Source organism: Cyanistes caeruleus, chromosome 2, assembly GCF_971803275.1.
Source record: "Cyanistes caeruleus chromosome 2, bCyaCae1.hap1.1, whole genome shotgun sequence".
NCBI lineage: Eukaryota > Metazoa > Chordata > Aves > Passeriformes > Paridae > Cyanistes > Cyanistes caeruleus.
The window spans coordinates 1220287-1358431 of record NC_141702.1 but is presented as its reverse complement, the minus strand read 5'-3'; the positions used below and the strand labels follow the sequence as shown (position 1 = coordinate 1358431).

The following is a 138145-nucleotide window of genomic DNA, read 5'->3' as shown; positions in this document are numbered from 1 at the left end:
ATTCTTCCGAGGAGGAGCCAAAGGGAATTCGGTTTATTTTCCTGGAATTCTTTATTTGTGGGATGCTTGGAAGGCAACTCGTCCATGGATTTATCCATGAAAAACGGCATTCCAGGGAAAACAGGCTGGGAGAGCTGGAGGGAGGCACCGGGAGAGCACCGAGAGGGAAGGGAAGGGTTGGAAGGGAGAAATCCAGTTTTTCCACCTCAGGAATGGTGGAATAGGAAAAAGGGTTTTAATGGAATGGAATGGAATGGAATAAATTAAAATAAATTAAAGTAAAATAAATTAAATTAAAATAAATTAAATTAAAATTAAATGAAATAAAATTAAATGAAATGGTATAAAATGAATTGAAATAAAATAAATTAAAATAAAATAAATAAAATAAAATAAATAAAATTTAAGTAAATAAATCAAAATGAAATTAAATTAAGTAAAATAAAATAAAATAAAATAATATAAAATGAAATAAAATAATATAAAATAAAATGAGACAAAAATGAAATGAAATGAAATGAAGTGAAATGAAATGAAATGAAATAAAATGGTATAAAATGAATTGAAATAAAATAAATTAAAATAAAAGAAAAAAATTAAGTGAAACAAAATAAATTAAATAAAATAAAGTAAATAAATTAAAATGAAATTAAATTAAGTGAAATAAAATAAAATAAAATAATGCAATATAAAATAAAATGAGATAAAAATGAAATGAAATGAAATAAAATAAAGTAAAATAAAATAAAGTAAAATAAAATAAAGTAAAATAAATTAAAATTAAATTAAATTAAATTAAATAACATAAAATAAATTAAAATTTAAAAAAATTAAATTAAAATAATTTAAATTAAATTAATAAAATAAAAATTCCCAGGTTGTTTTTTTTTCTTTGGTATCTTTTCCTTTGGAATATTTTTATTCCCATAGTTTGATTTTCGGGCGTGGAGCACCATCCGTCCTCGTTTTCCCGGGATTCCGTCCCTGGGAACACGCCTCGGGTCTCCCGGCTCCTCCCAGAGCCGACCCCGCGGATCTTCGGGATCTTCGGAAGTGGGACGCAAATTCTCGGGAATAAAAGCAGCAGCTCCATCGAATCCCACATGGAAAAACTCCCCCAGAATCGCTTCCGTTGCTTCCCGCAGGAAATTCCATCGGGTTGGAGGCCACGGATTTCCGCAGGGATCGGCTCGGAGCTGATTCCCAACATCCCGACAACCGGATTTAGTCTTGGGAACGCTCTTCCCAGGAATCGCTTCCACATTCCCGGGAGATCTCCCAGATGGGAGGATCGGGATCGTTGGATCCCGGTTGGATCCATTCCCACCAAATCCTTCCAAAACCCCTTTCCCGGCCCTCCGTTCCCAACGTTCCGCGGGGACGCGGGACGGGAATATCCCGGGATCACGGGGAGAGGCGGGGCCGGAACGAGCGCGGCCGGATCATCATGACCACCTTCCGTAGGGAATAATAGTCCGTGTCCTTCCAGGAATACCAGACGATCCCATCCGGGCCCAGCATCCGCCGGTTTTTGATGGAATACCGGCCGCCCTGGGAAGCGGAGAAAGGAGAAAACCTTGGAAGCATCTTTGGGATGGGATCACGGGGGAAAACCACCCCTCGGAAATCTGGGAGCGGAGAATTTCGGGATAATCACCCAGAAATCCCGAGGGGTTTTTTTTCCCAGAAGTCCCTTTGGTGTTGGAATTCTTGGCGGCCGAGCCGCCCATTCCAGAGGTTTCCACGGAATTCCTGCAGAGGGGTCTCGGGAAAAGCCGGATCGCTCCGGTGATCCTCTTATTCCTGCTCCGGAGAAATCGGGCGGGAATCGGGAATGATTTCCCAGGGAATGAGGGATGGGATGAGAGGGAACAGCCTGGAGGTTCGTGGGATATAATTCCCCATTCTAGAGGTTTCAATGGAATTCCAGCAGAGGGATCTCAGGAAAAGCTGGAGCGCTCCGGTGTCCGGCGACGCTCTTATTCCCGCTCCGGAGGAATCGGGCGGGAATCGGGAATGATCTCCCAAGGAATGAGGGATGGGATGATAGGGAACGGCCTGGAGGTTTATGGGATATAATTCCTGCATGGAAAAGGTTTTCCAGCTGCGGTGGAGCCCCCATTCTGGGAGGGATTTAAATCCCCGCAGATTTGGGAGGATCAAAAACACCGGAATCCACCCTGGGAGAACAATTCCAACCTCAACAATTCCGCCATTCCCAAAGCGCGACGTTTTCCCCTTTTCCCCATCCCTCCGATCCCAGGCGGGGAAGAACGTTCCGGAATTCTCCGTTCCGGAATTTTCCCCGGTCCTACCTTGTAGTAAACCCCGTTGAGGTTGGAGAAGAAGCACTGGTGGTACCACCAGCCGCCGTGGGAGATCTCGGCGCAGATGTTCCCGGAATCCGGAGTGCTGAAGCTCCGCTTGTCGTGGTACCAGGCGAAGGAATCCTCCACCGTGCCGCTGAAGCCGTCCACGTGCAGCCGGTACAGGTTCTCCTCGTCCTCGATGCTGCGCGGGGGAAAAGTTCCGGAATTTTCTGGGGGGGGTTTCCGTGGGGGGTTTTGTGGGGATTTTATTGGGATTTTGTGGGGGTTTTATGGGGATTTTATGGGGATTTTATGGGGATTTTGTTGGGAATTCCTGGGAATTTTATGTGAATTTTATGGGGATTTTATGGGAATTTCCTGGGGATTTTATGGGGATTTTCTGGGAATTTTATGGGGATTTTCTGGGAATTTCATGGGAATTTTATGGGGATTTTATAGGAATTTTATGGGAATTTCCTGGGAATTTCCTGTGATTTTATGTGAATTTTCTGGGGATTTTATGGGAATTTCCTGGGAATTTTATGGGGATTTTCTGGGAATTTCATGGGAATTTTATGGGGATTTTATGGGAATTTCCTGGGAATTTCCTGGGAATTTCCTGTGATTTTATGGGAATTTCCTGGGAATTTCCTGGGAATTTCCTGTGATTTTATGGGAATTTCCTGGGAATTTTCTGGGAATTTCCTGGGAATCTTCTGGGCATTTTCTGGGAATTTCCTGGGAATTTCCTGAGAATTTTCTGGGAATTTTATTGGGTCTGGTTGGTCTGGAAGGGTCAGGGAGGATGAGGAGGGTTTGGGGATGGGTGTGGTCGGGGATTTGGGGATTTCGGGATGAGCAGGAAAGGGCGGTGGAGGAATGTGGGAGGCGTGGGAAAAATCCCTATGGAAATTCATTGATAGATAGTGGAATTATAACTATAATATTATTAATTAATAATTATGAATTAATAATAATTCATTCATAATTATTAAGTATTAATTTAAATTATTATTAATAATGATCCGTTATCCATCATCCATTATCTATTATCCTTTATTAAGTATTAATTATAAAGTATTAAGTATTGAGAATGAATTAGGTATTACTAATTATGTGTTATTAATTATGTATTATTAAATACGTATAATTAACTATTAATTTCTAATGATGAATTATTAAAGATTACCTATTGACTATCTAATATTGTTATTGTTATTGTTATTGTTATTGTTATTGTTATTGTTATTATTATTATTATTATTATTATTATTATTATTATTATTATTATTATGTGAGTGAGTTTATAATTCCATTGTAATAATTATTTATAAAATTAATAATTGTAATTGTAATATATAATTAATAATTATATTGCAGGGCCAGGAGCCAGGGAATGGCTTCCCACTGGGAAAGGGGAGCTGGGAGCTTGGGAAGGAATTCCCAGAGAATCCCTGGGATCGATTCCCAAGGAAAGTTTGGATCACCCTTGGATGGTGGGAGGTGTCCCTGGAATGGGGTTTGAGGTCCCTTCCCACCCAAACCATTCCAGGATTTTAGGATCCACGAGCACTTCCAGGAGAAACGGGGATGGGACAATCCCAACCCTCCAGGTCACTCCGGAATAATCCAGGATGCAGCTGACAGGGTTGGAAAAACAAAATCCGGGAAGAGGGGAAGGGCTGGAGGTTCCGAAGGATTCCAGGGAATCAAAGAGCGGAGAGGACCAAAATCCCAAGCGGGAAAAATCGGGATTCCCTTCCCGGGGAAAATCCCTGAAAGTCCTTGGATTTCCAACACGGAGCTCAACAATCGGAGCCGAAAATCCCGGGAGAAGCCCGGGATCATCCGCCGGATCCCAACTTTTCCCTCGGATTGGGAATTTGGGCGCGGCCGGATGATGCCGCACATTCCCAAACTCGCATCCAACTTTAAACTCGGGATGAAATAAAATATAGTAATATAAAATAAAATAAAATAAAATAAAATAAAATAAAATAAAATAAAATATAGTAATATAAAATGAAATTAAATGAAATTAAATAAAAATAAAATAAAATAAAATATGAAATAAAATAAAATAAAATAAAAATAAAATAAAAAATATAAAATAAAATAAAATAAAATAAAATAAAATAAAATAAAATAAAATAAATAAAAATAATATAAAATAGAATAAAATAGAATAAAATAGAATAAAATATAAAATAAAATATAAAATAAAATAAAATAAAATAAAATAAAATAAAATAAAATAAAATAAAATAAAATAAAATAATTAAATAAAATACATTAAGGGAAAGGCAAGGAGAGGCTGAGCTCAGCCTGGAAACCCCCCGGGCGGAATTCCCGTCTCCCGAGGGTCTCCCGGGGTTTGGAATCCCAGGAATTTTCCCGGCTATTACCTGAAGACCTGGTAGAAGGCGTGTTTGTGTTTGTTATTCCAGTCTTCCAGGTCGATCCGTAGGGAATAATCCCCTTGGCTCGTCATCCTGTGGATGTTGTCGTTGCCCAGCCAGAATTCCCCGTGGAGATCCCCGAATCCTTCCTTGTACTCGTTCCAGGTCCGGTTGAAATCCACGGATCCGTCCTGGCGCCTCTGGATGACGGTCCAGCCCCCTCCTGCCGGGAGATGGATATCCAGGGAAAACCCAGGGAATATCCAGGGAAAATCCAGGGAAAATCCAGGGAAAATCCAGGGAAAATCCAGGGAAAATCCAGAGAAAATCCGGGGAAAGTCCAGGGAAAATCCAGGGAAAATCCAGGGAAAATCCAGGGAAAATCCAGGGAAAATCCAGGGAAAATCCGGGGAAAGTCCAGGGAAAATCCAGGGAAAATCCAGGAAAAATCCAGGGAAAATCCAGGGAATATCTAGGGAATATCCAGGGAATATCCAGGGAAAATCTAAGGAAAGTCCAGGGAAAATCCAGGGAAAATCCAGGGAAAATCCAGGGAATATCCAGAGAGGGCCTTCAGGGAGGATCCGAAATTCAAATTCCCTGGAATTGTCCAGGAGAGCTGGGTTTTGGGATAACGGAGGGAGGGATGGGAGCCAGGGAATGGCTTCCCACTGGGAAAGGGGAGCTGGGGCTGGGATCTTGGGAAGGAATTCCCAGAGAATCCCTGGGAGAGCCCGAGGAAAGGCTGGATGGGGCTTGGAGGAACCTGGGATGGTGGGAGGTGTTGGGAATTCCAGGATCGAGGACACTCAGGATCCATCCCAAGGGATTTTTACGGAATTCAGGGATGGAAAAGGGGAGACCCTTCCTGGAGTCCTGAGATTCCCAGGGAATTCCCAAAATTCCTTCTCCAGGAGGAGTCGGGATGGGGCTGGATCCAATCCCGGTCTGGGAGAGCCGGGAATGTGCAGCCGGATCGAGAAAAGGGATCCCGGGAATCCTGGGAGCCGCTTCCCGAGGCTCCAGGGGCTGCGGGAGAGCTGGGATTTGGGAAAGGGCCGCAGGGCCAGGAGCCAGGGAATGGCTTCCCACTGGGAAAGGGGAGCTGGGAGCTTGGGGAGAAAATTCCTAGAGAATCCCTGGGATGAATCCCTGGGATATTGGAATGTGCCGGGATTGGGAATCCCTCCCCACCCAAACCATTCCGGGGTTTAGGATTCCCAAAATTCCGCGTCTGCTTCGAACTAAAACCACCGGAGCTGGCTGAGACCCACCAGGATCATCGCTCCAACACCCCGGAATTCCCAGACATTCCCATTTTCCAAACCCTCCCGGATCTCCGGCAGCCTCGGGAACGTCCCCATTCCCTGAGGAACCATCCCGGGGCCAATCCTCCCACGGGACCCAAAAATCCTTCGGGAATTGCGGACCTTCGGTGTCCATCTCGCAGAGGACCTCGATGGGAATGCCGCGCACCGAGGGCAGGATGCTGTAAATCCCGGATCTGCGGAGCCCGTTGGAATAGACGGAAGCGCAGTCGATGGGACAATTCCGGCCGTGTTTGAGTTCTGGGAATGGGAACGGGACGAGACGCGGTTACAATGAGAAAAATCTGGGAAAAGCGGGAGAAAAGTAAAAAAAAAAATATCCCTGGATTTGGAGGTTTTTTGGGATTAAATTCCATAGGGGAATTTTTTGGGAATTTTTCCGGAGTTTGAAAGGGCTCTGGGGTTATTCCAGGGAAAATTGAGAATTATTCCAGGGAGAATACTGAATTATTCCAGGGAAAAATAAAATAAAATAAAATAAAATAAAATAAAATAAAATAAAATAAAATAAAATAAAATAAAATAAAATAAAATAAAATAAAATAAAATAAATAAAAACCAGAAAATTAAAAATTAAAAAAAAAAAAAATTTTAAAAGTTTTCTTTTCACCAAAGCTTTAATTCCATGCCATGAATTTTTTCAGGGAAAAATCCCAAATTATTCCAGGGAAAAGAACCAAAAACTGGGAAAACAAAAATAAGATAAAATAATAAAAAGATAAAAACATAAAATATATATTAAAATATATATTAAATATTTAAAATATAAAAACATTAAAAAATAAAAATAAAAATAAAAATAAAAATAAAAATAAAAATAAAAATAAAAATAAAAATAAAAATAAATAAAAATAAAAATAAAAATAAAAATAAAAATAAAAATTAAAATTAAAACTAAAAATTAAAACTAAAAATAAGAAAATAAAAAATTAAAATTAAAAATTAAAAGAATAAAAATTTAAATGTTTTCTTTTCACCAAAGCTTTAATTCCATGCCATGAATTTTTTCAGGGAAAAATCCCAAATTATTCCAGGGGAAAAAAACCCAAAAACTCACCAAAAAAACAAATAAAAGCCACTAAAAACAGAGAAATCCCAAAAAATCCTCGACTTCCGACACATCAAAATTGGAATTCTCACCTTAAAAACCCCAAATCCCCATGGATTTTTCCAGGGATTCTTTTTTTCGGGAAGCAAAACATTGGATTTAACCAAACTCCAGAACCTCTCCCTCACCCACAAAACCTGGGAAAACCCACGGAACCGCGACGGAGAGGGGCGGATTTTAGAGGGAATTTTTGTAATTCCCGGCGGGAATTCCGGAGATTTTGATTTTTTCTTTTAAATCCCTGGCACCTGGATTCCGCGGATCCTCCTGGAGCCGGATCTCGGCGGGATGGAGGCAGCTGGGATTCCTCCAGGCCCAGTCGGCCAGGGCGGAGATGTTGTTGATCTGGGCCTGGATGTCATAGAGCAGCGTGGCCTGGATGTGCTGGAGCGTGCTGGATTCCCGGGAATGCTGCTCCAGCTCCTGCACCCTCTGGAGAAGGCTCTGGTTCTGAGCCGCCTCCTCCTCCTCCTGCTGCCGGGGGGGGGAAAAAATTCCAGGGAAAACAAAAATTCCAGGGAAAAACGGGGTTGGGAATGAGTGGGGTGGAAGATTCCCGAGGGTGGGGTTGGAATTCTCGTCCCGCGGCTTCATTGGGGGTTTGGATATTCCTGGGATTCCACCGAGGGAGGGGGAGGTTGGGAATGTGGGAATCTTTTCCTGTCGTTTTCTGGATATTCCGGCTCATTCCATTCCGTGGGAGTGCTCCAGGCTTTCCATGGATGCTCCCAGGGATTCTCTGGGAATTCCAGCCCAGTCGGGAATTCCTTCTCCGAAATCCCAAAATCCCAAAATCCCAAAATCCCAAAATCCCGACCCTGGGGCAGTGGGAGCCGTTCCCCATCTCGGCATTCCGGGTCGTTTTCCCAAATCTCGCTCTTGCTCTCTGGGATTGGATCCAGCCCCATCCTGACTCCTGGCCGGGAAGGAATTTCGGGATCCAGGGGCCTCACTGGGAATTGGGAACTCCAGGAAGGGTCTCCCTTCCCTTTTCCATCCCCGAATTCCATAAAAATCCCTCGGGATGGATCCTGAGTGTCCTCGATCCCAGAATCCCGGAATGGTTTGGGATGGGATCCAGGGATCTTCAATCCCATCCCATTCCAACCCCACCATCCCAGGCTGCTCTGGCCTTTCCTGGGAGCTCCCAGGGATTCTCTGGGAATTCCTTCCCAAGCTCCCAGCTCCCCTTTCCCAGTGGGAAGCCATTCCCTGGCTCCTGGCCCTGCGGCCCTTTCCCAAATCCCAGCTCTCCCACAGCCCCTGGAGGCTCCCAGGATTCGGGATTGATTTTGAGGAAATTATCCCTGGAATGCTCCCAAACCAAATCCCAACCCTGCTGAATTCCAGGAGTCGGAATCACCCATGGGAAATGATCCCGTGGACATTTTTATGTGGATCTCCAGAGCTTTGGGAACGGGATGGATCCACAGCCTTTCCAAAGGTGGAGGAGATCCCATTGACAAACCTCAAGGATTTGGGATTGATTTGGAGAAAATTTTCCCTGGAATGTTCCTGATCTGAGCCCTGACCCTCCCAAATTCCAGGAGCTGGAAAAACCCATGGAAAAAACTCCCATGGACATTTTTATGTGGATCTCCAGAGCTTTGGGAACGGGATGGATCCACAGCCTTTCCAAAGGCGAAGGAGATCCTATGGACAAACCTCAAGGATTTGGGATTGATTTTGAGGAATTTATCCCCGGAATTCTCCCAAACCAAATCCCAACCCTGCCGAATTCCAGGAGCTGGAAAACCCATGGAAAAATCTGGGAAAAACACTTTTATGTAGATCTCCAGGGCTTTGGGAACGGGATGGATCCACAGCATTTCCAAAGCTGGAGGAGATTCCATGGACAAAACTCGAGGATTTGGGATTGATTTTGAGGAAATTATCCCCGGAATGATCCCAAACCAAATTCCAACCCTGCTGAATTCCTGGAGCTGGAAAAACCCATGGAAAAAACTCCCATGGACACTTTCAGCTGGATCTCCAGGGCTTTGGGAATGGGATGGATCCACAGCATTTCCAATGGTGGAGGAGATCCCATGGACAAAACTCAAGGATTTGGGATTGATTTTGAGGAAGTTATCCCCGGAATGATCCCAAACCAAATTCCAACCCTGCTGAATTCCAGGAGTCGGAATCACCCATAGAAATGATCCCATGGACACTTTCATCTGGCTCTCCAGGCCTTTGGGAACGGGATGGATCCACAGCCTTTCCTAGGAAAGAACAAACCTGGAGATTCCATGGGTAAACCTCAAGGATCTGGGATTGATTTTGAGGAAATTATCCCTGGAATGCTCCCAAACCAAATCCCAACTCTGCCGGATTCCCAGAGCCATAAAAACCCACGGAAAAATTCGCCATGGACACTTCCAGCTGGATCTCCAGGGCTTTGGGAACGGGATGGATCCACAGCCTTTCCAAAGGTGGAGGAGATCCCATGGACAAACCTCAAGGATTTGGGATCGATTTTGAGGAAGTTATCCCCAGAATTCTCCCAAACCAAATCCCAACCCTGCCAAATTCCCAGAGCCGTAAAAACCCGCGGACAAAAACCCCCTTTCACCTGGCTCTCCAGGGCTTTGATGCGATGCCGGTGGTTCCTCAGCTCCTCCTGGAGCTCGGAGATCAACTCCCGCAGCTCCAGGATCTGCTGCTTGCGCTCCTCGTTCTCGTGGAGCCAGAAGGAGACCTCGTCGGTGCAGCGGAACAGATCCGGGCAGCGCCGCTCGTCGCCCTGCGGCAGCGTGGCCACGATCCGGCAGCGCCCGTTGGGAAGGACCTGGTTGCTGTATTCCCCGCACCGGATCAATCCTGGGCTTTCCCGGGAATCCTCCTGCTCCCGCTCGGCCGACGGAAGGGATTTCTCCAGGGATTGGCGGCTCAGGGCGGCCACCAGGAGGAGGGAGAGGAATCCCGCTTTTCCCGGGTGGAATTCCATAAGGGGAGGGCGGGTCTGGATCCCGGGAAAAGCGGATTTACGGGATGGGAGAGATCCCGGCGGGGAGAGGAGCAGATCCCATGGAATTCCCAGCTGGGATCGGTTGGGATCCGCGATTCCCGCGATTCCCGTTCCCGGTGGAAGGCGGGATGAGGTGAGCGCGTTGTCGGGAATTCTGGCGTTGGAAAGAGACGGCTCCTCTGGACCGGGAATCCCGGAATTCCGGCGCTTCCTGGGAATGGGAATCAGAGCACGGAGATGGATGATGAAGAAAATCCCTGGGAGGCGCTGCTGGAATTCTGGGATCCCTCCCGGCATTCCCAAGGAAGCGGGACATGGATCAGATCCCACTAAACTTCCTTATCCCGTTCCAGGCATTCCCAGGGAAAACGGACAGGGATTAGGCACCCCCACCCCTCCCCCCCCAAAATTCCCAATCCCATTCCAGCCATTCCCAAAGAAAAACATGGATCAGACCCCACCCCTCCCATTCCCAATCCCATTCCAGCTGTTCCCAGGGAAAAACATGGATCAGTTCCTGCCTCTCCCCCCCCATTCCCAATCCCATTCCCAGGAATATCCATGGATCAGATCCCCTCCCAACATTCCCAGTCCCACTCCAGTCATTCCCAGGAATATCCATGGATCAGATCCCCCCTCCCAACATTCCCAATCCCATTACAGCCATTCCCAGGAAAAAGGGAAATGGATCAGACCCCCTGCCCCCAACATTCCCATTCCCAATCCCATTCCAGCCATTCCCAGGAATATCCGTGGATCAGATCCCACCCCCAACATTCCCAGTCCCATTCCAGCCATTCCCAGGGAAAAACATGGATCAAATCCCCTCCCCCCCCATTCCCAATCCCATTCCCAGGAATATCCATGGATCAGATCCCCCCTCCCAACATTCCCAATCCCATTCCGGAGAACATCCATGGATCAGATCCCACCCAAAACATTCCCAATCCCATTCCAGACATTCCCAGGAATATCCATGGATCAGATCCCCCCCAACATTCCAAATCCCATTCCTGCCATTCCCAGGGAAAAACATGGATCAGACCCCTCTCCCCATTCCCAATTCCATTCCAGCTATTCCCAGGAATATCAATGGATCAGATCCCACCCCCAGCATTCCCAATCCCATTCCAGCTATTCCCAGGAATATCCACGGATCAGTTCCTGCCTCCCAACATTCCCAATCCCATTCCAGCCGTTCCCAGGGAAAAACATGGATCAGATCCTGCCTCCCCCCGCCACATTCCCAATCCCATTCCCGGAGACATCCATGGATCAGATCCCCCTCCCCCCAACATTCCTGATCCCATTCCCAGGGAAAAACATGGATCAGACCCCACCCAAAACATTCCCAATCCCATTCCCAGGAATATTCATGGATCCGTTCCTGCCTCCCCCCCATTCCCAATCCCATTCCAGCCATTCCCAAGGAAAAACATGGATCAGTTCCTGCCTCCCCCCACATTCCCAATCCCATTCCAGCCATTCCCAGGAATATCCATGGATCAGTTCCTGCCTCCCCCCACATTCCCAATCCCATTCCAGCCATTCCCATGAAAAAACAAGACGGATTATCCCCCCGCGTCCCAACATTCCCAATCCCGTTCCAGCCATTCCCAGGGAAAAGCATGGATCAGCTCCCCCCCCCCCCCAACATTCCCAATCACATTCCCAGGAATATCCACGGATCAGTTCCTGCCTCCCTCACATTCCCGATCCCATTCCAGCCATTCCCAAGGAAAAACACGGATCAGATCCCTCTCCCCATTCCCAATCCCATTCCAGCCATTCCCATGAAAAAACAACACGGATTATCCCCCCGCGTCCCAACATTCCCAATCCCATTCCATTCCCAGGAATATCCACGGATCAGTTCCTGCCTCCCTCACATTCCCGATCCCATTCCAGCCATTCCCAGGAATATCCATGGATCAGATCCCCCCCCCCCAACATTCCCAATCCCATTCCAGGGAACATCCATGGATCACATCCCACCCCCAACATTCCCAATCCCATTCCCAGGAATATCCACGGATCAGTTCCTGCCTCCCTCACATTCCCGATCCCATTCCAGCCGTTCCCGGGGACACAGGACACGGATTAGATCCCCTCTCCCTGCCCCCATTCCCAATCCCATTCCCAGAAATATCCATGGATCAGATCCTGACTCCCCCCAAACATTCCCAATCCCATTCCAGCCATTCCCAAGGAACCTTCCCGGAATTCCCAACCCACCTTGGCCGACTCCGTCCCGGTTCTCCGCCGGCGCCGGATTCCGAGGGCGGCCCAGGGAATCTTTATTCCCACTGATCCTCTCACGGCGCTAAAAATAGGGATGGAAGGAGGATCCCGAGGAACCCGGCCTGACCTCCCCAGCACCCCACGGAATATTCCGGAACAAATTATCCCAAATCCCGGGTTTTTCCCCCCGTCCTGGGAATTTATTCCCGGATTTTTGGGTTTTTTATGGAAAAAGTTTTTTATGTGGTTTTTTTTTGTTTTTCCTTCCTGGATTTTCCTCCCCCCGCCCCCGGGGGGGGGGGGTGGGGGATGACGTCATCAGGGTGGTTAATTGCCGGAGTTAATTAGGCAGATGTGGGGTAATTAATTCAGTTAGAGGCATTTAATGGGTTAATTAACCGGCGGTAAGGATGGTAATTAAATATGCTAATTAGTCAGACACGGAGGTGGCTTAATTAATTAAAGGAATTTAATAAGTTCATTCATTACCCATAACAATGGTAATTAAATATGCAAATTATTCAGCCACGGTGGTGGCTTAATTAATTAAGTCAAAGGAATTTAATGGGTTAATTAGCCGGCTGTAAGAATGGTAATTAAATATGCTAATTAGTCAGACACGGAGGTGGCTTAATTAATTAAAGGAATTTAATAAATTCATTAATTAGCCAGAACAATGGTAATTAAATATGCAAATTATTCAGCCACGGAGGGGGCTTAATTAATTAAGTTAAAGGAATTTAATGAGTTCATTAATTGGCCCTAAGAATGGTAATTAAATATGCAAATTATTCAGCCGCGGGGATGGCTCGATTAGTTCAGTTGAAGGGATTTATTAAATTAATTCAATTAAAGGAATTAAATTAAATTAAAAACGAAAGAAATGAAATCGTTTCACGCAAATTAATTAAATTAAATAATTTAAGGAAAATGACGTAATTAAATTAATTACATTAATTAAATGGAATTGGGAGGTGAAATTTGGGAATTCCCTCCTGGAAAAAATCCCTCGGGATTTTCCCTGCTCCAGGCTGAGCTTCCCGGGGCGAATTCCCGAAATTCCCGCGGGCTCCGGAACTTCGGGAAACGCCTGGATTTGGGAATTTTCCTTGGGAATTCTCCGCTGGATATCCACGATTAAATCCTCCCCCCCCCCCCCCCCAACATTCCCAATCCCATTCCGGCCATTCCCAAAAATCCAGGGAATGGATCAGCCCCTCCCCCACCCCCCCTCTAAACATTCCCAGGAATTCCACAGGAAATAAAAAACCGGGAATGCTGAACCCCTGGAATATCGGGAAAATTCATTCCAGCCCCTAAAATCCCTCTTTTTTGGGGGGGAAGGAATTCCAGAGGTTTTCCGGGTTTTCCCAGTGGGACCCAAATCCGGGACAAATCCCGACATTCCCAAATTCCTCCTGGGAATTCGGGCCGGATCCGGGACCGGGAATGTTCAGAACTGGAAATCTGGGGTCTCCCAGGGCTCCGCAGTGGATTTTCCGGGAATTCGGGCCGGATCCGGGACCGGGAATGTTCAGAACTGGAAATTTGGGATCTCCCAGGGCTCCGCAGTGGATTTTCCGGGAATTCCGGCCCTTTCCCAGGGATTCTCTTGGCGCTGGAAGCGCGGCGGGGAGCTGAGGGTTAATTGTCCCTGGTTAATGATCCCAAGGTCATTAAGAGCTGGGAAAGCTGATCCAGGCTGGCCATGGAATTCCTGGAATTCCGCTGCTCCTGCCCTCATCCCGCTCCGCCTCCAGGGATTCCCGGCCTCTGGAAGAGCTGCGATCCCATCCCGAGCTTTTCCCAAGTTTTCCCCGGGAAAACTCCGGCGGCTCCCGAAATTCCCGGGAATCCCGGGAGGATTTTCCCTCCTTCCCACGGGAATCTCTGGAGCCGCCGCGGATCCCGGTGGGAACGGGAAATCCGGGCTGATCCCGGATCCCGGGACAAGGGGAGGATTCCTTCGGGATCTCCTCGATCCCGAAAACCGGGAATTTCACCCCGGGAATTCACCCCCTCTTCCCTGGATCAGCCCGGGGGGAGGGGATCCCAAAAACCCGCCGCTCTGGGCTCGTGTGTGGGGAAACTGAGGCAGGGACGGATGCAGGGACTCCCCAAATCCTGACCCCAAATCCCGATCCCAAATCCCGATCCCTAAAACCTGTCCCCATTCCCATCCTACAAATCCCATCCCACAAATCCACACCCCCAAATCCTGATCCCTAAAACCTGTCCCTGTTCCCGCTCCCACAAATCCTGACCCCAAATCCTGTCCCCAAATCCCATCCCACAAATCCTGATCCCTAAAATCCAATGCCCATTCCTGCTTCCCCAAATCCCGATCCCAAATCCTGATCCCTAAAATCCTGACCCCATTCCCACTCCCCCAAATCCTGATTCCTGAAATCCCGTCCCCATTCCCATCCCACAAATCCCGATCCCAAATCCTGATCCCTAAAATCCCGTCCCTGTTCCTGCTCCCCCAAATCCTGATTCCTGAAATCCCGTCCCCATTCCCATCCCACAAATCCTGATCCCTAAAATCCCGTCCCTGTTCCTGATCCCCCAAATCCCATCCCAAAAATCCAGACCCTCAAATCCTGTCCCCAAATCCTGATCTTTGAAATGTGTCCCCACTCCGGCTCCCCCAAATCCCATCCCACAAATCCTGATCCCTAAAATCCCGTCCCCGTTCCTGCTCCCCCAAATCCTGATCCCAAATCCTGTCCCCGTTCCCACTCTCCCAAATCTTCTCCCTCAAATCCTGATCCCAAATCCTGATTCCTGAAATCCCAACCCCATTCCCACACTCCCAAATCCCATCCCACAAATCCCGATCCCTAAAATCCCGTCCCCGTTCCTGCTCCCCCAAATCCTGACCCCAAATCCCAAATCCTGATCCTTGAAATCTGTCCCCACTCTGGCTCCCCCAAATCCCACCCCACAAATCCCGTCCCTGTTCCTGCTCCCCCAAATCCTGATCCCAAATCCTGTCCCCATTCCCACTCTCCCAAATCTTCTCCCCCAAATCCTGATCCCAAATCCTGATTCCTGAAATCCCAACCCCATTCCCACACCCACAAATCCTGATCCCCCAAATCCCGTCCCCGTTCCCGCTCCCCCAAATCCTGACCCCAAATCCTGGTCCCATTCCTGCTCCCCCAAATCCCATCCCACAAATCCACACCCCCAAATCCTGACCCCAAATCCTGATTCCTAAATCCTGTCCCTGTTCCTGCTCCTAAAATCCTGTCCCCTTTCCCTCTCCCCCAAATCCCATCCCAAAAATCCTGATCCCTGAAATCCCGTCCCTGTTCCTGCTCCCCCAAATCCTGACCCCAAATCCTGATTCCTAAAATCCTGTTCCCGTTCCCACTCCCACAAATTCTGTCCCAAAAATCCACACCCCCAAAACCCATCCCTCAAATCCTGATCCCTAAAATCCTGACCCCATTCCCACTCCCACAAATCCCAACCCCAAATCCCGATCCCTAAAACCTGCCCCTATTCCCGCTCCCCCAAATCCTCTCCCTCAAATCCTGATTCCCAAAATCCTGACCCCAAATCCTGACTCCTGAAATCCCAACCCCATTCCCACATCCCCAAATCCCATCCCACAAATCCTGATCCCTGAAATCCCGTCCCTGTTCCTGCTCCCCCAAATCCCATCCCAAAAATCCTGGTTCCTGAAATCCTGGCCCCAAATCCTGACCCCATTCCCGTTCCCCCAAATCCTGACCCTCAAATTCCACCCAAAATCCCTGTTCCCAAATCCCGATCCCAATCCTGACAAAATCCTTTCCCAAATCCTTTCCTTTCCTTTCCTTTCCTTTCCTTTCCTTTCCTTTCCTTTCCTTTCCTTTCCTTTCCTTTCCTTTCCTTTCCTTTCCTTTTCCTTTCCTTTCCTTTCCTTTCCTTTCCTTTCCTTTTCCTTTCCTTTCCTTTCCTTTCCTTTCTTTCCTTCCTTTCCTTTCCTTTCCTTTCCTTTCCTTTCCTTTCCTTTCCTTTCTTTCCTTTCCTTTCCTTTCCTTTTCCTTTCCTTTCCTTTCCTTTCCTTTCCTTTCCTTTTCCTTTCCTTTCCTTTCCTTTCCTTTCCTTTCCTTTCCTTTCCTTTCCTTTCCTTTCCTTTCCTTTCCTTTCCTTTCCTTTCCTTTCCTTTCCTTTCCTTTCCTTTCCTTTCCTTTCCTTTCCTTTCCTTTCCTTTCCTTTCCTTTCCTTTCCTTTCCTTTCCTTTCCTTTCCTTTCCTTTCCTTTCCTTTCCTTTCCTTTCCTTTCCTTTCCTTTCCTTTCCTTTCCTTTTTCCTCTTTCTTTTCTTTTTTTCCTTTTTCTTTTTTTTTCCTTTTTTCTCCTTTTTTCTTTTTATTTTTTTCCTTTTTTATTTTTTTTTATTTTTTCCCCTTTTCTCCCTTTTTTCCCCTTTTTTCTTTTTTTTCCCCTTTTCCCCCTTTTTCTTTTTTTTCCCCTTTTCTCTTTTTTTTCGTTTTTTCCCTTTTGTTTTCTTTTTTCTTTTTTTTCCCTTTTTTTCCCCTTTTTTTCCCCTTTTTTTCCCTTTTTCCCCCCTTTTTTCTTTTTTCTTTTTTTTTCCTTTTTTCCATTTGTTTCCCTTTTTTACCTTTTTTCTTTTTTTTCTTTTCCCTTTTTTCCCTTTTGTCCTTTTTTCCCTTTTTTTCCCTTTTTTTTCCTATTTTTTTCCTTTTTTTCTTCTTTTTTTTTTTCCTTTTTTCACCTTTTTTCCTTTTTTCCCCTTTTCCCTTCTTTACCTTTTTCCCCCTTTTTTTCCTTTTTTCCCCTTTTTTCCTTTTTTCCCCTTTTTTCCTTTTCCCTTCCCTTTCCCTTTTCCCTTTTCCCCATAAAATCCCCATTTTCGGCTTTGCCTCCGGAATTCCCGGCGATTCTTTGGGATCGTTTCCATCCCCGGAGCCAAAACGAGCTCAAATCCCCAAAGAAACCCAAAATCAGGAGAAATCCCCCCAGAACTGGGCTCCAGCCAAAGCTGCTCCTCAAACGGGGGAAAACCGGGAAAAAGAGGGGAAAAAACGGGAAAAAAGGCAGGAAAACACCAGGAAAAGGGAAAATTTAAGGGAAGGGGGTAAAAATGGGTGGGAAAAGCAGGAAAAAAAGGGAAAAACAGGAAAAAAAACAGGAAAAAACCCCAGGAAAAACCAGGAAAAAGGAAAACAGAGAGGAAGGGAGTAAAATGGGCGGAAAAAGCAGGAAAATGGGGAAAAAAACAGGAAAAACAAAAAGGGAAAATCGAGGGGAAAAATGGGTAAAAATGGGTGGGAAAAGCAGGAAAAGGGGGAAAAGCAAAGGGAAATGAGGAAAAGAGGGGGGGAAAAGGCGGAAAAGGTGGGAATGAAGGGAAAAAAAAGGGAAAATAAAATAAAAAGAGGAAGAAAAACTTGGGAAAAAGGAGGAAAATGAAGGGAAAGGCGCGATGGACCCGGGAATTCTCCGGGATCTTTAATGGGAAGGGCGGGATCTCCCCCTGGAGCGGGATCTGATCCCCGAGTTCCTTCCCGGCTTTCCGGGATGTTCCCGCCTGGAACGGGCGATCCCAAATCCTCCCTCCGGCCCTCGGACGGCTCCGGGATCAAAGCCGCGATTCCAAGGGAGGCATTTCCCGGCTTTTCCATGGATTTTTGGCTCCCTCGGGCTGGCTGTGCCGAGCGGGGCCTTTGGGGGGCGGCAGCAGCTCGGGAATTGCATCCCGAGATCCCAGCCCGCCATCCCTCCCCTGGATCCCGACATTCCCGGGGGGGTTTTTTTGTGGGATTTTTGTGGGTTTCCTGTGGGATTTTTCCCGGGAGATCCCTCCCGATCCCGGCGCGAGTCTGGAATATCGGGATCAGCTGGGGCTGGGATTGGGGCGGGGAAAATCATGGAAAGGAACTGTTGGAAACGGCAAAGCGGGAATTTGGGAAGGAATTCCCGGCTGGGAATTCCCAGAGAATCCCTGGCAGCATCCAAGGAAAGGTTGGAGCAGCCTGGGATTGGGGTTGGAATGGGATGGGATAGAAGATCCATGGATCCCATGGATCCAGCCTGGGATAGCGGGAGGTGTCGGGGTTGGAATGGGATGGGATTTAGGCACTCTCCCACCCAAACCATTCCAGAATTCCATGAAATTTCCCAATCCCAGCTCTATTCCCGCTTTCCGGGCCCCCAGGGTGGAATTTTCCTCCTCAGGATTCCCGGGAAAAGGGAGAGGTCCCAACTCCCGCCGGACTCGGTGCTCTCAGAGCTCTTTTCCAGCCTGGACAATTCCATGAATCCATGGGGTTTTCCAGGCCCGAGGGGTGATTCCGATGGACAGCGCAGCCAAATCCCTCCGGATCCCTGGATTTGGGATGAAATCCTCGGATTCCTTGGGCACGGCTCGGAATTCCTCCTTCGGGCTCGTTTTTTTTGGGACACGATTCCCGCACGGATCTCTCCCAGCCGCGTTTGAAGTCCCTGGCAGGTGACGGATGCCGGTGACGTCAGCAGGAAAAACCTGGAAAAATCCCAAGGAAAAGCTCCCTTTGAAATTCCTTTTTTTTATGTTATTTTTGGAAATTTTTGGGTTTTTTTAGGATCATAAACAAGGCAGGAATGAGCTGAGACGAATCCCGGCGGGAATTCTGCCAAGCGCTCGGATGCTCCCGGGATGAATCCCGAAAGGAAGGGATGGGTTGGGTGGGAAGGGATCTTCAATCCCAAATTATTCCAAAGGCAGGGACGCTTCCCATGATCCCAGAATCTCACCCAGCCTGGCCTGGAGTAATCCCAGGGATCCAGGGATTCTCTGGGAATTCCTTCCCAAGCTCCCAGCTCCCCTTTCCCAGTGGGAAGCCATTCCCTGGCTCCTGGCCCTGCGGCCCTTTCCCAAATCCCAGCTCTCCCGCAGCCCCTGGAGCCTCAGGAAGCGGCTCCCAGGATTCCCGGGATCCTTCCCTGATCCGGCTGCACATTCCCGGCTCTCCCAGACCAGGATTGGATCCAGCCCCATCCCAACTCCTCCTGGAGAAGGAATTTCGGGATCCAGGGGCTTCACTGGGAATTGGGGACTCCAGGAAGGGTCTCCCTTCCCTTTTCCATCCCTGAATTCCATAAAAATCCCTCGGGATGGATTCTGAGTGTCCTCGATCCCAGAATCCCAGAATGCTTTGGGACGGGATCCAGGGATTTTCAATCCCATCCCATTCCCACCCCGATCCCAGGCTGCTCCAACCTTTCCTTGGGGATTGATCCCAGGGATTCTCTGGGAATTCCTTCCCGAGCTCCCAGCTCCCCTTTCCCAGTGGGAAGCCATTCCCTGGCTCCTGGCCCTGCGGCCCTTTCCCAAATCCCAGCTCTCCCGCAGCCCCTGGAGCCTCGGGAAGCGGCTCCCAGCATTCCCGGGATCCTTCCCTGATCCGGCTGCACATTCCCGGCTCTCCCAGACCGGGATTGGATCCAGCCCCATCCCGACTCCTCCTGGAGAAGGAATTTCGGGATCCAGGGGCATCACTGGGAATCTCGCAGGAGTGAACTGGAAGTAAAAGAGGAGTAAAAGAGGGGCAAAATAGGAGTAAAACAGGAGTAAAAGAGGAGTAAAACAGGAGTAAAAGAGAAGTAAAATAAATGTAGAAGAGGGGTAAAACAGGAGTAAAAGAGCAGCAAAAAAGGATGAGTAAGAGATGAGTAAAATAGGAGTAAAAGAGGAGTAAAGCAGGGGTAAAAAAGGGGTAAAATAGATGAAGAAGAGGAGTAAAAGAGGGGTTAAATAGGGGTAAAGTAGGAGTAAAGCAGGAGTAAAGCAGGAGTAAAAAAGGGGTAAAAAAGGAGTAAAAGAGGAGTAAAATAGGAGTAAAAAAAGGGGTAAAAGAGCAGTAAAACAGGAGTAAAAGACGAGTAAGAGATGAATAAAATAGGAGTAAAACAGGAGTAAAACAGGAGTAAAAGCGGAGTAAAAAAGGGGTAAAATAGATGTAGAAGAGGAGTAAAAGAGGGGTTAAATAGGGGTAAAGTAGGAGTAAAGCAGGAGTAAAAAAGCGGTAAAAAAGGAGTAAAAGAGGAGTAAAATAGGAGTAAAAAAAGGGGTAAAAGAGCAGTAAAACAGGAGTAAAAGACGAGTAAGAGATGAGTAAAATAGGAGCAAAAGAGGGGCAAAACAGGAGTAAAAGAGGAGTAAAATAGGAGTAAAACAGGGGTAAAACAGGAGTAAAACAGGAGTAAAACAGATAACAGAGGAGTAAAATAAGAGTAAAACATGGGTAAAATAGGAGTAAAATGGGAGTAAAAGAGGGGTAAGAGGGCAGTAAAAAAGGGGTAAAATAGGAGTAACATGGAAGTAAAAGAGGAGTAAAGTATGAGGAAAAGAGGGGTAAAATAGGAATAAAAGAGGGGTAAAGTAGGTGTAAAGTAGGAGTAGAAGAGAAGTAAAAGGGGAATAAATTAGTTCCAACAGGGAGGCGATGAGGGATAGAAAAGGGGGGGTAAATTTCCTTTTTAAAGGAAACTTTTCCTTTGGAGAAACGGAAACCAAAGGATGTAAAAAGGGACAAACCGGGAACGCTGGAGGAGCTCTCCGGGGCCGGAAAACCGGGAGAAAAGGGTGGGAATGCGACCCCAGAATTCCCTGCGCTCCCATGGAATTCCCAAGCCTTGCCCATGGAATTCTGCCCCTCTCTGGATCCCATCTCAGGCAGGGATGAGGCTCCTCCCTTCCCAGGGATTTGCGGCATCGAGGACAAATTAATGAGCTGCTGTAATTAATTATTCCCCACCCCCCCCCCCACCCCAGAAGCACAGGGGAGGGTGGGATCCAGATGTTATCCACAGCTGGGCATGGAAAATCCCGATCCCAACCTCGGGAAAGGACTGGGAGAGACCGGGAAAGAGGATGGGCCTGCCCGGATCCCGCTGGGAACGAGCCTGGCCCATTCAAATCCCAATTCCCAGAGCCGGGAATGGCCAGGAAGGGTCTGGAAATTGCTGCTGGTGGATTCCAACGGCCCAAACGTGTAATTACAGGGATTAGAGGGATTAGGGAAAAGCAGGACACGGCAATTCCATTAATTCCACCCATTGGCGCTCTGAGGCCGGAGGGGAGCATCTGGGGACAGCCTGGAATGGTTTTCCAGGAGGATTCTCCATCCTTTATCCCAGCCCAGCCACGGATCAAAAGCACGAAAAAATGGGATCCCGGGAATCCTGGGAGCCGCTTCCCGAGGCTCCAGGGGCTGCGGGAGAGCTGGGATTTGGGAAAGGGCCGCAGGGCCAGGAGCCAGGGAATGGCTTCCCACTGGGAAAGGGGAGCTGGGAGCTTGGGAAGGAATTCCCAGAGAATCCCTGGGAACATCCAAGGAAAGGCCGGATCACCCTGGGATTGGTGGGAGGTGTTGGGGATTCTGGGATCGAGGACGCTCAGGATCCACAGGATCCATCCCGAGGGATTTTTATGGATTCAGGGATGGAAGACGGAAGGGAGACCCTTCCTGGAGTCCCGAGATTTCCAGGGAATTCCTGAAATTCCTTCTCCAGGAGGAGTTGGGATGGGGCTGGATCCAATCCCGGGCTGGGAGAGCCGGGAATGTGCAGCCGGATCAGGGAAGGATCCCGGGAATCCTGGGAGCCGCTTCCCGAGGCTCCAGGGGCTGCGGGAGAGCTGGGATTTGGGAAAGGGCCGCAGGGCCAGGAGCCAGGGAATGGCTTCCCACTGGGAAAGGGGAGCTGGGAGCTTGGGAAGGAATTCTGCCCAGTGGGAGCCATGGATTGGGAATGTTGGGGTTGGATAACACGGATTGGGAAGGTTCAGGCTGGAAGACATGGATTGGGAATGCTGGGATTTGGGACATGGATCAGGAATGCTGGGATTGGTGCCATGGATCGGGAATGTTCATGTGGGGTCACCTGGGCACCCCCAATCCCAGTTTGGATCCCCCTCTCCCATCCCTGTGGATTTTCCCGCTGCTCCCGCTCCAAGGATTCCTGCTCCGGGCCAGGGCTGCCGAGGTTTTCCAGAGTTTTCCATTGGATTTTCCCGTCCTGCCCCGAGGGCCGTGGATGCCGAGCTCAAACTCTCCCGCGGCTGGAATTGGATTAAGCTCCGGAATAAATCCTGTGAGTGCTTCCCTAATTTCCGACAGACTCCCTAATGCCGTTATCTCCCGGGAAAAAGCTCCTTATCCATCCCTTTGGGAAGCAGATGGCGGCACCGGACACTCAGGATACCGGATCTGACACGAGAGGAAAACAGGGATGGGGTTGGAAAATCAGGAAGGGGCCCCGGAGGTGAAATCCAAATTTCAAACAGGCAGAGGAGGCGGTGGGAGCCCACCCGGAATTTCTGGATCGGGAATGTTGACTCCCACCCCGCATCCTTCCCTGATCCAGCTGCATATTCCCGGCTCTCCCAGCCTGGGATTGGATCCAGCCCCATCCCGACTCCTCCTGGAGAAGGAATTTTGGGAATTCCCTGGGAATTGGGGACTCCAGGAAGGGTCACCCTTCCCTTTCCCATCCCTGAATTCCATAAAAATCCCTCGGGGTGGATCCTGAGTGTCCTCGATCCCAGAATCCCTGACACTTCCCAACATCCCAGGTTCCTCCAAGCCCCATCCCAGCTTTCCTTGGGCGCTCCCAGGGATTCTCTGGGAATTCCAGCCCGGCTGGGAATTCCTTCCCAAGCCCCCCTTTCCCAGTGGGAAGCCATTCCCTGGCTCCTTGGCTCCTCCCGTATCCCATTCCCACATCCCATCTCCGTCCCTTTCCGCGGCTGGAAAAGGGATGTGCGGGATCGGGAGCGGCCGGAGGAGGCTGGGATCGGGGAAAGGCTCCCGATCCCCCAAAACCGGATGGAAAACCGGACGGATTTGCCCCAGAATCAGCGGGAAATGAGGAAAACATTCCTGGCTGAGATCCCTGGAATCCCGGGAAGCATCCAAGGCCAGGCTGGACACCGGGGCTTGGAGCAGCCTGGGATCGCCATGGGATTGGGATGGGATTGGGATCGAAGGTCCCACCCAAAGCATTCCAGGATTCCCTGGATCTGTGCACGGCAGGGTGGGAATGGAGGGACGGGGACATTTCGGGCCGTGCCAGGATCCAGATCCGGAGGATCCAAACCCGGAGGTGAAGGATCCAAATCCAGAGGTGAAGGATCCAAATCCAGAGGATCCAAATCCAGAGGTGGAGGACACAAATCCAGAGGTGGAGAATCCAAATCCAGAGGTGAAGGATCTGAATATGGAGGTGGAGGATCCAAATCCAGTGGATCCAAATCCAGAGGGAAGGACCCAAATCCAGAGGTGAAGGATCCAAATCCAGATGTGGAGGATCTGAACATGGAGGTGGAGGATCCAAACCCAGTGGATCCAAATGCAGAGGGAAGGACCCAAACCCAGTGGATCCAAATCCAGAGGTGAAGGATCCAAATCCAGAGGTGAAGGATCCAAATCCAGACGTGGAGGGTCCAAATCCAGAGGTGAAGGACCAAAATCCAGATGTGGAGGGTCCAAATCCAGAGGTGAAGGACCAAAATCCAGAGGAGCCAAATCCAGAGGTGAAGGACCCAAATCCAGAGGTGGAGAATCCAAATCCAGAGGTGAAGGATCTGAACATGGAGGTGGAGGATCCAAACCCAGTGGATCCAAATCCAGAGGGAAGGACCCAAATCCAGAGGTGAAGGATCCAAATCCAGATGTGGAGGGTCCAAATCCAGAGGTGAAGGACCGAAATCCAGAGGATCCAAATCCAGAGGAGCCAAATCCAGAGGTGAAGGACACAAATCCAGAGGTGGAGAATCCAAATTCAGAGGTGGAGGATCCAAATCCAGAGGGAAGGACCCAAATCCGAAGGATCCAAATCCAGAAGTGAAGGACCCAAATCCAGAGTGAGGGATCCAAATCCAGAGGTGGGGCGTCCCAATCCAGAGGATCCAAATCCAGAGGTGGAGGACACAAATCCAGATGTGGAGGATCTGAACATGGAGGTGGAGGACACAAACCCAGTGGATCCAAATCCAGAGGGAAGGACCCAAATCCAGTGGATCCAAATCCAGAGGGAAGGACCCAAATCCAGTGGATCCAAATCCAGAGGTGAAGGGCACAAATCCAGAGTGAGGGATCCAAATCCACATGTGGAGGGTCCAAATCCAGAGGTGAAGGACCCAGATCCAGATGTGGAGGGTCTGAACATGGAGGTGGAGGACACAACCCAGTGGATCCAAATCCACAGGTGGAGGATCCAAATCCAGATGTGGAGGGTCCAAATCCGGAGGTGAAGGACACAAATCCAGAGGATCCCAAATCCAGAGGACCCAAATCTAGAGGATCCAAATCCAGAGGGAAGGACCCAAACCCGGGGGTGCAGGACCCAAATCCAGATGCGGAATATCCCTGTGGGATGTCATCCTGGCCCAGGTGAATTCCCAAAACCACGCCGGGATCCATGATTTTGGGAATTTTTCCCGCCCATTTTCCCATCCTCAGCTCCTCTCCCGCCACCGGGAGAGAGCCGGATCCAAACCTGGGCTGATCCCATTTTTCCCTGCCCCAGAATTCCCCCTTTTCCCGGGAATCCCTTCCCCCAAGACCATTTTCCACAGGTTTTATCCCGGCGTCCAGGCCCAGCCCGCTGGAGCTGTTTACGATCCCTAATTAAATTTTGGGAAGCGCCTGCAGCCGTCTCTGTTTTCCATCCGGCGATTCCTGACGGCCCTCTCCCGGCCATTCCCTGTCCTCGGATTTCCTGGAAAACCCTCAAGGGCAGCCTTGGCCTCCGCTGTTCCAGGGATGGGGAGCTGCAGCCGGAGCAGGAGCTGGGGAGGGATGCGGGGAGTGGGACACGGGGGGTGCGGGATCCCTGGGAATCAGGGAATGGTTTGGGTGGGAATTGGGGAATGGTTTGGATGGGAATCACAGAATTATTTGGGTGGGAATCAGGGAATTTGTGTGGGAATCAGGGAATGGTTTGGTTGGGAATTGTGGAATGGTTTGGGTGGGAATCGGGGAATGGTTTGGGTGGGAATCAGGGAATTTGGATGGGAATCAGGGAATTTCTGGGAATCAGAATTTGTGTGGGAATCAGGGAATTGTTTGGGTGGGAATCAGGGAATGGTTTGGGTGGGAATTGTGGAATTTGGGTGGGAATCTGGGAATTTGGGTGAGAATCGGGGAATTTGGGTGGGAACCAGGGTATTTGTGGGAATCAGGGAATTATTTGGGTGGGAATCATGGAATTGTTTGCGTGGGAATCATGGAATTTTGGTGGGAATCAGGGAATGGTTTGGGTGGGAATTGTGGAATATGGGTGGGAATCAGGGAATGGTTTGGGTGGGAATCAGGAAATTTGTGGGAATCAGAGAATTTGTGTGGGAATCAGGGAATGGTTTGGGTGGGAAGGAACCTCAAAGCCCTTCCACAAGCAGGGAAAATTCCCGCTATCCCAGGTTTTCCCACATTTCCGCCTCCTCCAGGCGGGAACAGGTTGATCCCTCTGGGAAAGGTTTTTTTTCCCCCACGGATTTTCCTCTCCGCTTTTCCCTGTTTTTCCCACCTCTCCGGTGGGAAGTTGCTCCAAACCCTGCTCCGGGCTTCGGGAAGAGGAATTCCACAGCAGAACTCCAGGAGGGAAAAGGCAGGGATGGGTGGGATCTTGGGAAGGAATTCCCGGCTGGGCTGGAATTCCCAGAGAATCCCTGGGAATGTGCAAGGAAAGGTCGGAGCACCCTGGGATGGTGGAAGTGTCGAGGTTGGAATGGGGTGGGATTGAAGGTCCTTTCCCACCCAAAATGTTCCGGAATTCCGCGAAATCCCGAGGCCTGCAGGGGATTTTCCACAGGTTCATCCCTCCTGGGAATGCTGGGATGGGCACGGATTTGGGGCCGGATGCATCCGGGTGGATCCAGGAATGCGCCGGTGGAGGCAGGAAAACATCCCGGAGACCTTCCGGAATCCGGAATTCCAGGAGGGCCCTTCCCATCCCCTCGGCACGAAAATCCCAGGATTTTCAAGCCCCTTCCCCCTTCCCCACCTCCTTCCACCCCCATGGAAAACCATTCCCAGGATCCAGGGGATCCCGCGGCTTTCCCGGCCTTCCTGGAGACGTGGGGCGTTCCGAGGGAACGCGGGAAAAGCGGGATTGGGATGATCCCTGCCCATCCCAGGGTGGGGACAAGGACAGCCGGGAGCTCCTGGTGGTTTTCCCATCGATCCGGAGGAGCCGGAGAGCCTCATCCGTGACCACAGCCCGGCTCCCAGGGCTCGGCAGCGGAAAACGTCGATAGCGGAATATTGGGAATGTTCCCAAGGGCCGCGCTTCCCTTCCCAAGGTCAGGGACATGGCCCGGGGTCACCGTCCCCTCCCTTTTCCCGGGAAAATAAAACATTCCCTGAACTCCTGGAGATCCGGGTGGGGATCCCAGGGAATTCCCAGTGGGAATTCCCGGATTCCCGCTGGGGAAGAGCCGCCGCATCCAGCCACGAATCCCAGGATTCGGGCTGGGAAAAATCCCGCTGGGAAATGGATGTGGGGAAGGCCGGGAAAACCCATGGGGAAAATTCCTCAGCCGCTCCCGCCCGGAGGAGAAGCACGGATGGAAATGCGGGAAAATCCGGCTGGAACGGCCGGGAATGTCCCAGTCCATGGCATGGGACGGGGCGGGAGGGGCTCTGGGCTCCCTTCCCACCCAAAACCCCAAGATTCCATCAGGGAAGCGCGGCTTGATCCAGGAAAAGGAGGGACAGGGCCTGGAATTTTCCTCTGGAACCTCTCCAGGCTCATTCCCGGCAGGAATTCCCGGATTTATCCATCGGCACGGGGGATGGTCCCGGGAATGGCCGGGAGGAGCGGCAGAGCCCGGGAGGAGATTCCAGTGGGCAGAATTCCAATTGCCCGGGACCACGGTGCCCAAGGAATTGCTCCGGGAAGCGGCTGAAATGCGGAGCCATTCCAGGATGGAATTCCAATCCCAGGATGGCCAGGGATGGGCTCCAGAGGGACCCCAGGCCTTGGATTGGCCCCGGGATCGGCTCGGGATCCCAACAGGAAGGAGGAAAGGATTGAGGAGCCCTGGAGCTGCTCCCGGGAGAGCCGGGAATGTGCGGCCAGATCGGGAAAAGGGATCCCGGGAATCCTGGGAGCCGCTTCCCGAGGCTCCAGGGGCTGCGGGAGAGCTGGGATTTGGGAAAGGGCCGCAGGGCCAGGAGCCAGGGAATGGCTTCCCACTGGGAAAGGGGAGCTGGGAGCTCGGGAAGGAATTCCCGGAGAATCCCTGTGAGGAAAGGCTGGAGCAGCCTGGGATGTTGGGAGGTGTTGGGGATTCTGGGATCGAGGACACTCAGGATCCATCCCGGGGGATTTTTATGGAATTCAGGGATGGAAAAGGGAAGGGAGACCCTTCCTGATGTCCAGAGATTCCCAGTGAAGCCCCTGGATTCCGAAATTCCTTCTCCAGGAGGAGTCGGGATGGGGCTGGATCCAATCCCGGTCTGGGAGAGCCGGGAATGTGCAGCCGGATCAGGGAAGGATCCCGGGAATCCTGGGAGCCGCTTCCCGAGGCTCCAGGGGCTGCGGGAGAGCTGGGATTTGGGAAAGGGCCGCAGGGCCAGGAGCCAGGGAATGGCTTCCCACTGGGAAAGGGGAGCTGGGAGCTTGGGAAGGAATTCCCAGAGAATCCCTGGGATCAATCCCCAAGGAAAGGCTGGGATGGGGCTTGGAGCCTCCTGGGATCCGGGAAGAGGTCGGGGCTGGATTGGGATGGGATTAAAAGTCCTTTCCCACCCAAACCATTCCTTTGATCCCGAAATCCCGGCTGGCTCTGGGAATTCTGCATCCGCGCAGCCCAGGGAAAACCTTCCTCCCCCATCCCGCTTATCTCCCGGAGGCAGAGCTCTCCCACATCCCGGGAAATCGGGAAAATCCTGGGATTTTCCTTGTTTTGGCTGCTCGGCTCCGTGTTTACCCCCCTCCGCCTCCCTCCGCATTCCCGGATCCGGATTTTTTTGGGACAGGGAGAGGATGATTCCCAACTCCCACTTTCCCGGCGGCTCCCGGTTTCCCGAGGCTCGGCAGCTCCTAAAAATTCCAGCTGGGGAAGGCAATTCCCGGAGCTCCCGGTGGATGTGGAGGAATTTTTTTTTGCAGGAGGGAAAAAAAAAAACCCTGGAAAAGGGATGATTTTGTAGCTGCTCCTCCCGCCAGCTCCGAATCCGAAATTCCCGCAGGAAAGGGTTTGGGAATGTCCTGCGGGATGGGCGGGGATCACAGATGGGTGCTGCAATGCGAGGTTTTTCCCGGGAATATTGGATTTCCCGGGAAATCGTTTTTCAGACTGGATTATCCCATCCCCGGGTTCCTCATCCCTGGGGTCTCCTTATCCCTGGGATCCTCGGGAAGGCCCCGTTCCCATAAAAACTCAGGAGCGGGGATTCCTGGGGTGGATTTGCTCCCTCCTGGGTTTCATCCAGGCCGGCTCTGCTCCCTCTTCCCGGGAAAACAGCTCGGGAAGGGCTGGGATCCCAAATCCTCCGGGATTCCCCCGGAAGGGCCGGGAGCAGAAGAAATTCCCGGCAGGAATCCCGGGCTCCTTTTTTTGGGGACTCGGATCCCAAATCTGCTGCGTGGACACGGCGGATCCGCGATTTGGGATCCGGGATCATTCCCAGCCCTTTTCCCTGCGGCTTCCCGGAGATCCCGAGGCCCGCATTCCCTGAATTCCCTGGGATTTGGGGCAGGATCTGCCTCCCGCCTCCTGCTCCGGGCCGAATTCCCGCTGCGATCCACAGGGACGGAACCCCCAGGGAAATCTGGGATGAAGCCTCTTTCCCAAGATTCCCGCCGGGATCTGGATGTTTCCAGGTGTGATTTGAGGCTTCCCTGGATTCCCGATGTCGGAATTGTCCGGACGGGAGCCGGGATTTTCTGCTCCGCTTCCCATCTGGGAAATCCTGGAGCCGGAGGGATTTTGACCCCACCCAGCGCTGCTTTTCCCGTTCCTTTTCCCCACAAATTCCAGGGATCATCCCCAAGATCCGGGATCGGATTCCCTTTCCCTGCCGGAGAATCCAAGTTTCCTCTCCGCTGATTTTTTTGGGAGGGCGGCACACCCGGAATTTCGGGAGACGCTTTATCCACGGCATTCCCACCGCTGGGAACGGACAAATCCAGGCCCCGAATGGCTCCGAGCGAGAATTCCTGGGATTTGCTGCCTCCGGCCAAACCCCGGAGTTCTCCCAGAAAAAAACCCAAAAAACCAAAATATACAGGGAAAACCAAACAAATATCCCAGGAAATGATTTAAAAAAAAAAGAGGGAAAACCAAGCAAATATCCCCGGGAATGATAAAAAAATCCCGGATCCCGGGATGGGAGCTCGGCATTCCCGATGTGGGAATAACTTCCAGCGCTCCGAGGTATTTATAGCATCCAGCTCATGAGTTTTTCATTAAAATTCCATTTCCTCGTGCTCCAGATGGCACGGACCTGCAGCTCCCGGTTTTCCTCGGGATCACGCGGCTCCGGCCGGGACGGGGTTTCTTGGGAAGGGTTTGTTTGTTTTCTGGGATAAAGTTCTGGATCGGGATTCCCGGTTGGATTTTGGGGGGAATTGTTCCTGGCCCGGAAGGGGCAGATCCGTAGGGATCGCATCCATCCCGAGGGAAGGGAGGGCGGGAAAAATCCCGGTGGGAGAAGGAAAACTTTTGATTAAATTGGGATGGATGGAACAGCGGGAATAACGGGAATGGCCGGGATGGATCCCGGCTGCCTCCGTGCCACGGGGACATCCCAATATCCCAGCGGGATTGGCGGGATCACTTTCCCAGTGTTGCCTTTTCCCGGGATCTGTGGAGCCCCTCGAAACACCTGGGAAGTGACTCCGGAAAATGAGGAAATTCCCGGTTCCTGGAGCTGGTGCTGCTGGGATGCAGGAAAAGTGGGAATTCCTGGCTCAGGTGATTCCCGACTTGCAGAGCTGCTCCCGGTCTGGGATCCAACATCCCCAGGATGTGGAGCTGTGGGAGCGAGGCCAGAGGAGACCCCGGAGCTGATCCCGGGGCTGGGAGAGCCGGGAATGTGCAGCCGGATCAGGGAAGGATCCCAGGAATGCTGGGAGCCACTTCCCGAGGCTCCAGGGGCTGCGGGAGAGCTGGGATTTGGGAAAGGGCCGCAGGGCCAGGAGCCAGGGAATGGCTTCCCACTGGGAAAGGGGAGCTGGGAGCTCGGGAAGGAATTCCCAGAGAATCCCTGGGAGAGCCCAAGGCCAGGGTTTGGGGTAACTCATCCCATCCCATCCCGTTATCCCATCCCGTTATCCCATCCCATCCCATCCCATCCCATCCCATCCCATCCCATCCCATCATCCCATCCCATCCCGTTATCCCATCCCATCCCATTATCCTATTATCCCACTATCCCATCCCGAAGGCTCTCCCACCCCAGCCAATCTCAGTTTTCCAGAGGGAGGAGCCTCTCAGGAATTCCCTGGATATCAGGGAATGCCCATTTCCAGTGGGATATCCATGGATCCCAAGCTGCCGGCACCCCCAGAGCCGTGTCCTGGGATCAGGGATCCGTCGGAAGCACTGCCTCGGGATACCCGGAGCCGCCTCCACCGGCGCCAATCCCCGAATCCAACCCGAATCCCTGGATTTGCAATTCCAGAGCTCCCTCAGTGCAATTCCCGGGATGAGAGCTCATCCCACAACCCTCACTCAGAGATGGGATAGCAGGGAAATTCCCAACACTTTCCATTCCCATTTTTCCGCTCCCAAGGGCGGCGACGGAAAGAAAATTCCCACAGGATCTTCCCGAGGGGAGGGCTCGGGAATGGCTGAGCCGGGAGCACATCCACGGCCTTGGAGCGCCAGGAATCTGCGCTCAGCCAACCCCGATCCCACGGGAATCGCCGCCTGCCGGGGCTGAAATCCATTAGGATCCCACAAAAGCCAAGAATTGCAGCTTTTTGGGAATGACTCGGCAGCTCCGGCGGAAGATCCGGAGCGCGTTCCGGCTTTTTAGGAGCCATTTCGGGAGGGTTTTTTTCCCGTTTTTGTTTTTTTTCCCTTTTAATTCCTTTTATTTTTGGCAGCGGGGAGGGAGGGAAGGGCCCGGCTGGAGCCCGGATCCATTTGTGGTTTTCCAGAGGCAGCAGCGGCCGGAGCTTGGGAGTCTCCGGGGAATGACTGGTGTCGGGAAAAGGGGAGCGGGGACAGGGGGAGGGAGGGGAGCAGGATCCAGAGGGATGGGAGAGGGGAAAACTGGGATGGGGGAGAGGGGGAATTGGGATTGGGAGATGGGAAAACTGGGATGGGAGAAGGGAAAACTGGGATGGGGATGTTGGAACTGGGATGGAGAGAGGGAAATTGGGATAGAGGAGCTGGAAACTGGGATGGGGGAGGAAGAAACTGGGATGGGGAGGAGGAAACTGGGATTGGGAGATGGAAACTGGGATGGGGAGATGGAAACTGGGATGGGGGAGGAGGAAACTGGGATGGGGGAGGAGGAAACTGGGATGGGGAGATGGAAACTGGGATGGGGAGAGGGAAACTGGGATGGGGGAGATGGAAACTGGGATGGGGGAGGAGGAAACTGGGATGGGGAGAGGGAAACTGGGATGGGGAGATGGAAACTGGGATGGGGAGAGGGAAACTGGGATGGGGGAGATGGAAACTGGGATGGGGAGAGGGAAACTGGGATGGGGGAGATGGAAACTGGGATGGGGAGGAGGAAACTGGGATGGGGGAGATGGAAACTGGGATGGGGGAGATGGAAACTGGGATGGGGGAGATGGAAACTGGGATGGGGGAGAGGGAAACTGGGATGGGGAGAGGGAAACTGGGATGGGGGAGAGGGAAACTGGGATGGGGGAGAGGGAAACTGGGATGGGGGAGATGGAAACTGGGATGGGGGAGATGGAAACTGGGATGGGGAGGAGGAAACTGGGATGGGAGAGAGGGGGAATTGGGATTGGGAGATGGGAAAACTGGGATGGGAGAAGGGAAATCTGGGATGGGGAGGTTGGAACTGGGATGGAGAGAGGGAAATTGGGATAGAGGAGCTGGAAACTGGGATGGGGGAGGAGGAAACTGGGATTGGGAGATGGAAACTGGGATGGGGGATGGAAACTGGGATGTGGGAGATGGAAACTGGGATGGGGAGAGGGAAACTGGGATGGGGAGATGGAAACTGGGATGGGGGAGGAGGAAACTGGGACAGAGCAACAGGGAGCCGGGATGGAGCAGCAGGACACGGGAAAAGGAGCGGGAAAGTGGGAATGGAGCGTGCTCCAAATGCCGCCGGCACCTGGCACGGGAATAAATCCCTGTTCCTGCTGGGATGGGATCTGCTCTGGGGCCGGAATCCCTGCTCCCACCTCCAAAGATTCCCGGAGCGGGACAGGAGCTGCGGTATCCGGGAGTGCCGGGATCCTGCGGGAATAACCGCAGCGGGGAGCGGCATTTTTGGGAATAAAGATCGGCGGGATTCTTCCCAGCGGGAGAAGTTCCTCTGCCTTTTCCCGGTTCCCGGGGACGCGGCAGCTGCCGCGACAGCTTGTGTTGGATCCGGCTGCTCGCGGCTTGGCTCGGGATGCAGCTGGGAAATCGGGAACAGCCTGGCAGCCACAGCATCCCGGGAAACTCAGCCCAGTCATTCCCAACCTGCAGAAAAATGGGAATCGCATCCCAACCATCCCGTGAACATCCTGGGAATCGCATCCCAACCATCCCATCTACATCCCGGGAATCACATCCCAACCATCCCATCTACATCCCGGGAATCACATCCCAACCATCCCATCTACATCCCGGGAATCACATCCCAACCATCCCGTGAACATCCTGGGAATCGCATCCCAACCATCCCATCTACATCCCGGGAATCGCATCCCAACTGTCCCATCGGCATCCTGAGAACCACATCCCAGCCATTCCATGAACATTCTGGGAATCACATCCCAACCATCCCATCGGCATCCCGGGAATCACATCCCAACTATCCCATGAACATCCCAGGAATCACATCCCAACCATTCCATCAGCATCCTGAGAACCACATCCCAGCCATTCCATAAATATCCTGGGAATCTCATCCCAGCCATTCCTGACTTGCAGAAACCTGGGGATCGCATCCCAGCCATCCCATCGGGATCCCGCAAATCACGTTCCAGCCATTCCATGAACATCCCCGGGAATCTCATCCCAGCCATTCCCGATTTGCAGAAACCTGGGAATCACATCCCAGCCATTCCATGAACATCCCGGGAATCAAATCCCAGCCATTCCCGACAGCCACAGCATCCTGGGAAACGCATCCAAACTTTCCCAACAGTATCCCAGAAGATCCCACACCCCATAACCCACACCCTATAACCCCCAGCACCCCATAACCCACAGCACCCCATAACCCACACACCCCATAATCCACACACCCCATAACCCACACCCCATAACCCACACCCCATAACCCACACGCCCCATAACCCACACACCCCATAACCCACACCCCATAACCCACTGCACCCCATAACCCACACACCCCATAACCCACACACCCCATAACCCACACCCCATAACCCCCACACCCCATAACCCACAGCACCCCATAACCCGCACACCCCGTAATCCACACCCCATAACCCACACCCCATATCACACACACCATAACCCCCACCCCATAACCCCCACACCATAACCCACACACCCCATAACCCCCACACCCTGTAATCCACACCCCATAACCCACAGCACCCCATAACCCACACCCCATAACCCACACACCCCATAACCCACACACCCCATAACCCACAGCACCCCATAACCCACACCCCATAACCCACACCCCATAACCCACACACCCCATAACCCACACACACCATAACCCACACCCCATAACCCACACCCCATAACCCACACACGCCATAACCCACACACCCCATAACCCACACACCCCATAACCCACACACCCCGTAATCCACACCCCATAACCCACAGCACCCCATAACGCACACCCCATAACCCACACACCCCATAACCCACACACCATAACCCACACCCCATAACCCACACACCCCATAACCCACACACACCATAACCCACACCCCATAACCCACACCCCATAACCCACACACACCATAACCCACACACCATAACCCACACCCCATAACCCACACCCCATAATCCACACCCCATAATCCACACCCCATAACCCACACACCCCATAACCCACACCCCATAACCCACACCCCATAACCCACACCCCATAATCCACACCCCATAACCCACACACCCCATAACCCACACCCCCCATAACCCACACACCCCATAACCCACACACCCCATAACCCACACACACCATAACCCACACCCCATAACCCACACCCCATAACCCACACACCCCATAACCCACACCCCCCATAACCCACACCCCACAACCCACACCCCATATCCCTACACCCATTGATCCCAGTGACCCCATGATCTGTCCCTGTCCCAGTGACCCCAGGGACCCCAGTGACCCCAGTGACCCCAGTGACATCCTGTCCCAGTCCCTGTCCCAGTGACACCAGTGACACCAGTGACACCAGTGACACCAGTGACACCCTGTACCTGTCCCCATCCCTGTCCCAGTGACACCAGTGACTCCCTGTCCCAGTCCTGTCCCAGTGACACCAGTGACACCAGAGACACCAGTGACACCAGTGACACCAGTGACACCAGAGACACCAGTGACACCGTGTCCCTATCCCCATCCCTATCCCGGTCCCTGTCCCAGTGACATCAGTGACACCAGTGACTCCCTGTCCCTGCCCATGTGACCCCAGTGACACCAGTGACACCCTGTCCCTGTCCCAGTCCCAGTGACACCAGTGACTCCCTGTCCCTGTCCCTGCCCATGTGACCCCAGTGACACCAGTGACACCAATGACTCCCTGTCCCAGTCCCTGTCCCTGTCCCCATCCCCATCCCTGCCCCAGTCCCTGTCCCTGTCCCCATCCCTGTCCCACCGTGTCCCACAGGGAATGTTCCAGGCTCCTTTTCCCTGCAGGAACCCTCCCAGACACGGAACCCAACTTTTCCTGGAGCACTTTGGGTTTCCCGGTGCTTCCCTGTCCCTCTGCATCCACAGAGCCCGGAAACATTCCCGGGAAAAGGGAAAAGAGCACACCAGGGGACACGGGAGGACAACCCCGGAATGGGGGCAGATCCCTCGGGAATCGATTCCATGGGAATATCCAATCATTCCCATCCTCTGGAGCTATTCCAGCCATGCCGGCCCCTCCAAGCCCCTTTGGGACGGGACCGGTGTCACCCCTGTCCCGAAGGCTCCTCAGGGACGGGAGGAGCTCTGGAGAGCTGTTGCCTTTGGAATTCCCTGGTTGGAATTCCCGGAGGGACTCTGGAATTCCCTCGGGATGGTGTCAGGGCTGGTTTGAGGTGCCAGGACAGGTGTGAGGGACAATTGTCCCCGGTTTCGGGTGACGGCAGCTGGCAAATCCCGGCCCGGGCTGGAAAACGTTCCCTGCTCCAGCTGGTCCTGGGCTGATCCCAAAATCTGGGCAGCAGGAAAAGTGGGAATTCTGCCCCTGTGCCCCGGCCAGGTGAGACCCCACCTGCAGAGCTGCTCCAGCTCCGGGATCCCAAAATCAGTGGGACACGGAGCTGTGGGAGCGAGGCCAGAGGAGGCCCTGGAGCGGCTCCCGGGGCTGGGAGAGCCGGGAATGTGCAGCTGGATCAGGGAAGGATCCCGGGAATCCTGGGAGCCACATCCCGAGGCTCCAGGGGCTCCGGGATTTGGGAAAGGGCCGCAGGGCCAGGAGCCAGGGAATGGCTTCCCACTGCAAAGGGGAGCTGGGAGCTTGGGAAGGAATTCCCAGAGAATCCCTGGAAGGGTCCAAATAAAGATGGTGAAATGGGATAATGGAACGGGGTGGGATAATGGGATGGGATAATGGGATGGGGGCGCAGGTTGGGGTGCGGGTGGAGACTCAGCTCTGGAACAGGGCTGGAATTTGTGCTTTGGGATCTGTTTGGATCGGGATTTGCACTTTGGGATCTCTTAAGGTCAGGATTTGGGCTTTGGGATCTGTTCAAGTTGGGATTTGTGCTTTAGGATGTGTTAGGGCTGGGATTTTTAAGACCTGTTCAGGTCAGGATTTACCCTTTGGGATCCTCTCCTAGGGCTGCCTTTTGGGATCTCTTTGGGTCAGGATTTACCCTCTGGGATCTGTTCAGGTCGGGATTTGTGCTTTGGGATCTGTTTGGGTCAGGATTCACCCTTTGGAATCTGTTCAGGTCAGGATTCACCCTTTGGGATCTGTTCAGATGAGGATTCATTCACCCTTTGGGATCCGCTCCCGGGGCTGCCTTTTGCACCCCCCTTCCCCTCTCGCCCTCACCTCCCTCTCCCCTCCCTCCGCTCTCCAGGTCTCGCTCTCCCCACCCGCTCCGCCCCCTCCCCTCGCCACACCCGGGGGGTCCCCGGGGGGCTCCGGTGCTGAAGGACAGCTCCGCCCTCTCCCCCTCCCTCCCTCCCTCCTCCCCATCCCTCCCTCCCTCCCCATCCTCCCTCCTCCCTCCGCTCCTCCGCCGCCTCCGCCGCCTCCCCCGGCCGCCCGCCGTGCCCGGGCGCTGCCGCCATGCCCCAGCCGGCCCCGCCGCTCCCCGCAGCCGCCTCGGGCGCACCATGAAGCGGCAGAACGTGCGCACCTTGGCGCTCATCCTCTGCACCTTCACCTACCTGCTGGTGGGAGCCGCCGTCTTCGACGCTCTCGAGTCCGAGGCGGAGACGGCGGAGAAGCGGCGGCTGGAGGCCAAGAGCCGGGAGCTGAAGAGCAAATACAACCTGAGCGCCGAGAGCTTCCGAGAGCTCGAGCGGGTCGTGCTCAAGCTCAAGCCGCACAAGGCCGGCGTCCAGTGGAAATTCGCCGGCTCCTTCTACTTCGCCATCACCGTCATCACCACGATAGGTACCGGCTGAGCCGCCGCGCCTTCCCCCCCTCCCCACCCCGCTCCGGTTTTTTGGGGGGGTTTCGGGGTTTTGGTTTTAACTCTCCCCTAAAAATTGTGCTCGGGGGATCCGCCCGGGAAGTGCGGGGAAATCCCTGTTTGGTCCCTGAGGGAGCTGCTGGGTGCTCTGGCGGTGGGATCGGGGTGATCCCTTGTGCTCGGTTCTGTCGGCACCGGGAAGATCCATCCCGCGCCTTCTGTCTCGCATCCCGCTGTTATCGGGGCGATCCCTCTGCCCGGATCCCTGTCTCACATCCCTTGGGATCGGAGCGATCCCCCTGCCGGGACCCTTCTGTCCCCAAATCCCTTGGGATCGGGGAGATCCCGCTGACAGCACCCTCCTGTCCCCAAATCCCTTGGGATCGGGACGATCCTCCTGCCCGGAACCCCCTGTCCCAAATCCCTTGGGATCGGGGCGATCCCTCTCCGGCTCCTCCAGCACCGGGAAAAACCTGCCCGGACCCCCCCCCCCCGTCCCCAATCCCGCTGTTTTCGGGGCGATCCCTCTGCCCGGATTCCGGTCTCTGATCCCTTAGGATCGGGGCGATCCCCCCGCCCGGACCCCCCTGTCCCCAAATCCCTTGGGATCGGGGCGATCCCTCTGCTCGGTTCCGCCGGCACCGGGAAAATCCCTCCCGCACCTCCTGTCCTCAATCCCTTGGGATCGGGGAGATCCCTCCCCGGCTCTTCCAGCACCGGGAAAACTCCGCCCGCAACCCCCCCCCCCGTCCCAAATCCCTTGGGATCGGGGCGATCCCCCCGACAGGACCCCCCCAGTCCCCAAATCCCTTGGGATCGGGCCGATTCCCTCAAATCCCCCCCGAATCCCCCCCAAATCCTCCCCAAATCCCCAATCCCGCCGCGCCGGAACTTCCACCGCCTCTCCCAGCGGGAAATCCCCGCCCGAGCCCCGGGATCGGGAATTCTCCCCAGCCCTGGGATGGTCCCCAAGCCGCTGTCACCTCCCGCCGGTGGCTCTGCTGCCCCGGAACCCCCTGGGGGACCCCCAGCCCGGGGAGGGGACAGGGACCTGTCCCAAAAGGGTCCCCGGCTCTGAGGGGACAGGGACGTGTCCCTCTCCCAGCTCCGAGGGGACAGGGACGTGTCCCTATCCCAGCTCCGAGGGGACAGGGACGTGTCCCTCTCCCAGCTCCGAGGGGACAGGGACGTGTCCCTCTCCCGGCTCCATGGGGACAGGGACGTGTCCCTCTCCCAGTTCCGAGGGGACAGGGATGTGTCCCCGAAGTGTCCCCAGCCCGGGGGAGGGGACAGGGAGGTGTCCCCACCCTGCCAGGCTCTCCCAGGGGATGTCACCGCTGTCCCCCACAGTGAAGGATGTCCCCAGCCATGTCCCCACCCCGGGAAGTGGCACTGTGACACTTTGGGACCTGCCCCTCTGTCACCCGCACTGTCACCCTCATTGTCACTTCCCTGTCACCCCCATTGTCAACCTTCTGTCACCCTCATTGTCACCCCCCTGTTATCCCCCATTTCCACCTCCTGTCACACTTCTGTCACCCGCACTGTCACCCTTCTGCCACCTTCAATGTCACCCCTCTGTCACCCCCAATGTCACCCCTCTGCCACCCTCATTGTCACTTCCTGTCACACTCATTGTCACCCCCCGTCACCCTCAATGTCACCCCTCTGTCACCCACACTGTCACCCCCCTGTCACCCCCATTGCCACCCCCTGTCACCCCTATTGTCACCCTCTGTCACCCCCATTGTCACCTCTGTCACCCCTTGTCAACCCCTCTGTCACCCACTGTCACCTCTGTGGCCTTTGGGTCCCCTCCAGGGGTGGCCGGGGTCACCCAGTGTCCCCTGGTCCCCAACTGCCCCAACCTCAGTGCTCTGGGGACAGCGAGGGGACAGCGAGGGGACACGGGGGGGCAGCGAAGGGACACGGGGGGGACACGGGGAGGGACACAGGGAGGGACACGGGGGGACACAGGGGGAGAAATGGGGGAACACGGGGGAACATGGGGGGACAGCGAGGGGGACACGGGTAGGCACATGGGGGAGACATGAGGGGACACAGGGGGACACACAGGGGACAGGCCACCATTCCCATGGGTCCCACGGAGCAATGGGATAATGGGATAATGGGATAATGGGATAATGGGATAATGGGATGGTTTGGGGACAGTTTTTGGGGTGTCCTTGAGTCCCAGTGCTGTCACACGGATTTTGGGGTTCCTGCGGATTCCCGGGGCTGTCACATGGATCCTTGTGGATTCCTGGGATTGGGACATGAATTTTGGGATTCCTGTGGATTCCTGGGATTGGGACGCGGATCTTGGGGAGCTGCTAGATTCCCACATTTGGGATGTGGCTTTTGGGATGCTTCCCAGGCCCAAAATCCTGGTGTCGGGATTCAAAATAATTCCTGGAGCTGAAACACCAGGCTCGGGGTGTTCGTTATTCCCAGGACTGTTATCCCGGTGTTCGTTATTCCTGGAGCTGTTATCCCAGTGTTCGTTATTCCCGGAGCTGTTATCCCGGTGTTCGTTATTCCCAGAGCTGTTATCCCAGTGTTCGTTATTCCCGGAGCTGTTATCCCAGTGTTCATTATTCCTGGAGCTGTTATCCCAGTGTTCGTTATTCCCAGGGCTGTTATCCCGGTGTTCGTTATTCCTGGAGCTGTTATCCCAGTGTTCGTTATTCCCGGAGCTGTTATCCCAGTGTTCATTATTCCTGGAGCTGTTATCCTGGTGTTCGTTATTCCTGGAGCTGTTATCCCGGTGTTCGTTATTCCTGGAGCTGTTATCCCAGTGTTCATTATTCCTGGAGCTGTTATCCCGGTGTTCGTTATTCCCAGGGCTGTTATCCCGGTGTTCGTTATTCCCGGAGCTGTTATCCCGGTGTTCGTTATTCCTGGAGCTGTTATCCCGGTGTTCGTTATTCCTGGGGCTGTTATCCCGGTGTTCGTTATTCCCAGGGCTGTTATCCCGGTGTTCATTATTCCCGGAGCTGTTATCCCAGTGTTCGTTATTCCTGGAGCTGTTATCCCGGTGTTCGTTATTCCCAGAGCTGTTATCCCGGTGTTCGTTATTCCCAGGACTGTTATCCCGATGTTCGTTATTCCTGGGGATGTTATCCCGGTGTTTGTTATTCCCATTATCCCAGTGTCAGTGTCAGGCTGTTCATTATTCCCAGGGCTGTTTTCCCAACGTTTATAATTCCCATTATCCCGGTGTTTGTCATTTCCGGGGCTGTTATCCCGGCGGCAGTGTTCGTTATTCCCGGAGCTGTTATCCCGGTGTTTGTTCTTCCCACCCTCGGGCTGTTCATTATTCCCGGGGCTGTTTTCCCAACCTTTATTATTCCCATTATCCCGGTGCCAGGATGTTGGTTATTCCCAGGGCTGTTATCCCAGTGTTTATTATTCCCAGGGCTTTTATCCTGGGAATTCTGTTATTCCTGTTATCGCCAGGGCTGTTATCCCGCTGTCAGTGTTCGTTATTCCCGGGGCTGTTATCCCGGTGTTTGTTATTCCCGGAACTCTTATCCTGGTGTTTGTTATTCCCACCCTCAGGCTGTCCATGATTCCCGGGGCCGTTATCCCAGTGTTTATTATTCCCATTTTCCCAGTGTCAGGATGTCCCTTATTCCCAAAGCTCTTATCCCGGTGTTAATTATTCCCATTATCCTGGTGTTTGTCATTCCCGTTATCCCAGTGTTTTCCATTCCCATTATCCCGGTGTCAGGGTGTTTGCCATTCCCATTATCCCATTATCCCATTATCCACGTGTTTACAATTCCCATTATCCCGGTGTTTTTCAATCCTGTTATCCTGTTGTTTGTCATTCCCATTATCCCGGTGTTCTCCATTCCCGTTTTCCCATTATCCTGGTGTTTTCCATTCCCATTATTCCGGTGTTCTCCATTCCCATTATCCCGGTGTTCTCCATTTCCGTTTTCCCATTATCCCGGTGTTTTCCATTCCCATTATCCTGGTGTTTTCCATTCCCATTATCCTGGTGTTTTCCATTCCCATTATCCTGGTGTTTTCCATTCCCATTATTCCGGTGTTTGCCATTCCCCTTATCCCGGTGTTTTCCATTCCCATTATCCTGGTGTTTTCCATTCCCATTATCCCGGTGTTCTTCATTCCCATTTTCCCATTATCCTGGTGTTTTCCATTCCCATTATCCCGGTGTTTTCCATTCCCATTATCCCGGTGTTTGCCAGTCTCGTTTTCCCATTATCCTGGTGTTTTCCATTCCCATTATCCCGGTGTTTGCCAGTCCCGTTTTCCCATTATCCTGGTGTTTTCCATTCCCATTATCCCGGTGTTTGCCACTCCCGTTATCCTGGACGGGATGGGGAGAACCGGGAATCTCCAGCGGGATCCAGCGAGATCCAGCCCATCCCAAAGATCCTGGAATGCCGGAGAGGGACACGGATCTGCTGGGATCTGCTGGGATAGATCCCAAGGAACCGCGGCCAGGGCTCGGGATGAGGATTCCCGGAATCCCAAACCTGCGGCCCAGCCGGGAATCGCGAAGGGAACGGCCCCAAATGGCTTTTCCTGTATCCCATCCGGTTTTCCCAGAATTCCCAGGGATGAGGGGGGAAGGGGCTCCGACATCCAGATGTGTGGGAAGATCGGTTTTCCCAAAATCCCATCCCTGCCGGCAAAGCTGGGATGAGGCCGGAATGACGGGAGATCCAAATCCAGGCCTGCCAGGGAAAAGGGGGAGAAAATCTCGATATTCCCATGGGATTCGGATTTCCAGGGCAGGGAAAAAGGGATTTTTATTCCCAGGAATTCACCACCCAGCTCTTGGCGGGACAGGGAAAAGCCAAACTGGGATCGGGAAGTGGGGCTGGATCCCGGTGGGATGGGGGAAGGAAAATCTGGGATTGCAGATCCTGCTGGGAAAAGTTGGGATCCGTTTTGGGTTGGGGTTTGGGGTTTTTTTCCCCTTTTATCCATGAAAAAAGCTGGGAGAGGAGCAGTTCCTGGTGCTGCTCCGGAGCTTTCCCATGGATCAATCCTGATCCCAAAATAACCCGAGCCCAAAAAACCCCGATCCCAAATAAAAATGATACCTAAAAAAATCTGATTCCAAAAACCCAATCCCAAAAAATCCCAATCCCAAAAAAAACTGAATCCCAAAGAACCCGAATTCCAAAAAATCCCAATCCCCAAAAAAAATGATACCCAAAAAAACCTGATTCCAAAAACCCAATCCCAAAAAAATCCCAATCCCAAAAAACCCTGTTCCTAAAAGAATTTGATCCCAAAAACCCAATCCCAAAAAAAAACCCCTGATCCCAAAAATCCAATCCCAAAAAAACCTGATCCAAAAACAACTTGATCCCCTAAAAAAACTGATCCCAAAACAACCCAATCCCAAAACCCTGATCCCAAAAATCCCCATCCCCAAAACCCCAATCCCAAAAAGCCTGATCTCCAAACAACCTGATCCAAATAAACCCGATCCAGAAAACCTGATCCCTGAAAGACCTGATCCCAAAAAACCCAATCCCAAAGAACTGACCCCAAAAAAATGATCCCTCCCAAAAAATCCCAAAAAGACTGATCCCAAAAAAACCCGATCCCAAAAAATCCCAATCCCCAAAAAAACTGATCCCTCCCCAAAAAAATCCCAAAAAGACTGATCCCAAAAAAATCAATCCCAAAAAAAATCCCAAACATCCCAATCACAAAACCTGATCCCCTCAAAAAAACAATCCCAAAAAGACTGATCCCAAAAAACAAGATCCCAAAAAAACTCCTGATCTTAAAAATCCTTATCCCAAAAAAAACCCTTAGTCCCAAAAATCCTGATCCTAAAGCCCCAATCCCAAAACTCCTGATCCCAAAAACCCCGATCCCAAAACAACCATATCCCTTCCCGCCCCTCTGCCCCCTCTGGGAGAAAGGCACCAAATTCCCTGGATTTGGAGATGAAGGGAAAAACTCTGGAAAAAAATTTATTTCCCCCCCAAAATTTGGGGGAATTTCCGGGATAAGGAGCCCCTTCCCTCCCATCACCCCCTCAGGATATTCCTGTTCCCGTTCCTCAAAAAATCCCAAAATTTCCGTGGAAATCGCTGGAATTCCCAAAAAATTTGGGGGAATTGTTGGGATAAAGGAGGTGGAGCGCTTTGGGAATGATTCCCCGCCTCGGGATATTCCTGCTCCCATTCCACAAAAAAAAACCCAACCAAAATTTCCATGGAAATCTGTAAAAGCAGATCCGGCTTTGGAATTTACAGGGAAGGGGGGGGAATATTCCTGGAATTCCTGTTCCCTGACGGCTTTTCCTGGGAAAGCCATCCCGGCCATCCCGGGGCTTTGTCGGAGTGGAAAACCGGGATCGCTTCCCTCCCTTTTCCCTGCTCCACGTTCCTGGATTCCTCCCGGATCGTCCCCGCCGGGAATGGGGGTGGATGAGGAGGTGGGGAATTCCCTTTGGGAATTTCCTTTGGGATCCGAGGCGCTTCCCGGCGGGATGGGGATTGAGGGGTGCCAATCCCAGCCTGGATTCCAGGGAATGGCATCCCAAGGATGCTCCAATGATTCCGAGGCCTCCTGGCTTTTCCCATGGGATTCGGGGCAGGGATCGGGATTGGGGCCCTCTGGATCCTCCCTCTCCCATCCCCCGATCCTGCCCAGGCTGTGAATTCCCGGTTTTTTTCCATCCAGGCCGTAAAATTCCAGCTCCTGGCCTTTCCCAGCCGGTTCCTCCTTAAATCCCAACCGGGAACGAGGAATGCTGACCATGGGTCAGGGGGATCCGGGTCAGGAAAAACCATCCCAGATTTCTGGGATTTTCCCGGTTTTTCCTGAGCGTTGGGGCTGGTGGATCAGGCTCAGGGTGCATCCAAGAGCCTTTGGAATGGGATTTCTGGGATGGGTGGAATCAGCAGCTCCCAGGACAAAGGGACTGGATCCATTCCTCATTCCTGTCCTGCATTCCCATCCGTCATCCCCATCCCATATCCGCATCTCGCATTCCCACCCCGGATCCCCATCCCATAATCTCCATCCCACATCCTTTCCCATGTCCCCACCCTATATCCCAATCCCAATCCACATCCTGCATTCCCACCCCATATCCCCATCCCACATTCCCATCCTATATCCCATATCCACATCCTACATTCCCACCCCACATTCCCACCCTGGATCCCCATCCCATAATCTCCATCCCAATCCACATCCCATGTCCCCACCCCATATCCACATCCCAATCCACATCCCACATTCCCACCCCATAACCTCATCCCACATTCCCATCCTATTATCCCATATCCCCATCCCACATTCCCACTCCATATCCTCATCCCATAATCTCCATTCCCCATTCCCCTCCCATATCCCCATCCCCATCCTATGTCCTCATCGCAGATCCTCATCCCAGATTCCCACCCCATATCCCCATCTCATATCCCACATCCCGCATCCCCTTCCCATATCCCATCCCGCATTCCCACCCCATATCCCAACCCCCGCCCCATATCCCCATCCCATATCCCACATCCTGCTTCCTGTCCCACATCCCATCCCGCATTCCCACCCCATATCCCAATCCCCGCCCCATATCCCCATCCCGCATTCCCACCCCATATCCCAATCCCCACCCCATATCCCCATCCCAGATTCCCACCCCATATCCCAATCCCCATCCCATATCCCCATCCCAGATTCCCACCCCATATCCCAACCACCACCCCATATCCCCATCCCAGATTCCCACCCCATATCCCAATCCCCACCTCATATCCCCATCCCAGATTCCCACCCCATATCCCAATCCCCATCACATATCCCCATCCCAGATTCCCACCCCATATCCCCATCCCATATCCCAAATCCTCATCCCACATCCCTTATCCCCATCCCACATCCCCATTCCCAAGGATCCTTTGGAATCTGGTCCCCCTTCAGAGGTGCTCGGGACCCCCCGGATGCTCCCAGTCCCAAAACCCCAATCCCAAACTCCCTTCCTGGACTGGGATCCCCCTTCCCGGGAGGGACCTGGCCACCAACCCCTGCCCGTTTCGGGACACGGATCCATCCCAAAATCCGTAAGGAACGTTTCATTCCCGCCGGAGCGCCCCCCGGAACACGGTGATCACACCCCAGGGGTGTCCCAGCCCATTCCCGGCGTATCCAGCCTTATCCAGGGGCTCGGGACCCCCCTTCCCCCTGCGGGGCCCCCCCTTTTTCCAGGGAACGGGGAGGGCCAGGAAGGGCCTGGCGGGGCCCCAGAATCCAAGGAAAAATTGCCAGTTTTGGCGCAAACAGGGATCTTGGCCGGCTCCGGGATTTTCCATGACTCCATCCCGACCCCCCTGGCCGCGCTGGGGGGGGGAGGGGAGGGATCAGGCACCCCCCACATCCCAAAAATTCCAGGGAGGGGGAAGGGATCCCAGTGCGGATCCAAATCCCTTTGGGAATGAGGCGGGAATTTGGGATGTGGGAATAAAGGGGGGAGTTCGGGATCCGGCCCCACATCCAACCCCACCCCCCACCCCAAATCCCACTGGGAATGGGGATTCCTGGGGATCCCGGATCCTTGGGATCCCATGGGGGGCTCCCAGATGGATCCAGCAGCGGCTCCGTGGAATGAGATCCGGAAAAGGGGGGAGATGGAGCCAAGGGGATTTGGGGATGTGGAAGGAGAGAGGGATGGAGGATGGATCCAGGGATCCAGGGATGGATGATGGATGACACATGATGGATGGATGGATGGATGATGGATGGATGGATGATGGATGGATGGATGATGGATGGATGATGGATGGATGGATGGATGATGGATGGATGATGGATGGATGGATGGATGGATGGATGGATGGATGGATGGATGGATGAATGATGGATGATGGATGGATGATGGATGGATGGATGATGGATGGATGGATGATGGATGGATGGATGATGGATGATGGATGGATGGATGGATGGATGGATGGATGGATGGATGGATGGATGATGGATGGATGATGGATAGATGGATGGATGGATGGATGATGGATGGATGGATGGATGGATGGATGGATGGATGGATGATGGATGGATGGATGGATGGATGATGGATGGATGGATGGATGGATGGATGGATGATAGACGGATGGATGGATGGATGATGGATGGATGGATGGATGATGGATGGATGGATGGATGGATGGATGGATGGATGGATGGATGGATGATGGATGGATGGATGATGGATGATGGATGGATGGATGGATGGATGGATGGATGATGGATGATGGATGGATGGATGATGGATGGATGGATGATGGATGGATGGATGGATGGATGATGGATGATGGATGGATGATAGACGGATGGATGATGGATGGATGGATGGATGGATGGATGGATGGATGGATGGATGATGGATGGATGGATGATAGACGGATGGATGGATGGATGATGGATGGATGGATGGATGATGGATGGATGGATGGATGGATGGATGGATGGATGGATGGATGGATGATGGATGGATGGATGATGGATGATGGATGGATGATGGATGATGGATGATGGATGGATGATGGATGGATGGATGATGGATGGATCAATGGATGGATGATGGATGGATGGATCCACGGATGGACAGCTGGCTCCATGGGTCCATGGGTGGATGGATACAAGGATCAGCTGGAACAAGAACAGTCGGGATTCTGGGAATCCCAGGGGTGCTTCCAGCTCTTCATTCCCACTTCAGCCCATCCCAGATCCCATTCCCTGCTCCAGCTGCAGGCGCTGCCCTCAGCCCCATCCAGAGATTTTGGTGTCTCCAGCCCCATCCAGGGATTTTGGTGTCTCCAGCCCCATCCAGGGATTTTGGTGTCCCAGCCCCATCCAGGGATTTTGGTGTCCCTGCAGGACCCGGGTGTGTCTCGTGGCCGCATCTCAGTGCCAGCTCCATGTTTTCCCATGGAATTCCGCAGCCGCTCTTCCTGGGAATGCCGAGGTCTCCCGGGGGACAGCTGCGTCCCCTCCCCCAGCCTGGGGACAGCGGGACAATGATTCCAGCTGGGAACAGTGGGATCCCAACTGGGAACAGCAGGATCCCAACTGGGATTAGCGGGATCCTTACTGGGAGCAGTGGGACTGGGAAAGGGCTGGCACCAGGAGGCTCCTTCCATCCCCCTGTTCTGATCCCTGAATCTCCCTGTTCCTGTTCCCTGGATCCCATCCCCTGCTTCCCTAAATCCTTGCCCCATTCCCCAAATCCCTGCCCCATTCCCTAAATCCCTGACCTATCCCCCAAATCCCTGCCCCATTCCCTGCCCCATTCCCTAAATCTCTGCCCCATTCCCTGCCCCATTCCTGTCCCATTCCCTGCCCCATTCCCGCCCCATTCCCTGTCTCATTACCTGCCCCATTCCCGCCCCATTCCCTGTCTCATTACCTGCCCCATTCCTGTCCCATTCCATGCCCCATTCCCTAAATCTCTGTCCCATTCCCTGCCCCATTCCCGCCCCATTCCCTGTCCCATTTTCTAAATCTCTGTCCCATTTCCTGCCCCATTCCTGTCCCATTCTCTGCCCCATTCCCGCCCCATTCCCTGTCCCATTACCTGCCCCATTCCCTAAATCCCTGCCCCATTCCCTGCCCCATTCCCGCCCCATTCCCGCCCCATTCCCGGCGCTCCCTCTCCCGCAGCTGTCCCGCTAATCCCGGCCATCCCTCTCTCCCCGAGCCGGGATTGGCTCCAGGCCCGGCTCCAGCCCCGCACCTGCTCCGGCCCCGGCTCCAGCCCCGCTTCTCCAGCCCTAAAAAGGCCAGAATTCCTTCGGGAAGTGTCATCCTCCCTCCCTGGGGACACGATCCCTGCTCCCGCCGCATCCTGAGCCCGGGACACGGGAAGGGTCGGGAATGGGGGCAGGAGGTGGGAAAGGAGCCAGAATTCCTGGCTTTATTCCCGGTGCGTTCCCAGAGGGACGTGCCCTTCTCTCCAGCACCATTCCTCGCCACCCGCGGCTCCCGGGGGGATTTGGGGGTCACCCCCCGCGGCGTTTTCCAGGGGTTTTCCCTCTTCCCGCTGGCTGGATGTGCCATTCCCGAGTTTCCCCCCGTCCTCAGACGTGCCGGAGCTCAGGCGGCTCCTGCGGAAACCGGGAGCGGGGGGGGATCGGGGGATTGAGGGACAGCTCGTGAACTCCCTTCCCTCGGGAAAGAGGGATAAAAATAACTCCGGGAGGCCGGAGAGGGATGGAGAGAGAGCCTGGAGAGGGCTGGAGAGGGCAGGGAAAGGCGGGGAAAGGTGGGGAAAAGCAGGAAAAAGGCAGGAAAAAAAGGCGGGGGAAAGGTGGGGAAAGGTGGGGAAAGGTGGGGAAAGGTGGGGAAAGGTGGGGAAAGGTGGGGAAAGGTGGGGAAAGGAAAGGAAAGGAAAGGAAAGGAAAGGAAAGGAAAGGAAAGGAAAGGAAAGGAAAGGAAAGGAAAGGAAAGGAAAGGAAAGGAAAGGAAAGGAAAGGAAAGGAAAGGAAAGGAAAGGAAAGGAAAGGAAAGGAAAGGAAAGGAAAGGAAAGGAAAGGAAAGGAAAGGAAAGGAAAGGAAAGGAAAGGAAAGGAAAGGAAAGGAAAGGAAAGGAAAGGAAAGGAAAGGAAAGGAAAGGAAAGGAAAGGAAAGGAAAGGAAAGGAAAGGAAAGGAAAGGAAAGGAAAGGAAAGGAAAGGAAAGGAAAGGAAAGGAAAGGAAAGGAAAGGAAAGGAAAGGAAAGGAAAGGGGCAGGAGGATGCTCAGGGAGGTTTTTGGGAAGACCCCCGTGGGCACTGCTGGAGGCTCCATCCCCAAAAATCTGGAAGGTGTGGGGGAGGTGTGGGAATTTTTGGGACGGGGGTGGGGAAGGGCGGGATGAGGGATCGGGATGTGACTCTGGGGGGAGCAGGAGGAAAAGGGGGAGAGGGACACCGGGAACCGGGAAGGGACACTGGGAGCAGAGGTGATGATTTCTGATGATGTTCCCAGGTGTTCCCCAGATGTCTCACAGATATTTCTCAGGTGTTCCTCAGATGTTCCCCAGGTGTTCCCAGGTGCTGCTCTCCATAAATTCCCTCTCCATGGATTCCCTCTCCATGGATTCCCTCTCCATGGATTCCCACCCATCGATTCCCTCCCATGGATTCCCACCCATCGATTCCCTTCCATGGATTCCATCTCCATGGATTCCCTCTCCATAAATTCCATCTCCATGGATTCCCTCTCCATAAATTCCATCTCCATGGATTCCCTCTCCATGGATTCCCTCTCCATGGATTCCCTCTCCATGGATTCCATCTCCATGGATTCACTCTCCATGGATTCCCGCCCATGGATTCCCTCTCCATGGATTCCCTCTCCATGGATTCCCTCTCCATAGATTCCCTCTCCATGGATTCCCTCTCCATGGATTCCCTCTCCATGGATTCCATCTCCATGGATTCACTCTCCATGGATTCCTGCCCATGGATTCCCTCCCATGGATTCCATCTCCATGGATTCCCTCTCCATAAATTCCATCTCCATGGATTCCCTCTCCATGGATTCCCTCTCCATGGATTCACTCTCCATGGATTCCCGCCCATGGAGTCCCTCTCCATGGATTCCCTCTCCATGGATTCCCACCCATGGATTCCCACCCATGGATTCCCACCCATGGATTCCCTCTCCATGGATTCCCTCTCCATGGATTCCCGCCCATGGATTCCCTCTCCATGGATTCCCTCTCCATGGATTCCCTCTCCGTGGATTCCCTCTCCATGGATTCCCTCTCCATGGATTCCCACCCATGGATTCCATCTCCATGGATTCCCACCCATGGATTCCCTCTCCATGGATTCCATCTCCATGGATTCCCTCTCCATGGATTCCCTCTCCATGGATTCCCTCTCCATGGATTCCCTCTCCATGGATTCCCTCTCCATGGATTCCCTCCCTGTCTCTCACATGGAAAGGATCCCACGGCAGCTCCTCCCCGGAGGAGATCACACGATCCCGGTTTCCCCCTCGCTCCAGCTCAATCCAGTGTGCGCCCAGGGGTTGGCAGCGAGGGGGACACGGAGTCGGGATGAGGGACACGGAGTCGGGATGAGGGACACGGAGTCGGGATGAGGGACACGGAGTTGGGATTAGGGACAGGATAGTGACTAGGGAGAGGATTTGGATTAGGGATACGGAGTCAGGATTAGGGATAGGATTGGGATTAGGGACAGGATCGGGATTAGGGACAGGATTGGGATTAGGGGTAGGATCGGGATTGAGGATAGTATTGGGATTAGGAACACAGGGTCAGGATAAGAGACATGGAGTCCGAATTAGGGACAGGATCAGGATTAGGGACAGGATTGGGATTAGGGATGGGATTGGGATTACGGACACCGGGTCAGGATTAAGGACACAGAGTCAGGATTAGGGACATGGAGTCTGGATTAGGGACACAGGGTTGGGATCAGACACAGGATTGGGATTAGGGATAGGATCGGGATTAGGGATAGGATTGGCCATAGGGATTGGCAAAATCCTCGGTTTCCTCATCCTTTCCTTGGAACTGGAAATCCCCAAAATCCTCAGTTTCCCCATCCTTGGCCTTGGAGATTGCCAAAATTCCAGATTTCCCTGCTCTTGGTCCTGGAAATCCCAAATATCCCTGATTTCCCCATCTCCAGCGAGTCCGGGATGGGAATTTTGGGAACCAGGATCTCCCATTCCCATTGGTCCCCACCCAAACCTCGTCACTGGCACGGCATTCCCAAAGAAGCTGTGTCTGTCCCCGGATTCCCAGAAGTTCCCGAGGAAATGTTGGATGGAGCTTGGAGCAGCCTGGGAATAGCGGAAGGAGTCGGGGTTGGAACAGGATCAGCTTCCCACACAAAGCATTCCATGAATCCATGATAAAAGACACTCAGAATCCATCCCGGGGGGTTTTTATGGAATTCAGGGATGGAAAAGGGAAGAGAGACCCTTTCTGGAGTTGGGAATTCCTAGTGAAGCCCCTGGATCCCAAAATTCCTTCCTGGAGAGGCGTCGGGATGCGGCTGGATCCAATCCAGCAGAGCCGGAGAGAGATTTGGTCTGGAATACCAGGACAGGAAACAGCTCCCACTCCCCCAGGGTTGGGATTTTGGGATCTCAGGAAGGAATTCCCAGCTGGGAGGCTGGGGAGGGGCTGGAATTCCCAGAGAATCCCTGGGATCATCTAAATCCGTGCCATATCACCGCGGGACGGAGGAACACGTCACGCCCACAGTGCGACTCTTCCGGGATATCCCATCCCATCCCATCCCATCCCATCCCATCCCATCCCATCCCATCCCTCAATCCCATCCCATCCCATCCCATTATCCCATCATCCCGTCCCATTATCCCATCCCAATCCCATCCCATCCCATTATTCCATCCCATCCCATTATCCCATTATCCCATCATCCCATCCCATTATTCCATCCCAATATCCCATTATCCCATTATCTCATCATCCCATCCCATTATCCCATCCCATCCCATTATCCCATCCCAGTATCCCATTATCCCATTATCCCATTATCCCATTATCCCATTATCCCATTATCCCATTATCCCATTATCCCAATATCCCAATATCCCAATATCCCATTATCCCAATATCCCAATATCCCAATATCCCAATATCCCATTATCCCATTATCCCAATATCCCATTATCCCATTATCCCAATCCCACACCGACCTTTTTCCCGTTTCCCGCTCAGGCTACGGTCACGCTGCGCCGAGCACGGACGGCGGGAAGGTTTTCTGCATGCTGTACGCGCTGCTGGGGATCCCGCTGACGCTGGTGATGTTCCAGAGCCTGGGCGAGCGCATCAACACGCTGGTGCGGGCGCTGCTGCGGCGCCTCAAGCGCCGGCTGGGCATGCGGCGCCCCGAGGTGTCCATGGCCAACATGGTCAGCATCGGCCTGGTGTCCTGCGTGGGGACGCTCTGCATCGGCGCCGCCGCCTTCTCGCACTACGAGAACTGGAGCTTCTTCCAGGTGAGGAAAAAAAATCAGTGGATTTTATTTTATTTTATTTTATTTTATTTTATTTTATTTTATTTTATTTTATTTTATTTTATTTTATTTTATTTTATTTTATTTTATTTTATTTTGTTTTATTTTGTTTTATTTTGTTTTGTTTTATATTATTTTGTTTTGGTTTGTTTTGTTCTATTTTATTTGTTTTAAGTTTTAATTTTTTAGTTTTTTAATTATTTCATTTTTATTTTTTATTTTTTTATTTTTATTTTTTAATTTCTTTATTTTTTATTTCTTTATTTCTTTATTGCTTTATTGCTTTATTGCTTTATTTCTTTATTTCTTTATTTCATTTTTTAATTTCTTCATTCTTTATTTTTGTCTTCATTTTTTTATTTCTTTATTTCTTTATTTTTTTCTTCATTTTTTATTTCTTTATTTTTTATTTTTTCTTCATTTTTTTATTTCTTTATTTCTTTATTTTTCTACTTCAATTTTATTTCTTTATTTCTTTATTTCTTTTTTTTTTTTTTATTTTTCAAGTATTGTTTTATTTATTAACTTTAATTTCTTATTTATTGTTATTTTTATTTTTATTTTTTAATTATTACAGTTTATTTATTTATTTATTATTTTCTATTTTCTCTCTTTTTTTATTCATTTATTTATTTATTTTTATTATATGTTTATTTTGGTTTTCCGGTTTTTATTTATTTTATTTATTTTTTACTTTCATTTTTTACTTTTATTATTTTTTATTATTTATTCATTTTTCATTTCTTCTTATTGTCTTTTTTTATTTATTTTATTTTGGGTTTTTTATTTATTTATTTTACTATTTATTTATTTTTATTATTTATTTCTTCTTATTTTTTTTGAAATTTATTTTTTATGTATATAATTTTAGAAAGTTTCAATTAAAATTTTAAATTTTAAATATTAAAGAGATTTCCATCAATTCCTCCCTCGGAGCTGCGGTCAGCCCTGTCCTCATCTTTTATTATTATAACGATGTAATAATAGAATAATAGAATAAAAGAACACTTGAATAATATAAAAGCATAATAATATTATATTATAATATTATAACATTTTAATATTGTAACATATTCATATAACAATATAATGATATTATAATGTAATAATATAATAATATAGTATAGTATAGTATCATATCATATATCATAACATAACATAATGTAATGTAATAAAGTACAATATAATAATATAATATAATATAATATAATATAATATAATATAATATAATATAATATAATATAATATAATATAATATAATATAATATAATATAATATATTTACTATAATATAACCCTATTATATAATATTATAACCCTAATATATAATAATAAATATATAATAATATATATAATTATATATATAATAATATATAATATAACCCTAATATATAATATTATATATAGAAAACATGACCATACTATAACCCTATTATATAATATTATAGCCCTAATATATGATATATATATAATAATATATCTATACAGTAATATATATAATATAACCCTAATATATAATATTATATACATAAAACATGATCATACTATAATATAACCCTATAATATAATATTATAACACTAATATATAATAATAATAATACAATAATAAATATATAATAATATATATAATATTAATATATATTATAACCCTATAATATAACAATATTATAACATATTATAACATAATGTAACATAATGTAACATAATATAATGTAACATAATATAATATATTGTAACATAATATAATATAATATAATATAATATAATATAATATAATATAATATAATTACAACACAATAACAATATAATAACGATATTATATATATTTTACATACCATAATATAACCCTATTATATAATAGTATAACCCTAATATATAAAAATCTACTATTATTATTATTATTATTATTATTATTATTATTATTATTATTACCCTAATAATAATAATAAATATATATATATAATATCTAATATATATAAAACATGCCCATACTCTAATATAACCCTATCATACAATCTATATACCCCCTGTCCATCCTCTATCACCCCCTACACAACATTTAACCCCTTCCTGCCCGCCCCAGGCCTACTACTACTGCTTCATCACGCTGACCACCATCGGCTTCGGCGACTACGTGGCGCTGCAGAAGGACCAGGCTCTGCAGACGCAGCCCCAGTACGTGGCCTTCAGCTTCGTCTACATCCTGGCGGGGCTGACGGTCATCGGCGCCTTCCTCAACCTCGTGGTGCTGCGCTTCATGACCATGAACGCCGAGGACGAGCGGCGCGACGCCGAGCAGCGAGCGCTCCTGGGCCACGCGGTTCCCGGCCCCGCCGCAGTGCCCCCGGCCGAGAGAAGGTTCCGGAACGTTTACGCCGAGGTCCTGCACTTCCAGTCGGTTTGCTCGTGCCTGTGGTACAAAAGCCAGGAGAAGCTGCAGTATTCCATCCCCATGATTATTCCCAGGGATTTGTCGGGGTCGGATACGGCCGTGGAGCGCTCTTCGCCCGCTCGTTGCGTGGAGACGCCGGAGCATCGCTGCTTCTGCCGCTCCCGCCGTTCCGCCATCAGCTCCGTGTCCACCGGGCTCCAGAGCCTGGCGGCGTTCCCGGGATTCACCAAGCGCCGCAGCTCTGTGTAGCCCCTTCCTCATCCCCAACCCAGCCTGGATCCCTCCCGGAGCGGGACGAGGCCGCCTCGGGCTCCGGGACCTCACGGGAGCGGGACCCCTTGGCTCCGGAATGGACTTTAATTTATCTTGGATTTCCATTTCAAACCTCTTGGATTTCCATTTCAAACCTCTTGGATTTTAATTTAAAACCTCTTAGATTTAAATTAAAACCTCTTGGATTTTTAGTTTCAAACCTCTCTTGGATTTTTAGTTTCAAACCTCTCTTGGATTTTTAATTTCCAGCCTCTTGGATTTTAATTTCAAACTTCTCTTGGATTTTAATTTCAAACCTCCTTTGGATTTAAATTTCAAACCTCTTGGATTTTAATTTCAAACCTCTTGGATTTTTAGTTTCAAACCTCTCTTGGATTTTAATTTCAAACCTCTTGGATTTTTAATTTCCAACCTCTCCTGGATTTTAATTTAAAACCTCTCCTGGATTTGATTTTAAAAGCTCTTGGATTTTTATTTCACCAAAAAAAACCCCAAAACAATCCTTGAAAATGTGAAACTGGGGAGAGCCTCGGAATCCGGCGGGATCGGGGCGCAGCCAGTCCTGCCCTTTCCCTGCTCTGGATCCTCGGGAATTCCCCGGGAAGCGCGGAAGGCCACGGAAATCAGGCTAAGAGGGGCTTAGCCGGAGCTTTTCCACATCAGCCGCCCGGAAAAGCAGCCGGAGTCACGTAGGCCGCTCCAAAATCTGGGATTTGGGGCCGGATTAACCCTTTGGAGCGGGAGCAGAGCTGGGAGTCCTCGGGATTTAGCGGGAATCATCCGTGGGAGGCTGGTTCATCCCGCAGGAATTCCGTTTGCATCCGTGCCGAGGATCCAGGGGTGGAATTGTTCCCCTCAGGGAAGGAGTTTTGGGGAAATCCGGGATATTTTCCCTTGGGATCCCCATTTCCATTCTCACCGAGGCTCCAGGGATGGAATTGTTCCCCTCAGGGAGGATTTTTTGGGAATTTTTCCCCTGGGATCCCCCTTTCCATCCTCCCCAGACTCTCCAGGGATGGAATTCTTACACCTGGGAAGGGGTTTTGGGGAAATCTGGGATATTTATCCCCCTGGGATCCCCATTTCCATCCTCCCCGAGTCTCCAGGGATGGAATTTTTCCCATCAGGGAGTTTTTTCTGGGAATTTTTTCCCCTGGATCCCCATTTCCATCCTCCCCGAGGCTCCAGGGATGGAACTGTTCCCATCCAGGACATTTTTTTGGGGATTTTTTTCCCTGGGATCCCCTTTTCCATCCTCCCCGAGGCTCCAGGGACGGAATTGTTCCTCCTGGGAAGGGGTTTTGGATAATCCGGGATATTTTCCCTTGGAATCACCATCTCCATCCTTCCCAAAGCTCTGGGGATGGAATTGTTTCTCCTGGGAAGGGGTTTTGGGGAAATCTGGGATATTTTTCCCCCTGGGATCCCCATCTCCATCCTCCCTGAGTCTCCAGGGATGGAATTTTTCCCCTGGAATCCCCATTTCCATCCTCCCTGAGGCTCTGGGAACGGGATTTTCTCCCTCAGGGAGGAATTTTGGGATCCCCCGGGATCTCCGTTTCCCACCCTCGCCGGGACTCCGGGGATGGAATCTTTCCCTCAGAGAAGCATTTGGGGGAAATTCGGGATATCACAACACTTCTCCATCCTTTTCCCCACACCCCACCACCGCCCTCACCCCTGGGATACTCCCGGAATTCCCTGGGATACCCCGGGGGTCGCTTCCGTCACCGCCGCCCCCACAGGGAAACAAAAATTCCCTCTTTTCCCATTCCCACTTTTCCAGGGTGGGATTTTCCCCTCCCAGCACCCAAAGCTCCCTCAAGGAGGAATTTGGGAATGTTTTGTCACTTTTCCGGAGAGGAAAATCCATGGATTTCTGATCCTTGAGATTCCAGAGGCTGTGGGTTACCAACGGCGGCGCTGCCCGTGGAATTCCGGGAATATCCGTCGGAGACGAGGCTCGGGGGACGCTTCCCGACGATTCCAGGGAGGAATTCCCGATTCCCACCGGGAAGGGTTTCCCTGGATCTGATGCCAAAGCCGATCGGTCCCGCTGGACCCAATTCCTTGGAGAGAGAAATAAAGGATTGCCGGAAGCTTGGGAGAGTCTGGGATCTTCCCGCGGGATATGGGGAGGGAGGAGGGGCTGGGAAAGGAGGATCCCGATCCCCTGGGATCGCGGCTTTGCTTCCAGTAATTCCCTCGGGATCTGGGAAAGGAGGATCCCGATCCCCTGGGATCACGGCTTTGCCTCCAGCAATTCCCTTGGGATCTGGGAAAGGAGGATCCCAATCCCCTGGGATCGCGGCTTTGCTTCCAGTAATTCCCTCGGGATCTGGGAAAGGAGGATCCCGATCCCCTGGGATCGCAGGATCGCCTCCAGTAATTCCCTCGGGATCTGGGAAAGGAGGATCCCGATCCCCTGGGATCACAGCTTTGCCTCCAGTAATTCCCTCGGGATCTGGGAGAGGAGGATCCCGATCCCCTGGGATCACGGCTTTGCCTCCAGCTATTCCCTTGGGATCTGGGAGAGGAGGATCTCGATTCTTTGGGATCTCAACATCATCTCCAGTTCTTTTCCTCAGGATCTGGGAGAGGAAGACCCCAATTCTTTGGGATCTCAGCTTTGCTTCCAGTCCTTCCAGCTGAGGATTGGGAGAGGAGGATCCCGATCCCCTGGGATTGTGGGATCGCAGGATCACCTCCAGTAATTCCCTCGGGATCTGGGAGAGGAGGATCCTGATCCCCTGGGATAGCAGGATCGCCTCCAGTAATTCCCTCGGGATCTGGGAGAGGAGGATCCCGATCCCCTGGGATCTCAGTTCCTTCCCTTGGGATCTGGGACAGGAGGATCCCAATCCTTTGGGATCTTGACATCACCTCCAGTTATTTTCCTTGGGATCTGGGAAAGGAGGACCCCAATCCTTTGGGACTTGAGATTCTTCCCTCAGGATCGGAGGATCCCGATCCTTTGGGATCTCAGTTCCTTCCCTTGGAATCTGGGAAAGGAGGATCCCGATCCTTTGGGACTTGAGATTCTTCCCTCAGGATCTGCGGGGGGTGGAGGGCTCGGAGAGGAGGATCTGGATCCTCTGGGATTCTCCCTCGCTGCCGCTCCAGCAGGGACTGGGAAACGCTGGATTTTCCTTGGGATTAGGCTCGACCCCACTCCTGAGCTTTCCCGGGATGAGGGAGAGGAAGGGAGGAGAGGACGTGGCTCGGAGCTCATCCAGGGATTTCCTTTGGGAAAAGGAATTCCTGGAGCAAGGCCAAGCTGGACAGGGCTTGGAGCAGCCGGGGATGGAGGGAAGTGTCAGGGTGGGAATGGGATGGAATTCCAGGGCCCTTCCGCTTTGTCCTGCCCTGCGGCCCTTTCCCAAATCCCAGCTCTCCTGGAGCCCCTGGAGCCTCGGGAAGCGGCTCCCAGGATTCCCGGCATCCTTCCCTGATCCAGCTGCACATTCCCGGCTCTCCCAGACCGGGATTGGATCCAGCCCCATCCCAACTCCTCCTTGAGAAGGAATTTCGGGATCCAGGGGCTTCACTGGGAATCTCAGGACTCCAGGAAGGGTCTCCCTTCCCTTTCCCATTCCTGAATTCCATAAAAATCCCCCGGGATGGATCCTGAGTGTCCTCGATGCCGGAATCCCCAACACCTCCCACCATCCCAGGCTGCTCCGAACCCCATCCAGCCTTTCCTCGGACACTCCCAGGGATTCTCTGGGAATTCCTTCCCAAGCTCCCAGCTCCCCTTTCCCAGTGGGAAGCCATTCCCTGGCTCCTGGCCCTGCGGCCCTTTCCCAAATCCCAGCTCTCCCGGAGCCCCTGGAGCCTCGGGAAGCGGCTCCCAGGATTCCAGGGATCCTTCCCTGATCCGGCTGCACATTCCCGGCTCTCCCAGCCTGGATCCAGAGCATCTCCATGTCCCTCCTTTCTTTCTGCCCCTGGAATTCAGCTCAGGGGGGATGTTCATGGATCCATCCATCCGTCCATCCATCCATCCATCCATCCACCCCTGGATCCTTTAATCCCATCCCACTTTCCATGCCCAAATTCCCGATGGAGAAGGGTCCAGAGCCTGGATTTTCCCAGGGCTGGGACACAAAGCCCAGCCCCCTCCACAAACCATCCCCAAGGGATCCAGAGGGATCCACAGGGGCACGGCGGGAGCAGAGGAGCCTCCCGTCAGATTCCCGGAGTTCGGATTCCCAGATTCAGGAATCCTGAGCCATTTTTTTTCCCCTCTTAAAGCCGTGAAATTTTCCCGGCCAGCCTTATCTCAAACATTTACAATCCATCGGAGCCACTCAGAATTCCTGCCCGGTGCTGGGGGAAACTCATCCCAAAGCTCATCCCAAGGCTCATCCCAGTTCTCATCCCAAGGCTCATCCCAAAGCTCATCCCAAGGCTCATCCCAGTTCTCATCCCAAGGCTCATCCCAGTTCTCATCCCAAAACTCATCCCAGTTCTCATCCCAAGGCTCATCCCAGTTCTCATCCCAAGGCTCATCCCAAAGCTCATCCCAAAGCTCATCCCAAAGCTCATCCCAAGGCTCATCCCAACTCCTCCGGGAACGGGAAGGAAATGTCGTTATCCCGACAGGAAAGGGGGTGGGAAACAAGGAAAAATTGGGAAAACTGAGGAAAAAAAATTAAAGGAAAAACGGGGCTGGATCGGGATCCAAGGGCGGTTTTGGAGATCCGGAATTTAATTATTTAAAAAAAAAAAAAAAAAATCCTTATTCCGTGTTTAAATTTTTTCTTGGAAAATTCCTTTTTCCCAAGGAATGAAAAACCTCTGGGAGATGATGCTGGGAAGGGGAATCCTGGAATTTTGGGTCCTTCCAGGACACATTTGGGTCCCCCCCAGGGTCACATTTGGGTCCTTCCTGGTCACATTTGCATCCCTAAGGTCACATTTGGGTCATCCCAGGTCACATTTGGGTCCCCCCAAGGTCACATTTGGGTCCTTCCAGGTCACATTTGGGTCCCCCCAGGGTCACATTTGGGTCATCCCAGGTCACATTTGGGTCCCCCCAAGGTCACATTTGGGTCCCCCCAACGTCACATTTGGGTCCTTCCAGATCACATTTGGGTCCCCCCAACGTCACATTTGGGTCATCCCAGGTCACATTTGGGTCCCCCCAAGGTCACATTTGGGTCCTTCCAGGTCACATTTGGGTCCCCCCAAGGTCACATTTGGGTCCCCCCAAGGTCACATTTGGGTCCTTCCAGATCACATTTGGGTCCCCCCAACGTCACATTTGGGTCATCCCAGGTCACATTTGGGTCCCCCCAAGGTCACATTTGGGTCCTTCCAGGTCACATTTGGGTCCCCCCAAGGTCACATTTGGGTCCCCCCAAGGTCACATTTGGGTCCTTCCAGATCACATTTGGGTCCCCCCAAAGTCACATTTGGGTCATCCCAGGTCACATTTGGGTCCCCCCAAGGTCACATTTGGGTCCTTCCAGATCACATTTGGGTCCCCCAGGGTCACATTTGGGTCCTTCCAGGTCACATTTGGGTCCCCCCAAGGTCACATTTGGGTCCTGCCAGATCACATTTGGGTCCTTCCAGGTCACATTTGGGTCCCCCCAAGGTCACATTTGGGTCCCCCCAGGGAATGGGAATGGGAATGGGAATGGGAATAGTAAAAACAATTCATCACCGGCTGCAGGGGAGGCCCAGGGGGGATGGGGGGAATTATCCCGGGTCTATCCCGGGTTTATCCCGAGTTTATCCCAGGTCTATCCCGGGTTTATCCCGGGTCTGTCCCATATTTATCCCGGGTTTATCCCAGGTCTATCCCGGGTTTATCCCGGGCAGGTTCATTCCCGGTTTATCCCAGGTTTATCCCGAATTTATCCCAGGTTTATCCCGGGTTGGTTCATTCCCGGTTTATCACGGGTTTATTCCAGATTTATCCCAGGTCTATCCCGGGTTTATCCCGGTTTATCCCAGGTTTATCCCGGTTTATCCCAGCCGGGCCCTGCAGGTCCCGAATCCCGGGATCGGCTCCCGGCGATCCGGGTCCCGCTCCGCCAGCGCCACCTGCCGGACACGGGGGGACACGGGGGGGGAATTCCCGGGATGGGAACCACCGGGACAGAATTCCCGGGACAGAATTCCCGGGATGGGAACCACCGGGACAGAATTCCCGGGATGGGAACCACCGGGACAGAATTCCCGGGACAGAATTCCCAGGACAGAATCACCGGGACAGAATTCCCGGGACAGAATCACCGGGACAGAATTCCCAGGACAGAATTCCCGGGATGGGAATCACCGGGACAGAATTCCCGGGACAGAATTCCCAGGAGAGAATTCCCGGGACAGGATTCCCGGGATGGGAACAACCGGGACAGAATTCCCGGGGCAGAATTCCCGGGGCAGAATTCCCGGGACAGAATTCCCGGGGCAGAATTCCCTGAGAGAATTCCCAGGACAGAATTCCCGGGACAGAATTCCCGGGACAGGATTCCCGGGACAGAATTCCCAGGAGAGACTTCCCGGGACAGGATTCCTGGGACAGAATTCCCAGGACAGAATTCCCGGGACAGGATTCCCGGGACAGAATTCCCAGGAGAGAATTCCCGGGACAGGATTCCTAGGACAGAATTCCCAGGACTGAATTCCCAGGACAGAATTCCTGGGACAGGATTCCTAGGACAGAATTCCCAGGACTGAATTTCCAGGCCAGCAGCGCAGAGGGGAGGGGGTGGTTCTATGCAAATTAGGAGGTGTGGTTCCATATCAGCCCCTCCCATTTCCTCGTGGGCGTGGCCGGACCGAGAAGGGCGGGGTCTCCATCGGGGCGTGGCCATGGGCGTGACCCTTTGGGGGCGGGGCCAAGGCTCGCGCTCCTGCTCCTCCCCGGCTCCATCAGAGCCCTGGCGGCCGAGTGAGACCCCAAAAATCCCCCGGGACCCCCCGAACACACCCGAACCCCCTCCGGGACCCCCCGAAGCCTCCCGAACCCCCCCGAGGCCACTCGAACCCGCCCGGGAACCCCCGAACCCTCCCGAACCTACCCGAACCCACCCCCCCCGGGACTCCCGAACCCACCCGAACCTCCCCGAACCCACCCGGAACCCCCTGGGACTCCCGGGACCCCCCGAGACCACCCCGGGACCCTTCGAATTCACACGGGACCCCCCCGAACTCACCCGAACCCCCCCGGAACCCCTTGAGTGGCCTTGGGGTCCCCTCCCTGCCCCCTCCCCCCCTTCCCCGGGATTTGGGGTCACCTCGGGGTCCCCACCCCACGTCGGGATCCTTTTGGGGGGGGCGATCCTTTTTGGGGGGGATCCTATTTGGGGGGGGATTTTGGGGGATCATTTTTGGGGAGATTTTGGGGGGATCCTTTTAAGGGGGATCCTTTTTGGGGGAATCTTTTTTGGGAATTCCTTTTTGGGGGAAGGATTTTTGGGGAGGATCTTTGGGAGGGACTTTGGGGGGATTTTTTGGGGGGGCCCTTTTTGGGGGAATTTTTTTGGGAGCTCCTTTTTTGGGGGGGGATCCTTCTTGGGGGGATCTTTTTGGGGGGATTTTTGGGGGATCCTTTTTAGGAGGATCCTTTATGGGGGGGATTCTTTGGGGGGATTTTGGGGGAGGATTTTGGGGGGGGGGGATTTTTTTGGGGGTCTCCAGCTCCTTTTGGGGCTGGAGAAGGAATTCGGGGTTTTCCAGCCGATTTTGGGGTGCTGCCTCCCCCCTCCCCACCCCCAGATCCCCCTGCGGCTCCTCCTGCACCCCAAAATCCCGGGAAGGGCTGGAGTGACGTCATTCCCACCCCACCGTCATCCCAAAATCTTCCTGGGCAGAGCGGCCTTTCCCATTCCCAATCCCATTCCCAATTCCAGCCCCATTCCCGATTCCAGACCCATTCCCAATCCCATTCCCAGTTCCAGCCCCACATTCCAGATCCCAGCCCCTCTTTCCATGTTCCATCCTCATATTCCATGTTCCAACCACTCCTTTCCTGCAGGGGGCACCCCCGTTCCAGTTCCCCTCCCCCATCCCAGTTCCCATTTCCCAGTTCCCATTTCCCAGTTCCCCTCCCCCACCCCGTTTCCCATTTCCCATCCCGGTTTCCCGCCCCCCTTTTCCTGCAGGTGTGGCCCCATTCCAGCTTCCCACCTTTTTTCCCATGTTCCAGATCCTCATCCCAGCTCCCAGATCCTTTCCAGATTCCAATCCCATTCCCGATTCCAGCCCCATTCCCGATTCCAATCCCATTCCCAATTCCAATCCCAATCCCGATTCCAATCCCATTTCCGCTTCCAGACCCGTTCCCAGTTCCAGCCCCATTTCCAATTCCAGCCCCATTCCCACTCCCAATCCCATTCCTAATTACAGCCCTATTCCCAATCCCATTCCCAGTTCCAGCCCTATTCCCAGTTCCAGTTCCATTCCCGATTCCAGTCCCACTCCCAATCCCATTCCCTATTACAGCCCTATTCCCAATCCCATTCCCAGTTCCAGCTCCATTCCCGATTCCAATCCCATTCCCAATTCCAATCCCAATCCCAATCCTGTGATCCCCCCCATTCCAGCTTCCAGTCTCTAATTCCATGTTCCATCCCCCATTCCATGTTCCAGCCCCCCTTTCCCTCAGGCTTCCGGAATGTTCCCGGGGGAGTTTTCCTGCCTCCCTCTCCAGCTTTTCCAGCCCCAATTCCCACGGGAGAATTCCTGTCTCCTTCCCCCCATCCCGTTTTTCCAGCTCCCAGCTCCCGTTCTCCCAGCCCGCCGCGCTTCCTCATCCTCCAAATCCCGGGATTCGGCCCCGCTCCACAGCGGAATTCCCGGGAATGGGAAGGGCTGGGGGAGAGGGAGGGTGGTGGCAGTGATCAGGGATGAGGGATCAACGCCAGGAATGTTCCTTGGGATCGCTATCCTGGGGGTTGGGATTGGGAATTCTGGCTGGGAAGATTCCCTTGGGATCAGCATCCCAGGGATTGGGATCGGGAATTCTCCTGGCCGGGAATGTTCCTTGGGATCGGCATCCCAGGGATTTGGATCGGGAATTCTCCTGGCCAGGAATGTCCCTTGGGATCGGCATCCCAGGGATAGGGACCAGCCAGGAACATTCCCTCGGGATCAGCATCCTGGGGATTGGGAATTTTCTCAGCTGGGAATGTTCCTCGGGATCGGCATCCTGGGAATTGGGATTGGGAATTCTCCCAGCTGGGAATGTCAGCGAGGGGTGGAGCGGCTGTGCCGGCTCTTCCCAGTGGGATACGGACCCACGGAGCCTCAGATCCGTTGCCGAGGGATCGGGGTGGGATCGGGATGGGATTGGGGTGGGATTGGGATGGGATCGGGAATTGGGATTGGGATGGGATTGGGGTGGGATCGGGGTGGGATTGGGGTGGGATTGGAGTGGGATTGGGATGGGATTGGGGTGGGATCGGGGTGGGATCGGGGTGGGATCGGAGTGGGATCGGAGTGGGATTGGGATGGGATTGGGGTGGGATTGGGGTGGGATCGGGGTGGGATTGGGATGGGATCGGGGTGGGATTGGGGCTGGATCCCCCCACTCCTGAATTTGTGTTCCCAATAAAGGCCCTGTGCTCATTCCATGTGGGGGGTCTGGCAGAAATTTGGGAATTCTTGGGGATGGCAAAGGACAGGGACAGGATCCAGGTCCGTGGGATGGGGACAGCCCCTGGCACCAGGATCCGTGTCCTGGAACAGCCCCTGGCACCGGGATCTGTGGCCCTGGGGCCGGGATCTGGGTCTGTGGGATCGGGACAGCTCCTGGAACCTGGATCTGTGTCCCAAAGGATGGGAACAGGCCCTGGCACCCGAATCCATGTCCCTGGCACCGGAATCTGCATCCCTGGCACCGGGATCCGCGTCCCTGGTACCAGAATCCGTGTCCCACGGGATCAGGACAGGCCTGGCACTGGGATTTGTGTCCCTGGCACCGGGATCCATGTCCCTTGGGATGAGAACAGCTCCCGGCCCTGGAATCCATGTCCCTGGCACTGGGATCCACATCCGTGGGATGGGGACAGGTCCTGGCACCCAGATCTGTGTTCCTGGCACCGGGATCCGCATCCCACGGGATCAGGACAGGCCCTGGCACCGGGATCCGTGTCCCTGGGGCCGGGATCTGGGTCTGTGGGATCGGGACAGCTCCTGGCACTGGGATCCGCATCCCACGGGATCAGGATGGGCCCTGGCACTGGGATTTGTGTCCCTGGCACCAGAATCCATGTCCCTGGCAGTGGGATCTATGTCCATGGGATGGGGACAGGCCCTGGCACCCGGATCCGTGTCCCTTGGGATGGGAACAGCTCCTGGCCCCCAGAATCTGTGTCCTGCCACTGGGATCCGTGTCCCATGGGATCGGGACAGGCCCTGACGCTGGGATCCGTGTCCCTTACACCAGGATCAGAGTCCATGAGATGGGGACAGGCCCTGGCACCCAGATCCGTGTCCATGGCACTGGGATCCGCATCCCATGGGATCAGGACAGGCCTGGGCACCCAGATCCGTGTCCCACAGGATGGGGACAAGCCCTGGCCCCGGGATCCACGTCCTGGCACTGGGATCCACGTCCTGGCACCGGGATCCACGTCCCTGGCACCGGGATCCATGTCCTGGCACCACGATCCATATCCTGGCCCTGGGATCCATGTCCTGGCACCACGATCCATGTCCTGGCACCGGGATCCATGTCCTGGCACCGGGATCCACGTCCTGGCCCCGGGATCCATGTCCTGGCACCGGGATCCATGTCCTGGCACCACGATCCATGTCCCTGGCACCACGATCCATGTCCCTGGCACTGGGACCCATGACCCTGGCCCCGGGATCCATGTCCTGGCACGGGGATCCATGTCCTGGCACCGGGATCCATGTCCTGGCACCGGGATCCATGTCATGGCACCAGGATCCGCATCCCCTGGGACAGGGAGAGACCCCCAAACCCCGGGGGGGCTCCCGCCGGATCAGATTCGGGACCGGCGCCGGATTTCTCAACTCCACAATTCCACAGTGACCAAACCAAGGCTGTTTTCCCCTTGGGATTATCCCAAAAGACTCCGGGAGCAGAGCCAGGGGCTTCAGCGGCTTCGACTCTACCTTTATTTCCCGTCCGGGGCCCCGGCGGCTCCCGGCAGCAGCGGGAAGGGTCGGGAAGGGCGCGGTGACAATTCCCCCCTGGAAGGGGGATCCGGAGGGGCGGCGGCATCGCCCGGCTACTCTCTGGGAAGGAAGGAAAAAAATGGGGATGAGCCCGGCGTTATCCCCCGGCGGGGATGTTTTCTGGGAAGCGGCCGGACTCACACGGCGTTCTCCTTGAAGCGCTGGAGCGCCTGCTCGGCCACCGTCTCCATGAACCTGGGATCATCCCACGGGATCTCCCCGGGCACGCTCAGCTCCAGCGGCTCCGAGTCGAAGAGCTGCACCGTCACCTGCGTGTCCGGCGGCGCCGACGGATCCTCGGGATTGGGAGCCTTGGAAAGCACCTGGAAGCGCCGCGCCGGGGTCATCCCATGGGATAATCCCGAGCTCCGAGGTGGGAACGGCCTCGGGAGGGCCCCTGAGCTTGGCTCCCATCCCGGTGTTCCCGGCCGGAGCACAAAGGGCTCTTTGTGGCCGTGTCCCACTTTCCGCCTCTCCCGGCGTTCCCGAGGCCGAGGCTCACCGTGGTAACCTGCAGGAAGCCGTCAGATCCCATGGAATGGTTGGCCAGGCGGGACACCCAGCCGAACTGGCGGTTCAGCCGCTCCAGGAGGCCGGAGGTGTTGAGCATCTCCTGCTGGAATTCCCGGAGCAGGGAATCGTAGCGGCGTGTGAAGCGCTCGGCCACGCGCACGGCGTCCTCCAGCTGCTGCCGCAGCTCCTGCTGGGACGGGTCCTCCTGCCCGCAGTCTGGGATAACAGCGGGAAAACAACAGGAAAACAAGGGGAAAACAAGGGGATAACAAGGGGAAAACAAGGGGAAAACAAGGGGAAAACAAGGGGAAAACAACGGGATAACAAGGGGATAACAATGGGATAGCAAGGGGATAACAACGGGATATCAATGGGAAAATAAGGGGAAAATAAGGGGAAAACAAGGGGAAAACAACAGGAAAACAATAGGAAAACAACGGGATAACAACGGGAAAACAATGGAATAATGGGAACATGGGATGGGATGGGATGGGATGGGATGGGATGGGATGGGATGGGATGGGATGGGGTCAGAATGGCCCTGGGGGTTCATCCCATCCCGTTATTCCATCCCGTTATCCCATTATCCCATCCCCCAGAGCCCATGGATGCACCCCAAATCCTCAATCCCCACCCAGAGCCATCCCATGGCCCCCAAACCCTGGATTGTTCCTCCCATTCCCATTCCCATTCCCGTCCCCTTTCCCAGTTCCCATCCCCACCCCCATTCCCATTATTCCCATTATTCCCATTATTCCCATCCCCACCTCCATTCCCATTCCCATTATTCCCAGTCCCATTATTCCCATTCCCATTATTCCCATTATTCCCATTCCCATTATTCCCCTTCCTGTCCCCTTTCCCAATTCCCATTCCCATTATTCCCATAATTCCCATTCCCATCATTCCCGTTATTCCCGTCATTCCCGTTATTCCCATCATTCCCATCATTCCCATCATTCCCGTTATTCCCATCATTCCCATTCCCATCATTCCCATCATTCCCATCATTCCCATTATTCCCATCATTCCCATTATTCCCGTCATTCCCGGCTCACCGAGGGCCAGGATCTCCCGGCACTCCTCGCACTCATCCCGCATCCGCAGGCACCCGGCCGAGTTCCGACGGATCTCCCGGCAAACCATCCGGTCGTTGCTGAAATTCCGGGATTCTGCGGGAATTCCGGGATGGCCTCAGCTCCCCAAACCCCCCCCAAGCCCGGGAGCTCCCCCCAGGTGCCGGAAAAGTGAATTTTCCTTGGAATTTGGGCCCCTCCCGTCCCCAGGGCTGCGTTGGCAGACGGTGACGGCACAGGCGGCAACATTCCCAAAAAAAACATGGGATGTGATCCCAAAAAAACCCCAAACAGCACAAAAACATGGGATGTGATCCCAAAAAAACCACAAACAGCACGAAAACATGGGATGTGATCCCAAAAAACCACAGAAACATCGGATGAAATCCCAGAAAAACCCAAACATGACAGAAACATTGGATGCAATCCTAAATAACACCAAACAGCACAAAAACATGGGATGTGATCCCGAAAAGCCACAAAAACGGATGAAATCCCAAAAAAACCACAAAAACATGGGATGAAATCCCAAAAAACCCCAAACAGCACAAAAACATGGGATGTGATTCCAAAAGAAACCCAAACAGCACAAAAACATGGGATGTGATCCCGAAAAAACCACAAAAACATGGGATGAAATCCCAAAAAAATCCAAACACCACACAAACATCAGATGTGATCCCGAAAAACCCCAAACAGCACAAAAACATGGGATGAAATCCCAAAAAAACCCCACAAAAACATGGGATGAAATCCCCAAAAAAACCCACAAAAACATGGGATGAAATCCCAAAAAACCCCGACAGTAAAAACATGGGATGCGATCCCAAAAAAACACAGGAAACAGGAAAAGAACATCGGCTGCAAATCCCCCCAAAAAAATAACAAACACGACAGAAACATGGGATGCCATCCCAAAAAAACAAAAAACACCGAAAGAACATTGGATGCGATCCCGAGAAACCACAAAAACATCGGCTGCAATCCCAAGGAAAAAAAAAACCCAAGCACCTGCAGTATTCCCAAAAAAATCACCCGCAGCATTCCCAAAGAAAAAAAAAAAGGGAATTTTCCCCCAAAAAACCGTCAGCGATATTCCCAAAAAACCCCCAGCAGCATTCCCAGGAAAACCAGAATCCTGCAATATTCCCAAACTAAAAAAAGCCGGGAATATTCCCAAAAAAAATCAGCAGAATTCCCGAGAAACCCAAAGTCCTGCAGCATTCCCAAAAAAAACAAACTCCTGCAACATTCTCAAACTAAAAAAGACGGGAATATTCCCCAAAACAACCAAATTCTTGCAACATTCCCAAAAAAACCCATCGGCAGAATTCCCAAACAACCCAAACTCCCCAAGATTCCCGAAATTCCCCGTTCCCCTGACGGCGGCCAGGACTGAGTGGAGCCGACATCCCAAAATCCCGGCCCGCAAACGGCGGGATCCGGCCATTCCCGCTTTTTCCACGGATATTCCCAGGTCTGTCCCATCAGGACTGAGCTCATCCTTGGAATTCCCAAGGATTTCCCAGGAATCTCATCCCTAAACCTGCTGGAATTTGGAGATTTTTGGGAATCTCATCCCTAAAACCACTGACACTTTGGGATTTTTGGGAATCTCATCCCTAAAACTGCTGGAATTTGGGGACTTTTTGGGAATCTCATCCCTAAACCTGCTGGAGTTTGAAGATTTTTGGGAATCTCATCCCTAAAACCACCAACATTTGGGATTTCCCAGGAATCTCATCCTTAAAACCACTGACACTTTGGGATTTTTGGGAATCTCATCCCTAAACCCACTGGAGTTTGGGGATTTTTTGGGAATCCCATCCCTAAACCCCCTGACATTTTGGGATTTCCTGGGAATCTCATCCCTAAAACCACCAACATTTTGGGATTTTCAGGAATCTCATCCCTAAAACTGCCGGAATTTGGGGATTTATCGGGAATCTCATCCCTAAACCCACCAACATTTGGGGATTTTTGGAAATCTCATCCTTAAACCCACTGGAGTGTGAAGATTTTTTGGGAATCTCATCCCTAAACCCCCTGACATTTTGGGATTCTCAGGAATCTCATCCCTAAAACTGCTGGAATTTGGGGACTTTTTGGGAATCTCATCCCTAAACCCGCTGGAGTTTGAAGATTTTTGGGAATCTGATTCCTATAACCACCAACATTTGGGATTTCCCAGGAACCACATCCTTAAAACCACTGACACTTCGGGATTTTTGGGAATCTCATCCCTAAACCCTCTGACATTTTGGGATTTCCTGGGAATCTCATCCCTAAAACCACCAACATTTTGGGATTTTCAGGAATCTCATCCCTAAAACTGCCGGAATTTGGGGATTTATCGGGAATCTCATCCCTAAACCCACCAACATTTGGGGATTTTTGGGAATCTCATCCTTAAACCCACTGGAGTTTGAAGATTTTTTGGGAATCTCATCCCTAAACCCCCTGACATTTTGGGATTTTCAGGAATCTCATCCCTAAAACTGCTGGAATTTGGGGACTTTTTGGGAATCTCATCCCTAAACCCGCTGGAGTTTGAAGATTTTTGGGAATCTGATCCCTAAATCCACCAACATTTGGGATTTCCCAGGAATCTCATCCTTAAAACCACTGACACTTCGGGATTTTTGGGAATCTCATCCCTAAAACCGCCAGAATTTGGGGATTTTTCAAAATCTCATCCCTAAAACCACCAAGATTTTGGGATTTTTTGGGAATCTCATCCCTAAACCTGCCGAAATTTGGAGATTTTTGGGAATCTCATCCCTAAATCCACCAACATGTGGGGACTTTTTGGGAATCTCATCCCTAAACCCTCTGACATTTTGGGATTTCCTGGGAATCTCATCCCTAAAGCCACTAGAGTTTGAAGAATTTTCGGCAATCTCATCCCTAAACTCGCCGGAGTTTGGGGATTTTCGGCAATCTCATCCCTAAAACCACCAAGATTTTGGGATTTTTTGGGAATCTCATCCCTAAAGCCACTAGAGTTTGAAGTACTTTCGGGAATCTCATCCCTAAACCTGCCGGAATTTGGGATCCCGCGGCCCCAATCCCGCTTCCCACCCTTTTACCTGTCCCAAATATTCCCGAGGGATCGTCCCAGTTCCCGCGGGCGTTTTCCAGCATGCGCTGGCTGAACTGGAAGAGCGGCTGGAAGAGCTCCTGGAATCCGTGCGGGGGCTGCCGGAAAAGCGGGAAGAGCTCCCCGGAAAAGCGGCGGAAGCGCCGGCGCTCCGCCGGCTCCTCCCGGAATCCTCCGAAGGGAGCCTGGAAAAAGGGATGGAGCCACCCCTGGACCTGGGAGCTCTCCCGGAAAATCTCGTCCATTCCGTCCTCCAGAATTCCGAAGCGCTCCTCCAGCTCCTCCAGCTGCCGCTCCTGGCGCTGATCCCGCTCCAGCAGCGATTCCAGCCGCTCGCCCTCCGACCACACCGACACCGGAGACGAATTGTTCAGGAATTCCTCCAGCTGCAGCGGCACCGGCATCAAAATCTGCCCCTTCCCGGAGCCATCCAGCCGGGAATGCCATCCCGGAAAATTCCGCCTTTCCTGGCTTCCCCCAGCGCTGTTTTCCTGCGGTTTTCCCCTTTTTTCCTGGTGTTTTCCTGCAGTTTTCCCCTTTTTTCCTGCTGTTTTCCCAGGGTTTTCCCAGTTTTCCCCCTTTATCCCAGTGTTTTCCTGTGGTTTTCCCCCTTTTTCCTGGTGTTTTCCCAGGGGTTTCCCAGTTTTCCCCTTTTTTTATCCCAGTGTTTTCCTGTGGTTTTCCCCTTTTTCCTGGTGTTTTCCCAGGGTTTTCCCAGTTTTCCCCTTTTTTTCCTGGTGTTTTCCTGCGGTTTTACCCTTTTTCCTGCTGTTTTCCCAGGGTTTTCCCAGTTTTCCCCCTTTATCCCAGTGTTTTCCTGTGATTTTCCCCCTTTTTCCTGCTGTTTTCCCAGGGTTTTCCCAGTTTTCCCCCTTTTTCCCCGTGTTTTCCTGTGGTTTTCCCCCTTTTTCCTGCTGTTTTCCCAGGGGTTTCCCAGTTTTCCCCTTTTTTCCTGGTGTTTTCCTGCGGTTTTCCCCCTTTTTCTTGCTGTTTTCCCAGGGTTTTCCCAGTTTTCCCCCTTTTTCCCAGTGTTTTCCTGTGGTTTTCTCCTTTTTTCCTGGTGTTTTCCCAGGGTTTTCCCAGTTTTCCCCCTTTTTCCCAGTGTTTTCCTGTGGTTTTCCCCCTTTTTCCTGCTGTTTTCCCAGGGGTTTCCCAGTTTTCCCCTTTTTTCCTGGTGTTTTCCTGTGGTTTTCCCCTTTTTTCCTGCTGTTTTCCCTGGGTTTTCCCAGTTTTCCCCCTTTTTCCCAGTGTTTTCCTGGGGTTTTCCACCTTTTTCCTGCTGTTTGCCCAGGGGTTTCCCAGTTTTCTCCTTTTTTCCTGGTGTTTTCCTGCGCTTTTCCCCTTTTTTCCTGCTGTTTTCCCAGGGTTTTCCCATTGTTTTCTCACTGTTCTCCTGGTGGTTTTCCCTGTGTTTTCCCATTGTTTTCCTGGTGTTTTCCCAGTGTTGTCCCCAGCATTTTCCCCCTTTTTCCCCACAGAGTTTTCCCAGTGTTTTCCCCTTGTTTCCCTGGTGTTTCCCATTCTTTTCCTGGTGTTTTCCTGGTGTTTTCCTGGTGTTTTCCCCCACTGTTTTCCCCTTTTTCTCCCCTTGTTTTCCTGGTGTTTTCCCGGTGTTTTCCCAGCAATTTCCCCCTTTCTCCACAGAGTTTTCCTGGTGTTTTCCCCTTGTTCTCCTGGTGGTTTTCCCAGTGTTTTTCCCTTGTTTCCCCGTTGTTTTCCCATTCTTTTCCCGATGTTTTCCCCAGCATTTTCCCCCTTTTTTCCCCACAGACTTTTCCCGGTGTTTTCCCCATTATTCCCCTGTTATTTCCTCATTATTTTCCCATTATTTCCCATTTTTTCCCCCTTGTTTCCCCCTTATTTCCCCATTCCTTTCTCCATCATTTCCCCCTTCTTTTCCCTGTTGTTTCCCAGTGTTTTCCCCTTTGTTTTCCCATTGTTTCCTCCTTCTTTTCCCCATTTCTTCCCCATTATTCCCGTTATTTCCCCATTCTTTTCCCCCTTTTTTATCATCATTTTCCCCTTGTTCTCCCCATAATTTCCCCTTTATTTCCTCTCGATTCCCCCATTATTTCCTCCATTTTTCCCTAATTTCCCCATTATTCTCCCATAATTTACCCATTCTCTTCCCATTCTTTTCCCATAATTCCCCCATAATTTCCTGGTTATTTCCCCCGTAATTTCCCAGTTGTTCCCTGGTTATTTCCCGGTTATTCCCCGTTATTCCCTGGTTATTCCCAGGTTGTTTCCCGGTTATTCCCCAGTTTTTTCCTGGTTATTCCCCGGTTGTTCCCCGGTTGTTCCCCGGTTGTTTCCCGGTTGTTTCCTGGTTATTCCCAGGTTGTTTCCCGGTTATTCCCCAGCTTTTTCCTGGTTATTCCCCGGTTGTTCCCCGGTTGTTTCCCGGTTGTTCCCTGGTTGTTCCCTGGTTGTTTCCCAGTTCTTTCCCGGTTATTCCCTGGTAAGTTCCCGGTTATTTCCCCCATAATTTCCCGGTTGTTCCCCACTTACTCCCCGGTTGTTCCCCGGTTATTCCCAGGTTGTTCCCCGGTTGTTTCCTGCTTGTTCCCTGGTTATTTCCCGGTTATTTCCCCCATACTTTCCCGGTTATTTCCCGGTTGTTTCCCTGTTGTTCCCCAGTTCTTTCCTGGTTTTTTCCCAGTTATTTCCTGGTTATTCCCCGGTTATTTCCTGGTTGTTCCCCAGTTATTCCCCGGCTGTTTCCCCGATTATTTCCCTGTTGTTCCCTGGTTATTTCCCGGTTATTCCCCCATAATTCCCCACTTATTCCCCCATAATTCCCTGGTTGTTTCCCGGTTGTTCCCTGGTTGTTTCCTGGTCGTTTCCTGCTTATTCCCCCATAATTCCCCAGTTGTTCCCTGGTTGTTCCCCAGTTGTTCCCCCATAATTCCCAGGTTGTTCCCTGGTTATTCCCCAGTTGTTTCCCGGTTGTTTCCGGCTGACCTGGCGGCCCAGCATCCCGGCCCCGCTGTGGCAGGTTCGCGCGTACAGGCGGAGGCAGCGCTGCCTCAGGCAGGGCTTGCAGCGCTCCCAGAGCTCCCGCGCCTCCGGCCCGCAGCGCTCGCCCCGCAGCTCCAGCTCCTGCTCCTTCTGCCGCGCCACGCGCAGCGCTTCCTGCCGGGAATGACGCCGGATCAGACACACCGCGTTCCCGCAGCCACCGCGACACATTCCCGCAGCCATGGGATGGCATTCCCAGAGTCCCAGGATGGCATTCCCAGAGTCCCAGGATGGCATTCCCAGAGTCTCAGGATGGCATTCCCAGAGTCCCAGGATGGCATTCCCAGAGTCCCAGGATGGCATTCCCAGAACCCCAGGATGACATTCAAGGAGTTCCAGCAGGGCATTCCCAGACCCCCGGCACGGCATTCCCAGAGTCCTGGGATGACATTCCCAGAGCCCCGGGAGCTGCTGATTCCCGGCACAGCATTCTCTACAAAGACTGATGAAAAGACTGTAGCAAGAATTAAGACTGTTTTTAACCACCAAATTCCTAAAGTTATTTGTCTCTATGTTGTCATGTGTACAGAGAAATAGTTAAGATGTGAAAGATAAAGGGGTTTTCTGAAAGTTTATTCTGGTGTTCTTATTCTTGTAGTTTGTTAATAAACTGTCTTTATTCCTTTTAAGTTTTAAGCCTGTTTTGCTCTTGTTCTAATCCATATCTCACAACAAGAAATATGTAATTTTTTTAGTTACTGGTTTAAAACCACGATACCAGATTTCCAGGATGCACCAATCTCCAGGATGGCATTTCCCCATTCCTGGGACATTCAATACCTGACACAGCATTCCTTGTTCCCAGAATATCCAATCCCTGACTCAGCATTCCTTGTTCCCTGACTCAGCATTCCCTGTTCCCAGGATATCCAATCCCTGACACCTCATTCCCTGTTCCCTGACACAGCATTCCTTGTTCCCAGAATATCCAATCCCTGTTCCCTGACACAGCATTCCCTGTTCCCAGAATATCCAAACCCTGTTCCCTGACACAGCATTCCCTGTTCCCAGAATATCCAAACCCTGTTCCCTGACACAGCATTCCCTGTTCCCAGAATATCCAATCCCTGTTCCCTGACACAGCATTCCCTGTTCCCAGAATATCCAATCCCTGACACAGCGTTCCCAGAGCCGTTCCCAGGATCCAGGACACACCATTCCCACCATGGCATCCCCCATTCCCGGTCCATCCCATTCCCAGACCATCCCAATCCTATTCCCACTGCCCATCCCATTCCCATTCCCACTATTCCCATCATTCCCACCTCCTTCCCGCTTCGCGCTCTGCCCAGCTCTCCCAGCAGCTCCCAATCCCGTTACCATTATTCCCATCATTCCAAACCCCACCATCCCCATCATTCCCGTTATTCCCACCATTCCCAATCCCATCACTCCCATCATTCCCACCTCCTTCCTGCTCCGCGCTCTGCCCAGCTCTCCCAGCAGCTCCCATTCCCATTCCCATTCCCAATCCCATTATTCCCATCATTCCCATTATTCCCACCATTCCCGTTATTCCCATCATTCCCATCTCCTTCCCACTCGGGATCCTGTCCTGCTCTCCCAATCCCAATCCCATCATTCCCATCTCTTCCCTCTCTGGGTCCATTCCAGATCTCCCAGAAGCTCCCATTCCCAATCCCATCATTCCCACCATTCCCATCATTCTGTTATTCCCATTATTCCCACCTCCTTCCCACTCCGGGCCTTGTCCAGCTGTCCCATCATTCCCACCATTCCCACCATTCCCGTTAGTCCCGTTACCATTCCCATCACTCCTTTTCTGCTCCATGCCCTTTCCAGCTCTCCCAGAAACTCCCAATCCCACCATTCCCATTATCATTCCCACCATTCCCACCATTCCTGTTATCATCCCCGTTATCATCCCCGTTATTCCCATCACCTCTTTCCCGCTCCGTGTCCGTTCCAGCTCTCCCAGCATTTCCCAATTCCACCATTCCCGTCATCCCCGTTATCATTCCCATCATTCCCGTTATCATTCCCGTTATTTCCATCACCTCTTTCCGGCTCCGTGTCCGTTCCAGCTCTCCCAGCAGTTCCCAATCCCACCATTCCCGTTATCATTCCCATCATTCCCGTTATCATTCCCATTATTCCCATCACCTCTTTCTCGCTCCGTGTCCGTTCCAGCTCTCCCAGCAGTTCCCAATCCCACCATTCCCGTCATCCCCGTTATCATTCCCGTTATTCCCATCACCTCTTTCCCGCTCCGTGTCCATTCCAGCTCTCCCAGCAGTTCCCAATCCCACCATTCCCATTATTCCCGTTATCATTCCCATCATTCCCGTTATCATTCCCATTATTCCCATCACCTCTTTCTCACTCCGTGTCCGTTCCAGTTCTCCCAGCAGTTCCCAATCCCACCATTCCCATTATTCCCGTTATTCCCATCACCTCTTTCCCGCTCCGTGTCCGTTCCAGCTCTCCCAGCAGTTCCCAATCCCACCATTCCCGTTATTCCTGTTATCATTCCCGTTATTCCCATCACCTCTTTCCTGCTCTGTGTCCGTTCCAGCTCTCCCAGCAGTTCCCAATCCCACCATTCCCGTTATCATTCCCATCATCCCCGTTATCATCCCCGTTATTCCCATCACCTCTTTCTCGCTCCGTGTCCGTTCCAGCTCTCCCAGCAGTTCCCAATCCCACCATTCCCGTTATCATCCCCGTTATTCCCATCACCTCTTTCTCGCTCCGTGTCCGTTCCAGCTCTCCCAGCAGTTCCCAATCCCACCATTCCCGTCATCCCCGTTATCATTCCCATCATTCCCGTTATCATTCCCATTATTCCCATCACCTCTTTCTCGCTCCGTGTCCGTTCCAGCTCTCCCAGCATTTCCCAGTCCCACCATTCCCGTTATCATTCCCGTTATTCCCATCACCTCTTTCTCGCTCCGTGTCCGTTCCAGCTCTCCCAGCAGCTCCCGCCGTTGTTTCCCGCTGTTTTCCAGCAGGGATTTCATCCGTCCCACTCCGCGCAGCGCCGCCTCCAGCTCCGCGTCCACCGCCCGGCTGCCCGCCGCCGACAGCTCTGATCCCGAAAAACATTCCCAAACATTCCCAAAAATTCCACATCCCAAAACATTCCAGTGCCCGGCTGCCCGCCGCCGACAGCTCTGATCCCGAAAAACATTCCCAAACATTCCCAAAAATTCCACATCCCAAAAAATTCCAGTGCCCGGCTGCCCGCCGCCGACAGCTCTGATCCCGAAAAATCCCAAACATTCCCAAAAATTCCACACCCCAAAAAACTCCAGTGCCCGGCTGCCCGCCACCGACAGCTCTGAGCAACCCAAAAACCATTCCCAAACATTCCCCAAAAAATTCCGTCCCAAAAAAATTCCAAATCCCAAAAAATTCCACATCAGCAAAAAAATTCCATCCCCCAAAATTCCATCCCAAAAAATGAAACATCCTCCAGGATTAAATTTCTCAGAAAATTAAACATCCCCAAACTAAAACAGCCAAAATTAAAACCCAAAAAAAATTAAACATTCCCAAAAAAATAAATTTCCCAAAAAATTAAACATTCCCAAAAAAATAAATCCCCCAAAAAATTAAACATTCCCAAAAAAAAAATCCCCCAAAAAATTAAACATTCCCAAAAAAATAAATCCCCCAAAAAATTAAACATTCCCAAAAAAATAAATCCCCCAAAATTAAAGATCCCTAAAATTAAACATCCTGAAAATTTAATCCCCCAAAATTAAAACGCAGAAAAAATTAAAATTTTCCCCAATTTAAAACACCCCAAAATTAAAATCTCCCCAGAATTAACCCCCAAAAATTAAACATCCCCCGAAATTAAATCATCCCCTAATTAAACCCTCCCCGAAATTAAATCACCCCCTAATTAAACCCTCCCCGAAATTAAAACACTGGAAAAGTTAAAATTCCCCCAAATTAAATCCCCAAAAAATCAAAATCCCCCCAAAATTAAATCCTCAAAATCAAAACTCCCCCTAATTAAACCCCCCCAATTAAACCCCCTCAAATTAAAACCCCCAACTCCCCCCAATTAAAACCCCCAAATCAAAACCTCCTAATTAAACCCCCTAATTAAATCCCCCCAAATTAAACCCCCCTAATTAAAACCCCCCAAATTAAAACCTCCCTAATTAAATCCCCCTAATTAAAACCCCCAAAATCAAAACACCCCCAAAATCAAAACCCCCCTAATTAAACCTCCCTAATTAAATCCCCCCAAATTAAACCCCCCAAATTAAAACCTCCCTAATTAAATCCCCCAAATTAAATCCCCGAATTAAAACCCCCTAATTAAATCCCCCAAGTTAAAACCCCAAACCCCCCCAAATTAAAACCCCCTAATCAAAACCCCTTAATTAAACCCCCCCAAATTAAATCCCCCTAATTAAAAACCCCAAAATTAAAACCCCTCTAATCAAATTCCCCAAATTAAAACCGCCAAAATCAAAACCCCCCCAAATTAAACCCCCCCCAAATTAAACCCCCCAAATTAAAAGCCCCCCTAATTAAACCCCCCAAATTAAACCCCCCTAATTAAATTCCCCCCCCCCCCAATTCCCCTCCCCCTCCCGTTTCTCTCACCCTCCAGTGGGGGGAGGGGCAGCAGCGCTCGTGCCCCCCCCCAGGCCAGGAGCGCCCCCAGCAGCAGCAGCGCGCGCGCCATCGCCTGAGGGGGCGGGGCCTCGTCAGGGGCGGGGCCTCGTCAGGGGCGGGGCCTCGGAGGGGAAAACGCGAGGGAGCGTGGCCTCGGGGAGCGGCGACTAGGGGGCGTGGCCTCAAAGGGGCGGGAACTCGGTGGGCGTGGCCTCAGGGAGTGGAGACTCGGGAGCGGCACATTGGGGGCGTGGCCTTTGCGTGATGATCGGGGGCGTGGCCTCAGAAGGGGCGGGGCCTGGAGGGGGCGGGAACTTGGGGAGTGAAGGCGGGAGCGGCGCTTTGGGGGCGTGGCCTCAGCGTGTGGGGCATTGGGGCGTGGCCTATGTGGGCGTGGCTTATGGGGGTGCAGGGCCCGCCCCTCCCCCAACCTTCACGGGGCTCTGAGTCACCCCCTCCCCCCTCCCCCCTCCCCTCCCCCCCGCAAGGAAATAAATCAAATAAACCAAATAAAAAATGGAATTTTGGGATCGGTGCGAGAACGTTCGGGGGGGGAGGGAGGGGGGAGCTGGGTCTGGGGATCCCGGGATTTGGGATCAGGATTTGGGAACTGGGATTTGGGGATCCCGGGACTGGGGATCAGGATTTGGGGATCAGGATTTGGGGATCAGGATTCGGGATCAGGATTTGGGGATCAGGATTTGGGATAAGGATTTGGGGGATCAGGATTTGGGATCAGGATTTGGGAACTGGGATTTTGGGATCAGGATTTGGGGATCCCGGGATTCGGGTTCTGCAGGATTTGGGATCTGCAGGATCCACTCCTCCTCCACACCCCGTATTCCCAAAAAACCCCTCGGGATTTTGGGAACGGGCGCTGCCCAGTTTTGGGGGGTCCCGGATTCTCGGATCCCGGGATTTGGGATCCAACCCTGCCCCTCCCCCACCCGTGGGAACCGCCGCTGGCTCCGCAATTCCCGCAATTCCCAACCCCCCCTTCCCAAAATTCCTGAACAATTGGGGTTGCAGCGGGGGGGGCTCCAATCCCAACCCCCACCCCGGGACCCTGCGGCCACTGCCAGCCCCAAAATCCCAAAAATCCCAAAAATCCCCAGCCCAAAAATCCCCAATTACCAAATAAACCCATCCCAAAAATCCCCCAAATCCTCAAAACCCCAAAATCCCCAGCCCAAAAATCCCCCAATTCCCAAATAAACCCATCCCAAAAAACGCCATCCCAAAAATCCCCAGCACAAATCCCAAAAATCCCCAGCCCCAAAAAACATCCCAGACCCCTCCAAATCCCAAAAAAACATCCCAAATCCCAAAAAAGCCCTCCCAAATCCCAAATATCCCCATCCCGCATCCCAAATAAACCCCAAAATCCCATAAAAACCCTCCCAAATCCCAAATAACTCCCCCAAATCCCGAAGAACCCCCCCGATCCCAAATCCCCAAATCCCCAAATCCCCAAATCCCCGATCCCAAATCCCCGAATTCCTGATCCCAGATCCCAAATCCCCGATCCCAAATCCCCAAATCCCCAAATTCCCGATCCCAAATCCCCAAATTCCTGAATTCCTGATCCCAGATCCCAAATTCCCGATCCCAAATTCCTGATCCCAAGTCCCCAAATTCCCGAATTCCTGATCCCAGATCCCGAATTCCCGAATCCCAAATCCCCCAATTCCCGGCGCGGAATTTGGGGATTCCCTAAAAACCGGCGGGAGGGGGGAGGAGGAAATGGGGGAAAAAACGGGAAAAATGGGGGAAAAAGGGAAAAAAAGGGGAGAAAAAAGGGGGGGAAAAAAGGGGGAAAAAGGGGGAAAAAGGGGAAAAAAAGGGGTGGAAATGGGGAAATGAGAAGGGAAAAAAGGGAGGAAAAGGGGGAAAAAATGGGAAAATGGGGAAAAGGGAAAAAACGGGGGAAAATGGGAAAAAAACGGGAATAAAGGGGGAAAAAATGGGAAAAAAACCAGGAAAAAAAAGGGAAAATGGGAAAAAAAGGGGTGGAAATGGGGGGAAAAAAGGGGAAAAATGGGATAATGGGAAAATGAGAAGGGGAAAAAAGGGGGAAAGGAGAAAAGAGGGGAAAATGAGTGGAAAGGGGAGAAAAATGGGGAAAAAGAGGGGAAAAATGGGGAAAAAAGGGGGGAAATGGGAAATTAGAAGGGGGGAAAAGGGGGAAGGAAAAGAGGGGAAAGAAAGAGCTGGAAATGGGGGAAAATGGGGAAAAAGGGGGAAAAAGGGGTGGAAATGGGGAAATGAGAAGGAGAAAATGGGGAAAGGGGGAAAAATGGGAAAAAGGGGGAAAAGAAGGGGTGGAAATGGGGGAAAAAAAGGAAAAAAAGGGGGAAAATGGGGAAATGAGAAGGGGAAAAAGGGGGAAAAAATGGGGAAAATTTGGTTAATGGGGGAAAAAGGGAAAAATGGGGAAAAAATGGGGAAAATGGGAAAAAAGGGGGAAAAGGAGGGGCAGAAATGGGGGAAAAAAGGGGATAATGGGAAAATGAGAAAGGAAAAAAGAGAGAAAGGAGAAAAGAGGGGAAAATGAGTGGAAAGGGGAGAAAAATGGGGAAAAAGAGGGAAAAAATGGGGAAAAAAGGGGGGAAAATGGGAAATTAGAAGGGGGAAAAGGGGGAAGGAAAAGAGGGGAAAGAAAGAGCTGGAAGTGGGGAAAAATGGGGGAAAAAGGGGAAAAAAGGGGTGGAAATGGGGAAATGAGAAGGAAAAAAGGGGGGAAGGGGGGAAAAAAGGGAAAAAGGGGGAAAAGAAGGGGTGGAAATGGGGGAAAAAAAGGGGGAAAATGGGGAAATGAGAAGGGGAAAAAGGGGGAAAAAATGGGGAAAATTTGGTTAATGGGGGAAAAAGGGAAAAATGGGGAAAAAATGGGGAAAATGGGAAAAAAGGGGGAAAAGGAGGGGCAGAAATGGAGGAAAAAAGGGGATAACGGGAAAATGAGAAGGGAGAAAAGGGGGAAAGGAGAAAAGAGGGGAAAATGAGTGGAAAGGGGAGAAAAATGGGGGAAAAGAAGGAAAAAATGGGGAAAAAAGGGGGGGAAATGGGAAATTAGAAAGGGGAAAAGGGGGGAAGGAAAAGAGGGGAAAGAAAGAGCTGGAAATGGGGAAAAATGGGGAAAAAAGGGGAAAAAGGGGTGGAAATGGGGAAATGAGAAGGAAAAAAGGGGGAAAGGGGGAAAAATGGGAAAAAAGGGAAAAAGGGAGAAAAGAAGGGGTGGAAATGGGGGAAAAAAAGGAAAAAAAGGGGGAAAATGAGGAAATGAGAAGGGGAAAAAGGGGGAAAAATGGGGAAAATTTGGTTAATGGGGGAAAAAGGGAAAAATGGGGAAAAAATGGGAAAAATGGGGAAAAATGGGGAAAATGGGAGGAAAAGGAGGGGCAGAAATTGGGTAAAAAAGGGAAAAAGGGGGATAATGGGAAAATGAGAAAGGAAAAAAGGGGGAAAGGAGAAAAGGGGGGAAAAAGGGGGAAAAAAGGGGGGAAATGGGAAATGAGAAGGGGAAAAAGGGGGGAAGGAAAAGAGGGGAAAGAAAGAGCTGGAAATGGGGAAAAATGGGGAAAAAAGGGGGAAAAAGGGGGGAAAAAGGGAAAATTAAAAGGGAAAAAAAGGGGATAAAGAGGGAAAATGGGAAAATGAGAAGGGGAAAAAGGGGGAAAGGAGGGAAAATGGGGAAAAATGAACGAAATGGGAAAAGAAAGGGGAGAAAAGTGGGAAAATTGGGGGGAAAAGGGGGGAAAATGGGGAAATGAGAAGGGAAAAAAAAATGGGGGGAAAGGGAAAAATGGGAAGGGAAAAGGGAAGGAAAGAGGGGAAAGAAGGAAAAAGGGGGAAAGGGGAGAAAAAGAAGGAGGGAAAGGGGGAAAAAACGGGAAAATGGGAAAGGGAGGAGGGAAAAAAGGGGGAAAAGGGGAGGGGGAAAGGGAAAAATGGGAAAAGGGGAGGATTGCCAAGGGATTTGGGGATTTGAGGATTCGGGAATTCGGGAATTCGGGAATTCCGGGAATTGCCCGCTCCGGCGCTCGGGAAAGGAGGAAAAAAAAGGGGAAAAAAGGGGGGAAAGAGGGGGAAAAACGGGAAAAGGGGAGAATTCCCAAGGGAAGGGATTCGGGATTCCGGGATTCGGGAATTCGGGGATTCCGGGATTTGGGAATTCGGGAATTCGGGGCAGTGCCCGCCCGGCCGCTCGTGAAAGGAGGAAAAAAAAGGGAAAAAACGGGGGAAAAGGGGAGGATTCCCAAGGGAAGGGATTCGGGAATTCGGGAATTCGGGGGATTTGGGATTCAGGGAGGGATTGGGGAATTCGGGGGATTTGGGAATTCCGGGAGGGATTCGGGGATTCGGGAATTTGGGAATTCCGGGAGGGATTTGGGGATTCGGGGATTTGGGATTCGGGGATTCGGGGATTTGGGAATTCCGGGAGGGATTCGGGAATTCGGGGGATTTGGGATTCAGGGAGGGATTCGGGGATTTGGGAATTCCGGGATTCCCGTACCCGCTCCGATGGATCCGCGGGGCCGCTCCCGGAGCTCTCCCGGAGTTTTCCCGGAGCTCTCCTGGATTTTCCCGGAGCTCTCCCGGAGTTTTCCCGGAGTTCTCCCGGAGCTCTCCTGGATTTTCCCGGAGCTCTCCCGGAGTTTTCTGGAACGGCCCCGGCGCCGCCCCCGCCCGGTCCCGTGGCCGGGCCCGTGCCCGCCTTGGCCGCGCGTCCCCAAATTCCCGAAATTCCCTCCCCTCCCCCCCCCCCCGAGACAATTCCCGAAAGAATTCCCGAGACAATTCCCGAGACAATTCCCAGCCCAGCTCGGGGGGGATCGACCCCGAATCCCCCAAATTCCCGAATCCCCAATTCCCCGAATTCCCCGATTCCCGCGCCTCGCTGCCGCGTTCCGGGGGAAACTGAGGCACAAATCCCCCCCCTCTCCGTATCCTGGGATCCCCCGAATTCCCAAATTTTCCCGAATTCCCGCTCTTTCCTGCGGCTTTCCTGGGGAAACTGAGGCACGGCCCCTCCCCCTCGTCCGTGGATCCCCCAAATTCCCGAATTCGCTCCCCTTCCTGGCGCCGCCGCATTCCAGGGGAAACTGAGGCACGGCCGCCCCTCGCCCCATCCTGGGACCCTCGGAATTCCCGAATTCCCAAATTCCCGCTCCCGGCAGGAGAGAAGGGCCGGGAGAGGGGGAGGGGCCGGGATCGGGACCCTCGGGAATGCGGGGGGGAAATCCCGGGAATTCGGGGGGAAATCCTGGGAATTTGGGGAAATCCCGGGAATTCGGGGGGAAATCCTGGGAATTCGGGGGGGAAATCCCGGGAATTCGGGGGGGAAATCCCGGGAATTTGGGGGGGAAATTCTGGGAATTCGGGGGGAAATCCCGGGAATTCGGGGGGAAATCCTGGGAATTCGGGGGGGAAATCCCGGGAATTCGGGGGGAAATCCCGGGAATTCGGGGGGAAATCCCGGGAATTCGGGGGGAAATCCTGGGAATTCGGGGAAATCCCGGGAATTCGGGGAAATCCTGGGAATTCGGGGGGAAATCCTGGGAATTTGGGGAAATCCTGGGAATTCGGGGAAATCCCGGGAATTCGGGGGGAAATCCTGGGAATTCGGGGAAATCCTGGGAATTCGGGGGGAAATCCTGGGAATTCGGGGAAATCCTGGGAATTCGGGGGGGAATCCTGGGAATTCGGGGGGGAATCCCGGGAATTCGGGGAAATCCTGGGAATTCGGGGGGAAATCCCGGGAATTCGGGAAAATCCTGGGAATTCGGGGGGAAATCCTGGGAATTCGGGGGGAAATCCTGGGAATTCGGGGAAATCCTGGGAATTCGGGGGGAAATCCTGGGAATTCGGGGAAATCCTGGGAATTCGGGGGGGAATCCTGGGAATTCGGGGGGGAATCCCGGGAATTCGGGGAAATCCTGGGAATTCGGGGGGAAATCCCGGGAATTCGGGAAAATCCTGGGAATTCGGGGGGAAATCCTGGGAATTCGGGGGGGAAATCCTGGGAATTCGGGGAAATCCTGGGAATTCGGGGGGAAATCCCGGGAATTCCGGGACTGCCCGGGGGCAGCGGCGCTCTCCCGTCTCCCAGGAAAGTTTGGGAATGGCCAGAACAGAGGGACGGGATCCCAGGAATTCCTTGGGAATTCCTTGGGAATTCATCGGGAATTGGGGGGTCCCGGCTGGGCCGTGGCTTAAGGAAGGTCCCGGGAATAAACACCGGGAATGGCGGGAAAAAATACCGGGAATATCGGGAATAAACACCGGGAATGGCAGGAAAAAATATCGGGAATGGCGGGAAAAAATACCGGGAATAAACACCGGGAATGGTGGGAATAAACACCGGGAATATCGGGAATAAACACCGGGAGTGGCGGGAAAAAATACCGGGAATATCGGGAATAAACACCGGGAATGGCGGGAAAAAATACCGGGAATAAACAACGGGAATGGCGGGAATAAACACCGGGAATAAATATCGGGAAAAGCAGGCGGGAACCGGGAATGCTGCGAGTCCCGAAATTCCAAATGCCGGAATTCTGATGGGAATAAACCAAACTCGGATCCCAAATCCCGGATTTTTGGGATCCCTTCCCGGAGCCTCATCCCGGGATTCCCCCGGGCGGCTCCGATCCCGAAATCCCGACCCGCTGGAAAAGGAAATTCCGGGAATTCTGGGGAGGATTTGAGGATTTTCGGGATTTTGAGGGAATTTTTGGAGGGGATTGGGAGAGTTTTTTGGGAATTTTGAGGGGGTTTTTTGGGAATTCAGGAGATTTTTGGGAATTTTGAGGGATCTCTTTTAAATTCTGGGAGGGATTGGGGGAAAATTCCAGGAATTTGGGGAAGGATTGAGAGAATTTTCGGGAATTTGGGGGGAACTGAGAGTTTTGGAGGAATTTTCGGGAGATTTTTGGGAATTTTGGGGGGATTTGGGGCGGAATTTTGTGGATTTTTGGGAATTTTTGGGGGGCTGAGAACGGGAACTCCTGGCAGGGATGGGAGTCGGGATCATCCCGCTGGGATTTTCGGGAATTTTGGGGGATTTGGAGGCGCCGGGAGGGTCCTGATGGGATCCTCAGGAATGGGGGAGAGGAGATCCCGGAATTCCTGGATTTGAGGGAGAGGAAATCCCAGAATTCCCAGATTTTGGGGGAAGGAGATCCCAGAATTCCCAGATTTTGGGATTTGGGAACCGCTCCCGTTCCAGGCCGGAGCCGCGGGAAGATCTCTGGGAATTTCCCCCATTCCCATTCCCGATCCCAACATTCCCGGTGGGAATTTCCCAAATCCCAGGAAATCGGAGCCATCCCGGGCTCCAGAGCCGCCTCTTCCTCCCACGGATCCCGGAAAATTCCCGGATCCCAATCCTGGATCCCAACCCCAATCCCTGGGATTCCAGAACCGCGGGAATCCAGGCTGGGAACGACCCCTTTCCCTGGGATATTCCCACATTTCCACCGATCCCAGCACGATCCCGGCTCCAGAGGGAACTTACCCCATTTTTTCCCCTTTTTTTCCCCTTTTTTTCCCATTTCTTCCAGTTTTTTTCCCTTTTTTTTCTGTTTTTCCCATTTTTTCCCAGTGTTTTCCATTTTTTCCCATTTTTTTCCAGTCTTTCCCCATTTTTTCCATTCTTTTCCCATTTTTTCCCAGTGTTTTCCATTTTTTCCCATTTTTTCCCAGTTTTTCCCCATTTTTTCCATTCTTTTCCCATTTTTTCCCAGTGTTTTCCATTTTTTCCCATATTTTTTCCCATTTTTTCCCCATTTTCCCGTTTTTTCCCATTTTTCCCTTTTTCCCGTTTTCTTCCAGTTTTCTTCCCATTTTTTTCTGGTTTTTCCCATTTTTTCCCAATTTTTTTTCTTGTTTTTCCCCATTTTTTTCCGTTTTTTCCCACCCCCTCCCTCTCCAGGGATTCTCCCGCCCCCTCCCGGGAATCCATCGCGACTCCAAAGGGAGAAATTCCCGGGAATCCCCGGAGCCCCTCCCCCATCCCCACATTCCCAAAGTTTTCCCAGCAGGGAAGAATTCCAGAGGCGACGGCTGCGGATCCAAGGCTTTGTTGGCTCCCCCACGAATTCCCGGGAATTCCCTCCCGTTCCCGGAGCGTTCCCGGAGCCGGAGTTCGTTTTCCCGGGAATTCCGCGGCTCCGGGATCCTCACATGAAATCGTCGGAGTCGTTCCCGTCCTGCGGGAAAAGCAGGAATGGGCCAGGCGGGATCGGGGGTTCCCGGCAATTCCCGGGATTTGGGAACGCTGGGATGGGATTTCCGGGATGATTCCCGGATCCCGGAGCCCTCTGGGAACGGAGCCAGCCCGGAGCTCCGGGAATTCCCAATCCCATTCCCGTTATTCCCAATCCCAGCCCCATCATTCCCAATCCCATTCCCATTATTCCCAATCCCAGCCCCATCATTCCCATCCCATTCCCGTTATTCCAATCCCAACCCAATTCCAATCATTCCCATTATTTCCAATCCCGTTTATCCCCATTCCATCCCATTCCTGTTATTCCAATCCCAATTCCAATCATTCCTATTATTCCCAATCCCATTTATCCCCGTTCCATCCCATTCCCATTATTCCCAATCCCATTTATCCCCATTCCATCCCATTCCCATTATTCCCAATCCCATTCCCATTATTCCCAATCCCAGCCCCATCATTCCCAATCCCATTCCCATTATTCCAATCCCAACCCAATTCCAATCATTCCCATTATTCCCAATCCCATTTATCCCCATTCCATCCCATTCCCGTTATCCCCAATCCCGTTATTCCCATTCCCATTACCCCTGTTCCTGTCATTCCCAATCCCATTTTTCCCACTATTCCGGTTAATCCCAATATTCCCACGATTCCCAATCCCAGCCCCGTTATTCCCATTATTCTTGATCCCATTTTTCCCACTATTCCCATTCCCAATATTCCCATGATTCCCCATCCCATTCAAATCCCATCATTCCCATTCCCAATCACATTCCCGCTATTCCCATTCCTGTTATCCTCTTCCCAGTATTTTCCTTATTCCCATTCCCATCCCAACATTCCCATTATTCCCGTTATTCCCATCATTCCTGTTATTCCCACTTTTCCCATCCCATTCCTGTTATTCCTTTTCCCATTATCCTCATTATTCCCATTATTCCCAATCCCGTTTTTCCCGTTATTCCTGATCCTGCTATTCCCATTTTTCCCATTATTCCCGCTGTTATTCCCATTATTCCCATCCCATTTTTCCTGTTCTTCCCGCTGTTATTCCCATTGTTGTCATTCCCATTGTTGTTATTCCCATTGTTGTTATTCCCATTGTCATTCCCACCATTTTCCCTGTTGTTATTCCCGTTGTTTTTCCCGGTGCTGTTGTTATTCCCACTGTTCCCGCCATTATTCCTGTTCCCACTCTTATTCCCATTATTCCCACTGCTGTTATTCCTGTTCCCATTGTCCCCATTCCCGTTGTTCCCGCTGTTGTTATTCCTGTTATTCCCATTCCCGTTGTTGTTATTCTCGTTGTTATTCCCGCCATTATTCCTGTTATTCCCATCCCATTTTTCCTGTCATTCCCATTGTTATTGCCATTGTTATTCCCACCATTTTTCCCATTGTTATTCCCATTTTTCCCATTGTTATTCCCAGCATTTTTCCCTTTGTTATTCCCATTTTTCCCATTGTTATTCCCATTGTTCCCATTGTTATTCCCAGCATTTTTCCCATTGTTATTCCCATTTTTCCCATTGTTATTCCCACCGTTTTTCCCATTGTTATTACCACCGTTTTTCCCATTGTTATTCTTTTTCCCATTGTTATTCCCATTGTTCCCATTGTTATTCCCAGCATTTTTCCCATTGTTATTCCCATTTTTCCCATTGTTATTCCCATTGTTCCCATTGTTATTCCCATTGTTATTCCCATTGTTCCTCCCAGCATTTTTCCCATTGTTATTCCCATTGTTCCCATTGTTATTCTTCCCGGTGCTGTTGTTATTCCCCCTGTTCCCACTGTTATTCCCATTGTTGTTATTCCCGCTGTTATTCCCATTATTCCCATTGTTGTTATTCCCATCCCTGTTATTCCCGCTGTTCCTGTTATTTCTGCTGTTGTTATTCCCATTGTTGTTATTCCTGTTGTTACTCCTGGTGTTCCCATTCCCGCTGTTGTTATTCCCACTGTTCCCGTTATTCCTGGTGCTGTTGTTATTCCTGCTGTTCCCATTGTTATTCCCACTGTTGTCATTCCTGTTATTCCCATTGTTATTCCCATTGTTCCCATTCCCATTATTCCCGTTGTTATTCCCGTTCTTCTTATTCCCGTTGTTGTTATTCCCATTCCCGTCATTCCCATTGTTGCTATTCCCATTGTTCTTCCCGTTATTCCCCTTGTTATTCCTGCTGTTGTTATTCCCGTTGTTGTTCCTATTGTTATTCCCACCATTATTCCCGTTGTTCCCGTTATTCCTGCTGTTGTCATTCCCGCTGTCGTTACTCCCATTCCCGTTGTTATTCCCACTGTTCCCGCTATTCCCATTGTTGTTATTCCTGCTGTTCCTGTTATTCCCACTGTTCCCATTGTTATTCCCACTGTTGTTATTCCCGCTGTTATTCCCATTATTCCCACTGTTATTCCCGCTGTTATTCCCATTGTTGTTATTCCCACTGTTGTTATTCCCGCTGTTATTCCCATTATTCCCATTGTTATTCCCACTGTTATTCCCATTGTTGTTATTCCCGCTGTTATTCCCATTATTCCCATTGTTGTTATTCCCACTGTTGTTATTCCTGCTGTTCCCATTATTCCCATTGTTATTCCCGCTGTTATTCCCATTGTTGTTATTCCCACTGTTATTCCCGCTGTTCCCGTTATTCCTGCTTCCCGCTGTTATTCCTGCTGTTCCCATTATTCCCAGTGTTGTTATTCCCGCTGTTATTCCCATTGTTGTTATTCCCACTGTTATTCCCGCTGTTCCTGTTATTCCCGCTTCCCGCCGTTATTCCTGCTGTTCCCATTATTCCCAGTGTTGTTATTTCCGTTGTTATTCCTGTTGTTGTTAATCCCAATTCCCGTTATTCCCACTGTTGTTATTCCTGTAATTCCCGCTGTTCCCATTCCCATTCCGGCTGTTGTCGTTCCGGCTGTTCCCGTTATTCCCACTGTTATTTCCGTTGTTATTCCCGTAATTCCCGCTGTTCCCATTCCCGTTCCGGCTGTTGTCGCTCCGGCTGTACCTGGTTGGAGCTCATGTTCTCCGTTTTCATCAGCGAGGCGTAGCTCCTGCCGGGGGATCCCGCTCAGCTCCCGCCCGCAATTCCCGGGAATTCCCGCCGGGAACGCCGAGCCCCGCCCACAATTCCCAAAGATTCGTCCCGCTGGAATTCTCCCCGGGGCTGGAGTGGCCCCTCACCCACCCCCCCCCACCTGGGATATCCCGGAATTCCCGTCCCGGGGTTCGCTCCGGGATCTCCCAGCTGGGAAATCGGGAATGGGATCCCTGGGAATGCTGGGATCCCTGGGAATGCTGGGATCCCTGGGAATGCTGGGAATGGGATCCCTGGGAATGCTGGGATTGGGATCCCTGGGAATGCAGGAATTGGGATCCCTGGGAATGCTGGGATTGGGATCCCTGGGAATGCTGGGAATGGGATCCCTGGGAATGCTGGGAATGGGATCCCTGGGAATGCTGGGATCCCTGGGAATGCGGGAATTGGGATCCCTGGGAATGCTGGGATCCCTGGGAATGCTGGAAATGGGACCCCTGGGAATGCTGGGATCCCTGGGAATGCTGGGAATGGGATCCCTGGGAATGCTGGGATTGGGATCCCTGGGAATGCTGGGAATGGGATCCCTGGGAATGCTGGGATTGGGATCCCTGGGAATGCAGGAATTGGGATCCCTGGGAATGCTGGGAATGGGATCTCTGGGAATGCTGGGATTGGGATCTCTGGGAATGCTGGGAATGGGATCTCTGGGAATGCTGGGATTGGCATCTCTGGGAATGCTGGGAATGGGATCCCTGGGAATGCTGGGATCCCTGGGAATGCTGGGAATGGGATCCCTGGGAATGCTGGGATCCCTGGGAATGCGGGAATTGGGATCCCTGGGAATGCTGGGATCCCTGGGAATGCTGGGATTGGCATCTCTGGGAATGCTGGGAATGGGATCCCTGGGAATGCTGGGATTGGGATCTCTGGGAAATCCAGGAATTTGGATCCCGATCTCTGGAAAATCCTAGATTTTGGGATCCCTGGGAATGCAGGAATTGGGATCCCTGGGAAATTGGGAATTGAGATCTCAATCCCTGGAAAATCCTGGATTTGGGATCCCTGGGAATGCTGGGATTTGGGACCTCCAGGAAATCGGGAATTGGGACCTGGATCCCTGGAAAATTCCAGATTTTGGGATCCAAATCCCTGGGAAATCCTGGATTTTGGGATCCTTGGAAAATCCCGGATTTGGGATCCCTGGGAAATCAGGAATTGGAATCCCTGGGAATGCCAGATTTGGGATCTCAGGAAAATCGGGAATTTGGAATTCTATGCCTGGAAAATCCTGGATTTTGGATCCAAATCCCTGGAAAATCCGGGAATTGGAATCCCTGGGAATGCTGGATTTGGGATCTCTGGGAAATCAGGCATTGGGATCTCAATCCCTGCAAAATCCCAAATTTTGGGATCTAAATCCCTGAAAAATCCTGGATTTGGGATCTCCAGAAATTCCGGGAATGGGGATCTCAATCCCCAGGATATCCTGGATTTTGGATACCACAGAAATTCCGGATCTGGGATCCCAATCCCAGATTTCCCTGGATCCCGCTTTTCCGGGCCTGGAGCTGGGGGAGGCTCCCGAGGGAATCCCGGGAATGCCGACCCCCCCCGGGATGAATTCCCAGCCCAGATCCCGGGAATCAGCGGCAATCCCGGAATTCCAGCGGGAGCTCCAGGGTCAATTCCAGAGGAACTCCAAAGGGAATTCCAGGGGGAATTCCAAAGGGAATCCTGGAAGCATTTTCAGAACAATCCCAAAGGGAATTCCAGAGAAAATTCCAGGCTCTCTCCCCTGACATTCCCAGCCCCCATTCCCTGGGATTCCCTTGGGAAAACCTCCGGGAGCCTCCATCCATCCCGCCATTCCCGGAATTCCCGGAATTCCCACCTGATCTCGTCCATTTCCCATCCCCAGTGCAGCTCCTGCACCTGCTGCTGCCACCATTCCCAACATCCCTGGATTTCATTCCGAGAATTCCTGGATTTCATTCCCAGATTTCATTCCCAGAATTCATTCCCAGCGTTCCCGGAATTCATTCCCAGATTCCATTCCCAGGTTCCATTCCTGTGTTTCATTCCTGGGTCCCATTCCTGGCTTCCATTCCCGGATCCCGTTCCCAGAATTCCCATGTTTCATTCCCGGGTTCCATTCCTGCATTCCATTCCCAGATTCCGTTCCTAGGTTTTGTTCCCAGGTTCCACTCCCAGAATTCCCGGCTTCCATTCCTGGATCCCATTCCCGGAATTTCTGTGTTTCATTCCTGGGTTCCACACCCAGAATTCCCGGCTTCCATTCCCGGATTCCATTCCAGGAATTCACTCCCAGGTTCCATTCCCGTGTTCCTTTCCCGGGTTCCATTCCCAGAATTCCCAGAATTCCCAGAATTCCCGTGTTCCATTCCCAGGTTTCATTCCCAGAATTCATTCTTGGGTTCCATTCCCAGGTTCTATTCCTGGGTTCCATTCCCAGAATTCCCGTAATTCCCATGTTTCATTCCTGGATTCCAGGAATTCCCAGTGTTCCATTCCCAGAATTCCCAGAATTCCTGTGTTCCATTCCCGGGATTCCTGGAATTCCCAGGTTCCATTCCCAGAATTCCCAGAATTCCTGTGTTCCATTCCCGAAATTCCGGTAATTCCCAGTGTTCCAATCCCAGAATTCCTGTGTTCCATTCCCGTAATTCCCAGAACTCCCACGTTCCATTCCCAGAGTTTTCCCGTGTTCCATTCCCATAATTCCAGTCTTCCATTCCCAGTGTTCCCGGAATTCCCGGTGTTCCATTCCTGGGTTCCATTCCCAGAATTCCCAGAATTCCCAGAATTCCCCATGTTCCATTCCTGGGTTTCATTCCCAGAATTCCATTCCTGGAACTCACTGATGGGTTCCATTCCCGGATCCCATTCCCAGAATTCCCATGTTCCATTCCCGTAATTCCCAGAATTCCCACGCTTCATTCGCGGATTCCCAGAGTTCCCAGTGTTCCGGTTCCTGGCTTCCATTCCCAGAATTCCCGGAGTTCCCGCGTTCCGTTCCGGCTGTTCCCACCTGAGCTCGTCCATCTCCCGTTTCCGGCGCTGTTCCTCGCGCTGTTCCCGCCGCAGCTCCTGCAGCTGCTGCCGGCGCCGCCCGCGCTCCTCCCGATCCCGACATTCCCGCTCGGCCGCCAGGTCCGGGAATCGCTCCACGCGCGTCCGCTCCAGGCGCCGCAGCTGCTCCGATGGCCGCCGCTCCACCGTCACCGAGCGCACCTGGAACAACACCGGGAACAACACCGGGAATTACAGCCGGAGTCGCGGTGTGCTGATCCACCGTCACCGAGCGCACCTGGAATTACAACAATGGGAACAACACCAGGAATTACAGCCGGAGTCGCGGTGTGCTGATCCACCGTCACCGAGCGCACCTGGAATTACAACACCGGGAAAAACACCCGGAAAAACACCGGGAATTACAGCCGGAATCATGGCCACCGCTCCACCGTCACCGAGTGCACCTGGAATTACAACAATGGGAACAACACCGGGAATTACAGCCGGAGTCGCGGTGTGTTGACCCACCGTCACCGAGCGCACCTGGAATTACAACACCGGGAAAAACACCGGGAATTACAGCCGGAATCATGGCCACCGCTCCACCATCACCGAGCGCACCTGCAAAACCGGGAATAACACCTGGAAAAACACTGGGAATTACAGCCGGACTCACGGCCTGCCACTCCACTGTCACCGAGCGCACCTGGAATTACAACAATGGGAAAAACACCGGGAATTACAGCCGGAGTCGCGGTGTGCCGATCCACCGTCACCGAGTGCACCTGGAAAACCAGGAATAACACCCGGAAAAATGGGAATGAGAGCGGGAATCACAGCCTGCCGCTCCACCCTCAGCGAGCGCACCTGGAACAACACCCGGAAAAACATTGGGAATTACAGCCGGAATTACGGTGTGCCGATCCACCGTCACTGAGCGCACCTGGAATTACAACAGCTGGAAAAACACCGGGAATTACAGCCGGAATCACGGTGTGCTGATCCACCATCACCGAGCACACCTGGAATTACAATGGGAAAAACACCAGGAATTACAGCCGGAATCACGGTGTGCTGATCCACTGTCACTGAGCACACCTGGGAATGGGAACACCTGGAAAAACAATGGGAATTACACCAGGAATCACAGCCTGCCGCTCCACCGTCACCGAACGCACCTGGAATTAAAACAGCGGGAATGACAGTCGGGAAAAACGGGAATTACAGCGGGAACTGCGACTGTTCTGATCCAGCAGCAGCGAGCGCACCGGGAAAAACACCGGGAATGACAGCAGGAATGGGACTGGGAATCTCGGTGTGCTGATCCACCGTCAGCCAGCACACCTGGAAAAATGGGAATAACAGCAGGAATGCCGGGAATTAGAGCGGGAATCAGGGAGGGAGTCAGAGGTGTTGTGCACCTGGAATTCCAGGGAAAAACAGGGAAAATGGATAAAAAACGGGAATGGGGCCGGGAATTGGGGGTGCTGTGACCGGCTGTGCGCTGCTGGAATTCCAGGGAAAACCGGGAAAAACGGGAATAACGTCCTTCCCAGCAGGCATTTCCTCGATATTCCCGCTATTCCCGTTATTCCCGATCCCTTCGTTCCCGTTATTCCCGCTATTTCCAATCCCGTTATTCCCATTTTTCCTGATGTTCCCGGGAATGAGGGCGGGATTTGGGGCTGCTCCGATCCGCCGGCAGCGACGGCTCCCGGCAAAACGGGAATTCCCAAAAAAACCCTTGGGAATCGGGGTTCCCAATCCCAAACAAATCCCGATTCCCGGATTCCCAATCACCATTCCTGAGGTCCCCGGGGTCATTCCCGGGGTCATTCCCATTGTTATTCCTGTTGTTATTCCTGGGGTTGGTCATTTCCATTGTTATTCCCAGGGTCATTCCCGTTGTTATTCCTGTTCCCATTCCCGTTGTTCCCAGATTCCCGCTGTTGTTCCCGCTGTTGTCATTCCCGCTGTTGTTCCCAGGTTCCCGCTGCTGTCATTCCCGTGGTTGTTCCCGCTGTTCCCGCGGTTGTTTCCCAGATTCCCGTGGTTGTTCCCACTGTTGTCATTCCCGTTGTTCTTTCCCAGATTCCCGCGGTTGTTTCCCAGATTCCTGTGGTTGTTCCCGCGGTTGTTCCCCAGATTCCTGTGGTTGTTTCCCAGATTCCCGCTGTTGTTCCCACTGTTGTCATTCCCGCTGTTGTTCCCAGATTCCTGCTGTTGTTCCCACTGTTGTCATTCCCGCTGTTCTTTCCCACATTCCTACAGCTGTTTCCCAGATTCCTGTGGTTGTTTCCCAGATTCCCACGGTTGTTTCCCAGATTCCCACGGTTGTTTCCCAGATTCCCGCAGTTGTTCCCACTGTTCCCGCTGTTGTTTCCCAGATTCCCGTGATTGTTTCCCAGATTCCTGTGGTTGTTTCCCAGATTCCCGCTGTTGTTTCCCAGATTCCCGCTGTTGTTCCCACTGTTGTTATTCCCGCGGTTGTTTCCCAGATTCCCGCGGCTGTTCCCGTCACTCACGTCCTTGTGCCGGTGGAATCCGATCTGCCCCACGTCCATGTCCGGAGTTTTCCGCAGGTTGCTCCAGGGGGTGTAAACAACCGACACCGAGCTCAGCTTGCAGCCTGGGAACAGCGGGAACGACAGCGGGAACGGGGACAGCGGGAATGGGAACAGCGGGAACGGGGACAGCGGGAACGGGAACAGCGGGAATGGGAACAGCGGGAATGGGAACAGTGGGAATGGGAACAGTGGGAATGACAACACCGGGAATGGGAACAGGAATAACGGGAATGGGGACAGCAGGAATGGGAACAGCGGGAATGGGAATAACAATGGGAATGACAATGGGAATGACAATGGGAACGACAATGGGAATGACAATGGGAATAACAATGGGAATGACAATGGGAATGACAATGGGAATGACAATGGGAATAACAATGGGAATAACAATGGGAATAACAATGGGAATGACAATGGGAATAACAATGGGAATGACGATGGGAATGACGATGGGAATGACAACAGGAACAACAACAGCGGGAATAACAATGGGAACAGCGTGAATGACGGGAATGACAAGGGGAATCATGGGAATAACAACAGCGGGAATGGGAACAGCGGGAATGGGAACAGGAATAACGGGAATGGGAACAGCGGGAATGACAACAGCAGGAATGGGAGTAACAATGGGAATAACAATGGGAATGACGTTGGGAATGACGACGGGAATGACGATGGGAATGACAACAGCGGGAATAACAATGGGAATAACAATGGGAATAACAACGGGAATAACAATGGGAATAACAATGGGAATAACAATGGGAATGACGATGGGAATGACAATGGGAATGACAATGGGAATGACAACAGGAACAACAACAGCGGGAATAACAATGGGAACAGCGTGAATGACGGGAATGACAAGGGGAATCGTGGGAATAACAACAGCGGGAATGGGAATAACAACGGAAACAACAATGGGAATGACAACGGGAACAACAACAGCAGGAATAACAACAGCATCGGGAATGACAACAGGATAACAACAGCGGGAATGAGAACAGTGGGAATGGGAATAACAATGGGAATAACAATGGGAATGACAACAGTGGGAATGACAACGGGAACAACGGGAACAGCGGGAATACAGGAACGGGAATGGGAATAACACCGGCACGGTTGTTGTGGAATAACAGCGGGAATAATGGGAATAACAATGGGAATAACAACGGGAATGGGAATAACAACAGCGGGAACGACAACAGCAAGGGGAACAACGGGAATAACGGGAATAACGGGAATAACAAGGGAACAGCGGGAATGAACAGCCAGGAAAACAGGAGGAAACAGCCAGGAAAGAGCGGGAAAAACAACCGGAAAAATCAGCGGGAAAAATGGGGAAAAACAGTGGGAGAAATGAAGGAAAAATAGGGGAAAAATGGGAAAAGAGGTGAGGGGGAAGAGCGGGAAAAATGGGAAAAATAGAGGGAAAAATGTGGAAAAAAGAGGGAAAAATGGGAAAAAAGAGGGAAAAATGGGAAAAAGAGGGAAAAATGTGAAAAAAAGAGGGAAAAATGGAAAAAAAGAGGAAAAATGGGAAAAAAGAGGGAAAAATGGGAAAAAAGAGGGAAAAATGTGGAAAAAAGTGGGAAAATGTGGGGGAAAAAATAGGGAAAAATGGGAAAAAAAATGGGAGAATGGGAAAAAAGAGGAAAAATGGGAAAAAAAGAGGGAAAAATGGGAAAAAAGAGGGAAAAATGGGAAAAAAAGAGGGAAAAATGGGAAAAAAAGAGGGAAAAATGGGAAAAAAAGAGGGAAAATGTGGGGGAAAAAAAGAGGGAAAAATGTGGAAAAAAGAGGGAAAAATGTGGAAAGAAGAGGGAAAAATGGGAAAAAAGAGGGAAAAATGGGAAAAAAGAGGGGAAAATGGGAAAAAGAGGGAAAAATGTGAAAAAAAGAGGGAAAAATGGGAAAAAAAGAGGGAAAAATGTGGAAAAAAAGAGGGAAAAATGGAAAAAAAGAGGAAAAATGTGAAAAAAGAGGGAAAAATGGGAAAAAAGAGGGAAAAATGGGAAAAAAGAGGGAAAAATGTGGAAAAAAGTGGGAAAATGTGGGGGAAAAAATAGGAAAAAATGGGAGAAGAATGGGAAAGGCGGGAAAAATGGGAGAAAGGAGAAAAATAGGAAAAAATTGGGAAAAAGGCAAATAAAAGGCGGGAAATGGGAAAAGAGCAGGAAAAACGAAGGAGAATTGGGAAGAAAGTGGGAAAAATGGGAAAAATTGTGAGGAAAAATGGGAAAAAAAGAGGGAAAAATGGGAAAAAAAGAGGGAAAAATGGGGAAAAAAAGAGGGGAAAATGGAAAAAAAGAGGAAAAATGGGAAAAAAGAGGGAAAAACGGGAAAAAAGAGGGAAAAATGTGGAAAAAAGTGGGAAAATGTGGGGGAAAAAATAGGGAAAAATGGGAAAAAAAAAGGGAGAATGGGAAAGGCGGGAAAAATGGGAGAAAGGGGAAAAATGGGGAAAAAATCGGGAAAAAGAGGGAAATAAAAGGCGGGAAATGGGAAAAGAGCAGGAAAAACAGGAAAAACGGAGGAGAATTGGGAAAAAAGTGGGAAAAATGGGAAAAATTGTGAGGAAAAATGGGAAAAAAAGGGAAAAATGGGAAAAAAGAGGGAAAAATGTGAAAAAAAGAGGGAAAATGGGAAAAAAGAGGGAAAAATGTGAAAAAAAGAGGGAAAAATGGGAAAAAAGAGGGAAAAATGGGAAAAAAGAGGGAAAAATGGGAAAAAAGAGGGAAAAATGGGAAAAAAGAGGGAAAAATGGGAAAAAAGAGGGAAAAATGGGAAAAAATAGGGAAAAATGGGAAAAAAAATGGGAGAATGGGAAAAAAGAGGGAAAAATGGAAAAAAAGTGGGAAAAATGGGAAAAAAGAGGGGAAAATGGGAAAAAAGAGGGAAAAATGGGAAAAAGAGGGAAAAATGTTGAAAAAAGAGGGAAAAATGGGAAAAAAGAGGGAAAAATGTGAAAAAAGTGGGAAAATGTGGGGGAAAAAATAGGGAAAAATGGGAAAAAAAATGGGAGAAGAATGGGACAGGCGGGAAAAATGGGAGAAAGGGGAAAAATGGGGAAAAAATCGGGAAAAAGAGGGAAATAAAAGGCGGGAAATGGGAAAAGAGCAGGAAAAACAGGAAAAAAGGAGAATTGGGAAAAAAGTGGGAAAAATGGGAAAAATTGTGAGGAAAAATGGGAAAAAAAGAGGGAAAAATGTGAAAAAAAGAGGGAAAAATGGGATAAAAAGAGGGAAAAATGGGAAAAAAGAGGGAAAAATGGGAAAAAAAAGTGGGAAAAATTTCCCGGGATTCAGGGCAGATTTTGACCCTTTCCCGAGGTTTTTCCCGAGGGTTTTCCCGGTGTTTTTCCGGGATTCTGGGATACCTTGGATGCTGTTGGCCTTCACCAGGTGGGCGCAGTCGCTCAGAACTTCCTTGGGAATGTCATCCATGGTCTGGCCCTGGCACGGAATTCCCAAATTCCCTGAGATCCCGGATCGCCCGGCCCGCAATTCCCAAGAGACTTCCCGGCTTTTCCCAGGGTTTCCCAGAGAATATCCCAATTTTCCCGAGATTTCCCAAGGAATATCCCACTTTTCCCAAGGTTTTTCCTGATTTTCACGAGGTTTCCCAGGGAAAATCCCAATTTTTCCAGAGTTTCCCCAGCGATATCCCATTTTTCCCAAGATTTCCCAAGGGATATTCCCACTCTTCCCAAAGCTTTTCCCATTTTTCCTGAGGTTTCCCAGGGAACAGCCCGGCTTTTCCAAAGGTTTTCCCCAAATCTTCTGAAGTTTCCTGAGGTTTTTCCCGCTTATTCCTGAGCTTTTCCCCACTTTTCCTGAGGTTTTTCCTGTTTTCCCAAGGATTTTCCCACTTTTCCCAAGGATTTTCCCATTTTTTCCGGGGTTTTTCACACTTTTCCTGCGGTTTTTCCCGCTTTTCCCAGGGTCTTTTCCCGAGCTTTTTTCTGCTTTTCCCAAGGTTTTTCCTGTTTTTTCCCAGGGTTTCTCCTGCTTTTCCTGGGGGTTTTTTCCCGCTTTTCCCAAGGTTTTTCCCACTTTTCCAGGGATTTTTCCTTCTTTTCCCGGGGTTTTTCCTGCAATTTCCCAAGGTTTTCCCACTTTTCCGGGTTTTTCCCGGGACTCACCTTGTGCAGGCGCAGGTAGACGTGAGCTGAGGAGAGCTTGTCCACGTGGAACCTGCAGAATGCCGGGAATTCCAGAGAATTCCGGGGAATCCCAGGGAATTCCGGGGGATTCCGGGGGATTCCGGGGGATTCCCACTCCCCCCCAGCCCGGCCCCGAATTCCAGATTCCCAAAGCCATTCCCAGGGATTTCCTGGGAATCGCCAATCCCGGGCTGGGGGATGGGAGGAGAATTCCTGGGAATGTGGAAGGGAAAAATGGGAAAAAATGGGGAAAAAAAGGGGAAAAAATGGGGGAAAAATAGGAATAAAAATGGGGAAAAAATGGGGAAAAATGGGAAAAAAATGGGGAAAAAATGGGGAAAAAATGGGGGAAAATGGGGGAAAAAATGGGGAAAAAATGGGGAAAAAATGGGGAAAAAATGGGGAAAAATGGGGGAAAAATGGGAATAAAAATGGGGAAAATGGGGAAAAATGTGGGAAAAATGTGGAAAAATGGGGAAAAAAATGGGGGAAAAAATGGAGAAAAATGGGGGAAAAAATGGGGAAAAAATGGGAAAAAAATGGGGAAAAAAGGAAAAATGGGAAAAAATGGGAAAAATGGGGAAAAAATGGGGAAAAATGGGAATAAAAATGGGGACAAGCTGGGGGAAAATTGGGAAAATGGGGGAAAAATAAGAAAAAAATAAGGAAAAAATGGGAAAAATTGGAAAAAATAGGGAAAAAATGAAAAATTGAAAAAAATGGGAAAAAATAGGAAAAAATGAGAAAAAAAGGAAAAATGAGGAAAAAATGGGGGAAAAAATGAGGAAAAAAATGGGAAAAAATGGGAATAAAAATTGGGAAAAATGAGGAAAAAAGGGAAAACTGAAAAAATGGGGAAAATGGGAATAAAAATGGGGGAAAAATGGGGAAGAATGGGGGAAAATTGGAGAAAAATGGGGAAAAAAATGGGAAAAAATGAGGAAAAAAGGGAAAAAATGGGAAAAAATAAGGAAAAAATGGGGAAAATGGGGAAAAAATAGGAATAAAAATGGGGAAAAATGGGGAAAAATTGGGAAAAAATGGGGGAAAAGGAGAAAAAATAAGGAAAAAATGGGAAAAATTGGAAAATATAGAAAAAAGAAAAATGGGAAAAAAGTGGGGAAAAAATAAGGAAAAATGGGAAAAATTGGGAAAAATGAGGAAAAAGTAAGGAAAGTGGGAAAGAAAATGGGGGAAAAAGGGAAAAATGCAGGAAAAGGAAAAAAAATGAAAAATGCGGAAAAAAGTGGGGAAAGTGGGAAAAATGTGGGAATAAAGCAGGAAAAATGGGAAAATTGGGAAAAAAGGGGGAAAACAGGAGAAAAAATGGAGGAAATGGGAAAAAATGTGGGAAAAAATGGGGGGAAAATGGGGAAAAAAGGAAAAATGAGGAAAAAATGGGGGAAATGAGGAAAAATATAAGAAAAAGGGGGAAAAAAGCGGGAAAATGTGGGGAAAAGGGGAGAAATTTGGAAAAGTGGGGGAAAGTGAGGAAAAAATGGAAAAAAATGGGGAAAAATGGGGAAAAAAGGGGGAAAAATGAGAAGAAGGTGGGGGAAGGGAAGGGCCCAGGGATGGGATTTGGGATTGGATTTGGGATTGGATTTGGGATTCAGGGTGGGGTTGGGGATTGGATTTGGGACTGGATTTGGGATTTGGAATTGGATTTGGGATTTGGGATGAGATTAGGGATGGGGTTGGGGACTGGGGATTGGATTTGGGATTGGATTTGGGATTTGGGACTGGGGATTTGGGATTCAGGATGGGGTTGGGGATGGATTTGGGATTTGGGATGGGGTTGGGGACTGGGGATTGGATTTGGGACTGGATTTGGGATTTGGGATGGGATTAGGGATAGGATTGGGGGTGGGATTGGGGATGGGATTAGGGATGGGATTTAGGATTTGAAATGGGATTTGGTATTTGGGACTGGGGATTTGGGATTCAGGATGGGGTTGGGGATGGGATTGGGGATCTGGGATTGGATTTGGGATTGGATTTGGGATTTGAGATTTGAAATGGGATTTGGGACTGGGGATGGGATTTGGGATTCAGGATGGGAATTGGGATTGGATTTGGGATTGGATTTGGGATTGGATTTGGGATTGGATTTGGGATTTGGGATTGGATTTGGGATGGGATTTGGGATGGGATTTGAAATGGGATTTGGTATTTGGGATGGGATTCGGGATTTGGGATGGGGGACTGAATTTGGGACTGGGGATGGGATTTGGGATCTGGGATTGGATTTGGGATCTGGGATTGGATTTGGGACTGGATTTACGATTTGGGATGGGATTTGGGATTGGGATTTGGGATTGGGATTTGGGATTGGGATTTGGGATGGGATTTGGGATCTGGGATTGGATTTGGGATGGGATTTGGGATTCAGGATGGGGTTGGGGACTGGATTTGGGATTGGATTTGGGATCTGGGATTGGATTTGGGATTGGATTTGGGATTGGATTTGGGATTTGGGATTGGATTTGGGATTCAGGATGGGATTTGGGAAGAGATGAGCTCGGGAATTCCCGGCTCCAGCCCAAAGCCGCTCCCAAATTCCGGAATCCTCGGGGGCGGGAAGGGGGTGAGGGGGAAGGGGATGGGAGGATCCCACATTCCCAAATTCCCGTGTTTCCCGGGAATCTCGGGATCCCAGCACGCACCAGACATCCTCGGGCCAGCCGTACTTGATCAGGTCCTCGTCTGCGGAACGGCAGCGCCGTCGGCAACGCCCCGAATTCCCAAAATTCCCAAATTCCCAGAGCCCAAAATTCCCAAATCCCAGAGTTCCCAAATCCCAGAGTTCCTAAATCCCAACATTCCCAAATTCCCAATTCCCAAATCCCAGAGTTCCCAAAATTCCCAATCCCCAAATTCCCAAATCCCCAATCCCGGCTTTCCCAGCCCCAAATCCTGGGATTTTCATCTCCAATTCCCAAATCCGGGGATTCCAAGACCCAATTCCCACCCCCAACCCCAAATCCCGGGATTCCCATCCCCAAATCCTGGGAATTCTTGCCCCAAATCCCAGGATTTCCAACCCAACCCCAAATCCCAGAATTCCCATCCCAATTCCCACCTCCTGTCCCCAAATCCCTGGAATTCCAGCTCTAAATCCCGGAATTCCCAACCCCAAATCCCAGAATTCCCACCCCAAACCCAAATCCCGGGAATTCCTGACCCAAATCCCAAATCCCGGGAATTCCATCCCAAATTTCCACCCCAACCCCAAATCCTGGGAATTCCCAAATCCCAGAATTCCCAGTCAGATCCAATCCCTGGGCACCGCTCTGGAAAGAGCCGGAAAAGATTCCCAAAATTCCCCAAAGGGGCCGGAAATCCGGGAATTCTGCCCGGGAAAAGGGAATTTTTCCCTCCCCTAAACCCGGGAACATCCAAAGAAATCCCAAAAAACCACGGGAAGGGGGGTGGGGAGGGAAATGTGGGGTATTCCCAAGGAAATCCTGGAATTCCCGGCCCCCGAAATTCCCAGAATTCCCAAAATTCCCGGAATTCCCGGCACTCACTCTCGTACTTGTCCTTGCCCATGTAGATGGTGTAGGCGGCGGGAGCGGCTGGAAAACCGGGAATGCCGGGGTCAGAATCCATGGAATTCCTGGAATTCCCGGGAAATTCCCGCTTTTCCCTCCTGGGAGGGACGAAGGAATTTTTTTTCCCGGGTTTTTTTTGGGGGGAGGGGTTTTCAACATTCCCAGCTGGAATTCCCGAAATTCCCAAAAAAACCTCCGAGCTTTTCCCGATCCGCGGCGCGAATCCCGGGAATCCGGCAGAGGAAAATCCCGAAAATTCTTGGTGGGAAAATGGGAATTGGCGGGAATTTCAAACATTCCTGGATGGGGAGGGAAAATCCGGGAAAAATTGGGAAAAATCTTGGAAAAATCTGGGAAAAACCTGGGAATAATCTGGGAAAAATTCAGGGAAAATTCGTGGAAAATCCGGGAAAAATCTGGGAAAAATCCAGGAAAATCTGGGAAAATTCTGGGAAAATCAGGGAAAATCGGGGAAAATTCTGCGAATAATCCAGGAAAAATCCAGGAAAAATCTGGGAAAAATTGGGAAAAATCCAGGAAAAATCGGGGAAAACCGGGGAAAATCTGGGAAAAATCCGGGGAAATTATGGGAATAATCCAGGAAAAATCTGGGAAAAATCCGGGAATAATCCAGGAAAAATCTGGGAAAATCCGTGAATAATCGGGGAAAATCCGGGAAAAATTCAGGGAAAATCTGGGAAAAATCCAGGAAAAATCTGGGAAAATTCTGGGAAAAAACTGGGAAAAATCCGGGAAAAATCTGCGGAAAATCGGGGAAAAATCTGGGAAAAATCCAGGAAATTTCAGGAAAAATCGGGGAAAAATCCAGGAAAAACTGGGGAAAAACTGGGGAAATTCCAGGAAAAATCCGGGAAAAATTGATGAAATTCCGGGAAAAATTCGGGTAAAATATGTGAAAATCCGGGAAAAAAACCCTGGAAAAGCTGAACTCAGAATGGGAAGGGAAATTCCCAAGTTTTTAGGGAGTTATTCCCGGTTTTTCCGCTCCCGGCGATTCCAGGGAATTCCCGCAGCGCCCCCCTCTGGAAAAGGAAAATTACCGTCGGGAATTCCCAGGGTTTGGTTTCTCCGGGATCCACGGGAATTCTCCTCCCTCGGGAATTCCGACTCCGCCGATTAAAGGGGAGGAAAATAAAAAAAAAAAAAAAATTCCCGAGGGGAAAAAAAAATCCAGGAAAAGGAGAAATCCCGGGAATTTGGGCTATTCCAAGGGCTGGGAGACTTTTCCAGAGGCTCTCCCGGGACAGCGGGAATTCGGGGAAAGGGAAGGGACGGAACCTTGGGAAGGAATTCCCAGAGAATTTCAGGGATCGGGGAATTCCCGAGTTTTCCCCTCAGGATCCGCTCCCGGCTCCAGGGAATCCCGCGGCGCTCTCACCGTTGGAGGTGAAGTAAAACACCATAACTGCGGTGGGGTGTGCGCTGTGCTGATCTCGATTATCCCGATTATCCCGTTTTTCCCGCTTTTTTCCCGCTTTTTTCCCGTTTTTTTCCCGTTTTTCCCGCTGTTCCCGGGCCCGTCCCGGGGCTTCGCCGCCTCCTCAGGCCTGGCCCGGCACCGCGCACGCGCGGGGCGCTGCGTGATGACGTCAGGGAACAACACGCACGCGCGGAGCGGAGGGAGCGCAACTGTTGGAGGGAACTGCGCATGCGTGGCGCCGCCATGATGTACGGCAATTAAAACTGCGTATGTGAGGGCCGCCATGATGTACGGCAAACAGAACTGCGCATGCGCAGGGCGGCTATGTTGTACGGCAAAAGGAATTGAGCCAGTATGGGCCGCCATGATGCCGTACGGAACGCGTAACTGCGCATGCGCGCGACTGCCATGTACGGCAGCGGGAGCTGCGCATGCGCAGTGCGGCGGGGATTTGTCCCGCTTTTCCCTTTTACTCCGTTTTTTCCTTCCAGGCGTAATAAATAAATCAATCCAATTTCATCAACAACAATTTTTATTGCTAAACCTGCAAAAATAAATTTGGGGACAGCTACAATTAAAGGCAACGCCGGCTTGGGATCGGTGCTGGGTGAACCCTGACCCGGTCTCTGCCTCAGTTTCCAAACCTCGATTCCCTTAAGTTTATAAACTTTTTATTGAAATACCGAGTTTTATACACTCGTTTCGGCCTGAGGCCGTGCAGTCTCAGGTTTTTTTTCTCTGTGATTTGTTGTTCCATATTCAGAATTTAGCTGTTGAGCTGCTTGATGGAGTTTCTGGGAAGGAGATCAGGTCTGAGGGGATTTTTCGGGAAGCAGCCTTTGAGATGTAGAATTTTTCTGAGATTTCTCCAGAAGTGGATGGAGTCCGAGTGGTTTATTTTCCTTTCGGGAGGCTGACATTGACATTCACGGTTAAACGAATCGTTAATGGCTCGTCTCACCTGAGAGGATTCGCCTCTCTCCTGGCACCTCCTTTGTCATTTTGTGACCAGTTCTGAGCTCTCTGTCCTGTGGCGATCTTCTGGTTAATCAAGTTTTATGCCTTGTACTCGAGTTATCTGTGCATTATACACGCGAATTATATAAAAAATACACTTATTACAACTGTCTCCTCTTTTCCTTTCCCTTTTCCTCTCTCCCCTTCCCCTTTTCCTTGTTTTTTCTTTCTTTTCTCTTTCCCCTTTCCTCCTTTTTCGGCCCCTTTCATTTCAACCCTTTTCCTTCTTTTTCCGTTTCCCTCTCCTCTTTCTTTTTATCTTCCCTTCCCTCATCCCCCATTTCTGTCTCTTTCCCTCTTTTCCCATCCCCGCCTCGCTTCTCTTTCCTTTCCCCGCCCGGATCCCCGGCAGTGCCCAAGGCCAGGCTAGACGGGGATAGTGGAAGGGATCACAGCCCACTGCAGCGTGCCGATGCCTTAATTAACATCAAAATCCTTAATTAGCGCCTCATTAACCGCCCGTTAACTCTCAGCTCCTCCAATTCCCACCTTTCCCCTCAGAATCTCCCGCGCGCGGGACGGGCGGCGCTGAGACTACAACTCCCATCAGCCCCCGCGCGCCGCACGGGGCGGAAGCGCCGCTCTAGTCTCGCAGGGAACGCTGGGAGTTGCAGTCTAATCGCGGGCCCGCGCGGCGAGCCGCTCTCTCTGATTGGCTGCTAAGCCGGAGGGGCGGGTCCAACGCGGAGCCGCGCGGTGTTTGACCAATGGCGGGTGAGTACCTGTGATTGACGCGAGGCTCAGCCAATAAAGGCGCAGGGCGGGCGGTTCGAAGGCGCGCGGCTGAAGGCGGGAAGCGACCATGGCGGAGGTGGCGCTGAGGTGAGGGAGCCGCTCTGAGGGGGGATTTGGGGAGGCTCTGAGGGGGCTCTGAGGGGGGATTTGGGGTGACTCTGAAGGAGCTGTGAGTGAGCTCTGAAGGCTCTGAGTGAGGATTTTGGGAGGCTCTGAGAGAGCTCCGCGGACTCTGAAGGAGATCCGAGGCGGCTCCGAGTGGGGATTTGAGGGGGCTCTGAGTGAGGGGTCTGGTGAGGCTCCGAGTGCGCTCTGAGGGAGCTCTGGGGGCTCTGAGTGAGGATTTGAGGGGGCTCCGAAGACTCTGAAAGAGCTCTGGGGGAGATCCACGGGCTCTGAGTGGGGATTTGGGGAGGCTCCGAGGGAACTCTGCGGGTTCTGGGGGAGCTCCGAGGGCTCTGAATTGGGGTTCGGGGAAGCTCCGAAGAAGCTCCGAGCGTTCTGAGGGAGCTCCGAGGGGCTCTGCAGGCTCCAAGGGGGCTCTGAGCGGGGATTTGGGGGATGCTTTGGGGAGCTCCACGGGGTCTGAGTGGGGATTTGGGGAGGCTCCGAGGGAACTCTGCGGGTTCTGGGGGAGCTCCGAGGGCTCTGAATTGGGGTTCGGGGAAGCTCCGAAGAAGCTCCGAGCGTTCTGAGGGAGCTCCGAGGGGCTCTGCAGGCTCCAAGGGGGCTCTGAGCGGGGATTTGGGGGATGCTTTGGGGAGCTCCACGGGGTCTGAGTGGGGATCTGGGGAGGCTCCGAGGGAACTCTGCGGGTTCTGGGGGAGCTCCGAGTGAGCTCCGAGGACTCTGAATTGGGGTTCGGGGAGGCTCTGAAGAAGCTCCAAGGGAGTTCCGAGGCGGCTCCGCGGGCTCTGAGTGGGGGTCTGGGCAGGTTCCGAGGGGGCTCTGAGGGTTGAGTGGGGATTTGGGGAGGCTCCGAGAGGGTTCTGAGGGAGCTCCGAGAGGGTTCTGAGGGAGCTCCCAGGACTCTGGGGGAGCTCCGAGAGGACTCTGAGGGAGCTCTTGGGGAGCTCCGAGGGTTCTGAGGGAGCTCCAGGGGGGCTCCGAGAGGTCTCTGGGGGAGCTCCGAGGTCTCTGGGGGGGCTCCTCGGGCTCCGGGAGCTCTCTGGGGCCTCTGAGCGGGTTTTGGGGGTTTTGGGGTGGCTGTGGTGAAGCCCTGAGGGGATGGGAGGAGTTGGGAAACCCTCCATGGATCCCACGGGAATTCCATCCCAAAAAATCAGAGGGACCTCACGGGAATTCCATCCCAAAATATTTGGGAACCCCACAGAATTCCATCCCAAAAATCAGTGGGATCCCTCAGAATTCCATCCCAAAAGATTTGGGAACCCCACAGAATTCAATCCCAGAAGGTTTGGAAAACTCCTGGGAATTCCATGCCAAAAATCAGAGGGATCCCTCAGAATTCCATCCCGAAAGGTTTGGGAACCCCACAGAATTCCCTCTCGAAAAGTTTGGGAATGCCCCAGGAATTCCATCCGGAAAGGTTTGGGAACCCCAGGGGAATTCCTTCCCATGGAATTCCAATCCCAAAGGATTTGGGGATCCCACGGAACCCAATCCCAAAGATTTGGGGCAGCCATGGAATAAAAAACAAACCCCAAAAGGTTCTGGGCCAGCAGAGATCCCAAAGGTTTGGAAATCCCGGGAAAAAATCCCAAAGGATTTGGGGATCCCACGGAAACCCCAAGAATTTGGGAGGCCCCCCCAAAGATTGCCAAAAAATTTGGGAAGCCCGGAAGGATTTGGGATCCCCCCGGGAGCTGTGGATGGAATTCCCGAGGGAGCCGCTCCCGGCTGGGGGGGGAGGGGTTTGTGCTCGGGATTTGGGAATTTTTGGGATCAGGAATAATTCCCAGGGCTGGAAAAATCCTGGGATGGAGGGATGTGATTTATGGGATTTCTGGGAATGAATGGAATTTCTGGGATTCCCTGGATTTAAAGGGATTTATGGGATGGAATGCAAATCCTGGGAATTTATGGGATTCCGGGCTTTAAGGGCCCAAAAAGTGGGATTTATGGAATTACTGGGGATTCTTGGGATTTCTGGGAATGACTGGGTATTATTGAGATGGCTGGGAATGCTGGGAATTTTTGGGAATTATTGAGATTTTTGGGAATTACTGGGGATTCTTGGGATTTCTGGGAATTAATGGGAATTTTTGGGAATGACTGGGATTTCTGGGAATGGCTGTGATTCCTGGGATTGCAGCTGGAATTCCCAGGGGAAGGGCGGGAGTTTGGCTCGGCCGATCCCTGGGATCTCCATCCCGGCATTCCCGGGGTTTTATTCCTGGTTTTCCCCTTCCCTGTCCCCTCCCTTTTCCCTGCTCCTCCCGGCCTTTTCCCCTGGAATTCCATCCCAATTCCCACCTGGAAAAACCCCTGGAATTGCAGGAGCTGCGGAGATGCGGGAACGCCCCGGAAACGGAGCCGGGATCCCAACGGGTGAGATCCCAAAAATCCCCAGAAGCTGGGAATTCCGGCCTGGGGGATCCCAGCCCCACCCCCCACCGGGACATTCCAGGGATTCTCTGGGAATTCCGGCTCTCCCGGAGCCCCCTCGGGAAGAGGCTCCCGGGATTCCCTGGATCCTGGAATTCCCGGAATTCCCGCTCCTGGAATGATTGGGAATTCCCTGCCTGTGCAGTGGGATCATCCCAGGAATTCCAGGAATTCCGGCCGATTCCCAACCCGGAACGGAGAATTCCAGAGGGAGAACGGCGATCCGGAATTCCGGGATGGGATCCCCAAAATCCGGGAATTCAGGGCCTTTCCCAAGATTGGGGAATCTTCAGAATCCCCAGAATCCCTTGGGAAAATTCCTTGCAGAATTCCCGGGATCTCATTCCCATTTTTTTTTTCCAGCTCCTCCTGCTGGGAATTCCGGACCCCGGAGCGCAAACGGCTCCGAGCCCTTCCCGAATCCCCGGCCCAGAATTCCCGCCAGGAAAACCGGGAGGAGGAGGAGGAAGAAGCTTTTCCCGGGAAATCGGCGCGTTCCCTGAGATTGGACATCCTGGCAGGAAATCCGGGAATTCCCGGGAATTCCCAGCCCAGCTCCGCCTCTTCCCACAATTCCCAACTTCCCGTGGGGGCTTTTTATGGGAAAAGGATTTACCTGGATCCTCTGGAGAGGAAACGGCTCCGGGAGCTGCTGGGAGACGGCAGCGGCCTGGAAAAACCCGGGAATTCCGGGAATCCCAGCAGGAATTCCGGGAATCCCAGCAGGAATTCTGGGAATCCCGGCAGGAATTCCAGCGGGAATCGCAGCTCCAAAAGCAAACCCAATCCCAAGGCCCGGCGGGAGATTCCCAAAGGGAAAAGCAGCGGGAACGCCGGGAATTCCCGGAGTTCCGAGGCTGGGAGTTCCCAGAATTCCCGGATTTCCCAGAATTCCCAGATTTCCCGGAATTCCGAGCGATTCCGGGTGCTGAGCGCGGGCGTGCGGCCGCCGCTGCGGCTCCCGCTGGGTTCCGCCTTCTTCCTGAGCAGGAAGAGATCCCGGAAAAACCCCGGGAATTCTTCCGGGAAAAGCTCGGGAGACTCCGGAGCCGCCTCCAGGGATCCTTCGGAAAAAGCGGGAAAGGCGGAAAAAGCAGGAGAGGAAAGCGCGGGAAGGATTCCGGAGGCTCGGGAAGAGGAGAAGGAAAACCGGGAATGCTCCGGAGAGGCGGGAACGGCCGGGAACGGCGGCCGGAATTCCGAGGGGAAGGAGGTGAGAGCGGGGATTGGGGAGAATTCCAGGGAATTCCCGGATTCCACCCTCGGGAAGGGCTCGGAGGGACCCAGAGCGGGAATTTCGGGAATTCCGGGGAGGTTCCTTTGGGGATTCCCTTGGGATTTTCCTTTGGGTTTTCTGGGGGAATTCTTGGGGGTGGGGGGGAATTTCCTTTGGGATTTTCCTTTGGAATTCCAAGGGGATTCCTTGGGAACCCTCTTGGGATTTTCCTTGGGAATTCCTTTGGGATTTTTGGGGGGATTCCCTTGGGATTCCCGGGGGATTCCTTGGGAATTTTGGGGGGGATTTCCCTTTCCTTTGGGATATTTTTCCAAGGGCTCCTGATTTTCCCTGGGAAAAACCGGGATTGGAATTCCAGCTCCTCTTTTCCCGCTCTTTTCCCCCAGCTGGGATCAAGGCACCGGATTCCCGCTGAGTTTTGTGGGATCCGGGAGCCAAATCCTGGGAAAAAATAAAAACCAGCCCAGAAAAAACTCCTGGAATTCCCCAATCCGACTTTTCCAGGGATTTTCCCGATTTCCTGGAGCCAATTCCAGGTTTTCCCGATTTTTCTGCGTCCCAGCCCAGGGAATTTGGGATCTGCTGGAGCCAAAGGCGCCCAAATTCCAGGATTTTCCTTGGGAATTGTGCCTGGAATTCCTTCCCGCTCCCAATTCCTGCTCTCCCAGAGCCCCCTTTTTCCTTGGGAAAAGGCTCCGGGAATTCCCAGGATTGGGGGAATTCCCAGGGAATTCCGGGGCTCTGGGAAGGGAACCCCAAATTCCAGAGAAATCCTTGGGATGCATCCGGAGCCTCCCGGAATTCCGGGATGTTCCGGGCGGGATCCGTGGCTTTCCCATCCCGTTCCCAACATTCCCAAATCCCGGGACGTTCCTTCGGGCGCTTCCTGGGCTGGAGCAGGCCTGGAATTCCTGGGAAATCCATGGAAAAAACCCCTGGAATTTCCCTCCACAGGAAGCCCCTGGAATTCCTCCCTCTCCCAGCCCGGATTCCCGGGATTCCCCTGGCCCCAGGAAGGAACCGGGTGAGTCGGGGAAAACCTCGGGAATTCTTTCCCAGATTCCAAAGCAGCGCCGGATTCCCGGGATTCCGGCCGGGATTCCGGGGCTGGCACCGCGCCTTCCCGCTTTTCCTGAGGAATTCCCGGTTTTTTCCAGGCTCTCCGTGCCTGGCCGGGCTCTTCCCCATCTTCCTTCCCGCCCGGAAGAGGTGAGAGAGATCCCATTCCCGCTTTTCCAGAGGGGGGAAAGCCCGGGAATCCCGGGAATTCCCAAATCCCGGAATTCCACTGCCTCCACCCCTTGGAATTCCTGGGTTTTTCCCTCCAGATTTCCTGGGAATTCTCTGTCCCGGGAATCCTCTCTCTCTTCCCTGCTCAATCCCTGCCTGCATTCCCAGCTTTTCCCAGTTTTTCCCAAATTTCCCAGTTTTTATCCCCTTTTTTCCCACTTTTCCCCCTGCTTTTCCCGTTTTCCCAGCTTTTCCCCAATTTTTCTGCTGGTTTTCCCTTTTTTTTCCAATTCTCCCCAGCCTCTCACAATTTTTCCCAGGTTTTCCCAGGTTTTTTCCCAGTTTCTCCCATTTTTCCCCACTTTTTCCCATTTTTCCCACCCTTCCCCAGTTTTTTCCCACTTCTCCCTGTTTTTCCCACTTCTCCCCCTGCTTTTCCCAGGATTTTCCTGGTTTTTTTCCCATTTTTTCCCAACTTTCCCCAATTCTTTCCAGGATTTTCCTGCTCTTCCCACTCTCCCCCTTTCTTTTCCAGCTTCTCCCAGGTTTTCTCTTTTCCCCTGATTTTTCCCATTTCTCCCTTTTTTCCCCCAGTTTTTCCCCTGCTTTTCCCCATTTTTTCCCACTTTTTCCCAGGTTTTCCCCATCTTTCCCAGATTTTTTTCCTGCTTCTCCCTTTTCCCGGGATTTTCCTGGTGTTTCCCCTGGGTTTTCCCAGTTTTTTCCCCCCAGTCATTCCCAGTTTTTCCCATTTTTCCCATTTTTCCCCAGGCCCCTGCAGGAGCTCCCGGCTCCCCTCAGCCCCTCCGGAAAAGCTCCCAGGAGATCCAAGGAATCCTCGCGGCATTCCCGGGATCAGATGATCATTGTGAGCTTCCCGGCGGGAATTGCGGGAGGGGGTTGGGAATTCTGGGAGCTTTGGGATCCTTCCCGGTTTTTTTGGGATCGTTCCAGGCCCTTCCCGGCCTCCTGGGGGAGGGGGAAATTCCCGAAACCCCATCCCAAATTCCCGATTCCCTTCCCTGAGGGCATCCCGAGGAGTCCTGGAATGCCGAGCCCTTCCCTGGATCCCGAATTCCCGTCCCACATTCCCGTCCCTTTCCCCCTTTCCTTGTATTCCCAGATTTCCCTCCCCACACTCCCGTTTATCCCAGCATTCCCTCCCGACATTCCCAAGCCTTTCCCTCAATCCCTGTCTCCGGCATTCCCGGTGTTTCCCCAGCATTCCCATCCCCCTTCCGGCTGGTTCCCGGTGCCGTTCCCGTTATTCCCGTGGCTGTTCCGCCTCTTTCCCGTTGTTCCCATTCCCGTTGTTGTTATTCCCGGTTGTTTTCCCACTGTCATTCCCGTTGTTCCCGTTATTCCTGTTCCCATTCCTGCTGTCATTCCCCATTGTTCCCATTCCCACTGTCATTCCCGTTGTTCCCGCTCCCATTGTTCCCATTTCCATTGTTGTCATTCCCGTTCCGTTGTTCCAGTTGTTCCCGTTCCGGTTGTCGTTCCCATTGTTATTCCTGTTCCCGTTATTCCCGTTGTTCCCATTCCCTCGGTGGTTGTTCCTGGTGGATTTTCCCGTCGGTGATCCCTTCCCATGGGTGGTTCCTGTGGGTCGTTCCCGGTGTGCGATCCGTGGTCATTCCCGGTGTGTGGTTGGTTATTCCCGGTGTGTGATCCGTCATTCCCGTGGGTGATCCCTCATTCCTGGTGTGTCGGCGATCCGTTCTCATTCCCGGTGTGCGGTGTGTGTGCGATCCGTGGTCATTCCCGGTGTTTCTGTGATCCGTGGTCATTCCCGGTGTGTGATCCATTGTCGTTTCCCGGTACAATGATCCGTGATCCGTGGTCATTCCCGGTGTTTGTGTCAGTGATCCGTGGTCATTCCCGGTGTTTGTGTCAGTGATCCGTGGTCATTCCCAGTGTTTGTGTGCTCTGTGATCCGTTCCTGGTGTGTGATCCATGGTCATTCCTGGTGGTTTGTCAGTGATCCATGGTCATTCCCGGTGTGTGATCCATGGTCATTCCCAGTGTGTGATCCGTGGTCATTCCCGGTGTGTGATCTGTGGTCATTCCCGGTGTTGTGTCAGTGATCCCTGGTCATTCCCGGTGTGTGATCCATTGTCATTCCCGGTGTTTGTGTGATTCATGATCATTCCTGGTGCAATGATCCGTGATCTGTGGTCATTCCCGGTGTTTCTGTGATCCGTGGTCATTCCCGGTTGGTGTGTGCTGATCCACGCTCCATGCTCTGTGATTCCCATGGGTGATCCGTGGTCATTCCCGGTGTTTGTGTGATCCATGGTCATTCCCGGCGTGTGATCCATGGTCATTCCCGGTGTTGTGTGCTCTGTGATCCGTTCCTGGTGTGTGATCCATTGTCATTCCCGGTGTTTGTGTGATCCATGGTCATTCCCGGCGTGTGATCCATGGTCATTCCTGGTGTTGTGTGCTCTGTGATCTGTTCCTGGTGTGTGATCCATTGTCATCCCCGGTGTTTGTGATCCCTGCTCATTCCCGGTGTTTCTGTGATCCCTGCTCATTCCCGGTGTTTGTGATCCCTGCTCATTCCCGGTGTTTCTGTGATCCCTGCTCATTCCCGGTGTTCTGATCCCTGCTCATTCCCGGTGTTCCGATCCCTGCTCATTCCCGGTGTTCTGATCCCTGCTCATTCCCGGTGTTTGTGATCCCTGCTCATTCCCAGTGCTTGTGATCCCTGCTCATTCCCGGTGTTCTGATCCCTGCTCATTCCCAGTGTTCTGATCCCTGCTCATTCCCAGTGTTCTGATCCCTGCTCATTCCCGGTGTTTGTGATCCCTGCTCATTCCCGGTGTTCCGATCCCTGCTCATTCCCGGTGTTCCGATCCCTGCTCATTCCCGGTGTTTATGATCCCTGCTCATTCCCGGTGTTTCTGTGATCCCTGCTCATTCCCGGTGTTTCTGTGATCCCTGCTCATTCCCGGTGTTTGTGCTCCCTGCTCATTCCCGGTGTTCCCATCCCTGCTCATTCCCGGTGATCTGATCCCTGCTCATTCCCGGTGTTCATGATCCCTGCTCATTCCCGGTGTTCCGATCCCTGCTCATTCCCGTTGTTCCGATCCCTGCTCATTCCCGGTGTTTGTGTGATCCCTGCTCATTCCCGGTGTTTGTGCTCCCTGCTCATTCCCGGTGTTCCAATCCCTGCTCATTCCCGGTGTTTGTGATCCCTGCTCATTCCCGGTGTTCTGATCCCTGCTCATTCCCGGTGTTTGTGTGATCCCTGCTCATTCCCGGTGTTTGTGATCCCTGCTCATTCCCGGTGTTCCGATCCCTGCTCATTCCCGGTGTTCTGATCCCTGCTCATTCCCGGTGTTCTGATCCGTGCCGACGCTTGGTGTTTTTCCGCCGTCATTCCCAGGACGCGGGGCAGCGTTCCCTGTCCCCGGAGCGCTGCGGATCCTGCGGGATGCTCTTCTCCCCCGCCCTGCCCGAGGATCGGCTCCAGCACCTGCGGCACCACCGCAGCCTCCGGCAGAGACCGCGGTTCCCGGTCAGTGACGGGATGGGAATGATGGGAATAACACCGGGAATGGGGGAATAACAGTGGGAATGGGAATGGCAGAGACCCCGATTCCCAGTCAGTGACGGGATGGGAATGATGGGATAAATAACACCGGGAATGGGGGAATAACAATGGGAATGGGAACGGCAGAGACCGCGGTTCCCGGTCAGTGACAGGGGGAATGATGGGATAAATAACACCAGGAATAACAACAGTGGGAATAACAACGGGAATGGGGGAATGGGAATAATGGGAATGGGAACGGCAGAGACCCCGATTCCCGGTCAGTGACGGGATGGGAATAACAGCAGGAATAACAACTGCGGGAATGGGAATGGGAACAATGGGAATGGGAACGGCAGCGACCGTGATTCCTGGTCACTGACGGGATGGGAATAACAGCGGGATAAATAACACTGGGAATGGGGGAATAAGAACGGGAATAACAGGAATGGGAACGGCAGCGCCCGCGATTCCCAGTCAGTGACGGGATAAATAACACCGGGAATAACAATGGGAATAACAACAGCGGGAATGGGGGAATAACAATGGGAATAACAGTGGGAATGGGAATGGCAGAGACGCCAATTCCCGGTCAGTGACAGGACCAATAAAAACGGGAATAACAATGGGAATGGGGGAATAACAACGGGAATAACGGGAATGGGAACGGCAGCGCCTGTGATTCCCAGTCAGTGCCAGGAGTGGGAATGTGGGAATGGGAATGGGAACAGGAATGGGAATGGGAGAACGGGAATGGATCCGGCAGCGCTCGGCCTTCCCGGTCAGCCCTGGGATAACGGCGGGAATGGGGAAACAGCAGGAATGGGAATGGGAATATGGGAATGGGAACAGGAATGGGAATGGGAGAACGGGAATGGATCCGGCAGCGCTCGCACTTCCCGGTCAGCCCCGGGATAACAGCGGGAATGGGAATGGGAATGGGGGAACGGGAATATGGGAATGGGAACAGGAATGGGAATGGGAGAACGGGAATGGATCCGGCAGCGCTCGCACTTCCCGGTCAGCCCCGGGATAATGGCAGGAATGGGGAAACAGCAGGAATGGGAATGGGAACAGGAATGGGAATGGGAGAACGGGAATGGATCCGGCAGCGCTCGCACTTCCCAGTCAGCCCTGGGATAACAGCGGGAATGGGAATGGGAATGGAGGAACAGGAATATGGGAATGGCTGCGGCAGCGGCTCCGCTTCCCGGGCAGCTGGGAATGAACAATGGGAATGGAAGTGGCAGGAATGGGAAAGCTGGGAATGGCAGGGATGGCGGGAATGGGAATGGCCATTCCCGGTCAGCCTGGAATAACGACGGGAATGGGAATGGGAATGCCGGAGGGATGGGAATAGCGGGGAAGGGCGGAACAGCGGGAATGGGAATAGCAGGACTGGGAATGGCGGGAGTGGCAGGAATGGGAAAAATGGGAATGCCAGGAATGGCGGGAACGGGAACAGTGGGAATGAGACTGGCAGGAGTTGCTGGGAATGGCGGGAGTGGGAAAGCCGGGAACGCCGGCCCCGGTGGATCCCAGCGGGAATTTGGACTTTTCCCGGCAGGGCTGGAAGCAGGAGCGCGTGGTGGCGGAATTCTGGGATGGGAAAATCGTCCTGATCCTTCCCGGAGATCCCAAGCACGTCCTCAGGAAGGTACCGGCACTTCCTCGGGAATTCCCTTGGGAACCAGCGGGATCCAATCCCCAAATCCCAGTGGAACCCAATCCCCAAATCCCAAATCCCAGCGGGATCCGATCCCCGATTCCCATCCCAAAATCCCCAAATCCCGGTTCCCTGGGCAGACCCGGCCTTCCTTTGGGAACAAATCTGGCTTTCCTGGGAATTCCCAGGAAATTCCATCCCGCTTCCTCCGGAAATTCCTGGTCCCAGTCTTGTTTTCCCAGGAATTCCCAGCGTCCATCCCATTTTCCCTGGGATGTTCCTGGAGCCCATCCCAAAATCCCAGGAATCCCCATCCCAAAATCCCTGGGAATTCCCACGGATCCCCACCCCCCTTTCCCTTTGGAATTCCCGGTTAATTCCCGGCATTCCATTGGTTAATTCCCGGTTAATTATTCCCTGTTAATTATTCCCAGTTAAACCCCTGTGGCATTCCAGCGGGTAATTCCCTGTTAATCATCATTAATTCCTGGTTAATCATTCCAGCTTAATCAGTCAATCATTTCTGGTTAATCAATCATTAATTCCTGGTTAATCATTAATTCCCGCTTAATCAATCAACCAATCATTAATTCCTGGTTAATTAACCAATCAATCACTTATTAATTCCCAGTTAATCTATCAATCAATCATTAATTCCCAGTTAATCAATGACTCGTTAATTCCCAGCCAATCAATCAATCATTCCTGGTTAATCAATCATTAATTCCTGGTTGATTAACCAATCAATGACTCATTAATTCCCAATCAATCAATCATTCCTGGTTAATCAGTCATTAATTCCCAGTTAATCAACCAGTCAATCAATCATTAATTCCTGATTAATCAATCAACCAGTCATTAATTCTCAGTTCAATAACCAATCACTCATTAATTATTCCTGGTGAGTCAATCACTCCCCCAATCCCTCCCTCACTCATTGATTAGCTGATGATGTGTTAATGAACTCTCATTAATCAGTTAATTAATGGATCATTAATGACTCTCCCCAGGCTCGTTTGGCTCTGGCCGCGGCCGATCCCGAGCTGGGCCTGGGGGGAGGGGCCCCCTCCAGCCCCCGCCGGCGCCTGCTGCTCTTCCTGGGCGGGGGAGGGGCCCTGCAGGGCTGCCTGGAGGCCACGCCCATCACACAGGTCAGTCATTAACCCCTAATTAATTAATTAACCCGTTAATTAGCTGGGTAATTAGCTCATTAGCTCATTAACTCATCCCCCTGCTGCTCTTCCTGGGGGGGGAGGGGCCCTGCAGGGCTGCCTGGAGGCCACGCCCATCACACAGGTCAGTCATTAACCCCCTAATTAATTAATTAACCCGTTAATTAGCTGGGTAATTAGCTCATTAGCTCATTAACTCAGCCCCCTGCTGCTCTTCCTGGGGGGGGGGGGGAGGGGCCCTGCAGGGCTGCCTGGAGGCCACGCCCATCACACAGGTCAGTCATTAGCCCCCTAATTAATTAATTAACCCGTTAATTAGCTGGGTAATTAGCTCGTTAACTCATCCCCCTGCTGCTCTTCCTGGGGGGGGAGGGGCCCTGCAGGGCTGCCTGGAGGCCACGCCCATCACACAGGTCAGTCATTAACCCCCTAATTAATTAATTAACCCCTTAATTAGCTGGGTAATTAGCTCGTTAACTCATCCCCCTGCTGCTCTTCCTGGGGGGGGGAGGGGCCCTGCAGGGCTGCCTGGAGGCCACGCCCATCACCCCATTAATTAAGTCGCCCCTTAATTAATTCATTAACTTGTTAGCTCGTTAATTGGCTCGTTAGCTCGTTAATTAAGTTGGTGATTAGCTCAGCCCCCTGCTGCTCTTCTTGGGGGAATTTTCCATCCCCATTCCTGCTTCTCCCATTCCCGCTTTTCCCATTCCCGCTTTTCCCATTCCCATTTCCATTTTTTCCATTCCTGCTTCTCCCATTCCTGCTTTTCCCAACCCCATTCCCGCTTTTCCACTTGTCCCATCCTCATTCCCACTTTCCCTTCCCTCTTCCCATTTTCCCATTCCTGCTTTTCCCAACCCCCTTCCCGCTTTTCCCAACCCCATTCCCGCTTTTCCCTTCCCTCTTCCCATTTTTCCATTCCCACTTTTCCCATTCCCGCTTCTCCCATTCCCACTTTTCCTTTCCCATTCCCCGTTTCCCACTTCCCGCTTTTCCCACCCCATCCCCTCTTTTCCATCCCCCTTTTCCCCCTTCCCCAATTCCCCCATTCCCATTTTCCCGCCGCCGTTCCCGCAGGCGTTCCGGGTGCTGCCGGAGCCCTTCCCGGATTCCCGGGATACCGGCGGCGATTCCGATTCCGGCTCCCCGCGCTGGGCCTGGCGCTGCCGGCGGGATCCGGAGCCGGCCGTGTGCGGGATCAGCCGGATCTGGGTGCTGCCGGCTCGGAGACGCCGCGGGATCGCCCGCAGGATGCTGGACACGCTCCGGTGGGAAATCCGGGAATGAGCCGGGAGTGCTGGGAATGGGGGAATGCTGGGAATGGGGGAGTGCTGGGAATGGGGAATGCTGGGAATGGGGGAGTGCTGGGAATGGGGGAATGCTGGGAATGGGGAATGCTGGACACGCTCCGGTGGGAAATCCAGGAATGAGCCGGGAATTCTGGGAATGCTGGGAATGGGGGAATGCTGGACACGCTCCGGTGAGAAATCTGGGAATGGGGGAATGGGGAATGCTGGACACACTGGTGGGGAATCCGGGAATGGGGAATGCTGGGAGTGGGCAATGCTGGACACACTCCGGTAGGAAATCCGGGAATGCTGGGAATGGGGAATGCTGGACACACTGGTGGGAAATCTGGGAATGGCCTGGGAATGCTGGGAGTGCTGGGAATGGGGGAATGCTGGGAATGGGGAATGCTGGGAATGGGGGAATGCTGGACACACTCCGGTGGGAAATCTGGGAATGCTGGGAATGGGGAATGCTGGGAATGGGGGAATGCTGGGAATGGGGGAACGCTGGACACGCTCCGGTGGGAAATCCGGGAATGAGCCGGGAATTCTGGGAATGCTGGGACTGGGGGAATGGGGGAATGCTGGACACGCTCCGGTGGGAAATCTGGGATTGAGCCGGGAATTCTGGGAGTGCTGGGAATGGGGGAATGCTGGGAATGGGGGAATGGGGAATGCTGGACACGCTCCGGTGGGAAATCCGGGAATGCTGGGAATGGGGAATGCTGGGAGTGGGCAATGCTGGGCACGCTCCGGTGGGAAAATCGGGAATGGTCCAGGAATGCTGGGTGTGCTCCAGTGGGAAACCCGGGAATGATCCGGGAATGATCTGGGAATGCTGGGTGTGCTCTGCTGGGAAACCCGAGAGTGATCTGGGAATTCTGGGTGTGCTCCGGTGGGAAATCCAGGAAAAATCTGGAAATGGGGGAATGCTGGACACGCTCTGGTGGGAAAACCCGGAATGATCCGGGAATGCTGGGTGTACTCCGCTGGGAAACCCGGAAGTGATCTGGGAATTCTGGGAATGCTGGGTGTGCTCCGCTGGGAAGTCCGGGAATGCTGGGAATGGGGAATGATGGACACGCTCGGGTGGGAAAAGCGGGAATGGTCTGGGAATGCTGGGTGTGCTCCAGTGGGAAATGAAGGAAAAATCTGGGAGTGGGGGAATGCTGGGAATGGGGAATGGGGAAGGCTGGACACGCTCCAGTGGGAAATCCGGGAATGCTGGGAATGTGGGAATGCTGGGAATGGGGTGGGGAAAGTGGGAATGGGGTGGGGAAAACTGGGATTGGCAGGTCCAGGGAATGCTGGATGTGCTCTGGTGGGAACCGGGAATGGGAATTCTAGGAATGGCGGGAGCTGGGAATGCTGGATGCGCTCCAGTGGGAAATTGGAATGCCGGGAAGAACGGGAGTGGGGACGGGAAACTGGGAATGGAGAGGGAAAAGCGGGAATGGGAAACGGAACTGGAACCAAACCCTTCCATCCATCCCAAATTCCAGCGGAAACTCCGGGAATTCCAGCCCCGCCCCTTCCCGCCAACCACGGAGCCTCTCCCGGCCCGCGGCCAATCCCGCTTTTCCCATTTCCAATCCCGCTTTTCCCATTTCCAATCCCGCTTTTCCCATTTCCAATCCCGCTTTTCCCATTTCCAGTCCCGCTTTTCCCATTTCCAATCCCGCTTTTCCCATTTCCAATCCCGCTTTTCCCATTTCCAGTCCCGCTTTTCCCATTTCCAGTCCCGCTTTTCCCATTTCCAATCCCAGTTTTTCTCATTTCCAATCCCGCTTTTCCCATTTCCAGTCCCGCTTTTCCCGCAGTTTTCCTGTTTCCAATCCTGGTTTTTCTCACGGTTTTCCCATTTCCAATCCCAGTTTTTTCCCTGCGGTTTTCCTGTTTCCAATCCTGGTTTCCAATCCCGGTTTTCCCAGACTTTTCCCATTTCCAATCTCGGTTTTTCCTGTGGTTTTCCTGTTTCCAATCCCGGTTTCCAATCCCGCTTTTCCCATTTCCAATCCCGTTTTTCCCCGCAGCTTTCCTGTTTCCAATCCCATTTTCCCGTTTCCAGTCCCGTTTTTTCCTGCAGTTTTCCCATTTCCAATCCCAGTTTTCCCGTTTCCAGTCCCGCTTTTCCCATTTCCAATCCCAGTTTTTCCCTGCAGTTTTCCCGTTTCCAATCCCAGTTTCCAATCCCGTTTTTCCCGTTTCAAATCCCGTTTTTTTCCCCGCAGCTTTCCTGTTTCCAATCCCATTTTCCCGTTTCCAATCCCGCTTTTCCCGTTTCCTATCCTGCTTTTCCCATTTCCAATCCCGGTTTTCCCGCAGTTTTCCCGTTTCCAATCCCAGTTTTTCCCTGCAGTTTTCCCGTTTCCAATCCCGGTTTTTCCTGTGGTTTTCCTATTTCCAATCCCGGTTTCCAATCCCGTTTTTTCCTGCAGCTTTCCCGTTTCCAATCCCGTTTTTCCAATCCCATTTTTCCTGCTGTCCCCAGGCGCACGTTCGTGTTCGGGGCCGTGCTGGATTCCCAGGATTTGGCCTTTTCCGACCCCACTCCGGATGGGCGGAGCCTGGCGGCCGCCTACTGCAACCGGCCCGACTTCCTGGTCTGCAGCTTCCTGCCGGGATCCCCGGGATCACCGGGATCACCGGGATCGGGATCCCCGGGAACACCGGGATCCCCGGGATCGGGAACACCGGGATCCCCGGGATGGGCGGGATTGGACGGATCGGGATCACTGGGATCCCCAAAATCAGCGGGATCGGGATCAGAGGGATCCCCGGGATCAGCGGGATCAGGATCAGCCGGAGCCCTGAAATCAGCGGGATCGGGATCAGAGGGATCCTTGGGATCAGCCGGATCCCTGAAATCAGCGGGATCAGTGAAATCCTTGGGATCGGCCGGATCGGGATCAGAGGGATCGCCGAAATCAGTGGGATCGGGATCAGCCGGAGCCCCGAAATCAGCGGGATCGGGATCAGCGGGATCAGCGAAATCAGCAGGATCCCTGAAATCCGTGGGATCGGCTGGATTGGGAGCCACAGGATCCCTGGGATCAGCAGGATTGGCTGGATCGGGATCACAGGGATCCCCGGGATCAGCGGGATCGTCCGGATCCCTGACATCCTTAGGATCAGCCGGATCGGGATCAGAGGGATCAGCGGGATCCGTGAAATCCTTGGGATCAGCCGGATCGGGATCAGCCGGAGCCCCGAAATCAGCGGGATCCCCAGGATCAGCAAAACCAGCGGGATCCGTTAAATCCTTGGGATCAGCTGGTTTGGGAGCCACGGGATCCCTGGAATCAGTGGGATCGGCCGGATCGGGATCAGAGGGATCCCTGAAATCAGCAGGATCGGGATCAGCCGGATCAGCAAAACCAGCGGGATCCCCGAAATCCTTGGGATTGGCTGGATCGGAGTCAGAGGGATCCGTGAAATCATTGGGATCCGCTGGGTCAGGATCAGGGAAATCCTTGGGATCAGCTGGATTGGGATCGGGGAAATCATCTGGATCGGGATCAGTGGGATCAGCAGGATCGGGATCTGCGAAATCAGAGGGATCCACTGGATTGGGATCAGTGAAATCATCTGGATTGGGAGCCACGGGATCCCTGGAATCAGCAGGATCGGGATCAGCAAAATCCTTGGGATCGGCTGGATCGGGATCAGCGGGATCCCTGGAACGATCAGGATCGGCGGGATCGGAATCCGCGGGATCCACCGGCTCAGGATCCCTGGAATCCTCGGGATCCTCATGAATTCCTGAGGGGCTGCAAAGGCCGGGATGGATCCGGCCGGGATCCCAAGGGATCCTTCCCTAAATCCCTCGGGAATCTTTTCCCTCCCCATCCCTCGGGAACCCCTCCCCGCTCCATTCCACCGGAATTCCTGGAATTCTGCCGGGATTCCTTTGGGATTTCAGCGATTTGGGCTTGGGAATCCCTTCCCAAGGATTTTCCCGACGGATCAGCACCAGGAGCCACCCAGGAGGGAAATTCCAGGCGTTTTCCTGGGAAGATTCCCGGGTTTTGTGAGGCCATCCCGTGGATTTCTGAGCAGATTCCCGGTTTTTGTGGAAATATTCCCAGGTTTTCTGATGTTATCCCATAGATTTATAGAAATATTCCAGAGTTTTTATGGAAATATTCCCAAGTTTTATGGAAGTATTCCCAGGTTTTGTGATGATATCCCATAGATTTATGGAAATATTCCCAGTTTTTATGGAAGTATTCCCAAGTTTTATGGAAATATTCCCAGGTTTTGTGTTATCCCATAGATTCATGGCAGTATTCCCAGGTTTTATGAAAATATTCCCAAGTTCTTATGGAAACATTCCAAGGTTTTATGACAATATTCCATAAATTCCTGACAATATTCCAAGGTTTTCTGGTGTTTCCTGGGAACATTCCAAGGTTTTCTGAGGGGATATTCCCAGGGTTTTTCTGGGAATATTCCGGGGGTTTTTGGAGGATGTTCCCACCCCCCCTCAGATTCCCAAAATCCTGGAAAAATCCACCGGTGCCAGGGATAGGGAGGGATCCGTTTATTGGGAATGGTTGGGAAAGTTCCGGAGGGAAAACCGGGAAAAAACTCCCAACGGGGAAAAAGGGGAAAACTCCAAGAGAAAGAAAAGGGAAAACTCCAATAAAAAAAGAGGGGAAATTCCAAGGAAAAAAAAAAAAAAAAAGGGAAAATTCCAATTAAATAAAACTGAAAAATTCCGAATTCCAGCCCGAAAAAAGAGGGAAAAATCCAGCTGGGAAAGGAGGGAAAATCTGGGAAAGAAAACCTCAGGAAAATCCAAATCCCCAAAAACTTGGGATAATCCAACTGGGAAAAAACGGGGAAAATCCAACTCCCAACCTGGGAGAATCCAACGGGAAAACTTGGGAAGATGCAGGGGGGGAAAAAAAGAGGGAAAATCCCACTTGGAAAAAAAGAAAATCCAACTGGAAAAGTTGGGAAAAATTTCCAAACCCAAATCTGGGGAAATCCGACCTAAAAAAAAATCTGGGAAAATCCATCCTGGAATTCTGGGAATGGGAGGGACACAATTCCGGGCGCTCCCAGAGCCGGGAACGGCTCCGTGGGAATCTGGGAATGTCAGGGCTCCGGAGCCACGTCTCAATGGAAATTCGGGAATATGGAGGCTCTAGAGCCGCATCCCTCTGGAAATTTGGGAATGTCGGGGTCTGGAGATCTGGGAATATCAGAGCTCTGGAACTCTGGGAATGTCGGGGCTCTGGAACTCCAGGAATGTCAGGGCTACAGAACTCTGGGAATGTTGGGGTTCTGGAGCTCTGGGAATGTTTGGGCTCTGGAAATCCGTGAATTTCAGGCCTCCAGAACTCTGGGAATTCCGGAGCTCCGTGCCCTCACTCCAGGAGTTCCTGGGGAATTCCCATGGGAAGCGGCTCCAGGGCCCGGCAGAGTTGGAAATCTGGGAATGTTGGGGCTCTGGAACTCCAGGAATTTTGGGGGGGCTCCAGAACCCCAGGAATGCCGGGTTCCAGAGCTCCGGGAATGTTTGGGCTCTGGAAATCCGGGAATGCCGGGGCTCTGGAGCTCCGTCCCCTCATTCCTGGAGTTCCTGGGGAATTCCCATGGGCAGCAGCTCCAGGGCCTGGCAGAGTTGGAAACCTGGGAATATCGGGGCTGGAACTCCGGGAATGTTGGGGCTCTGGAGCTCCGGGAATTCCGGTGTTCCAGACCCTCGCTGTAATTCCTCGGGAATTCCCATGGGCAGCGCGGCTCCAGGGCCCGGCAGAGTTGGAAACCTGGGAATATCGGGGCTGGAACTCCGGGAATGCCGGGGCTCTGGAGCTCCAGGAATGCAGGAATTCCGGAGCTCTGGGAGTGCTGTTCCCTCACTCCAGCAGTTCCTGTGGAATTGCCATGGGCAGCGGCTCCAGCGCCCGGCACAGGGCGGCGGCGGGCGGGCGCTGCCGGGGCTGGGCCGCGGTGCAGGCGCAGAACAATTCCCGCACGGATCCCAGCGCCGGATCCAGCGCCGCCTCCGCCGGCAGCGGCGGCCGCGAGCCCAAACGCGCCCGGAACTGCCGCTCCCAGGAATCCTCGGAATCCTCCGAGCAGCGGGAATCCTCGGAGCAGCGGGAATCCTCGGAGCGCAGGGAATCCTCCGAGGAGAAGGAATCCTCTGGAATGGCAGCAGAGAGCGGCCGTTGGAAGCGGATCCCGGGAATTCTGGGGATTCCAGCCCTGATATTCCCAGTTATCCCAGCCCGGAATCCCAGATATTCCAGCCCTGATGTTCCCGGGGTGGTCCCAGCCCAGCCTTGGGCATTCCCGGAATTCTGAGGTTCCCAAATCCCAACCCTGTCCCAACATTCCGGGTCCTTTTCCCAAATCCCGCTCTGCCTCTCCAGGATTGGGTCCAGCCCCATCCCGACTCCTCGCCAGGAAGGAATTTTGGGAATTCCCAACTCCAGGAAGGGTCTCACTTCCCTTTCCCATCCCTGAATTCCATAAAAATCCCTCGGGATGGATCCTGAGTGTCCTCGATCCCAGAATGCCGGAATTCCTTGGGATGGGATCCATGGACCTTCAATCCCATCCCATTCCAATCCCGGGCTGCTCCAGCCTTTCCTTGGATGCTCCCAGGGATTCTCTGGGAATTCCTTCCTGAGCTCCCAGCCCAATTCCTCTTCCCAGGAATCCCATTCCCTGCCAGCCCCTCCCCAATCCCAATTCCAATCAAATTCCCAATCCCAATTCAACCCCAATCCCATTCCCGAGCCAATCCCATCCCAATCCCATTCCTGAGCCAATCCCATCCCATTCCCAGGTCAGTCCGATCCGATTCCCATTCCAATCCAAATCAGTTCCCAATCTGATCCTGTTCCCAATCCAATTCCAAATCAAATCCCATTTCCAGTTCTTCTTCCAATCCAATCCCATTCCTGATCCCAATCCCGTTCCAAATCCCATTCCCTGCTTGACCCTAATCCAATCCCAATCCAGTCCAATCCGACTCCCAATCCCATCCCCAATCCCACTCCTAATTCCAATCCTATTCCCGAATCCCATCCCAACCCCATCCCCAATCCCACTAATCCCAATCCCAATCTGACCCTAATCCAATCCCACTCTCGCTCCAAATTCCATCCCAATCCCAATCCCTTTCCAATTCCCAATCCATTCCCAATTCCACTCCCATCCCCAATCCCAACCCGTTTCCCATTCCCGCTCCCCTCTCTGGATCCCGCTCTTCCCATTCCCGCTGTTCCCATTGTTCCTTCTGTTGTTATTCCCATTGTTCCCGCTGTTCCCATTCCCGCTGTTCTCACTGTTGCCATTGTTCCCACTGTTCCCATTCCCGCTGTTCCCATTCCCGCTTTTCCCACTCCCATTCCCACTGTTATTCCCATTGTTCCCGCTGTTCCCATTCCCGCTGTTCCCACTCCCATTCCCGCTGTTCCCATTGTTCCCGTTTCCGCTGTTATTCCCACTGTTATTCCTGCTGTTATTCCTGCTGTTGTTCCCATTGTTCCCGTAGTTCCCATTGTTCCCAGTGTTATTCCCAGTGTTATTCCCATTGTTGTTATTCCCGCTGTTCCCATTGCTCCCGCTGTTATTCCTGCTGTAGTTCCCGCTGTTGTTCCCATTGTTCCCGTTGTTCCCATTCCTGCTGTTCCCATTGTTCCCAGTGTTATTCCCACTGTTGTTCCCATTGTTGTTATTCCCACTGTTCCCATTGTTCCCGCTGTTATTATTCCCACTGTTCCCATTCCCGCTGTTCCCATTGTTCCGACTGTTCCCATTGTTTTTTCTGTTGTTATTCCCATTGTTCCCGCTGTTCCCATTCCCGCTGTTCCCACTCCCATTCCCACTGTTCCCATTCCCGCTTTTCCCACTCCCATTCCCGCTGTTATTCCCATTGTTCCCACTGTTATTCCCATTGTTCCGGCTGTTGTTGTTCCGGCTGTTGTTCGCACCGCTGCAGTCGGGCAGGTGGGGCACGCTCAGCGCCAGCATCTCCCACAGCGTCAGCCCCAGCGGGAAAATGTCGGAGCGATCCGAGATGATCCCGCCCGGCTCCAGCGCCTCCGGAGGCAGCCACGGCTCCGTCCCCACGTACGGCTGCTCGGGATCGCGCGCTGCCGACGGAACGCGGCGGGAACGACGTCGGGAACACCGGGAACGACGTCAGGAACAATGGGAACAACGTCAGGAATGACATTGGGAACACCGGGAATGATGTTGGGAACACCGGGAACAACATCAGGAATGACATCAGGAACACCAGGAATGGATCGGGATTGGATCAGGAATGGGATCGGATCAGGAACGGGATTGGATTGGGAATGGGATCAGATTGGGAACAGGATCAGATCAGGAACGGGATCGGATTGGGAATGGGATCGGATTGGGAATGGGATCGGATTGGGAATGGGATCAGGATCAGGACTGGGAATGGATTGGGATGGGGAATGGGATTGGGGATGAATGGGAGAGGGATTGGGATCGGGAGTAGATTGGGAATGGGATGGGGAATGGGATTAAGAACAGGATCAGATTGGGAATGGGATCAGATCAGGAATGGGATTGGATCAGGAATAGGATCAGATCAGGAATGGGATCAGATTGGGAATGGGATTGGATTGGACTGGATTGGGATTGGGATTTGATTTGGAATTGGGCTGGGAATAGGATGGAACTGGGAATGGGATTGGGAATGGGGTGGGATTGGGAATGGGGTCCCAGGAAAAGCCGCACTCCCACAGGGATTCCCGAGCCCCTTTTCCCGGGAATTCCAGCCTCCCGGGTGGATTCCCAGAGCCCGGGGGATCCCTCCAGGAGATCCAGGAGCCTCCAGCTCCACAATTCCCAAGGAACCGGATCCCTTCCCGCATTCCCAAGGAACCGGCGGCGTTCCTGGGGTTCCGGCACCTTCCAGGTTCTCGTCCAGGGCCAGGGCGACTCCGACGTCGCAGATTTTGACGGATTCGAAGGCCCCGCGCACGACGACGTTCGGGGATTTGATGTCACCGTGGAGCAGCCGCTGCTCCGTGTGTAGGTACTGCCGGAGGGAACAACAACAGCCGGATAAACAACAGCCGGATAAACAACAGCAGCCGGATAAACAACAGCCGGATAAACAACAGCAGCTGGATAAACAACAGCAGCCGGATAAACAACAGCAGCTGGATAAACAACAGCCGGATAAACAACAGCAGCCGGATAAACAACAGCAACTGCTGTGGGACAAAGCAACAGCACCGGGAAAAAGAACAGTGGGAAAAACAACAACAGCCAGATAAACAACAACTGCTGGAAAAACAACAGCCGGAAAAACAACAGCAACAGCTGTGGGACAAAGCAACAACACCAGGAAAAACAACAACAGCAGGGAAAACAACAGCCGGATAAACAACAACAGCAGCTGTGGGACAAAACAACAACAGCAGGAAAAAGAACAGCAGGAAAAACAACAACAGCAGGGAAAACTAACACCGGGAAAAACAACAACTGCTGTGGGACAAAGCAGCAACAGCGGGAAAAACAACACCAGGAAAAACAACAGCGGGAAAAAACAACTGTGGGACGAAACAACACCAGGAAAAATAACAACAGCGGGAAAAACAACACCGGGAAAAATAACACCAGGAAAAATAACAACAGCGGGAAAAATAACAACTGCAGGAGGGAAAAACAACAGCCAAGGGAGGTAAAAACAAACAACAACTGTGGGACAAAACAACAGCGGGAAGGAAAAACAACAGCAGGAAAAATAACAGGAAATATAACAGCGGGAGAAACAACAGTGGGAAGGAAAAGCAACAGCAGGAAAAATAACAGCGGGAAAAACAACAATGGGAAAAAATCGGACATGGGGAAGCCCCCCCAGAGCCGCCCTCGGAACCTCGGGATCCACTCTGAGCCCGGCTCCCCTTTCCCAGGGAATTCCGTCCCTTCCCAGATTTCCCAGCCTGGGCTCGGGCCCAGCCCCATCCCGGCTCCTCTCCGGGGAGGGATTCCGGGAATTCCCAACTCCAGGAAGGGTCTCCCTTGCCTTTCCCATCCCCAAATTCCATAAAAATCCCTCGGGATGGATCCTGAGTGTCCTCGATCCCAGAATGCCGGAATTCCTTGGGATGGGATCCATGGACCTTCAATCCCACCCCATTCCCATCCCAGGCTGCTCCAGCTTTTCCTTGGACGCTCCCAGGGATTCTCTGGGAATTCCTTCCCGAGCTCCCGCCCATCCCCATCCCAACCCCCCCAGCACCTGGAAAGCCGCCCTGGCTCCCCCTTTTCCCAGAATTCCATGAGTTTCCCAGAATCCCAGGCTTTTCCTGGAATCCCTGGCTTTTCCCGGTATTCCCAGGATTTTCCCAGCCTTTCCCGCACTCCCAGCCTTTCCTGCCGTTGTTCCCAGTGTTGTTCCTGCTTTTTTCCTTGGTGTTTTTCCTGGCACATTCCCGCTGTTTTCCCAGTGTATTCCTGTTATTCCCAGCTCATTCCTGCTGCATTCCCGCTGTATTCCCATTATTCCTGGTTTTGTTCCCGGTGTATTCCCATTATTCCTGGTTTTGTTCCCGCTGTATTCCCATTATTCCCAGCTTTGTTCCTGCTGCATTCCTGTAATTCCTGGTGCATTCCCACTATTCCTGGCATGTTCCTGCTGCATTCCCACTGTTATTCCTGCTATTATTCCCACTGTTATTCCTATTCCCATTATTCCTGCTATTATTCCCATTGTTATTCCTGTTCCCATTATTCCTGCTATTATTCCCACCATTATTCCCATTCCCGTTGTTGTTATTCCCGTTATTATTCCCATTATTCCCACTGTTGTTCTTCCCACTATTCCCATTGTTATTCCTGTTATTCCCACTGTTGTTCCCATTCCTGCTGTTGTTATTCCCACTGTTGTTGTTATTCCCGTTATCCCAGGTTATTCCTGCTGTTATTCCCGCTGTTCCCATTGTAATTCCCTCTGTTCCCATTATTCCCGCTATCATTCCCGCTGTTGTTCCTGTTGTTATTCCTGCTGTTCCCGTTATTCCCGCTATCATTCCCGCTGTTGTTCCCGTTGTTATTCCCGCTGTTCCCACTGTAATTCCCGCTGTTCCCGTTATTCCCGCTATCATTCCCGCTGTTGTTCCCGTTGTTGTTCTTCCCGTTGTAGTTGTTATTCCCGTTGTTATTCCCATTATCATTCCCGCTGTTGTTCCCATTGTTGTTATTCCCGCCATTATTCCCATTGTTCCCCACTGTTATTCCGGCTGTTGTTGTTCCGGCTGTTGTTATTCCTGCCGTTGTTGTTCCCGTTATTATTCCCATTGTTCCCCACTGTTATTCCGGCTGTTGTTGTTGCGGCTGTTGTTGTTGCCGTTACCTGCAGCCCCCGGGCCACGCCCAGCCCGACGCGCAGGACGGCTCCGGCGGGAAAGGCCCTGCGGCCGCGCTCCCGGCGCTCCTGGATCCGATCCCACAGGGAACGCTCGCCCCCGAATTCCATGGCCAGGCAGAGATTCCCGTCGGGAGCCACAGCCAGAGCCCGGTACCCTGGGAATGGTCCGGGGGGAAATCATCAGCCTGGGGAAATATTCCATGGGAAATAATCCAGGGGAAATATTCCATGGGAAATAAAATCCATGGGAAATGATCCAGGGGAAATGATCCATGGGAAATGATCCATGGGAAATGATCCAGGGGAAATATTCCATGGGAAACAAAATCCATGGGAAATAATCCAGGGGAAATGATCCATGGGAAATAAAATCCATGGGAAATAATCCAGGGGAAGGAATCCATGGGAAATCATCCATGGGAAATTATCTGTGGGAAATATAATTCATGGGAAATCTAATCCAGGGGAAGGAATCCATGGGAAATCATCCATGGGAAATAAAATCCATGGGAAATATTCCATGGGGAATTATCCATGGGAAATCTAATCCATAGGTAATCTAATCCATGGGAAAATGATCCATGGGAAATATTCCATGAGAAATCATCCATGGGAAGTATTCCATGGGAAATATTCCATGGGAAATCTAATCCTTGGGAAATAAAATCCATGGGAAATATAATCCAGGGGAAGGAATCCACAGGAAATATTCCATGGGAAATGATCCATGGAAAATAAAATCCATAGGAAATCTAATCCATGGGAAATTATCCATGGGAAATATTCCGTGGGAAATCTAATCCATGAATATGGAAATATGGAAAATCCCAGAAATGGGAAATCCCTGGGAGCCAGGAATGGGATCCATGGGATTTCTGGGAATGGCATCCCTGGGATCCAGGGAAGAGGGAAATGGGATTCATGGGAATGGGGTTGGATCGATGGGATGGGGATGGGATTTGGGGGAATGGGGTCCAGGGAATGGAGATAGGATCCCTCGGAGTGGGATTTCTGGGAATGGGAACTGTGGGAATGGGATTGGATTGATGGGGTGGGAATGGGATCTGTGGGAATGGGAACAGGAATGGGATTGATGGGAATGGGATTGATGGGATGGGAATGGGATCTGTTCCCATGAATCCAACCCCGCCATTCCCCTGGGAAAGGGGATCCATGGGAATGGGAGTGGGGACAGGAATGGGATGGGATCCATTCCCAGGGGTCCCCCCGCCATTCCCAAGGATCCAACCCCCATTCCCGGTATCCCTGCTCCCATTCCCAGTGTTCCCACCCTCATTCCCGGTGTCCATCCCCAGGATCCCTGCCCCCATTCCCGCCCTCATTCCCGGTGTTCCCACCCCCATTCCCGGTGTTGGGTCCTGCCCCCATTCCCAGTATTCCCAGTGTGGGTTCCCGCCCCCATTCCTGGTGTTCCTGGTGTGGGTTCCCGCTCCCATTTCCGGTGTTCCCAGTGTGGGTTCCCACCCCCATTCCCAGTGTCAGTTCCCGGTGTTCCTGCTCCCATTCCTGGTGTTCCCGGTATGGATTCCCGCCCCCATTCCCGGTGTACCCGGTGTGGGTTCCCGGTGTTCCCTCCCCCATTCCCAGTGTCAGTTCCCGGTGTTCCCACCCCCATTCCCAGTGTTGGGTCCTGCCCCCATTCCCACTATTCCCAGTGTGGGTTCCTGCCCCCATTCCTGGTGTTCCTGGTGTGGGTTCCCGCTCCCATTTCCGGTGGTCCTGGTGTGGGTTCCCACCCCCATTCCCGGTGTTCCCACCCCCATTTCCAGTGTCAGTTCCCGGTGTTCCTGCCCCCATTCCTGGTGTTCCCGGTATGGATTCCCGCCCCCATTCCCGGTGTACCCGGTGTTCCTGGTGTGGGTTCCTGCTGTTCACGCCCCCATTCCCGATATTCCCGGGGTGTGTTCCCGCCCCCATTCCCGGTGTTCCCGGTGTGGGTTCCCGGTGTTCCTGCCCCCATTCCCAGTGTGTGTTCCCACCCCCATTCCTGATATTCCCGGGGTGTGTTCCCGCCCCCATTCCCGGTGTTCCCGGTATGGATTCCCGCCCCCATTCCCGGTGTACCCGGTGTGGGTTCCCGGTGTTCCCTCCCCCATTCCCAGTGTCAGTTCCCGGTGTTCCCACCCCCATTCCCAGTGTTGGGTCCTGCCCCCATTCCCACTATTCCCAGTGTGGGTTCCCGCCCCCATTCCTGGTGTTCCTGGTGTGGGTTCCCGCTCCCATTTCCGGTGGTCCTGGTGTGGGTTCCCACCCCCATTCCCGGTGTTCCCACCCCCATTTCCAGTGTCAGTTCCCGGTGTTCCTGCCCCCATTCCTGGTGTTCCCGGTATGGATTCCCGCCCCCATTCCTGGTGTACCCGGTGTTCCTGGTGTGGGTTCCTGCTGTTCACGCCCCCATTCCCGATATTCCCGGGGTGTGTTCCCGCCCCCATTCCCAGTGTTCCCGGTGTGGGTTCCCGGTGTTCCTGCCCCCATTCCCAGTGTGTGTTCCCACCCCCATTCCTGATATTCCCGGGGTGTGTTCCCGCCCCCATTCCCGGTGTTCCCGGTATGGATTCCCGCCCCCATTCCCGGTGTACCCGGTGTGGGTTCCCGGTGTTCCCTCCCCCATTCCCAGTGTCAGTTCCCGGTGTTCCCACCCCCATTCCCGGTGTTGGGTCCTGCCCCCATTCCCACTATTCCCAGTGTGGGTTCCTGCCCCCATTCCTGGTGTTCCTGGTGTGGGTTCCCGCTCCCATTTCCGGTGTTCCTGGTGTGGGTTCCCACCCCCATTCCCGGTGTTCCCACCCCCATTTCCAGTGTCAGTTCCCGGTGTTCCTGCCCCCATTCCTGGTGTTCCCGGTATGGATTCCCGCCCCCATTCCTGGTGTACCCGGTGTTCCTGGTGTGGGTTCCTGCTGTTCACGCCCCCATTCCCGATATTCCCGGGGTGTGTTCCCGCCCCCATTCCCAGTGTTCCCGGTGTGGGTTCCCGGTGTTCCTGCCCCCATTCCCAGTGTGTGTTCCCGCCCCCATTCCCGGTATTCCCGCTGTTCCCGCACCGACGACGTTGGGGTGCCGCAGGTTGCGCAAGGTCTGGGCCTCGTTCCGGAGGCGCTGCTGGAAGAGGCTGCGCTGGATCCCGGAACAGCCGGAGTTGATTTTCTTCACAGCCCAGGGGGAGCGGGAACAGCCGCGGGGAGACCTGGGAACAACAGCCGGAATGGCACCGGGAACATCCGGGAACAACAGCCGGAATGGCACCGGGAACATCCGGGAACAACAGCCGGAATGGCACCGGGAACATCCGGGAACAACAGCCGGAATGGCACCGGGAACATCCGGGAACAACAGCCGGAATGGCACCAGGAACAGCCGGGAACAACATCCGGAATGGCACCAGGAACAGCCGGGAACAACAGCCGGAATGGCACCAGGAACAGCCAGGAACAACAGCCGGAATGGCACCGGGAACATCCGGGAACAACAGCCGGAATGGCACCGGGAACATCCGGGAACAACAGCCGGAATGGCACCGGGAACAGCCGGGAACAACAGCCGGAATGGCACCAGGAACAGCCGGGAACAACAGCCGGAATGGCACCGGGAACAACGGGGAAATGAGGGGAAAAGCCTGGGAATGAGGGAAATACCTGGGAATCCAGGGAATCCAGGGAAATCGTGGGAATCCAGGAAAAGCCTGGGAATCCAAGGAAATGATGGGATCCTGGGAAAAGCCTGGGAATCTGGGGAAATCTGGGGAATCTGGGAAAAGCCTGGGGTCCCGGGAAAATGATGGGATTCTGGGAGAAGGCAAGAAATCCAGGAAAAGCCAGGGATCCTGGGGAAATCACGGGAATGCAGGAAAAGCCAGGGATCCTGGGGAAATCACGGGAGTCCAGAAAAATCATGGGGTTAAATCTGGGAATGTGGGAAAAGCTGGGAAAAGCCAGGAATTCCAGGAAAAGCCAGGAATTCCAGGAAAAGCCTGGGAGTGCAGGAAAAGCCTGAGAATGCCGGAAATTCACGGAATTCCCCAGGAGATTGGGAAGAGGATGGGATCCATGGGTGATGGGAAGGCTCCAGGGAACGGGAATCGGGATCCGCCTCTGTTTCCAGGCGGGGCTGGGCCTGGGGGAGGGGAGGAGGATTTTGGAGGCCAAAATCCTGGAATTTCAGCCAGGAAAGGAGCCCAAATCCCAGAATTCCAGTCAGGAAAGGGTGATCCCAAAAAAAACTGAGGCCAAAATCCCGGAATTCCCAGGAATGGAGCCCAAATCCTGGAATTCCAGGTGGGAAAGGGTGACCCCAAAATAATGGAGCCCAGAATTCCAGAATTTCCAGGAATGGAACCCAAATCCCCAGAATTCCAAGTGGGAAAGAGTGATCCCAAAAAAACTGAGGGAAAAATCCCAGAATTCCAGCCAGGAGAGGCTTATCCCAAAATTCCAGAGCCCAAATTCCCAGGAATTCCCGGGAATGGAACCCAAATTCCCAGAATTCCCGGGAAAGGAGCCCAAATTCCCAGGAATTCCTGGGAATGGAGCCCAAATTCCCAGGAATTCCTGGGAATGGAGCCCAAATTCCCAGAATTCCCGGGAAAGGAGCCCAAATTCCTGGGAATGGAGCCCAAATTCCCAGGAATTCCTGGGAATGGAGCCCAAATTCCCAGAATTCCCGGGAAAGGAGCCCAAATTCCCAGGAATTCCTGGGAATGGAGCCCAAATTCCCAGGAATTCCATCCAGGCCGGGCTCATCCCAGGGCCCCGCGCTCCCTCCCAGCTCCGCAAATCCCAAATCCCGGCTCCGTGGGGAGGAGAGCCGGGATCACCCCGGGATCGGCTCCGGGATTTCCCGGGATCACAACAATTCCCGGGATCACAATTCCCGACCTTTCCATCAGGTAGACGCTGACTCCGGTGCCGAATCCCAACTTCTGCATGAAGGGCGAGGCCGGGATGGTGATGGACGCCAAATTCCCGGGATCTGCAGGAAAATCCCGGGAAAACCCGGCTGGGATCGGGATCCGCCCTCCCTGGGGAACCCCGGGGAGAATTCCCGTTGGATATCGGGAATAATCCCCGGCGGGGTTTCCGTCCCCGCGCGATTCGGGGATGCGGAGCCGGGAATGGTCGGAATTCCAAAGGGTTTTGCTTTTTCCTGGTGTTTTCCCAAGTTCTGGGTTTGTTTCTTGGATGTTCCCGAAAAAACGGAGCTCCGAAATCACCAAAAATCACCAAAATCACCCAAAATCACCTAAAATTGCCCCAAAATCACCCCAAACCCCCCAAAATCACAAAAAAATCACCCCAAAATCACCCAAAACCCCTCCAAAATCTTCAGTTCCCCCTGCAAAATCCCTCCAAAGACCCCCAAAATCAACCAAAATTGTCCCCAAATCACCCCAAAAATCACAAAAAATCACCAAAAAAAGCCCCAAAATCCCCCCAAAATCATCAGAGTCCCCCAAAATCCTCCAAATTGTCCCCAAAATGATCAAAAATCACCCCCAAAATTGTCCCAAAATCAGCTCTGGCACCCCCAAACTCTCCAAAACCTCCTCTAAAATGCTCAAAATTGCCCCAAAATCACCCCAAAATCAGCTCTGGCATCCTCAAAATCAGCCCCAAAACGCCACAAAATCCCCCAATTTGTCCCAAAATCACCCCAAATCAGCCCAATATCTTCAGTCAACCCAAAGTAGCCCCAAAAATTATCCCAAAATCGCCCCAAAAATCCTTACAAAATTGTCCCAAAAACCGCAAAATCAACAGAAATAACCCCAAAATCAGCCCTGGCACCCCCAAATCTCCCCAAAACCCCCAAATTCACCCAAACCCTCTGAAAATCGCCCCAAAAATCACCAAAAACTCCCAAAATCCCCCCAAAAAACCCCAAATTGGGATGGGATAAAGGGGTGGGAATTTGGGATGGGAAATTGGGAATTTGGGAAGGGAATCCCACCCCAGGGATTTCCCACCCGGATCAAAGTGGGGGGGGGGAGGGAGGGGAGGGGGGAGGGGCTGGCAGAGTTTTCCCGGGAATCTCCGGGATTTTCCCGGGAAAAGGCTGGCGGGAACATCCCGGGATTTGCTCACCCTCCTCAGCCCCGCGGGACGGGGGGGACGGGGAGCGGAGCGAGGCCATGGAGCGATCCCGGATCCCGGATCCCGATCCCAGTCCTGGATCCCGATCCCGGTGCTGGATCCCGGTGCTGATCCTGGATCCCGATCCCGGTGCTGATCCCGATCCTGGATTCAGATCCCGGTGCTGATCCCAATCCCGGATCCCAGTCCTGGATCCCGATCCCAGATCCTGATCCCAATCCCGGTGCTGGATTCAGATCCTGATGCCGATCTTGACCCTGGTGCTGATCCCGATCCTGGATCCCGATCCTGGATCCCAGATCCCGGTCCTGCGGAGCACGAGGGGACTTGGAGGGATCCCAATGGCACCGGGAGATCCCGGATTTGGGAATTGAGGAGATCCCGGATTTGGGAATTCGGGAGATCCTGGATCTGGGAATTGGGGAGGTTCCGGATTTAGGAAATGGGGAAACCCGGGATTTGGGAATTGGAATAGTCCCGGATTTCGGAATTGAGGGTTCCTGGATTTGGGAATTGGGAAGATCCCACATTCAGGAATTGGGGGTCCGTAAATTGGATTTGGGATCTGGGGAAATCCCGGATTCGGGAATTGCGGGATCCTGGATTTGGGAATTCGGAGAGCCCCAGGATCTGGGAGGTCCCAGAGTCGGGAATTGGGGGGTTCTGGATCGGAGGGATCCCAACCTGGAGGATCCCAGGGGATCCCAGCGCGGGAATTTGGGATCTCAGCTCGGGATGGCCCCGATTTGGGAATGGGGGACCCCAGGTTTTGGGGGAATCCCAGGAAGAGCCCCCCGGTCCCACCTCGGCTCGGGGCGCGCGGCTGCGGAATTCCCGGGGAATTCCCGGCTCCCCTTCCCGCCTTTCCCGGTGCCAATCCCGCGGAATTCCCGGCTCCTTTTCCCGCCTTTCCCGGTGCCGATCCCGCGGAATTCCCGGCTCCTTTTCCCGCCTTTCCCGGTGCCGATCCCGCGGAATTCCCGGCTCCTCTTCCCGCCTTTCCCGGTGCCGATCCCGCGGAATTCCCGGCTCCTTTTCCCGCCTTTCCCGCCCGTTAACGGGCGCCGCGTTCAAATCTCCGCGCGCGCTCCCGTCGGCCCCGCCCCTTCCGGGGGCGTGACCAACGTCCAAATATGGTAATAGGAACTGAGAGGGGGCGTGACCAACACTGCGCGGGCAGGCGGGGGCGTGGTCAAAGACCACAGGGCGTGGTCAAACGCTGGCGTGGTGACGTCACCGTTGCGCGCGGTTTGGAGGCGTGGCCAACAGGGAGTGGGCGTGGCTTGGGGTTCTGGCGGGGTTTTGGGGCGGCCCCAAAAGCAGCGGGGCGGGGTTTGGGGCGCTCCGGGGGCTCTCTGGGGCTGGGAGGGGCTTCGGGGGGGTCCCCGAGAGTTTGGGGGCCGCTGTGGGGTCCCAGAAATCCCCAGAATTCCCAGAAATCCCATAAATCCCCTGAAGCCCGATCCCTGCCGCCCCAAAAACCCCGAGTGTTCCGTGAACCCCCCAGACCCCTCGGGCCCCATCACCCCGTGATTCCCCACAGCCCCCGGACCCCATAAAACACCAAAAATTCCCAAAAATCTCCATCAATCCCCATGAATCCCCATAAATCCCATAACCCCCCATAAATCCCAATAAATCCCATAAATCTCCATTAATTCCAAAAACTGCATAAACTCCCATAAACTCCATAAATCCCATGAACTCCATAAA

General features: G+C 52.2%; 7 protein-coding genes across 19 annotated transcripts; 2 read left to right on the top strand and 5 right to left on the bottom strand.

Annotated features, from left to right (window-relative positions):
• Positions 1-881: 881 nt before the first annotated feature.
• On the bottom strand, positions 882-12694 carry LOC111927499 (fibrinogen-like protein 1). 2 transcript variants are annotated; one of them, XM_086875170.1, is made up of 7 exons: positions 12351-12694; positions 9720-10326; positions 7393-7618; positions 6139-6276; positions 4715-4931; positions 2316-2511; positions 882-1551 (listed from the first exon to the last, which is right to left on the bottom strand). In XM_086875170.1, the coding sequence occupies exons 2-7, from the start codon at positions 10092-10094 to the stop codon at positions 1405-1407; spliced, it is 1299 nt and encodes a 432-aa protein (XP_086731296.1). In that variant the 5' UTR covers positions 10095-10326; positions 12351-12694; the 3' UTR covers positions 882-1404. The 2 variants fall into 2 exon arrangements, with proteins under 2 accessions (XP_086731296.1, XP_023780149.1); XM_023924381.2 differs by having other exon boundaries at positions 1036-1551; positions 7393-7615; positions 12351-12438.
• Positions 12695-31373: 18679 nt separating this feature from the next.
• LOC147654540 (uncharacterized) lies at positions 31374-37277 on the bottom strand. 2 transcript variants are annotated; one of them, XM_086875377.1, is made up of 3 exons: positions 37062-37277; positions 33441-33548; positions 31374-32983 (listed from the first exon to the last, which is right to left on the bottom strand). In XM_086875377.1, exon 3 carries the CDS (start codon positions 32781-32783, stop codon positions 31401-31403), a length of 1383 nt encoding a protein of 460 aa, XP_086731503.1. In that variant the 5' UTR covers positions 32784-32983; positions 33441-33548; positions 37062-37277; the 3' UTR covers positions 31374-31400. The 2 variants fall into 2 exon arrangements, 1 of the variants encoding a protein (XP_086731503.1); XR_015282627.1 differs by lacking the exon at positions 31374-32983 and adding an exon at positions 36483-36638 and having other exon boundaries at positions 33192-33548; positions 37062-37134.
• On the top strand, positions 36897-57080 carry KCNK3 (potassium two pore domain channel subfamily K member 3). Its single transcript, XM_086875378.1, has 3 exons — positions 36897-37290; positions 52019-52299; positions 54400-57080. Exons 1-3 carry the CDS (start codon positions 37008-37010, stop codon positions 54955-54957), a joined length of 1122 nt encoding a protein of 373 aa, XP_086731504.1. The 5' UTR covers positions 36897-37007; the 3' UTR covers positions 54958-57080.
• Positions 57081-66058: 8978 nt separating this feature from the next.
• CLU (clusterin) lies at positions 66059-83139 on the bottom strand. Of its 4 annotated transcripts, none has more exons than XM_086875375.1 (10): positions 83042-83139; positions 82964-82999; positions 78439-78523; positions 76752-76900; positions 73795-73965; positions 70820-71216; positions 67713-67826; positions 66644-66870; positions 66283-66464; positions 66059-66201 (listed from the first exon to the last, which is right to left on the bottom strand). In XM_086875375.1, the coding sequence occupies exons 3-10, from the start codon at positions 78518-78520 to the stop codon at positions 66195-66197; spliced, it is 1329 nt and encodes a 442-aa protein (XP_086731501.1). In that variant the 5' UTR covers positions 78521-78523; positions 82964-82999; positions 83042-83139; the 3' UTR covers positions 66059-66194. The 4 variants fall into 4 exon arrangements, with proteins under 4 accessions (XP_086731501.1, XP_086731502.1, XP_086731500.1 ...); XM_086875376.1 differs by having other exon boundaries at positions 82964-83019; positions 83063-83112; XM_086875374.1 differs by having other exon boundaries at positions 82964-83123.
• A 3376-nt stretch (positions 83140-86515) lies between these two features.
• Positions 86516-104671, bottom strand: CCDC25 (coiled-coil domain containing 25). 5 transcript variants are annotated; one of them, XR_015282625.1, is made up of 9 exons: positions 104452-104638; positions 103029-103150; positions 102165-102204; positions 99478-99529; positions 98713-98788; positions 95289-95392; positions 92780-93137; positions 89698-89743; positions 86516-86660 (listed from the first exon to the last, which is right to left on the bottom strand). XR_015282625.1 is itself a non-coding variant. In XM_086875364.1 (9 exons), exons 1-9 carry the CDS (start codon positions 104474-104476, stop codon positions 86631-86633), a joined length of 624 nt encoding a protein of 207 aa, XP_086731490.1. In that variant the 5' UTR covers positions 104477-104671; the 3' UTR covers positions 86516-86630. The 5 variants fall into 5 exon arrangements, 3 of the variants coding, with proteins under 3 accessions (XP_086731490.1, XP_086731489.1, XP_086731491.1); XR_015282626.1 differs by having other exon boundaries at positions 103029-103076; XM_086875364.1 differs by having other exon boundaries at positions 92780-92982; positions 103029-103076; positions 104452-104671.
• Positions 104672-106260: 1589 nt separating this feature from the next.
• On the top strand, positions 106261-123670 carry ESCO2 (establishment of sister chromatid cohesion N-acetyltransferase 2). Of its 2 annotated transcripts, XM_086875369.1 has the most exons (11): positions 106261-106332; positions 108706-108756; positions 109177-110026; positions 111005-111074; positions 111208-111259; positions 112052-112148; positions 114672-114803; positions 116386-116475; positions 117495-117635; positions 118737-118927; positions 121440-123670. In XM_086875369.1, the coding sequence occupies exons 1-11, from the start codon at positions 106313-106315 to the stop codon at positions 122704-122706; spliced, it is 2961 nt and encodes a 986-aa protein (XP_086731495.1). In that variant the 5' UTR covers positions 106261-106312; the 3' UTR covers positions 122707-123670. The 2 variants fall into 2 exon arrangements, with proteins under 2 accessions (XP_086731495.1, XP_086731496.1); XM_086875370.1 differs by lacking the exon at positions 108706-108756.
• On the bottom strand, positions 123477-137605 carry PBK (PDZ binding kinase). Of its 3 annotated transcripts, none has more exons than XM_086875372.1 (10): positions 137475-137605; positions 137237-137384; positions 136424-136740; positions 135218-135311; positions 133388-133530; positions 130311-130480; positions 127859-127988; positions 126904-127065; positions 124709-125105; positions 123477-124571 (listed from the first exon to the last, which is right to left on the bottom strand). In XM_086875372.1, the coding sequence occupies exons 3-9, from the start codon at positions 136470-136472 to the stop codon at positions 124816-124818; spliced, it is 1038 nt and encodes a 345-aa protein (XP_086731498.1). In that variant the 5' UTR covers positions 136473-136740; positions 137237-137384; positions 137475-137605; the 3' UTR covers positions 123477-124571; positions 124709-124815. The 3 variants fall into 3 exon arrangements, with proteins under 3 accessions (XP_086731498.1, XP_086731497.1, XP_086731499.1); XM_086875371.1 differs by having other exon boundaries at positions 123477-124588; positions 124726-125105; positions 137475-137593; XM_086875373.1 differs by lacking the exon at positions 137475-137605 and having other exon boundaries at positions 137237-137294; positions 137340-137384.
• Positions 137606-138145: the final 540 nt, after the last annotated feature.

Bases quoted from the DNA above. Each gene is read 5' to 3' on its own strand.
- LOC111927499 (XM_086875170.1), bottom strand. From the start codon at position 10,094: ATGGAATTCCACCCGGGAAAAGCGGGATTCCTCTCCCTCCTCCTGGTG. The intron at 6,277-7,392 runs GTGCCAGGGATT...TCCCATTCCCAG, and splicing joins GGAGGATCCGCGGAATCCAG to AACTCAAACACGGCCGGAAT. The intron at 1,552-2,315 runs GTAGGACCGGGG...TCCGCTTCCCAG, and splicing joins TCAACGGGGTTTACTACAAG to GGCGGCCGGTATTCCATCAA.
- LOC147654540 (XM_086875377.1), bottom strand. From the start codon at position 32,783: ATGCCGCTCCCCGCTGCGGTTATTCCCGCAGGATCCCGGCACTCCCGG.
- KCNK3 (XM_086875378.1), top strand. From the start codon at position 37,008: ATGAAGCGGCAGAACGTGCGCACCTTGGCGCTCATCCTCTGCACCTTC. The intron at 37,291-52,018 runs GTACCGGCTGAG...TTTCCCGCTCAG, and splicing joins CACCGTCATCACCACGATAG to GCTACGGTCACGCTGCGCCG. The intron at 52,300-54,399 runs GTGAGGAAAAAA...TGCCCGCCCCAG, and splicing joins AGAACTGGAGCTTCTTCCAG to GCCTACTACTACTGCTTCAT.
- CLU (XM_086875375.1), bottom strand. From the start codon at position 78,520: ATGGCGCGCGCGCTGCTGCTGCTGGGGGCGCTCCTGGCCTGGGGGGGG. The intron at 76,901-78,438 runs GTGAGAGAAACG...TTTCGGGATCAG, and splicing joins GCCCCTCCCCCCACTGGAGG to AGCTGTCGGCGGCGGGCAGC. The intron at 66,465-66,643 runs GTGAGCCTCGGC...CGGCGCTTCCAG, and splicing joins GCTTCCTGCAGGTTACCACG to GTGCTTTCCAAGGCTCCCAA.
- CCDC25 (XM_086875363.1), bottom strand. From the start codon at position 103,110: ATGGATTCTGACCCCGGCATTCCCGGTTTTCCAGCCGCTCCCGCCGCC. The intron at 102,205-103,028 runs GTGAGTGCCGGG...GCCGTTCCGCAG, and splicing joins GGGCAAGGACAAGTACGAGA to ACGAGGACCTGATCAAGTAC. The intron at 99,530-102,164 runs GTGCGTGCTGGG...GGCATTCTGCAG, and splicing joins GGCTGGCCCGAGGATGTCTG to GTTCCACGTGGACAAGCTCT.
- ESCO2 (XM_086875369.1), top strand. From the start codon at position 106,313: ATGGCGGAGGTGGCGCTGAG. The intron at 106,333-108,705 runs GTGAGGGAGCCG...CTGGAATTGCAG, and splicing joins ATGGCGGAGGTGGCGCTGAG to GAGCTGCGGAGATGCGGGAA. The intron at 108,757-109,176 runs GTGAGATCCCAA...TTTTTTTTCCAG, and splicing joins CGGAGCCGGGATCCCAACGG to CTCCTCCTGCTGGGAATTCC.
- PBK (XM_086875372.1), bottom strand. From the start codon at position 136,472: ATGGCCTCGCTCCGCTCCCCGTCCCCCCCGTCCCGCGGGGCTGAGGAG. The intron at 133,531-135,217 runs GTCGGGAATTGT...TGTTGTTCCCAG, and splicing joins AGCGTCTACCTGATGGAAAG to GTCTCCCCGCGGCTGTTCCC. The intron at 127,066-127,858 runs GTGCCGGAACCC...TTCCGTCGGCAG, and splicing joins CCTGGACGAGAACCTGGAAG to CGCGCGATCCCGAGCAGCCG.